Genomic DNA, 144,179 nt, shown 5'->3' on the forward strand with positions numbered 1-144,179 from the left:
CCTATCTGGGACATGACCTTGATGAGTGAAGAAGGTAGCTCATCCAAACGTGCAGCCGAGCACCTGGCTCGGGTGAACACTCGAAACAGAAGGCTATTTGATCTTCGGAGTCAGGACCCTTTCAGGGCTTCTTGTGGTTGAAAAGGGAGAAAGTTTTGATCTCCAAGAAGCACGGATGCTTTGCCACCCCTTGTCCCATGGTGGTACTCTCAAGCAGACACAGACAAAGTCAGGCATGATGCCCATTAAAAATTTAACTATATATCATATTCATTTATTATCAATCCACAGGATAATTTGATTGCTACATGAGCTCATAAAAGCTTTTTCACCTTTACAAAATTAAAAAAAAAATGTGCCACAAGGATGTAATAACAACTGCTGATAAACAAGAAAAGGAAATCTTAAAATTATAAATTTGCTGTAGAAAAGATAAAAAACAATTATATTTTCTTTAGAATTTTACCTTGAATAAAATATTCCCCTGTATAAAAAATAAAAAAGCTTGCTCTGGTTAGAATTAGAATATTTTTGTCTTCAAATCTGGGAATTTGCATAATATCTCCATGATAGTTTTCCTTTGTACCGCGTGGCATTCAAGCACAGCAGATTAGATTTTTTCTTTCTTTCTTTCTTTCTTTTTTTTCTTTTAAAGCAGTCTTAAAAATGGGATCTCCGTGGAGAAGCTCCTTTTCTTCTTCTCCTCCTCCTCAGGGATGTGGGACACAGCCTTTGCGGGGAGGAAAAGGAGGAAAGGAACTGGAAGGGATGGGCCGGGAAGCGGGACAAAGGGCCATGGTGGGGAGGTGGGGAGGGGGGCGCTGAATGTGCTGAGAAATAGAGCAAGGTCACAAGAAGAAGGTCTATCTGTAAGTGCTTTAAGATAAGGTGCAGAAGCAGACGGCCGCGTCGCTAGTACTGCCCTATGTACATATTCACAAGAATAAAAAATTCCAGCTAGTTCACATTTTCTCATCCGTTCTGAGGCATCCACTCCACCATGCCGGCCTTGACCGCAGGCAATGCAGCACCTCGCCGCCCGTGTGAGTGTTGGTCCTATGACGTCCTTGAACTTGAGGGAGCAGCCCTGGGAGATCCAGCAGGCTCTAGAGATACGCGTCTACCAATGGGCTGGAGTCCTGAGTTAAGAGAAGCCCCAGTACTGGAGTTGGACACAGCAATCAATGTTCTATTGTCAAGGCTTTTTCCCTTAGATTTATCTAAAATAGGCGTCAGAGAGGAAAAAAATAAAATACAAACAAACAACAAAACAAAGCCAAGAAATCCCAACAACCACTGGGGGAAGTCGAAGGCCTAACAGCTCTTGACGCGGGCCTGGGTGATATCCGATGTCTTCTTGATGACGCTGGCCCGAGTCTCCCGGTCCGGCCGACTGCTGCTGGGCGCTGGGGTCACAGAGGGAGGGAGGGGGAGGTCTGGTAGAGTGGGCCACGAGCTGTTGTAAGGCACCGGACAGCTCTCCTCTTTGATGGTGACCTGGAGGTCAGGTTTGTTGGAAGTCACGAAGGTCGCCATGCTGGGCAGCAGGTAGGTGCTTCGTGTCCCCATGTTGCTGAGGTACTGTTTGCCTTCAATGTTCCTCTTCCGCCAGTGTGGTCGTCCCTTTCAAAGAAAAGAATCAAGAGACATATTTTTTCCTTTGCCTTCTATCAAATGGCTTAAAAAAAAAAGCCTCCTGTTCCCACATGTTGGTGTGTTAACTTGAGTTTCTTAAGAGGCGTGGAATGAACAGAAGTTTAGCGACTTCACGTCCCTCAACCGAGACCCACACCCAGCTGCTCACATCCCAAACAATGGTTTCTCTTCCCTTTTTATCAATTCCCATTAGCTACCTCCCAGAAAAATAGGCAAAACAGTTCTATGAAGGCAGGAAAACAAGGCAGCAAGTTGCTTTCTGGTTCCCCTCTCCTCCGGCCCCCCAGCCTGATCAGGAGGTAGGTGTTAGGTCATCCTGGCTGGTCTGTCATAGAGTCTTGCTTCCTCACTCATGGCCTAGTCCAGTCTTTTGAGTCAATCTGTGCTTTCAGAGAAAGGGAAGTGAGGAGGAACTCAGAGGGCAAATGCCTTCCCACTGTGTTCAAACGGGTACGGATTTAGAGCTCCAACGCGCCAAGCAAACGGGGTCTCAGGGGTGACTTCACTCAAAGAAGGAGCTGGAATTTCTGACCTGGAAGAAACAGGGTTGGAATGTCTGTGAGCAGCTACACTTCCTGTCTTTTCAGAGTTCCTGGACTCCACTTGAAGTGTTTAGTACACCGGGAAATCACGAACTGAAACCACCATCAGTCAGTCTCTCTTTCTCTCTCAAACACAGACACGAAGCAGGCGGTTAGAACCATTTCCTGCCATTGTGTGAGCCCAGCCTGGAGCAGGGGAATGGGAAGCAGGAGACTCTGAATCCGGACTGAACACACACCTAGCCTCTGGGCACGGACCGCCGAGGGAGGGGACCCCTGGTACACGTGGAGATATTTTTGCTGAGCCCTTTCTGACGGTGACTTCTAGTCACTGATGTTGGCCACTCGGCCCTTCTGTTTCTGCTGGTGAATCGGGATGTGTACAGTGGTGAGAATATCAACAATATCACAATGGCTTCACTTCAGTCTCCATTTCCTGCCGTCAAAGCCTCTTTTCCTAAAAGGAACACCTTACTGTCTCTCCTCCCATTCAGCCCCCAAAGCTTAAATGTAGAATTCAAAATCCAAAAGTATGGTCAATTTTCATGTTATGTGTATTTGATGACACCCCCCCCCCACCAACACAAACTCTTCTGGTAGAACCCATGATCGGATATAGAGAAACGTAACCAGCAGCAAGGAACCCGAAGTGGTGGGGTGGGGGGAACGCTTTTCCACAGCGTCTGTTGGAGCCAAGCGGTGGCCGCCATGCTTACCTCGACGCTCTCTTCATCACTGGGCACACTATCGGTAGTTTCGCTTTCTGTTCACAGAGAGAAAAACACAGGGCCATCATTCCTGCCGCTCAAACTGTGGTGAGGCTTAGGCAGTGTTTAAAAAATATATCCACACTTCTTTAAGAAAAGAGAAATGGATCAGTGAACTCATGACCTTCACCCCCTTCATGAGGCTCAATAAACACGTGTACTTGGGAGATGCTAGAGTGGATTTTATTTCTCCAATTTTGGCCGTTCATCGGAGAAAGGTTTTAGAGTCGGGGGTAGCTCCCACTCCGAGGGCCAAGCTGTATCTTCTCACAGCCGCTACCTCCCAGGATTGGGGTGTTGGCCCCCGCGGTACCAATCCGCTCTCTGCTTCCCAGGACCTCTGCTCACCCCCCTTTTCCTCTATCCACACACCCCACGTGTGCTTTCTCTCACTTCACGTCAGTCCCGACTCAGAGCCTTCCTGGATCACCCCCACTTACTTGGATCCCTCCTTCACCTCATATCCCTTTCATACTTCTATTTCGGGTTTATAAAGTTGCCTCTTCCACCCAGGTTACGGTGGTGGACAGATTCTGGGGGGCTCCCATGATCCTCCTCTCCTGGTGTCTACTCACTTGTTGGGACTCCCTCCTCTGGAAGGTAGCTGGGACCTGCGACTCGCTTTGAGGCCACAGAACACAGCGAGCGATGGGATGTTACATTAAGCAACTGAGCCCTGTCTCGTGAGGAGACTTTCTCCCTTGCTGGCTTTGAGGAAATAAGGAGCCATGTTGGGAAGGTTTGCATGACCAAAAACAAAACAAAACAAAACACAACTAAGAGCTGCTTCTGACCAACAGCTGGTAGGAAACCAAGGCTCTCAGTTGGACAACCCACGCCTACGCTCTACCCCAAATCATGTGGGCTTAGAAGTAGACCTCCTCCCTGCCATTCTGCCCTCAGACGAGCTAGCAGCCCCGGACCGCACCTTGACCACAGGTCTGTGCATGCAGTGGGCTGAGCAGAGAACCCCGCTCAGCCATGCCTGCACTCCCGACCCTCAGAAGCTGGGCTGGGATTCATAAATGCGTGTTGTCTGAAGCCACAGAGTTTCTGGTATGTTGTGATGCAGCAATAGATAACTAATTCGCTTATCATCCTGAGCTAGTGTGCCAGCTGAGAGACACAGAACAGCTTCCCTGACTCCACAGAGTGTAGCTTCCTCATCTAAGATGCGAGTATGAACATCTTCCAGAGAGGACTGAGTGATGAGTCCGGGGGAGGATGTGTGGGAAAAGGCCGAGCACAGGGCCTGGCCCACAGCGTACACTCAATGAGCGACAGCACGCCTTCGTCCTGAGCTCATCAGCCTTGCTCAACATTGGCTTTGCACAACAGGCTAGATGAACAGAGTCAAAGTCAGTAGCTAGTGATTACACATCATCTGTACGTCTAATACAAGTTTTTTTTAAATAGAAAAATTTAAGTTAAAATTTTTAATTTTTTAAAATATTTGTCATTTCTTTAAATAAAAAATTGATGGTGGGCAGCTCTTCAGTGTCTACGCAGTGGGAAATGAAAGCACAGAGGGTAGAGAAATACACTGAGCCTTAGGGATCCCTGAGTCTGGGTCCTTCCTCTGCAGACAGGGCCTACAGAGAGCATCACGGGGAACGTTTATAGAGATCCGGGGGCCAGGGCTGTACCCCTGCAGAGATCCTCAGCGGGAAGCAGCTCCTACCGCCACCCCTGCCCCTCATGCAGAAGAGCTCAGGTGCTCTAGCACCTTCTACCTCCTTCCGTCCCAAACCTACGGAGTGGCTGACCTCCAGTCTCCCATCTGGCTGGTGGCACAGCAGGGACCAGACGCCTCGGCCCAGACAGAGCCTTTTCGGCCATTCAGAGCACTAGCCCCATAGGACTTAAAGGTTAAAGAACAAATGGCCAAAGTGAGCCCCAGGGTCATCCCGTCAACAATGAAAACGAGAATGCTGACCATCCTCAGCCACTCTCCAGGGACGTCCCCTGGGCATGAGTGACCCCAGAGGGCCCACTGGGAGCAACCAGCGCTCGGGCCTGGCCTCGCCTCTCCTCAGACCTCCCCAAAGCCTATCTAGCTGGGAGCAACAGCCGCCTGGAGAAGGCTTCGTCTTAGCTGACCATGGCCATGACTATGCTGACGGGCGATAGCAGCCAAGCGCACAGCAAGGTAGAAACCCTGCTCCCCTAACCCTCATGCTGGCCCAGTATCCCAAAGAGGCAGCAATCAGTATGGCCACTCCCAGGAAGAATGAGGAACAGAGATGTTGAAAACCCTGCCAAAGCTGTGGCCTGAGTCAGCACGGAGGACAGAAAACAAAACTGCATGTCCGACTCCAGGGCCCCGGGCACAGAACACAACAGCTCTGCTTCCCGCCGCGCTCCTGCCACCCTGGCTGAAATTTCAAGATCCTCTTTCCATTTTTATGCTTAGCTCTCTCTGTGCCCTAAAGCCAGGGTTCCTCTTCCTCCCATACATGTCTAGACCCTCTTTACTCCTAATTACCTTCCATAAATACCGTCATCTTCTGTTCCTTTTCCCCCTTTGAATAGCAACAAGCAAACAGACGCCAACAGACATGGTGGGGGTAGCAGGGACAGCTGGAAATCCGTGGAAATGAGCAATTACCACCAAGGTTCTGGGATCCAGCCCCAGCCCCAGCCCCAGCTTCGGGAGGAGGTGGAAGGCAGAGCCCGGGCAGGCTGCTTGGTAAGACCCCGCAGAGACCATGAACATGACTGGCATTGCTCACTGCCCTTAAGGACCCAGCTTTCAAAGCTTCAGGGAACCAGTCTGTGACAAAAAAAGACATACATGTTCTGAACTGACATTTTCGGCTAATGCAAATGTTCGTCAAGAGCGTGCCTTCTAAATTAAGATCACCTGCTTTTGGAGTGACTCTGAAGGCTCTCCACATTAGCAAGCTGAGATTTCCAGCTTTCATTGCTTAAAACCATGGTCCTGCATGCCTTTCCCCCTGGAGCATGAGATGCCTCAAGCTCCAGCCTGAGGACTCAAGAGCCTTCTCTCTGGAGTAAGCCTGGCTCTCACAGTGCCCCGACACCACTGGCTCCCGGGGCTTTGCTGGGCATGCACAGACCCGTGTTCCTCTGTTTCTCTGGTTCTCCTTCACTATTGCTGTTCTCAACATCCCTTCCTATATGGAACATGGGTTCACGGCAGCTGCTGCGTCCAGGTCAAGGCCACCGCCGAGTATCACATGCACTATTATTTCATTTTCCCTTTTGAAGAGTTTAGATTTTTTTTTTTTTAATTGGTGGTGAGTACAATGGAATAAAAAGAAACTGCAGTTGCTTCCGTAGCGTGGCATGACTAAGCAGAAAAGCTGGTATGTTAAGTACCTGTAACAGGTACACGAGTAGCTCCGTTTTAACACTGTGGTCCCAGTGTCCCTGAAAATGACTGGTGAGAGGGAAGGGGATCAACCCCGGGACAGGCTGATCTCAGAGGTCCTTCTTCCCGAGCTGTGGTTCTGGGGAGATACTAGTCTTCGCTTCACACGCCCCTTCAGCCCCGTTCTGACTGTTCAACCACCTCAGGAACATTCTGGGGAGGGAGACAGGAGGCTTAGTGTGAAAGCCTTTTTTGCATTCTGACATCCTGGTACATTTTCTGGAACTTGTTCAACAAGTTTTACTAGTAAGATTGGCAAGGATTCCTCTCCCTCAGTCCTTTTCCTCAACTCACTAGAAAGTTCAATCAAAAGGTCCGAATCAGAGGCTTCTTCGTTTCAGAGCACTTTTACCTTTGCCCCACCCAGCAAAAGGCAAGGTTTCTCTGGTTTCCATGGAGATTCAAAGTCTTCATTGCTAACTGCTGGTCAAGAGGCAATCTCCACTCTCTCAGTGACAACAAATTAATCCTTTCTACTACGCTCTCTTCTCCATCCCCTCGCCCAGTCCTCCATAAAAATCCTCCTTGGGCTTTCTTTTATTAAACCATCAATAATCTAGTAAAATCTTGGGGTCAGACACACATCAGTCAAGAGACCACCATGCAGAAGACCTTGAAATAGAAAATGACTGTCCTCTGGAGTTTCCCAAGGCTGGGCTCTGGGATATCTCTCCACAGCATGAAAGTTCTAATAATCCAATGAGAATCTTATGTTGTCTTAACACATCCCATGCAAGTACCTCCACTCAGGGAAACCTCCTCTCTTCTTGCTCACAACTTAGACCATAGAGAAGACGGACTTGCAAAACAGACTGTGGTTTTGTAATACTACTGGATTATACTTCAGTGATCAGTAAGGATTAAAAAAAAAAAATCGCAAACAACAGCCTCCAAATACCAGTTTCCTAAGCAAGTGAATGAAATGGTGAGAGGAAGTTGAAATTCAGTTGAATTTGAGTCCAAACAAAGGAAACTTATCACCAAAAAAAACAAAAAACAAAAAAAACAAAAACAAAAAAAACCACCAAAAAAACACCAAACAAACCAAAAACCAAGCAACAACAACACAAACCAAAAAACAAAAACAAAAAACGAGACAAGCAGTAAGAGGGGTGAATGACAACCCAAAAGCTGCCTTTCCCAGCAGAAGGCTATAAAGTTCCTCGACCAAAAGACCTCAACCAGCCACAGTCCCTAACAGGTAAACTCTGGGTCTGTAAGCTCTGGAAAAGCAGCAGCGATGAAACATCTTGGCTCCAACCAATAAGCCTCACTCCAGAAGGTTCTGGAGAATTCAGACAATGAAAACAAGGGAGAGAACTAAAGGCCAGACTGAAGAGCCAGCCTCCGACAAAACTCCTGCTGCCTGCCAGGCTGGCACTGCGATCCTTCTTTTCTAATCTATGCAAATGTCCTGAAAAGGGTAATGAAATTTTCATCTCTCTCTGCACGGATCAGCTGTTCCTGGGATTCTTCTGCTGAGGCAAAATGCCACTGAGGGCAGAACAGTAAGACGACGTCTTTGCAGAAGCCTCCAGAAGGCTTCAGGAAGGCTCTAACAGATACACAGAGAAGTTGGTTCTGAAGCTCCAACCCTTGGAAAAATTTGAAACAGCCACATGGGTTGGAATAATGCCCACAGCGGCACCATGGAGGAGAAAGTCACATGTTTCCAGCCATAGCTGTGCAAAGTAAGCAAAATAGCCTAGTGTTATCTCAACTGTAAAACGAAGGCATAAACATGCTACTCTGTCCCCTTTGGTGGGTCCTGAAGATGCGGGACGAGGACGTATTCTGTACCACAGAGCCCTGTGCATGTGTATGGGGAAGGGTAACTGGGGAAGGGTTGAGCACAGGCTTCTCGTACCAGCGACATGTAGGGAGTATCACCGTTCCTCTTCGGACATGCTGCCTTACCCACACCGGCCTTAGCTCCCTGATTTTTAAAGAGGGACTAACGATGATACTCAGGCTGATGGGGCACAGCTCCCAGGGCACCATAACCCTGCAGCAAATAGGAGTTTATATCTTGGCAAAGGCCACCAAGGATCTCAAACAGGTAGGGGCTCAAAATGTGAGGACAAAACAACCCGCGACCAGCTTATCCACTTTGACAGATTATAGGCTTCCTGTAGCCAAGAGTCGCTCTCACGTTCCTTCTACGTTCTAGGCAGAGAAGAAAGTCAGGATCTTGACAACCTTAGGCAGAATCAGCCCATCACCAAAGGACAAGCACAGTATGATTCCACTTCCGTGACCAACCCAGAGTAGCCAAATTCATGGAGGCAGAAAGTAGAGTGGGGCGTTGCCAGAGGGTAGGGGGAGGAGAGAGGAGGGAATTGGTGTCTCAAGGGGACAGAGCTTTAGTTGTGTAAGATGAGAAAGTTCTGGAGCTGGACGGTGGTCATGGTTGCACAACAAGGCGAATGCACTTACTGCCACCAAAATGTGCCCTTAAAAATAGCAAAAATGGCAAATTCTGGGCTATGTTCATTTAACCGCAATTTTTTAAAAATCAGCTAAAAATATAGAAAGTTGGTGTTCAGAAAGTTGAAGGTTAGGTCAGTGGTTGACAATTCACAAAGACCCTGTCATTTGAAGCAAACTAATTCTAATACTGACTGTGTGCCAGCCACTGGAGGGGCACCCAAACTAAAGGACACTGTCTGGAGGCACGTAACAGACACTGGGAAGATTCCTGAACATGTACGAGAGTGGACTACAGTTCCTCGGTACAGGGCCTCTGTTTTCTATTTTTAATGTTTGCAAGCAGTAACACTGACTCAGAATTTATATTTCTAATTATAATCGAGTCCCCAGAAAATGAAGCGGAGATTGTGGGAGAGCGTAAAATGACGTAATGGTGGTAGACAAGGGAGCCACCACTTTGTTCTGTGAAGATGCAAGAGCCACCTGAATCCAGTTCTAATCCTAGGACTGCCTGGGTCGATTCCTGGGTCGTTATGTGGTCCTTCCCAGGGGAATCAGAGCCGGGCCCAGGCACCTGGCCTGATGAGAAGCTGCAATGAATTGAAAGAGAAGGGGAAAATAAGTGGGAACTAGTAAACACGGTGGGATGGAATGAGGCTCCGGGTCTCAAGGCTGAGTTCAAGTCCTGACCCAAACACTCACTGGCCACGTGACCTAGGGCACCTGCCTTCACTTCCAAAAATTCTGAAGGAGCTGAAGGAATGGTCTTTGAGGTTCTATCCAGCTTGATCCGACTCAGATTCCACTGAAAATACCCTTCGGGATTTCTGATCATTTATGCAAATAAAATAGACATCGATAAACTACTTCTCCAAAGGAAAATTGTTAGTCTTGCATGAAAATGTTATGAGTGATTGAGTCAAGAAATGCTGTGCCCACAGTCTTCTGAGAACACAAGTACCCAAGAAGATGTTCATGGAGAAAATAAAGCAAGAATAATTCCCAGGATGGAAGAAAGGTTCTTTGCTGTGTGGTAAAGCGGTTGGCCCCACGGGAGGGGCTGCCCCTCCGCCCCTGAACCTTGCTCAGCTCTAAAGGTTCCCTCCGACCCTCTTACCTGCATAGGAAGACACGGGGGAAATCTGCAGAGGGTAGAGCTCACTCATGCTGACCGGCTGTTCGTCACTCTCGGTGGTCACCTCTACAACCTGGCAGATGTCCGGAGGATTGGCGACAATCTCTTGATCTTCGATGTTGCTATCCAGGTGTGACTGTCCTACAACTTCAAAGACAAGACAGCCATAATGCACTGATGCCTGACTCCCTACACTAGCAGGCACTCTCAAGAAAGACAACCTTTCCCCAAAGAGTTGAAGAGTCAGGAATCAAATTCTCAGTCACCATACATCATTGGCCATGAAACTGAAGAACTCAGCCTTAGCTTTGGGTTATTATCTCCAGAGAAACAGTTTTGCCAGGAACCTGGCTCCCCGGGGCCATTTCCAGCATGCTGGCCCATGGCGCTTACATATGGCAATGTCCCAAACCCAATCCGGTCATAGCCAAGCCTGCAGGACCAGAGGTTGCACCCAGAACTAGCCCTAAGGCCAGACAGTGCTTTGAACTTGACCCATTTCTGTCCTCTGCTCTTGCTCTAAAGGAAGCTGCTGTGCTGTGTGCCAGGTCCTGGGTCCAGAGAGACAAAATCAAATCTTACTAAGGAGAAAGGACCACCAGAATGCACTCCATTGTATCATTTCCAGCTGTGGGGGCTCTGTTCATGCTCCCAGTCCTTTCCTATCCTCCAGGCAACGTAACCAGGGGAGGAAATACCAGACAATGGGCCAGAATGCTTGCCCGAGCCTCACACCCGCTAACTAGGACACTGAGAAGATGAATTCCCACCACCTGGTTCTGAATCCTGCCTCAACTTTTTGTTAATTAAACTTTTTAGTCGTTTAGTTCTTTGTAGATTCACATACAATTGGAAGAAATAATAGAGACAGATCCTGGGTGGCCTTCATCCAGTTTCCTCCAATGGAAACATCTTGGAAAACTCTAGCACAGCATCAGGGTACTGACCCTGGTAACATTCTACACATTTTGTTCAAATTTGCCCAGTCTCCCTCATACTCCTGTGTGTGTATGTGTGTGTGTGTGTGTGTGTAGTTAGTTTTATGCAATTTGATCACATATGTCATCTCATGTGTTCACCAGCACAGTCAAATTACAAAACAGATCCATCATCACAAGCATCACCTATACCCACCTTCCGTCAGCCTCTCCTCCCCACCGTCTCCAACCCCTGACATCCACTAATCTGTTACCCAGTTCCATAATTTTTGTCCTTTCAAGGATGTTTCATAAACGAGCTCACCCAGTAACCTTGAGAGAGCAGCTTTTGTCATTCTGCCTAATTCATTGGAAATTCATCCCTCCCGCCGTTGGTTCCTTTCCACGGCTGAGTAATATTCCCCAGTGTGGTTATACCACAGTCTGTTTAACTAGTCAGCTCACTGATGGTCTTCCGGGTCATTTCCATTCTTTGGCTATTACAAATAAGGCTGCCAAGAACATTGGTGTATGGGTTTTGTATAAATGTAAGTTTCCATTTCTCTGGGATCAAGGCCCAAGAGTGCTGGATCACATGCTAACTTCACGTTTCCTTTTATAAAAAACCGCCAGACTATTGCTTGGCGTGGCTACACTGTTTCACACTCCCGGCAATGTATGGATGACCCGAGTCACGCACATTCTCACCAGCTTTTGGTGTGGTCACTATTTCCCTACTTTGGCCACTCTGAAACCTCTCAGACTTTTCACTGTAGTGGTATCTCACTGTTGTGTTAATCTGAAAGCCCTTAATGCCCTCCCCTACTTTCAAACAGAACTGACCTTATACTTTGTTGGCAACGGACTGAATCCTTGAAAACTGGCACCGATAAACAAATGGAAACAACAAAGCAATCACAATGTTTCCCCAAGGGCCTCAAAATACTTGGCCACCATAATCATTGTTTTACTCAGGCCTGTGTAAGTTATTTTAACATTTCGCCCCGGAGAATGACAGGCAAGCCATCCTAATCCTTTTATCAATGAAGAAGCTCAGGCACAGAGAGGTAGATTAACTTCCCCAAAGTCACACAGCTCAAGTCCTGAGTAGGGCTCCTCATCCCTCCCGCTTTCTTGACCATCAGGTTAGGCTAAAAGGCCACCACGTCCCTATCTTCTTGAGAAGTCTGCCATCGTGGACAAGTTCTTGTCTTAACCATTCAGTATTAATTGCTCCAGTGTTTTTGTTTATAAATGAGTTCCTGTTTTAATTGCTTTTTGGAGAGAGATGAAATGACTAGCACGAGGTAAAGAGAACATGACCTGATTCTATTCAGAGAAGCCTTGAGAGGGGAGTGAGAATTCTCAGGTTCTGGAATGAAGAGAGGGAAGGCACCCAAGAGGCTGGGGGAAGGAGATGTGGGGATGTGCTAACCGTCCACAGAGCCACAGCACTTCCTCAGAGAGGAAGGGAAATGGAGTGTTGTTCAGGTTCTCCTGGGGTGCAGGGGGATACAACTAAAGAAAAGGCAGACAGGCTGTAAGTGGCAGGTAGTCTCCCAAATTCTTTTTTTTTTTTTTTTAAAGATTTTATTTTTATTTATTTGAGAGAGACAGTGAGAGAGAGCATGAGCGAGGAGAAGGTCAGAGAGAGAAGCAGACTCCCCGTGGAGCTGGGAGCCCGATGCGGGACTCGATCCTGGGACTCCGGGATCATGACCTGAGCCGAAGGCAGTCGTCCAACCAACTGAGCCACCCAGGCGTCCCAGTCTCCCAAATTCTTATTTTATCCCTTAGACTATCCTACTTGAACACGAAGAGCATCAGTTATACTGTTCACCAGACCCAGACTGAGCGGAGACACTGATCTCTCTCAAGTCTCTTCTACCTCTTCTCCCATGGAAGATAAAATGGCAGGAAAACAAGATTTCCCAAGTCCTATAAGCAGCTGGCGGATAGAAAGCAAACAGGGTGTGCATACGTGTGTCTGAGGAGGGCTTGGCGACAAGCGACACCCTGCCCACTGAGGCGACTGAGGTCTTCTATAAACTCGATTTAAATCAAAGCCGCTCTCACTTGCAACCCTCTAAAATTCACTTCTCTTTTGCCCTGTCATTCCAAGTAGACCACAAGCGAGCCAGGAGCACACATAATGGCAGCAACTCAAGTGTCTTCATATCCTCACAGCCCCTTGCTCTGACCAGGAAGTCTCTCCCTCGCTGCTTCTCCTCACAGTGCCCAACTCAGCCAGTCATTCAACTCATGGGACATTTACTGAGCACCTACTTTGTGAGGGACATTGTTGTCAAGTATGAGGAGGGGCAGAGCACCATCAACCCAGTCAAGGGCCTGGTTTGTGAGAACTCTGGTGGGGCTCTGGGCCAGCAAAGAATGCTCTAGAAGTTAAGTTTAGGACAGTTGTGAAAAGAAGCAGAAGGGAAGGGGGCCAGGGAGAGGCCACATGAAAAGAGTTGAGAAAGTGATTTTTTTCCAGTCTGAGGACTCAGAGGCTTCACTGAGGCAGGAGCACATGGGCTGGAGGGGGGGGCAGTGAGCAACAGGCAGTATTCAGAATGCCTCTGCTTTCTCTTCTCCTGACCACCCCAGAACAGAAGGACTTCTCCTTCCAGAGCGCCTCTCCCTCACTGTCCCCAGTGCTCAGCTGAAACTACAACGTGACACAAACTTGTTCCACTTCTTGACTTTCTGCCTCATCGCAAGTTAATTCTGTATCTCTTCCTGTAACTTTTTACTTGTGTGCCTCATCTCCCAACCAAGCCTCGGCTCCTGAGAGAGTTGAAAAGCGGGATTAGAACCTTCTGTACCAAGTCCCAGCACAGGCTCATGGCCTCTGCCTCAAGCAGCCCATGAAGCTCTGCTAAACAGACCGACCTGAGCCCAAGTCCTGCAGGAGGTCACGGCCACATGAAGACACGTGTAACAATGAAAGCTTCCTAGTGAATTTCAAGACTGCTGGCAAGGGGGTTTTTCAGAACCTAGAGGAAGTGATGGAAACAGAGGGGGCCAGAATAGCCAGAAACTGGGGGCAAGAGGAGGAAATGTTTCGGGGGGGAGGTGATCAAATGTCCTGGGTCTTAAACATAGTGGTGGTTACACAACTGAGTGCTTCTGTCAAAATTCACAGAACAGTACACTGAAAGGGGTTCATTTTAGTCTATTTCATGTAACATCTGAAACATCATGGGGGGCCCAACTCATAAGCGGCAAGCCCAAAGGAGCAAGGACTTGCCAACATCTGAGATGCTCTCTGGATGCTCTATAGGCACTAGCCCTAATCATCTGACCGATCTCTCTCTCTCATGAGTTTCCTGAACCACCAGCCTTTGCCCCGAGTGACAACACAGACAGCAACACTGACTCCTGACAGTCAAAAAGACACACACATCGCAAGCCATCAGCAATCTGCTATAGTGATTCAAGTCAGAACGGACACTGTGTGGGGCACCTGGGTGGCTGAGTCATTAAGCATCTGCCTTCGGCTCAGGTCATGATCTCAGGGTCCTGGGATGGAGCCCCGCGTCGGGCTCCCTGCTCAGCGGGGAGCCTGCTTCTCCCTCTGCCTGCTGCTTCTCCTGTTTGTGCCCTCTCTATCTCCCCCACTTTCAAATAATAAATAAAATTTTTTTTTTTTTAAATGGCACCATGCAGGGCACCCGAGTACCCTGACTGATAATTAAGGGTAACAAAACCAAACACTTCCTGAGCACTTACCTTTGCCTTTCCCACTCTCCCCTGACCTCCCACCTTTGAAGGCTCCACAACCCCACAGGGAGGGTACAATGATCACCCCCATTCTAGATATGAGGAAAGGCATCGTGGAGAGTTAAATTTTAATTCAAGGTCAGAGGGCCCGTAAGTGGCAGAACCAGGAATCAAATTCCACTCTCCCTGACTGTGGCTCAGCTCCAATGCTCTGCCGGGTGGTCTCCCCCAATCAAAAGGGCTCAGCAGGTTCCCACCGGGCTGCTCCCACCTTTCTAAGCCCATCTGAGGCTAAAAACTGACGACTCTCACCTTCATGAGACTCGGGGCTCATAACCAGTAGGGAAATTGCTTTTTCAGCAGCTCTGTACTGGGTGCTGAGGAAATTCTCTAATGGTTGGAGGGGCTAGGAATCCACTAGAGCTTCTCCAGCACATTGGGTCAGCCCATCAGGAAAAGAGTCACCCACAGGAATGCAGTTTTATCTGGACCTAGTTGCTGAGAATTGCAACAATATTATTCATGGCTGCTTACTGATGTACCAGTTTGGTTCCTTAAAAGGTCATTCTGACTTTATGAACAATTGCTGACTTAGTGTGGGCCTCCACCAGAGAGAGCCGTTGCCGCCCCATGCCCCACAGAAAGCTCTCGGAGCAGAGACTATTAGAAATGAAGACACAGGGCTCTGGAAGAGGGGAGTGGGGTGGTCCGACCACTTTATAGCTAAAGAAAGTCGAAGCCCAGAGAGGCCAGCCAGACTGCCAAGGTCACCCAGGTCGCTGTAGGGGTCAGCATAAAGCTTATCAGCGGGCATACAAAATCATGCTATCCACGGTACTGTGGAGAGAAATTTCTCCTTGATCCTATCCGAAAGTTCGAGAATTGAAACTGTTAATATTAGTGCTGACGATGCAGCACAGACGAGGCTACCCTTCCTACTCAAATATATTTCAATATAATTTTGATAATATCATAATCATAATATTATTTTGCCACCTTCTAACTACACAGTGATTTTCCCACTATGCTCATTTTGTGCTCCCAACAGCCCTGGGAAGTAGGTAAGATCAGTATTATTATTACTTCTGTCTTATATTTCAGGAAGTCGAGTCTCAGAGAGGCTAGGGAGTTTGCCCAAGATCATGTGTAAGTAAAAAAATTGTGGGAGTAGGTCTAGAGACTATGTCTTGTGACTCCTAATCTGTGTGCTTTTTATTTTATTTTTTGTAATAAAACGCAGCCATGATTTGGGTTAGATGCCCATAAGCCACGGTGGGAAAGACGGTCACTATGGGGTTAATGGAGAATGGACCTCTGTCCTTGCATGGGCCAGGCATCCCAGCTGCAGCCTGTGCCCACCTCACCAGGCTGCTGTAGGTCAAGGCAAAGTAAGAGCGTGACTGGGGCAGTATACACTCTTCACTCCCACGAGAAAACAGCGCTGCGTGCTACCGTAACAAAGGGAAGCAAATAATCTGTCCCAGTAAAATCTCAGTTGAGTTAATCAACACATCTCAAGGGTCGATGGGCTGGGAGCGGAGATGTGGATGAGACTTCTTGGGGTAGCGGCTTACACTTCCCAGCAGAATTGCCAAATGTCCATGTCTTTCTGGGTCATGTGGATGAGCCCTCACGGCCGCTCCGCAAGGACGACACGCACAGCCCACCTAGCTTTCTCAAGGGACAGGCACATGGAAGTCAAAATGTTCAGAATAATTCAAGTTCAAAAACAAATATAAAAGGGGTCGGCAGGGACCAGGTAGCAGGGCTCTGGGGACACAAGAGAGAGTCGGGTCTTTGTCTTGCAGGCAATGGTGACATGGCGAGACTGGCATTTAAAAAAAAAAAAAAAATCCCAGGGTGCCTGGGGGTGCTCAGCCGGCTAAGCATCTGCCTTTGGCCCAGGTCATGATCTCAGAGTCCTGGGATTGAGCTCCTTGGTTGGGCTCCCTGCTAAGCAGGGAGTCTGTCTCGCCCTCTCTCTCTGTCCCTCCCCCTGCTTGTGTTCTCTCTCTCACAAATAACTAAATAAGATCTTTAAAAAATTTTTTGTAATTTAAAAATTACAAATTAAAGAAAAAAAATCTGTCCATGTGGAGAATGAGTGGGGAGGGGGCAGAATGGAAGCAGAGCCCCAGCAACAGTGAAGGTGACTGGGGGTGATATCAAAAAGAGAAAGAAGGGGCTGGATTTGGGAAGTATGAGGGGAGACAGGAGGAGCTGATGGTTAATTATAAATGAGGGGGGTGGCAAGGGAGAGGAGAGTGTGAGAAATATATAGCCTCATAAAAGAAGACGGCAGATTTCTTGGGCAAATAAAAACGTCTCAAGGTTGAAGGGTAACAGCCAAACCACTGGCAAGCCTCATGCTGCACATGGCAACTGAAAGCGTCCCGTGCAGTCCCGCATCTGTGACCAGGCTTCCCCAGGTCCAGTCCCCTGAAGAAATATAAGGTGCACTATCGGTTCTGGGTCTGGGTCTGGGTCTATTGTGACGTTTGGGTTTCATATCTCACATGGAGTTTCATATTGCTTAGAGTTTTCTAGGAGTGGTGGTAAAATTGGATGCTTTGTCCCTCAGGGGAAGAGAGCTCAGCCCTCCCCAAAGAAGGCATGGGGCACGGCACACAGCCCACAGAGAAGGAGCATGGAAGACCTTCACTCCCTCCCCCTGCTGAGGGGGGGCGCCTTCCATCTAAAAATCTACCTCAAGCTATTTTGTATCTTGTAGATGGGAGTTTTTGACATGGTACGCACCAGGAAAAATAGCAAAAAAGAAGAGTGGACAAAGGGGCTGGAAAAAGATGAAGACACAATTCTATAGCCTAGCAGCACTTCTGGCCACCCTCAAATCATTACGAATTCTGGTACCTGAGGCTGCCAACCTTGAGTCACAAGCACGAGGCCCCCGGAGCGACCCGAAGATGGTCTCTACGTTGTGAATCTGTTCTCTTGCAACTGCAAGTCCTCTCTGGTTATACCTGAGTTTCTAAGCTTGTCTAAAAGAGTTACTCAACCTTTACTTTTCAAATCAGTCCAACTTGGGAGCTATTACCAAAAAATGTACATCCCATAAGGTGCACTGTGGGCAGACAAAAATCCAAATCGCATTATTTCCTAACGGCTATATGTCTAGTCACCAAGGATTGCCTGATTGACCTGGGAGTACTGAACAGCCTCCCTGCGTGCCAGCAATCTCTGCTTTATTGAAGGGTGGGGTCACCTTTTACCAAGAAACACAACGGGGTTATAAAGCACTGCCCAGCCAGCCTGACAAAGCACCCGCACCTGCAAACTTTTTACCCTGGCCTGGAGATGATTTCCAATCCAGCTCCGCAACAGCTCTGCTAACCCGGGCAAGACGCCAGCAGGGTCTCGTCAGAACCATTCAACATGTTGCTGGCGTCTTCCGCTTCCTAAAAACAGAAGTCACTGCACACAAAAAAGAATTCAATGCTAAAGAAAAGTAAAAATAAAATGAGGAGGTTTTTCTGCTTTGTTTTGTTTTGTTTTGTTTTGTTTTTTTCTGCCACCCTTCAAAGGAAAGCAGGCTTAGGCCTTTGGGCCGGCTCACCCGGGCCGTTTCATCATCCAGGAGAGACGGAACGTTAGAAGGCAAGACTTAAGTGCTGAGACACCGCGCTCTTTTTTGGGGTCTCAGCACAACTAGCTAAATCGGAAAGTGTGTTCGGCTGTCAAGGACAAGACCAGGGCCCAGCCCACCAACAGCCACAAGCATGCACCCGTGTGTGTGTGTGTGTTTCTGCTGTGTAATTCGTGGCAAAAATAAAAGTCAACCACAGCAGCCATCAAATAAGAGTTCTCCTGTCACAGCGACTGTTTCGTTCACTTGCTGGATTCACTCACAGCAACCTCCACCCAGCCCAGAATGAGAATGTACTAGGCAGCTGGCCTCTGCTAGCTTCACTTACTAATTTTCAATCTATTTTCCTCGCTAGGAACCGAGAGACCATGTGAAAACCTGCTACCAACAAAACACTCATTTCAGTTCCCAATTTAAAATATTATCCACATATATGCTTATAAAAGCAGAATGAAAAACACCCAGAAGCTTCCTTCTTGGGGCCTGAAGACAAAACTGGGATGAACTCTGGGCTCAGAGACGCATGAACTGAAAGCAAGGAACGGTGTCATTTTTTAAAATCAGGCATTTTTAAAAGGTCGAGAGAGAGAATCTCTCAAATTCCACCATGGCCTTGGGAGTCAGAATCCCTGTGTTCTCATCTCCGTCCACAAATCACAAAGGCCGGGGATGGCTAATTAATGGTCACGGCAGGAGTGGACATAAAAGCTCTAGGAAGGGTTTAAAAATCCGAGGCAGTGCTACTGTTCACAATGATCACAAATTATCCCCTTCTTTAAAATACTTGCATGGATCTACTTGCTGTATTATTATGCACCTTTGTAAGGGCCACCAACTAATTAGAGATATTCAAACTCCTTTTACTGACCTCATTATTATTTTTTTATTAGGCCAAGGAAGAGACTCAATTAATCCAGCAGGTGATTTTCTAACCAAACTGGGCATCCGGCTTCCGGCTTTGCCCCGGAAGTAAGGACTCATTAAATCAGCACCAACCCCCATAGCAGCAATCATACCAAAGGGCAAAGAACAATCAACCTGACAGAATTTACATGCCAAAGACTCAACCAGATGGTTTGTGTTTTGTTTTTTTAAAGGTAAAGAAAGCTCTGCACTACTGTGACTTTTGTTCACCATTTTATACCAGGCTGAATTCACCTCATAATTGAAGGAGAGCTCCAAACCAACCAGCTCACTCGACAGAGCTGAATCTTAAGAAGTGGTGCCTGGAGTCTTGGCAAATATTTTCTTTCTTTTTTTAAAGAGCTCATTGGGCAAGGCTTTGCAGAGGCTGCCCACTGAGGACAGGAAGAGCGTTGAGAACCCAGGAGAGGTTGAAACAGCTCCAGGCGATGATGACCTGAGTGCTGGTCACTCCCCAGGGGAGGTGAGAAACCGACTGGCAGGCATGGGCTCCCATCCTTCCCTCACACTGCGTCTGCCACAGCCCTCAGCGTTCAAGGGAATCCTTGCATACACCACCCTACTTCCCAAACTCCAAAACCCAGGGGAAGAGGGGGAGAAGGGACTAACATTTGTAGCATCTGAGGGTCCGGAAGTGAAGGCACCTGGACAGGAGGTTTGCGCTCCTAGTTCTGTGTGATCTCACTGGTTTTACCAGCATCAGAAGCCCTGACAGTCTACAAAATGGAGAAGAGTTTAATGAACCACAAGGTGTCCAGGGGCAAAGCCTGCTTCTGGATTCTGGGGCTGGTGTTGGAAGATGAGATCACTGCAAGGCCTCCACCATCCACTCAGAGCCATGGCCCAGTGGGATCTGGCTGAGATGAAATTCACTCTGGTCCCCCTCCTGCCTGAAACCCTCCAAGAGGTGGAGTTTACAGTGTGTGTGTGTGTGTGTGTGTGTGTGTGTAAAATAGTTGTATACTTGACTATCTCTCATACTTCAATTTTTAAAAAAAATTTTTTTAAACACACCCTCCAGCAGTTCGGGAATAAAACCCAATGTCCTTCCCATGGCCGGAGAAGTCCCCAGGACCCCACCCTTCATCCCTCTCTGACAGACCTTCGTGCCCCTCTCCCTAGGCTCACCCGCACTCTGCCACTCTGGACTTCCTTAGCCCTCCAAGCAGGTTCCTATGTGGGGATCCACACCAGGCCATCCCGGGGCTCCCCTTTACCCACCCACTTCAGAGAAAATACCACTCCTTCCAGAAGCTTCCAGAAGCCTCCCATCTGACTCTGGCCCCAGATATTCTCCCTTGTTCTCTTCTTTGCAGCATTTCTCACACATGCTAGTGCGGTAGTCATCTGTGGCCGTAGGTGTTCACTGTCTCCTTCCACAGAACTAGGGATGGGGCTTGTCCTGTTCCCCAACCTATTTCTAGCACTGTCTGGTCTGTGGAAGGTGCTCAACAATCTTGGTGGAATCAAACTGTGCCATCTGGGCCACAGGTGTCTGTGCCTCAGTTCCTTCATTTTCAAGAAGAGCTCCACCTTTGTGGCAGATTGTGCCACGGACTGGGTTCTGAGAGGACCCTCTCCTTGTTCCCGAGTTCAAAGAGTTAATTAACACTTTTGTCCATGGGACTGCTTACTGAAAGATGGGAGAACTGCTAATCATGAGGGCGGAAGAAACCCATTTCATCTACTGGAGTCTCCTGGGAAGTCACTCTTGGCCTATTTTCTTGAGGCTGACCCATCAAAAGTTCCTTTATCTGGTCCTCAAAGGCCTTTCTTCTTCAGCCCTGAAATCCGGGGGCTGGAACTTCACATTTTGAGATGGTTCCAAGACCTCCTCCCACTGACTATGTTATTTCAAATCACGTTTTACAAATTTTAGACCCCAGGGGGCTGCTGGTGTAGATAAAAAATGAGATGTCAAAACAGTTTACCTATGATGTTCACCGTACTATCCACTTCATTTTTTATAGCTGAAGTCAGGACGGCATACTCAGGAGAAAGATCACTTACTCCATTACTAAGCCCCAAAGATGACTCAACTGGTTCTTGCTAGGAAGAAGAAAAGAAAAAAGAATTGAGAACACTTCTTTCCCCCTCCTTTTTCTTAGCTTAAATTCTACCCTCTGTCTAATTATTATTATTATTATTATTTTTTTTTTTTTTTTACTGCTACGGTCACGTTCATCCCCTGAATGCATTCCCTGGTAATTTCAATCAGCCTGGAGCTAAAGCAGCACATTTCTGCACGGAATGTCCTGTAGGTATTTCCCTGCTTTCATTTTCCTTGGAGGAAATGGTAGGAGCACATCCGGTCGGCTTTTCTGAAAGGCTTACACCTGTAGACAACAGTCTGGGGGTTCAACGGGGTTATGCAACTATCTGTGGAAAGAACCCTGTGCCCAGCTTCCAGGTGGAGGGAGAGAGTGCTCAAAAGGGTCAACTCCTGGCTTTCTAAGGAAGAAAAGCTTCCGGAAGCTTCCTTTACAACAACTTCAGAGGAAAAGGTCTGCCTCCACCATTGCCAAGAGCAGGAAGGCGGGGAGACTTTGTGAATAACTTCTCCTCAGATAAGGTTTGCCCTGGACCCTGGCCACCTGAGCACTTGTCACTGAGGGGGTGGTTGGTAATGAGCCAGACTGCTCAGAAGGCCACCTCCCCCTGTGGAGTTTAGTTGGGCAACTCCAGAGCCATGACATCCCGCAAATGCCTTTCAAGTATCTGAATGTTCCAGACAGTCTGAGCGGCTATTCGTTCATACTAATGAAATGATGCAACAGGTTCCTCATCCTTAGTGTAGCTCTCACTTCTGGTCAAGTGCCCTGGAACCCTCCCACCTCTGAGAGGGTTGGGGGACTTTGGGGGAGCCAGTCCTGAGGTACACATGAACTTTCAGGACGTTGACGAGAAGAGTTTTTCCTCATGGGAAGACTGCATCTGCATCTATGACAGCAATCGAGTCAGACAAAAAAAAGCCACACAGGACAGCTCCTTGGGAAACCAAGATGGAGAACAAGAGCAGAAAGAACACAAGACTGGAGCAGAAGATCCTCAGAGGTAGACATGCCTATGATTTGAAAAACCCAGAGAGGTGGGCATCTCTCAGGCATGCAGGGTGTTCTTACCATTTATGGGCTACCCGGAGTCAGGGATGAGCCCCCAAAATCCTAGGGAAGCCACACAGGGAAGGAGAGGGAAAGCACCTCCTCCTTCATGATCCCCACCTGGCAAACTCCCATCATGAGAAAGAACTTCAACTTGGAAGACATCACTTCAGTATACAGCTTAGTCCTAAGAACTCTCCTGCACGCACACTGACAAGAGGCACCAAAGGGCAGGGGAGGGGCCCAGGACCCAGGCCAGCACCCACCCCCCCCCCCCCAGGTGGAGTCTTTGCTCCTTTCTCCTGCAGCACCTTGCATTTGCCCATTTTGCGAGGCCTTTCTGGGGAAAAGTCGCTTGCCTGGGACTCGAGTCTCCATCCTTTCTCTTCCTCCCTTACGCCCCCGCTAGAGCCTGTGGTAGGTGGAAGCCGCCCCTCTGGCCTCGGCCTCAAGCTCCAGGCTCCCGGGGGGCTGGTATGACAAGCCCATTGTCTGTCAGACTTTGCTGTCACACAGGGGTCAGAGCCTGGCTCCTCACCTCGCGCTGGATAAGGGACCTGACTGAACCTTCTTGGAGCCTCTCCCGGGGCTGTGCAGACAGCGGGAACCTGAGGACAGAGAGGACTCCCCTCCCAGGGACCACGTGAAGATTGAGATAAACAGGCACCTGGCACTTACTATCAAGTTAACACTTTCCACTACCCAAGCATAAATAAATGAGGCTAATAAAACTGCTCTCAAGTACAGGGAACTGTCTTCCAGGTCTGTCACCCAACCCCACACACTGACATCCAACAGGGAGGAAGGACTGCGCTGTCCCTCTTGACAATGCAACTGTCCCATGTTACCGTAATTCTCCGCCTTCTCACGGCACCTGCCTCTCTCACTGCCTCCTCTGGGGCTCCGATTCCAGGCCTCCCCCCAACCCCCCCAGTCATGCCCCAGATTTCATTCTGCTACTTCCTTTTCCTTGATAGCCCCAAAGAAACCATGTACAGAACATCTAAAGGAATTGTCGAAAGACCCCCCTAATCTGTATGGGTTCCTTCTGTTGTCAGGTTTTGTTTTTTTTTTTTTTTTTTAACTCATTCTGCTTTAGGTTTCTGATAAAAGTCATGAGGCAGTCAGACTTGCATATATTTAAAAACCTAAATTACCTTGCTCTCAGCTGAAGGCTGCTGTTTCACATGATCTACCGTTTAATTAGTGGCAAGTGATACTTCTATCACTTTCCACTTGAGAAAACTATGACTCAGAGACTAAATTAATTTTCTAAGATCACACTACTTCTAGCCTAAGGAGATACAAGAACTGAGCTCTGTGTTCGGTCACGCGACATGAGCCCATTCCAGGAGTTTTCTGCCTTAATGAACCCCATGTGCATCCCAACAGAAATTCAGACAGAACCATTTTCCATGTCGCTGTCCCCAACTCACCCCGACCTTGTGTCCTGCGCTACTTCTCTGATGGAACCCTACGCTCTACCACTGGAGACCGCATTGGACTATTTTGGACAAGGTTTTATTCCTCCCATCCTGCTTCAAAAAATGCCCTGTTGCTTCCAAAGTCTCCAGTGCAAACCATCTTGCGGGTTCTAGCACTCCGGAAGGACAGTAGTGAACTGTCCCATGAGGGGCAACAGCCAGCATCTCTCCGAAAGTTCTCCACTCAGGGTGCAAAACAAGGATCTTCACTGATCTCAGGCCTCAACTAGACACCTTTTTTTTTTTTAAGCAAGGAACTCAAAATTACAAAAGGGGGCACACAGTTCTCTGTGGAATATGCACACGGAGGTCTCTGTCCCGTGTCTCCCGGTCCTGTATGGTGCCCGCTCCCGCTCTGTTCCCTGACTTGCCGTACCACGGCCGGGCCTGACCGACCCTCAGCCAGATGCCTTTCTGTTCCCTTTCTGGCTTTAGACATAGGCTCTCCTATGAATCAACTAGTTTTGGTTTCTAATCCACCCCAGAGAAAGCCAAACCGAGACCATGCGTAAGTTCAGACCCCTCCGTGGTGCGTTAACTCTGCCAAATCTTTATGCCCAAGAACCTTCCTTCTCCGTGTAGAATCTAAACTTTGGCCTGCAGTTTAAGGGGTTTGGGGCAAAAGCAAACTGGCATGAGAGAGAGTCAGCCCAAGGGCAGGACCTGCTCTCTTTAGACCTCTAACATCTCAAAAGCTGAGTTTGCTGGAGGGGGCTGGGGTGGGCCCGAGTCAGAGGAGAGCAAGGCCACTCAGCCTCCATTCCAAGTCCAGTCCATCTCATCCCTGGGCCACAGCCCCTTGTCTAGATGTCCCTTGCCTAGAGGCAAGATACAGTGGCCGTCTGAGCTTTTCTGTCTATAACCCAGTCCCCTGCTGCCAGAGATGCCCGAATTCATCTGTGCAAAGCCGGTCTCTCTGCAGCCCAATTGAAGGACATCTCTAGATCTCTCTACTAACTAAAATTTCAGGCTGCCCGCTGGCCTTCATAAAAGTAGCCTGGGGGTGGGGCGCCTGGGTGGCTCCCCAGGCGGTTGAGCATCTGACTCTTGATCTCAGCTCAGGTCTTGATCTCAGTGTCGGGAGTTCAAGCTCAGCATGGAGCCTACTTAAAAAAGTAAAAAGTGGCCTGGAGGGGTAGGGTGGGGGGTTTGTACACTCCTCACCATGGGGCCACTAGTAAAATAGGTTGACGCCTCCTACCCAGTCCTATGACATGTTCCTTCCTTCCTTCCCTTCTTTCCCTGGAACTAGACTGTCTTCATCTTCTTCCTATTCTCATTACAACCTCCCAAACCTCCCTTTAACTTCTCTCCTTGGCTCCCTTTCCTTTTTATCTTGTCCTTGGGGCTCGTGTTCTTCTCATCAGCTTCTCTTCTTCTTTTTCTACTGTCAAGGCCCCCAGTGTCATTCTTGAGTACCTGACCACACACCTGCCGTCCCACACCTACCCGAACTCTGGGCCCGTTAGATCCCACTATCATCTCACACTCAAAACGTTCCAAGTTAAACTCACGTCCTCCTCCACAAAACATGCTCCAGTCCCAACTTTCCCTTCTATAAGGCTTGAAACTTTGATCTGCTGCTGTCTACACCCTCTGTATCCTCTCCAACATCTCTCCCTCTCCATTCCGAGGGCCCCCAACTTCATCTACACTTGCACTGCGCTCTCCTCCCCTCCATTCCTTCCTACCGCCATGAGAAAGACCTCCCCCCACCTTAAATATCAACTCCACTGTGCACTGCTCTTACCCAAGGAACTCAACCAAGCCTCGTTTCACATCATCCCCCGAGGTTACTCAGCCACAGAGCCTCCAGACTGAGCTCTGAGCGGTACCCCCAAGAGCCACCAAGAGCGGAAGGAGGCAGCAGCCCCAAGCAGACAGGCAGGCGGGCCCTCTCTCCTGCTCCATCCGGGGCAGCTCTGCATCTGCTTGTGTTTCAAGCGGGCTGCCAGTCTGTGTTTTCATTTGATTAAGGTCTGAAAACTGAAGACCTCTTCCAACCAATGATGGGATCACTCCAGTTCCAGCCCTGAGAGGTGGTCTCTGGATAGTGACGGGGAGCATGTTGCTTTTAATCCAGCTCAAGGTCACCATTAGAGTCAAGAGCTTGATTAGAAATCCTGCTAAAAGCCAGGACCTGCTTTTCTGTAACTTCTACCCAGAGGTCTAAGATCAGAACTAATACAGACTGGGCCTGCTCTCTCCCAGGTGACTTGAGACACCCTCCTAGAATACAGTTCCCATCACAGCACCAATGCTTTGATCTGGAAGCATGTTATAGGTACAAAGCATGCATGTTTTCACTGTCAATCCTAGGAGGCAGGAACTATTCATTTCTAACCCTCCCCACCCACAGTCTTTTGTTTCCCACTGTTGCCTCACACCGAATCCTGCTCTAATTAAGCCAGTTTCCTGACTCATCCCAGGAAGACCAAACAGCAACTCTGACTTCCCGGCCTTTACGTCATGCTCCTGGTGCTGGGCACTGACCGCCATGTTACTCCATCCATGCCCGAAAGCCTGGCTCAGGTCCCACCACTTCCAAAAGGCCCAGAGGCACCAGGTGTGGTGAAAGAGTGTGGGATTTGGAGCTGGACTGACCTGGATTTAAATCCCAGCAGTGCTACCTTGGAGAAAAATTACTCAACCTCCCTGTGCCTCCAATTCCTCATATGCAAACAGGAGATGACCCGCCCATCCAGGAAGAGCGAGATGACATATTAATTAGAGCTCAGAACTTGGTAGGGGCTCGAAAATGTCAGCTACCACTCCTCTGTTTATCCCCTTCTCTCTTTACTGATCTTGGCCTCTGTGACCTTTTTTTTTGAAACACACACAGTATGGGACTGTCCACTCTCCTGGGTCTTAAGTCTTATTTCCTTAGATGGGCAGTTACCTCCACAAAGGCAAGGCCCGGCTCAAGTAAAACACAGCGCACTGAGTTCAGAGCATATATATTCACAACAGAGAACATTGAGGAATATCGAGGCAGAGTTTCTGCACCTACTACATGGCCGGTAGGCCTCGGTTTCCTAGTCTCGGGGGAAGCGATTTGCTGAGGGAACTTATAGCATGGAGATAAACTGCCTGAGTGACCTCAGAAAAATTCTGACACTTAGCCCACAGGTTCTAAACCTCATTTGCTAGTTAAAACTTCCAACTCGAACTGAATGAAGATTTGGAGGAGTTTGTTGCAATAGCAAATTTTCCCACCTGGTTCCTACACAGAAGACCAACGTTCTCAGTGGGAGAAGCCTATCTAGTCTCCCCTGTCACACACTGGCATGGGACCTATAAACTCAGAGCTTGGGCACTGTGACAACAAAAAGTAATGTATTAATAGCTCGGTAAGGATAAAGTCCTTCAACTGTACAATTCCAGACAAGTTGGAGAGATCCCCTGGGAAACGTTCTACCGAAACATTTTGTGAACGCAAAGGCATTCGCTGTCGGGAGCCACAGAACTTGGGAAGGCTACTGGCCTTATCTACATTCAGAGGCCACACTGTGGGACAGATACAAGCAGATTTAAAGTCAGAAGTGAGGCTGTGCTTCTTTCTGATGAACCGCCTGCCTTCTGCTGAAGGGACAATGTCCCTCTGAGGGACAAGTCTCAGGTATTAACCACATTGTTGTCACCGGAGGATTTCACAGTATACACTTTGCTGGGGGCTCTCACTTGCTTCCCTGGGCCACCATGGCCAAGCCTCACCCGGGGATGTCCCTTCCACCCCTTGCTCAACTGTGCGGCCATAGGGAAGACACCGCCACATCCCGTGCTTATGAGAACAGCTCGTGTCATCAACTAGAAGAGGCGCATCTTCTCGGATGTCCCCAGCCCTGAAACAGAATGTGCCTTGTCATCAAGTGTGGGCCATGGTCTCACAGCAAGCAGTTTTTCTTGCTCAGACAGACCTAAACTGATGGTGTTCTCTTACTGTGGGATCTGATATTCGATGGGGCATGGAAGGCATGTTTGAGCAAGGTTTGCTAACGGCGAAGGTCGGTTACTCCCTTCTCATTGTCTATTAACTGAGATGAGGAAATTAAATCTGTGCTGCGATGTAACACCCCACTCCGGCCTCACGCGTTATCTCTATTTATGCATCTACTTAGTGATCGAATATGTACTGATTATCCGTTCTGTACCAGGCACTGAGCTAGATGCTATGAAAATAGTAGTAAATACGACACAGTCATACTCAAGATTGCAGCAAAGTCTTCCCAGTCACCTATTTGTGGGGAAGTCATACTTTTCTGACTAAACAATACTCAGTGTAGGGTCCCGCAAAAAATCCCAACTCTGGGAAACCTGATACAAATAATAACTAGTGGGTTTTTTTTTTTCCAATTGCAAGGAAAAATTAATTTTTAAAAAGATTTTATTTATTTGACAGAGAGATAGAGAGCACAAGTAGGCAGAGCGGCAGGGAGAGGGAGAGGGAAAAGCAGCTCTCCGCTAAGCAGGGAGCCTGATGTGGGGCTCGATCCCAGGACCCTGGGATCATGACCTGAGGCAAAGGCAGATGCTTAACCCACTGAGCCACCCAGGTACCCAGAAAAATAAATTTTTTTAAAAAGTGATGTGAGGGCCCCTTGGTGGCTTAGTCATTGGGCATCTGCCTTTGGCTCAGGTCATGATCCCAGAGTCCTGGGATCAAGGCCCGTGTTGGGCTCCCTGCTGAGTGGGAAGCCTGCTTCTCTTTCTCCCACTCCCCCTGTTTGTGTTCCCTCTCTCGCTGTGTCTTTGTCAAATAATTAAATAAAAAATCTCTTTAAAAATTAATAAATAAATAAAAAGTGATGTTAAAGGAGACCTACAGATTAAGAGAAAACTTAAGAGGGGCACCTGGAGGGGCTCAGTCAGTTAAGCATCTGCCTTCAGCTCAGGTTGTGATTCCAGGGTCCTGGGATCGAGTTCCACATGGGGGTCCCTGCTCAGTGGGGAGTCTGCTTCTCCCTCTGCCTCTGCCTCCCTTTCTCTGTCTGTCTCTCATGAATAAATAAAATCTTTTTTAAAAAAATTAAAATAAAATAAAACGTAAGAGATACAATGTGTGAAACTTACATGGATTTTAATTCCAGTAAATAGACTCTATAAATATGACATCATTTATGAGACAACTGGAAATCTGAACACTGACTATTTCTTACAATATTTGACAAGACTGAAGAATTACTGTTAATTCTTCAGCTGCAATAATGCTACTGTGTTATTTTTAGAGCGTCCATATTCTGAAGGTAATTGAACCAGTAATTAGGGAAAAATATCATGTAATATGGGATCTGCTTCAGAGTAGTGCGCTGAACCATACGAAATGGTTTGAGTCAAAAATGGCTGAATATTGGCCACTCTCATGGGCTGGAGGGACGTGGACGGCGGCACCCACTCCCGAAACAAAAAAGTCCCGAGCTATTAATTGGGGTGATGGAAATTGGGGTGATGGCCACAGGGCAAATTCTCCTCAGTTGTCTCCTTCTTGTGCATATAAAATTTTTCCACAATAAAAAAGTTAAAACAAAATTAGGCCTCAGTACTGTGCTGTATTTAAAATAAGTCGCAAACTAAAAATATTTAGGATGAAACTGGACATGTCACTTCAGAAATATTCTGCTGAAAGTATTTGTTTTCCACTCTGACAGGAAGATGAGCATTTCTGAAACTTTAACAGTCTATCTCAGCTGCCCCTCAAATTCTATCCACCTTCACAAGTCTCCCTTTATCTCAGAAGTAAATACTGTTGTGTTTTGTCTACTGGGACTAACTGGCTTGTTTTTAAACACCGTGCTGTCTGGATAGTTGGGGTTATTCCTCCAACAGCAATTCTGGCTTAGGAATCAGAATAGTTGGCATTGGGCGCCTGGGTGGCTCAGTGGGTTAAGCCTCTGTCTTTGGCTCAGGTCATGATCTCAGGGTCCTGGGATTGAGCTCCACATTGGGCTCTCTGCTCAGCAGGGAGCCTGCTTCCCCCTTTCTCTCTGCCTGCCTCTCTGACTTGTGAACTTTCTCTGTGTGTCAAATAAACAAATAAAGTCCTTTTAAAAAAAAAATTAAAAAAAAAAAAAGAATAGTTGGCATCACCTTTAAGTTCAGTTCTAAAGGACCATGCCACTTTGGTCACGTGTGCCACCGCCCTTGGACCCATGTCACTCAACTCCCTCGAACCTCAGTTTCTCCATCTGCAAACCGAGTGCCGTGAGCCTTAAGACAATCTGACGATCTTCTCTCTGACGGTCTGTAGGGCTGGGAGTGTAGTGTCTGCTCTCCTCTCAGCCATCCTCAGTTTGGCACAGGTATCTGGCTATTCTCTGACTGTTTAACAAGGCCATGACACGTAGGCACAAAGACCCTCACACTGCAGGGGGTTCCAGACCACACAGCCTACTGAAAGGCTTGCACATGCGCGTGCGCACACACACACATACACACACATATCCATATGGAAAGGCTTGGGGAGTTGTGAGAGTTAGTTCTGAGATGGGGCAGAGAGAGACTAGTGAGAACCACATGGACAGGGTGTTGTTCAAACAGAACTCTGTGACTCCAACCTTAGGGTCTGTCATGGAATATAAGCAGAACACGGAGATGATACATTTTAACATAAGTATATAATTCTTAATAGACTTTAAGGTCTATTTACGAGCCTGAAAATATGATATCGTCAGATTGTAGCTGGTTGCTGGAGCTCAGCTAGAACTAAGGGACCAGCTGGCAACAGTCGTGGGGACCAGATGGAGGCTGGAGTCCAGCTCAGTGTGAATTTGCGACTTCATTCATAAACTGCTCAGTGACACTGGATTAAGCAGGGGGTACAGGTACCAGAGTCTGTGCTAGGGGATAAGCCAAAGAGGAGACATGAAAAGCACATACAACACAGGAGCCAAAGAAGAAAGATGAAATACTTCACAGTGATCACGTTGCTTGTTTTTATGAGACAGAATGGGAATCATTAATATGGTCAAACTTTGGCTTTCTCTCTAAACAATAAAGATTACCTTGATGTGCTTAACTCTGTCTTCTTTTTCTGTCTTTGGTTTCTTTCCTGTGGCAACAAAAAACAGTCTGGGGTTAATTCATGAGGAACATACAGAGAACAGTTTCCCCTCAATTCTTTCTGGAACTTTCAATGAACCTGTATGTGCTTTCACCCACACATGGCCAAGTTTCTCTGACTGCCTTCAGCAACCTGACGGTCACTTCCCCCAGCCAGGCAAGGGGAGGACTATTACCCACAGTGTGAACAACTGTTCTCCCCTCGGAGTGACCACAGATGTGGAAATAAAGAAACCACAGAGATACTACAATATATATGACGTGACCATTGTTTTAGTTAGTAAATATCTACCTTTCTTCGAAGGTCGCTCAGATAAGGGCAACATCCGGTATACTCTGAATGCATTGTTTCCCTTCTTTATACTTTTATCCTTGACTTCTTCAATGTCAGGCAAGGAGTTCATGGCACATCGAAAATTCGCCTTCCATGTTTTGGGATCAGGTTTATCTACTCCAGGCTGATGCTTTCCTAACAAAAGAGCCAAAAGAATGAAGGTTAAGAAAAAGAGCAGGGAAAAATAGAGCGTAGAAGTTTCTGGAAACATATAGGCTTGCTGGCCAGATAGTGCACACATCCCTTTTTAATTCCAGGCTACTACAGTGACCAGCCATGCTGCTTTGTCTGGGACCGAGACCGAATTCCTGGGATGTGAGAATTTTGGTTTTAAAACCTAGACAGTTCTGGGCAAACTAGGACAAACCGGTCACCCCACCTCTACCTAAAAGCTTGAGAAAAAAATTAATATTGGTAGAATGGAGAGTCAAGGTAAGTAACAGAGAAAGCTGGCAGGCTGGGGAGGTCTTCAAGCCCAGGTAACTAGAGTGTCCCTTTTTCATCAAACTCTCAAATATTAGTAAAAAATCTAATTCCTGTAAATAGCATTCCATCCTTAAATTCTGTTATAAATAAATATATTCTTGACTACATTTTGGAGAGAGAAATTCAAACCAAGTTTACCACTCCAGAACAAATAAGTTTATGGGGAACATGATCAGAACCCCACATTCACAGGAAATTTAAGGACTAAGTGTCACTTCTGAGCAAAGCATCCTTCGGAGTGAGGAAGTTCATTCCCCCCCGTGTCCTGGCTGTGCCTGGGGACACACCACAGGTTTTTCAGAGCTGTCTTCACGAGGCCATAAGCCTTATGTGTATAGTAAAAAAGAAAATATTTTCAATGGTTAACACTGTACTGTGTAATCAAAATTTGCTAAGAGAGTAGAACATCAATGTTCTCACCAAAGCCAAAAATAATAAAAGGTAAATATGAGAGGTGATAGATGTGTTAATTAATTTGATGGGGAGAATCTTGTCATAGTGTAGATGTCAAATCATCACGTGGTATACTTTAACTATCTTACAATTTTATTTGTCCATTATATCTCCAAAAAGAAAAAAAAAAAAAAAAAAAGACACTGGGGCGCCCGGGTGGCTCAGTCAGTTAAGCGTCTGCCTGCAGCTCAGGTCATGATCCTGGGGTCCTGGGATCGAGTCCTGCGCCAAGCTCCCTGCTTTATCATGGAGTCTGCTTCTCCTTCTCCTGCCCCTCCCACCACCCATTTGTTCTCACGCTCTCTCTAATAAATAAAATCTTTAAAAGAAAAAAAAAAAAGAAGGCATGAAATCAACAATAAACAACAGTCTGCTTCTGTGTCCCCATGTAGGGGCTTTAATACCTGTGTGGATTGCCCAGTTTCGAAAGAGGGGCGCATCTTTTTCAACATCCCACCCATGTCTAGCCGCGTGCATCCAAGGGATCTGGAAAATCTTCTTTTCCTAAAAAAAAAAAGTAAAAAATGAAAAAAAAAAAAAAAAAAAAAAAACCAACCCCACAGCCATGGGGTTCAGGCCACCTTTGCAGAAGGTTCTTAAATCCTAGCCAGTAAGATGCTCTCCTACATGACACTGGGTTTGCGAGGCATCTACAGTAAAATCCACTAGGAACCAAACCCACCTCCCCTACTGGGCTCCAGATCTTGACAGCCCATTCAGAAGAGATTCAGAGTCCTGTGGAGTCTGGCAGAATAGGAATGCATTCCAAGGTCAGAGGAGTTGATTTTGGGATATGCCAATGTGTTCTGTTATCTGTGCCATTTTTTCTTAAAGGACCACAGGGAACTGGCCACTGACTGAAACCTCTAATGCTTATTGTTATTGTTGGTTTCCATCATTTGCTAGAGAGGAACTCCAGTTGCCTTAGGTAAATTAAAACTTGGGCAACTTTCAAAATTACGCCCATTTGTGCTCCTAAAGGGAAATCGGGGTTATCCGAGGTCACTGCCACAGAGATCAAACACCTCAATCTGCTGTACAGCCAACAGAAAAAGACTGGGTCTACTGCCCTGCATGAAACAGCAAGAAATGCAAATAAAGATGTATTAAATGTTTGGAGATATTACTTTTTTAGAGAAACGTCTCTTGGTTCAATTTCTACAACAGACCATTTTCCATCTCTTTTACTGCTCAAGAGGTAACTCAAAATAGCTTACATCAGCCCTGGCCTTTAAACACAGGATTAGAAACCAGTGCTTTGGAAACAAAGTCACACTCAAGTGCAACTTCTTCAACCAACCAGCTCTCTCCCACCAGTCTCAGCAGTTAGTGATTTCCCACAGCACTTTACATGTGACCGCCCATGTGTTCACGTGGTCTCAGTTTCGTTTTTTGCAAGAATCTACAGAGTTCCATGGACGTCATTATCTCTGCCCTACAGGTGAAGAAACTGAGGAACAGAACTAGATTCTATGGCCAAGGAAATGATGGTAGCAAGCATCTGAATTCAAAACCAGGCCACGTGATCCCATCCATATTCAATCACCGTATCACACCGCACATTGTCTCCCAGTGGTCAGACTGAGGTTTCCCATCTTATGACACATCCGTTGTCTTGACTTCTGTGGAAACCAAGCCCAGGAAAACTGTCCATTTTTAAGCCCTAAAGGTAGTTCAGGTAGTTTCTAGGTATGGGGATCTGGGGGAGGAAAGAAAATGTCAGTAGGGATTTTCCACCACTTTGGTCTCTCACACAACGAAAGAGAGAAACCATCCCAACTGACCCCAAAGGGACTTGATGCCTCTACAGAAGCCTGAACTAAAAATATTTCAGAATATTTGAGAGTTCCCCAAAAACCGTTTAAAGGGAACATTCTACTGTATTTAAAACTCAGTTAATAAAGAACTGAAAGCAAGAGACTTTTCATAAACCCCTCCTCGTTCGGTCTGCCTCACCCACCGAGATAGCGTGGTTTCAGGTTAGCCATTTCCAAAGAGCAGTGATCAGTCAAGGGCTGAGGGAAATTTTATTTTTTAACGCAGATGAAAATCAGAGCGCAAAATCATTTAAGGCAGTTTTTGATGTTCACGTGAAAATGAAAAAAATAAATTTATTTTGGTGAAAGAAACTTCTCCCGAAAGAGCGACCAGACCTAAAGGTTTACACTTAAACAGGCAGACCCTTTATAGAACCTGCTGTTGCACATTTCTGCAAGTCAGGGGAGTTCAGAGGGGACACAATCTAAAGTCTAGCTCATGAAACACAAAGTTGATGCTGGTAAATAGGTCTTTTTAAGCATCTGCACGCTTGCTATTACATGCACACACACATGCTCTCACACACACATCTACCAAATCAAGTCTCACAGAAACTGTGCCCAAATCACGAACCCACAAACAGAGCGGCTAAACCTAGCAATTATCTACCATGCATCCACGGATTATCTTTCCTGGGCAAAAGGTCTGAGGGGACCTTTCTCGAAAGACGATAACTAAATGGCCAATAAGCACATGAAGACACCCAACATTGCGAAGCATCAGGCGAGTGCCAATCAAAACAACAACGAGATACCATTTCCTACCCCCAGGGTGGCTAGATTAAATTATTTAAATAATTAAATAATAAGTTGGCGGTAAGGATGTAGAGAAACTGGAGCCTCCCTACATTGCTGATGAGAATGTCGCCCAGCATAGACACTGTGGAAACCAATTTGGCTATTCTTCAAAAAGTTACACACAGAATGCCCACATGACCCAGTAATTTCACTCAAAGAGTTATAAACAGGGGTTGAAACAAGTATTTATACATGAATGTTCAAAACAGCACGACTCACACTAGCCAAATGTCCACCAACTGATGAATGGATAAAGGAAATGTTGTACATGCATAAAATGGAATATTATTCAGTCACAAAAAGGAATGCAGTATTAACAGGGGCCACAACACGAATGAACCTTGAACGTCACGTTCAGTGAAAGAAGCTTTCTACAAAAGGCCACATCGTGAATGGATCCACTTAAATCCAAAGGGGCAGAAAGCAGATTAGTGAATGCCTTTGCACAAGGAAAGGATGTGAAATGCTTTGCAATGGAAAGTGACTGCTTAATGGCCAAGTGTTTCCTTTCGGGGTGATGACAATACTGGGATTATAGTGATGATGACTGTAGAAAACATTGTGAGCAGAAAAATCCACCAAATTGCACATTCAAAAATAGATAAGTGGTAAATTAAACAGAAACCACGTGTAACTTTTTTTGGGGGGGTTATAATAGAATTTATTTTTCTTCCTTATCTTTTTTTTAAATTTTATTTTATTTCTTTTCAGTGTTCCAAGATTCATTGTTTATGCACCACACCCAGTGCTCCATGCAATATGTACCCTCCTTAATAAGTGTAACTTTTAACTAGTTTTTCATATTGCAAAAAATAAACTGCTACTAAACATATCACATCTCTTTCTCTCTCTCTCTCTCTTTTTTTTTTTTAAGATGGTGCTGAAAGACAAAGTAGGTAAAACTGGAAGAGATTCTGAGCAGCAAACACTCTGGTCTTCGATCAGTGTGTCCTATAGGATGGAGATGGCGTTGCTCTGTATCTGTGTGGACCCCGGGCCATCGGTCTGTGCTACCAGAAGCCCTGGGTGCCCCATTCACAGAGGCTGTTCACACCGTGTTTGGAGGGACAGCATGTTCTAGACTGAACCCATGTTTATAGAGAGAGAACTGTGCCTACCTGAGGGAAGGAGAGAGAAGCAGTGCTTGAGTTGATAAGAACATTTACGATTATCTTGAGGAATGCAGAACATACCTTGGCCCTAAGTGGCAACTTGCTCTCTTCATTTCCTCTGCCTCTTCTCTCCCCCAGTATTTAGAAGATGTTCCAATTTACTCTGCTGTTTTTGCTGGGGCTCCTCACCTTGTTCTGAGATGACCTAACATTTAGACAAGCACGAGCCTGCTTTCAAAGTGAACAGAAGGATAAGGCCTGAAACTACCTGGTGACGCCACAGGCCTGGGGAGTGGCCTCGGCCGCAGGGGTCCAGGCTGATCTCCCACATGCAATGAGCACGTCAATAACCAGAGTGGAAATCGATCAGAGCTCCAAGAGAAACAATGAACCTGGTTGTGGCTGCCTCCTTCATTCCTCAAGAAAAGGCCCAGAGAAATCACAAGCAAGCATTTGCACCAACCCAGCAAGGACCTGGTCTCTTCGACAAGTCAAAGGCAAGAAGGGGAAAAAAAAAAGGAGGGGCTACTGTTCATAATCAAGGACAATCAGGAGACACTTCAAGTCTGAACAGCCTTCTCTGGATTCTGACTGAACAGATCAATTGTAAAAAACACATTCTGGGGAACACAAAGGCATGCTGAATATGGACGTGTGGTGATGATATTAAAAGTTATGATTAATGAGGCGTCATCTATGGTTAGTCGATTGATAATGGTATTGTGAATATATAGAAAATGGGTTTAAGTCTTATAGACAGACATATGCTGTCACAGAGTTGCTTTCAAATGCCCCCGCCCACATGAATGTTCTAAATGTCAATAATCTTTAAATCTGGATGTGAATTTTGAAACCACATGAGAATTTGCTACACTATTCTTTCTAGTCATTAGACAATTCAAACCTGCCATATATGTTTATAAATACTCATAATAAGAAGTAACGGGCCCAAGCCAAGGCCTTCTGCATGAGCTGTGCTAATGCATCTTCGCCAAACTTCCTCACTGCTCCCTCAGAGGACACGTGCCATCACCGTCCTCCTCAGCATGCAGATAGAGACCAATTTAAGGCATTTATTAACACCTATTTGTCTCTTACTAAGAATGTCCCAAATATAATGGACTCTCCACTTGACAGAAACATGCCAACTGCCAACCCAACGTTCTTAAGTCCAATTATCTTCACAGAACAAAGACATGGTCACCAATGTTGCTCCTCTTCAAGTACACATCGTTCTCCCATTTACTCATGGAACAGTGCTCACCCAGAACTTCCTCAGGTGGCCTAGCACCGAGCCAGCGAGCAGCAACATTCAAGACAGGCCTGGCCCGCCCGCCGGGGCCATCCAGCACGGAGTAGTTCACCCCCAACACCAACACATTCTGAACAAGGCAGCTGAGGTGTTAAGTGAGTAACAAAGCCCCACAGTGATTTCTGTGTTATAACCAGTCTTCAGTGGGAGAAGAGATTTTACAAAGACCTCAAACCACTCAACACACAATCGGGCATTCTTAGGCAGAATGCTTCTGAATAAGAAGGAAATAATAGGGGGCACCTGGGTGGCTCAGTCAGCTAAGTGTCTGCTTTCAGCTCAGGTCATGATCCTGGGGTCCTGGGATGGAGCCCCACATGGGGCTCCCTGCTCAGCGGGGAGTCTGCTTCTCCTTCTCCCTCTACCCCCCTGGCCACTCTCTCCCATATAAATAAATAAAATCTTAAAAAGAAAAAGAAGAAGAAGGAAATAACAGTAAGGTTTCCAGTGAAATCTTTACATGGGCAGAAGAATGCCAAAGCCAAAGTTAATAGAAACCTATAAAAAGATGGCCTGAGGAGGTGTCGGTATGGAGAGAAAACATCCACAGTGACTGGGACAGCCCTGCCTGCACGTGCAGACACAGCCACAGGCACATTCCGCCCAGGCCCGTGCACGGCCTGCCTGACCGGTCCCCCGGCGCCCCAGCCCCCCGGCCTCATGAGACACGTCATGAGGACCTCAAGGTCCGCTCACGTTGAGGCCAGACCAGGTAGGTCAGGGGTCTCCTTTCCCCCACCCCTAGAAGAGACCTCACAAGCCAGGGGCCCGGAGGGCCACCTATGAGGGCCCAAGTGTTCCCACGCCCTTTCCAGTCGTCTATCAGAAAAACAGGGACAGAGTGGACAGAAGAAAAGGTGTCTTAATGAGAGTCCCAGTGAGGAAGCAACCCTAAGAGGGTGCATTCATTTCCCAGAGCTCTCCTAACAACTGCCACAAAGCGGGCAGCTTACACCACAGGAATCCATCCTACCACAGGTGTGGAGGCCAGAAATTTAGAAGCAAGATGTCAGCAGGGCCACATTCCCCTCAGAGGTTGTAAAGAAACCCCAAACCAAGATGTCGGCAGGGCCACATTCCCCTCATAGACTGCAAAGACAATCTTTGCTGGACGCTTCTGGCTTCCGGTGGTCCCAGGCATTCCTTGGCTCATGGCTGCATCTCTGTAATCTCAACATCTATCTTCACAGGGCCTTCTGCTCTTCTGTCTTACGTGGACACTCGTCACTGGACTGGCCCAGCTAGATACTACGGGGTAATCCTGAGATCCTTCATCTTTTCCAAAGACCCTTTTTCCAAGTCAGCTCACATCCACAGTTTCCGGGGCCTAGGGTGTGGATATATTGTTTGTGGAGAGAGGGAGTGGGAGGCACAATTCAACCTACTAGAAGGACAGTTAACTGCACCGTATCAAGTGCCTTCTCGTGCAGGGGACGCGATAACACGGTAAGTTTGCCCCTGCATCAAGGCAGCCAAAATTGGTGGATGTATTTTTTAGAAAGAAAAAAAAAATTACTTCTCTTCAGAAACTAGGAACTTTTGTTTCAATGCCACACTCTAAATCAATATAGGCGATGCCATTTTGTTCTTTAAACATAATTCTACTTGGGGCGCCTGGGTGGCTCAGTGGGTTAAGCCTCTGCCTTCAGCTCAGGTCATGATCTCAGGGTCCTGGGATCGAGCCCCGCATCAGGCTCTCTGGAGCCTGCTTCCTCTCTCTCTCTCTCTCTGTCTGCCTCTCTGCCTACTTGTGATCTCTCTCTGTCAAATAAATAAATAAAATCTTTAAAAATATATGTATAATCCTACTTAATGTCTCTGTGTCTTGGCTTCCTTGTCTATAAAATGGAAAATATCACAGCATCTCCCCCACTGTGGGGATTATGTGAGTCAACGCACGTGTCTCAGTTAAGAGGAGCACCTGGCACTTCATAAGCATTAATTTTTATGATTATTATCATTATCGAGTACCCTATGTTTCTTCAATTCTCCTTGATGACAGTCTCCCCTCCCCTTCCTTGTACCACCACCTGTGGCCTGCTAACCAAGTAGGCCAAGACCCGACCTGACTTCTTTTTTTTTTTTTTCTTAATTTATTTATTTATTTGACGGAGAGAGAGAGAGATCACAAGCAGGCAGAGAGGCAGGCAGAGAGAGAGGGGGAGAAGCAGGCTCCCTGCTGAGCAGAGAGCCCGATGCGGGGCTCGATCCCAGGACCCTGAGATCATGACCTGAGCCGAAGGCAGAGGCTTAACCCACTGAGCCACCCAGGCGCCCCCCGACCTGACTTCTTGTTTGTGTCTTTGGAGCAGGCTAATTACAAAACCCCTCCAGGATACAAATCAGAAACGCCATGGATATAGCTTGCCTAGAAAAAGAAACTATTTGCCGAGAGACCTTAAGATAAGGGGCCAGTTCCCACGGAGTGACCATATGGTTTACTTATTTCCATTCACTTGTTACCCCCTTGTTACCCCACTTGTTACCCCCAACTTGTTTCAGAAAAGGACCCACTGAAACCGATGCACTCAAATACAATACCATTACAGTTAAAATAAGTGAAAAAAAAAAAAAGTGGGTGAGGGAAAAAGAGATAAGGCTAGAGAGATATCTAAAAAGATAAGACAAAGCCAGGAGAGAGAGGAGTAAGCACAATGTTACAGGACCCTCCACACTTGTTAGAAGTGGGCCACAATCAGGCTCGAGGCTCTCAAGCACGCCATACGAAGAGAAAGCCTGACCAGCTGAATTATTCATCGGGTCCTTGAGATGAAAATGAGGAGGAGGCAGAAGAGGAAAAAGAAATTTACTCAGAACTGCAATATTCCTGGTAGCGGGAGAGAAACTTCTCCCTTGGGCCCTCTTAAAGAAGGCGTGATATATTAGTGGCTTTTCTAGGTGATAACTATATATTTTCAGGTGTTCTTTATTTTGACAACCACTCTCTCCCTGTTTCACTCCTCTAACAGGTAGGATCAATTAGATTGAGAGTCTGAGGTTGGTAAAGTAAGGGAGGATCTATGTACGTGTGTGTGGTGTGTGTGTATACATGGAGGGTTGTAAATGACAGCCTGCTTTCTTAGGACCACATCACGTGTTTCACGATAAAAAGAGGAGACTTTTTCTTTTTAAGACGAAAAACCAGAAAGTTCTCTTTACACAGACAATACTGAGAAGAGAGCCAAGAAGTTTCCTTCCCAACACAGACCCCCAGAGTTTCCATGTTCTTCAATCCTAGAAGCCAGGAAAAGCAAGAGAGGCATTTAAAGAAGGAAAGGGGTCAGAATCATTAAAGAATAACACAGATCATTTTAGGTTGGTTGGTTTTGTAATTAACAGGCATAAGATTTTGAACACACAGAACACAATTTTACTTTTTGGCCGTTTCCAGGCACATCTTTTAGTAAGTATCTCTCTCTCTCTCTCTCTCTCTCTCTCTCTCTCTCACACACACACACACACACACACACACACACACACGGGCACCAGCACACGTACCTTGTTAAGCCACTTCAGCCCAGGTATCGTATTCGAATTGATCTGCTCCTCCAGCCACGGGCGCATTCGCATCCTTTCCACTGGCATGGTACCCTTTGCAGAAGAGAAACACAGCATTAGGTAATTCTGCTAGTGACCGTCAGGTGTGACAAGTTCTACACCCCTGCCTGACCCTCTTCCATGTCCCCTTCCCCAAAAGCGCACAGCTGACGTGCACCGGGGATCAGAGGGCCAGGCCGGGCGTGAGGGGTCCCTGCCCACTGGGGCACACTCAGTCCCAAGGAGCCGTCTCAGTGGGGCGATGGTTCGGGCTAAGCCTGCTCTCAGCTGAGAACGTCCCATGGGAGTAGGTGGCCTGAACTGGCAGAAAGCCTGGACACCGAGTGACCTGGCCTAAAGAGACACAGTCCTATCCCAACCCGGTCGTGTTGACAGCAGACCCCTTCGGTGTATCAGGAGGGTACTGAGGGGACCAGAAGTTTACAAGTAACTTTTGGGTGTTACCTTTCCAAGAGCCCAGGGTGGACCCAGCAAAATAGTTGTGGGAAACAGTGCTTAGAACCAACTCGTGGCTCTCAGGCATCGAGGTGACACAAATGTTCTGAACCACAAATGTTCATACTTGAATGTTGAAAAGCATCCATTCACTTGGTATGCTATCTACTTTCAGAGCCCAGCGGCATCTTTGGCCTGGCTTCAGCTCGGGGCTCAGGTTCATGTCCTCTCTTGCTCCCTCCCTCAAGGGTCTCCCTTCATGGCCACCTCCTTCTGACCCGAGATCCTCCTCCCTTTCCTTTAACTAACCTTCCTTCTGGAAATGGCTGCCTGGTCTAAACACGGTTCTTGTCCCAGCCCGCCCACTGCCTCTCTTCCCTCCTTGCAGATACATTTCTAGATAGTCTTTCCCTTGGCCACTCAAATACATCCAGAGTTGTCACTGACAAAGGGCTGTCTAGCACTCATCTTCATCCTATTTGCATGTAATTTAAATGGGATGTGGGATTCAAAAGCAAAGATGAGGTCCATTCAAGCCTCCCCTCTACAAAACTTCATGGGCAGTGGGACATCATTTTCTTTTCAACCCTTAACTGTGTCTTCCTTCTTTTACTCATTTCTTCCTTCAAAAATGAGCTCCGAAAATTCTATTGGTATGAACTTGGGTTGCAAAGATCAAAGTCTCGGTCACTCTCTCTTCTAGCTTGCAGGAAACTTCTCTCCCCTCTGTGCCTCCCCCAGCTCATGCCAGCATGCGAGCATTTCTATGTGAACCATGTATGACCACAGCCTTGGCCTCAAGAGCCTGATGACATTCTAGAACTTGACTCTAGAACCTTCACATCTCTCCCAGTTCAGATCTGTTGCAGGTGCCTCCTCAGAATCCTTGCTCATATGACGCTCTCTGCTCCTCCTTCCCAGGCTCTGCCCCTCCTCCCCTATCCTCCAAGACCCAGTTTCTGCCCTCCTTCTCCATAGGCCTTCCCAGACCACTCCAGCCTGAAGAAATTCTCCTCTTGGACTTCCCCAATGGTCACTGATCTTACATGGCTCATTTGAAAATCAAACATTGCTTGAGAGCAGACATGCCATGCTGTCTTTATTCTGTTCCGACTCTTGCCGGAATTATAAACTCTTCCACTGTGTACACTTCTCTTCCTAACCAAACTGTTAAGTTCTTTGAGAGCAGGAACTCTACCCCTCATAGATCTTTTTATTCCTATAAAGCCCAAACGCTGTCTTCCACCCAGAAGATATTCAAACAAGATCCAGGCCAGTTCTGAAGGTCAGCCAAGCTGGGCTGCCATTGATGGTTGGCCTTGTCCACATATGTGGAGGCTTAAGGCCACCATTCTTTGAGATAAGTAACAGGAAGCTCAGGGACCCCAGGGCCCCCCGCCCCCGGCACCGCTCCTCTGAGTGGTTCGCAAGTCATTCTAGTCCCTCGTGCATTCAATCCACCTTTTCAAGATCATTTATTGAGAACAATATTCCAGGAACAGGAAAAGGCAAGTTATCCTCTAGCATCTAAAAACTCCTAGTCTAATAGGGGACAGGAAGGAAGAGATGACCATACCACATGAAGAGTCCTGCGTACAGAACGATACTAGAAAGCAGTTGGCAACAGGGAGGGTGCCAGAGACAGGGCCTGGAAAGCCTCGGGATTGTGTTCATCATCCCAAGACTGGAGGGGAAACTGAGGATTGATGAAAATGAATGATACAATCGATTTTGCAGACAGTAAAGGGAAGAGTGGATGCCAAAATCCAGACCAGTACACCACAGCAATACACCATATTTAACAGGCACACAAATATTGACTTGGCAGGTCTAGGTAAGCCCTGTGATTCTCTACTTCTAATAAGCTCCAAAGTCCTTGGACCAGACTCTGAGGAGCAAGGCTCTAGATCGACTTCTATTTTTAATTACGAGCCACCTGTTCATCTGTGCTCTTCCTGAAGAGTCTGGTCATTCTGGCAGGCAGACCCCCTCCATTACGCTGAAAGTATCACGTTCTGTATCACCTGTCGGTCCATCCCTTATTTACATGCTGTGCCTTTCTAACAAGGACAAAGCTCAGCCAAACCTCGTGCTCTCACTTACCTAGCCAAAATACCGTGGAAATCATACACGTAAAAAATGTTCTAAATCTTGAGTCAGGACTGTCATTAATCATAAGCAGATTTTTAGGAAAAGCAAAGATAGCAAGTATCGCCTTATCAGAATAGGTTAAGCTCTGTTACAAAGGGCTTCTCTTATTTCAGGTTCTACGTTTCATCTTGTTTTAAACACCTAGGACTTCCCCCAATATTACACACCGAAAAAAAAACTAATCCTTTTACATGAAGCTACTTCTTCCAATTATACTTGATCTTACAGCCTGGTCCTATGTCCCACACACTAAACAGGTAAAGAATGACCAGTGGTCTCGCCATATGACACAGAAGAAAACAGGTTCCATCTGACATAGGTCTCCCATGATTATCACAAGTTGAATGCACATCCTGACTTCTGCAGAAGAAAGCAAAGATGGAATTCTACACTGAGCCTAGCGCCAGAAACTCATCACTTAGTTTGATACAAAAAAATAAATGAAATTTCCAAAGATTAAAAGGCTAGGAGGACAGTCACAGAGAGTCAGAGGCTAGATACTGAGAAAAGAGGCTTCCTTGGCATGCATTTTCTAGCTTCTGTCAATGAAGTTCACGGTGACAGATGGGTCTTCCTTCTGGAAGGCAAGTTTCCCATGGGCACCCGGTTGCATGGGCCACAGGAAACTTGAACAGAGTTGGGAAAGGTGTGGAACAGGTTAAAAAAGACAAAGACGGGCGCCTGGGTGGCTCAGTGGGTTAAAGCCTCTGCCTTCAGCTCAGGTCGTGATCCCAGGGTCCTGGGATCAAGCCCCATGTCGGGCTCTCTGCTTAGCAGGGAGCCTACTTCCTTCTCTCTCTCTCTCTGCCTGCCTCTCTGCCTACTTGTGATCTCTTTCTATCAAATAAATAAACAAAATCTTTAAAAAAAAAAAAAAAGACAAAGACATGCTATTTTTGGCAAGAGAATCATATTCCACCAGAAATCAAAGACACTCGTGTCCCAGTCCTGACCTTGTCATTACTGGCCTGTTTCCTTGGGCTAGTCACCCACCCTCTGGTCTGCACTTCAATGATGTAGGAAAATGAGAGGTTTCAAAAAGATAATTTCTCAAGTGATCTACGACTCTAAGAATTCTTTTGTGACATGAAGGCTCATAATCTGATTTACCTTTTGTGTAAGCTTCTATGCTTATACACTGGGTTGTTTTTAAGAGTGAAATGCTTGGGGTGCATCTGGGTGGCTCAGTTGGTTAGGCCTCTGCCTTCAGCTCAGGTCGTGATCTCAGGGTCCTGGGATCGAGCCCCGCATTGGGCTCTCTTCTTGGCAGGGAGCCTGCTTCCCCCTCTCTCTCTGCCTGCCTCTCTGCCTACTTGTGATCTCTGTCTGTCAAATAAATAACTAAAATCTTTAAGAAAAAAAAAAAAAGAGTGAAATGCTTGGGGCGCCTGGGTGGCTCAGTCAGTTAAGGATCTGACTCTTGATTTCAGCTCAGGTCATGATCTCGGGGTCTTGGGATCAAGCCCCACATCCAGCTCCTCACTCAGCAGGGAGTCTGCTTAAGGATTCCCTCTCCCTCTCCTCCTGTCCCCCTCCTGATCGCATGTGCTAGCTCTCTCTCTCTCTCTCTCTCAAATAAATAAGTAAATCTTTTTTTTTAAGTGAAATGCTGAAATTATGGCTCTTCAAGACTAAAATATGAAGCATCTACCCTCGAGCCTAACAAAGGCACTTTCTAAAATCACCTATCATTACTCCTTTGAGATGTGGGACTGGGATCATCTTTTAAAACCATGGCATCAGCCTCTACATCAGTTCAGTACACAGTGGGTATTTAGAATATTACTGGCACCGGTGTTGCTGCATGAACGCATGCACGCTACTCCCCGAGACTCCTAGGAAGTGAACAGTGCCCCGTGAAGTTGACAATGGTAGGGTCATGCTCAGAGCCAGTAATGGCAGTCATGAATTTTAACCTAGATAACTGAATTTTGGATCTTGGAATCATAACAGCAATGGCTACTATTTACTGAGCACATACTATATACCAACCCATTAAAACCAGAGTTTTTCTGAGTTTTTTGTGTAATTTTTACAACCCTAGAAGGTAGGGACTTTAGTGTTCCATATTATAGATGACGGGATAGGTAAAGGAAGTGCTGGAAGGCAAGCTGCTAGTCAGTAGGAGAGCCAAGACTCTCACTCTGATCTCCCTAAAACGCCCAAGCTTCAGAAACCCTAACACCTGCCTTTTTCTTACTCTAGAAAGCACTCAGTGATGTTAGTCTTTTAACTCTTCTACTTTAACTGAGCCTTTCCCAACTCCTGTCTGTTTTGCATACCACTGACATATTAAATTTCCTAAAATACCACTTAAATCATGTTAATGTTCTGTTCCAGAGACTTCTAAACATCCCTGCTGGATTTAAGATAATAAAATCCTTGGCTGGGGGAGGCAGTGTGCTTTTGGTAATGACACAATAGGTAATTCAGACCTAACTCTCAAGGCGAATAACAAGAAAACCTACACAAAACATGTTTTTCAAAATCTGTTTAGAAGAATCAGAGAACTAACAAGGCACTAAAGAATTAGGAGAGGAGGATCTGGGAAAAGAAAGAAACCCAGGAAGGTAAGCCTGACATTTGGCACGTTCTTCTCCCAGCCTTGGGGCATCTGCTGATTCCTCAATAGGAGGCTACAGGGCATGTAGAAACTGAGCAAAGCTTCTGACATGTTCGTTCATTCGGGGGACCAAGGGGGACAAGAAGTGAAGATCAGGACCTAAGTAGGAAAGGGAGTGTGGGAAACCAAACACACACACACACACACACGCTTCATTTGGGATAAAACTAACTGGAAATAGACTAACCGCAAAGACAGAAGCCTCGCTTTGAATCACTTCAATCCCTGATCCAATTAAAATGATCCGGAACTCCCAAAAGTAAACGTAATCATATCTTGAGGAAGACAACATTATCCTAGGATTTATATTATCTCTGGAGTTTTTCATCCACACAATCAATATAGTTGAGCATACAAGGATAAAAGACAACAAAATAAAAAATCAATGAAATATGGACAATAAAAACAGACCCACAGGGATTCAGACACAGGTCTTAAACAGATTTAAGGGATACACAGATACCAAAAGTTTTCAGACACAGTTTTTGAGACAAGTATGTCTAACGTGTTCAATAGCCTTTAAAACAAGTACGCCTACATAACAAGACAAGATGGACAACGTTGACCAAGAACTAGAAACGAAAAAATGAAAAAAGAAATTCTAGGACTAAAAGGCAAATGATTAAAATTAAGAACTCACTGGATGGTTTTACTAATAGATTAGACACCATGATTAAAAAAAAAACAAGAAGAAGACAGGTCAGAAGGAAATAAACAGAATGAAGCACTTAGAGACCAAAGGGTGAAAATGTTATCTTCCAACCACAGATTTAATAATTTACTACAAACCCCAAACAGACAAATACAAGTAACACCACACTACAGTCCGCATGCTGGAAAACAAAACCGTAGCAAAAATTCTTAAAGATAGCCAGAGGAAAAAAACGGGCATTACCTTCAAAGAACATATAACAAAACCCCAAGACCCAGAAGCTTTAGGGCGGCTACTCCGCAGAAACCATGGGAGACAGAAGACAATGGAAAGGTGTCTGTAATGTACTGGAAGAAAAAGTTGCTATTTTAAAAATCTGAGCTATGGCAAAAACAGCAGCCCCACAGCTCATCAGTTCCCAGTTGTACGGGCACAGGAGGTGGGTCAAAATTAGGGAAGAGGGTAGGCGAGTATGGGTGCTATGCCGCAAAGATGAGGGCTTCAGCCTGAGTCTGACCACAGCAGCGCTCCATCCCATTTCTTCAGCACCTGAGACACTAATCTGCTCTTATTAGTAACCTGCCAGGGCTCTTGTCACCACACAGCCGTGTGCCCACCCCTCCTACAAGCCTACAGAAATGCAGCCCTTCTAACAAAAGCTAGCTCCAGTCTCTTTTCATCTACGAAACCTCTCACCGCTCTAACCAGTGGACCCTCTCCTCCTATGGCAGCCCAGTCATCCAAGGTATCACAAATATTTATTATTAAACACACATTTATTGCAAGGAACTCTGCTAAGTGTTAGGGAGGATTCAGAGATATGTGAGACACGATCACTAGCCTCAAGGAATTAGTAAGTTAACTGGGGGTATGAGACATAAATTCTATAAAGTGACCTAATAATACTCTAATTACGATAATAAAAGACTGCACTAGAGATCAAAAGGCAGTATACGATTAATTGCCAACTACGTGAACTAGTTCGTGAGGAATCCATAAATCGTCATGGGATGCATTGGTAAGGCAAAGCTTTGCGGCACAGTTAGAGCTTCCAGGATGGGGAAGAACAGTCCAGGCATGACAGGGCGGCAAGCGAGCCAGGCAAAGGCAAAGGCTGGTATAAAGGGCAGAGGCAGGACGGGGTAAATTGGGTTTGCGGATGTGGGCGGAGTAACGGACTTGGGCACCGGTGTGGGCGGAGCTGCGTGAGAATCAGCGAGCAGGTGAGCAGGTGAGCAGCGCGGGCTGGGTGGTTTACAGAAATCATCGCTCACCCACACACCGGCCGTTATCAGTTACATACTTTTATCCCCATTTTAGGGATTCCGAGGAAAAGTATAGCTTGAAAAGGTAACTTTAAAAAAAAAAAGAAAGAAAGAAAGAAAAGGAGGGACGCCTGGGTGGCTCAGTTGGTTAAGCAGCTGCCTTCGGCTCAGGTCATGATCCCAGCGTCCTGGGATCGAGTCCCGCATCGGGCTCCTTGCTCAGCAGGGAGCCTGCTTCTCCCTCTGCCTCTGCCTGCCATTCTGTCTGCCTGTGCTCGCTCTCTCTCCCTCTCTCTCTGACAAATAAATAAAATCTTTAAAAAAAAAAAAAAAAAAAGAAAAGAAAAGAAAGAAAGAAAAGGAAACCATGTCCCAGCCACCTAAGCCCCTAGAAAAGGGACAGAGGCTTGTACCCCATCACCCAGCTTCTGTACAGAGGGTCCAAAAATACTGGCTGTGCGCCTGAGATTAGTCATGTGCAGCAGTCACACAGGGGCAAACCGAGGCAAGTAGATGAGCCAGAGGCGACTGCTCTCTGGTCCAGGGCGCTGGCCGTGGGAACACAAGCAGCGACACCCGCGCAGGAATGTACTTGGGACATTTCCTAATAACTTTTCCTGGGCATACGGTCATCTTTCCTCAAATGTGAGTGACTCTTGCATGAATATTCTACACACCTCACACCGACCTTTGTACCCTTTTGGCAAAAGCTAAAAATTCCAGCTCAAAATTATGTGAATTGAGAGGAAGCTGGCGTTGCAAACTAAAAATCCTCACCATCACCATCGTCATCCTTGGCCCCATCACCTGGTCCAAGTGCTTCCTGGGAATCAGCCCCTAGGCCAGGGCTTTTCATGCATTACTTCATTTAATCTTCAAACACGCTAGATGAGGTAGAGTGTCTTATCCCCATTTTACAGGTGAAGAAATGAAGCTGCTTACCAAGCTGCACAGCTATTAGGTGGTCAAGCTAGGATTTGAACCCGTATCCACCTGATGCGAAAGAAGATGCCAGAAACCCCCCCAAGGCCAGTGTTTTTCAAACACTGTGTCATGAAATCAATGCATGGCACTATAGTTTTCAGGTATGTGAACACACAATACAAACGATGAGAGTTCCCCCAATAAGGGTAAGGTGTTTTATTAAGCTTTTTTTTTTTTTAAACCAATTTTATCTTATATTATCCTGGTACTATGGTTAAAAAGGGTATATAAAATGCATTTTACTGGGCCAAATCGCTCCCCAGCTGTGTATACAGGTGTGTGTGCACCTGTGGGTGGCGGGGGGTGGGGGAGACATAGTGGAAAGTAGGAATCAGAAGAGAAGGATATAGCAAACCTTAGAACCCTAAAGACTCCTGGAAGACAGAAGTGAAAAGCACAAGAGAAATTTAACAGCAAGTGTCCGGCATGAAAATATTGTGTTCAGAGCTAAGTAACAGACTGGGGTTTGAGAACCGCCCAGTTGGCAATCCTTAACACTTGTCTGCCTACAGCATTCCCACCACTTGGCACACTCTGGTGGGACCCTGGAGGATGAAGTCAGCAATTCCAGTCATGAAATCAGGAAGACATTTTAACCCTGGTTTGAGCACCAGACCCAGAAAAAACGTGCCTCTTGCTGTACATGTTACGGGCACCAATGCAAAACCAACGTCAAAAGTTGTATTAAACTGCAGGAGTGTTGATACGCAAGGGAAATCAACTGTGTGATGCCTACTATGGTCAGTGATGTAACCCTCATTCCAGGCACTTACTGTTTTATTTTACTAAACTTTCGAAGATGTGTGTCACAGATTCCTTTAATAATTTTAGTCTCTAAGCCACTTTTTCTCAAGGTTTTAAGCATGAATTCTCCATTCTCCTACTATGTGTGTTTTTCAAGAGCTCAACCTTGGAGCACCTGGGTGGCTCAGATGGTAAAACGTCTAGCTTCGGCATAGGTCATGATCTCTGGGTCCTGGGATCGAGCCCCGCATCAGGCTCCCTGCTCACTGGGGAGTCTGCTTCCCCCTCTCTCTTTCTTTCTCTGCCCCTCCTCCCTGCTCATTCTCTCTCTTTCTCTCAAATAAATAAAATCTTTAAAAAAAAAAAAGAGAGCTCGACCTTGAAAAATGGGGGCAGGATTACCAGAAATGGCTACCCTCAATGTATCAGCACCACTCGTTATACTTTTCCATTCACCTATACCAGCACCCCCAAAAATGCCTGTGCTACATTAGTACCAGGGGAATTTTTTTTTAAAGATTTTTTATTTATTTGACAAAGAGAGAGAGATGACAAGTAGGCAGAGAGGCAGGTGGGGCAGGGGGAGGGGAGAAGCTGGCCTTCCGCCGAGGAGAGAGCCCGATGCGGGGCTCGATCCCAGGACCCCAAGATCATGACCTGAGCCGAAGGCAGATACTTAACGTAACCCACTGAACCACCCAGGTGCCCCTATTACCTGGGGAATTTAAAAAAAAAAAAAAAAAAAAAAGACTCCCTGGTCCCATCTTAGACTCACTAAATAAGAATTATTAGGGATTAGGAACCAGGGATTTTTTTTTTTTTTAAATCCCAGGGCAATTTGGATATGCCACTACACAGATATCACAGTCATTCAGTCCCATCAGCTCAATGGCCTTCTAGATCCTGTATATATAATAAACATCTCCAAATGAGTCATAGGAGAATGAGGACGCCAATGGTGAATAGATTTCATCATGAATAGAATATAAATACATATGAAATTAGAATTCTAAAATGCCTTTAAATACCACGGAACAAGTTTCCCATACTGAGAATCATCCAAATTATAGTTTTGCATATTCACTGTTCCACCCATAATTTTCTTATTGGACGTGTTTTCTATATCCTTTCAGAAGATATTACCATAGCTATTTTTAAAATATTTCCCTGTCTCTGACCACAAACTACTCTGGTACCTGCAACAGTGTGATTGAGCCTCTGATAGTAACTCTGATAGCAATAGTGCAACCGAAAATGACTGATGGCCTCCACGTGTGTGCTCGAAAGACACCAAAAGGTTTCACCGGTTTTCCGTACTGTTGGTAAGCCAACGGTCATTCTAGGAAACAGTTCTCAGTGCAGCCTAAAGAGAACAGGGGTTCTCTCCATCCAGAGAGCAAGCCTGGAAGGAAACAGGGGACACAATCTATGTAGACCTGTGCTTTTTGGAGAAGGGCCCCAGAGCCCTGCCCTCCATCCCTGCCTAATGACTCCCACTCCCCTGTCCCCTCTCCCCAGAGAACACACTCTCTGCCCAACACAGCTACTCTAGCACTTCTCCCCTACAAATGGGTCTCACTTCCTCCCTCTTGCTTGCTCATGTGGCACAAACTCATGCCTGGGCTGAATAAGGCCCAGTCCTGACACCACCATGACACCCTGATGGTTTATCACCTCACCTGAACATTCAAATTCCTGCACGTCTTTTTTGCTTCTCCCTCATCAGCCCCTGTCGCTGTTCCCCACAGGAGTGATCTCAGATCTTTCCTTCCTCGTGCTGCCTAATTCACCTTCACACTCATTGATCCCAGCAAAGGCTCCTGCCTCTCCCTTCAGAGAGAAAAACAGACGCCACCAGGCTCTTCTTTCTGAATTTCTGACTCCTCTCCCGCTTCAAACTTATCTGGACTTCCATGCCCTCCCTCCTTTTTTCCTTCTCAGACAGGCAGGTAGTGATACCATTCTTTGCAAGGGGAATGTGGAAGGTTTAAGAGGAGAAATAATGAAATTGGTTTGGGTCTATTGGCTTTGAGATATCTTTGGGATATCAAAAAAAAAAAAAAAAGTGTTGGGTGGGCCATTAGTTCCATCAAGGCTAGAGCTCTGGAGAAAGGCCTAGCCTGGAAATAGCCAGCCACCCCACCCTCTTTGCAAACTTCCCTGGAACTCCTAAACACTGCCTCCAACATATATCCCATGCTCCTTTCAAGCTGGACACCTGGGTTAACACTGCTACATATATTAGCATGTACATCTGTGTTGTCTTCTACTTTGCATCCAGCAGGCACCTGATAAATACAGACCAGCCCTATCCTGCAATTCTGCACACGTTCTGTCCCCACACAGTCCAACAAGGGAGCCACCAGCCACATGTGGCTCCGGAACACCTGAACTGTGGCTGGTGTCAATGAGGAACCACTGGTCCCCAAAGACGAACAGGGAGTTTCAAGGCCAGTTCTAGTTTTTCCAAATCACAGTGAGTGCTCAGGTGTCTGGTCAAAACAAAATGGCTGCCTAGGACACCCCAGTGGGGGTTTTGAAGAGGCAGGTTTGCCACCTGACATTGAAACTGCTCTATTTTGAGAAAAGCCTAGGGTTTTTGTTGTTGTTGTTTGCTTGTTTGTTTTTTCTGTTTTTTTTTGGGGGGTTTTGTATTATTGTTTTGGGGTGTTTTTGTTTTTGTATTTGTTGTTGTTGTTGTGGGTCTTTTATTTTGTTTTTTTTTTGAGAAAATTCTGGTTTTAAAAGGCCTGACTCACACTCTGCAGGCTTAATCACCTTTTGGAAGGCAACCTGTTGGAAAGTGAGGGAGCTTCCGTGTGAGTAATTCGTATCCCTGTTCCGACCTGCAGGCCCCTGGAAACACCACCAGCTGGCAGGTCCAGAGCATGCAGGATCCCATGCTACGTGACAAGATATGAGCAACAGCCAGTGAGTCTTAAGTGCTCAACAATGTCAGGCCAGTTCTCAGCTTGTTGTGAGTATTAGTTCATTTGATTTACCTCCATCCTGAATGGCAGGAGCTCCCAGAATCTCCATTTTACAGATGAAGAAACTGAGACACGAAGGTTAATAAGTAACTTGCCCAAGGTCCCAGATCCACGGAGTGGCTGAGTTCACGTTTAAACACAAAGGGTCTGAGGCCCTTACTTGACCTTTGGACCAGGAGGCCAAATGAGGGTCCACATAAAGAGGCATGGAGGGCCCAGTACCTCCCAGTCTGACACAGTGTCCGCACTGGGAGCCTGTTCTGAAGGGGCTCCCTGGGCCAAGACAGCCCCGTGGCCAGTAAGCACTGCTCCAGCCACACTGGTCAGTCCCATGCATAGAAAGCAGCTTCCCGACCTCCATTATCCAGCACACCCCCCCCCATTAATCCGTACTTCCTGTCCCTCTTGCTGCCTATCCTGGCTGGTGGAAATCAGCAAGACGTAATGCATATCCTGTCCAGCCAGAGCTTCATTTTTGCAATTTGTACTGGGAAAACAGTAGTTCGCCACTCCAAAATAGAACCATCTCCCTCCGTTCCACCCCTTCACCTCTACCTCCATCTCCTCTTTAAGAAAGCAACAGGAGAGAACCAGAGGGTTTGTTATCTGTGTGTCTGTCACTGGCTGCATTCTCCTGTTGTTTTCCTTTCTGTTTCTGCCATAAGGCAGGGTCACCGGGCCCCAAGCATGGGCCACCTGAGTCCTGGGTGGTCTTTAGAAAGGGGGGGAGGAAGAAAGTGAGCTCTGCCCAGCCTATTCTTTTTTCTTCTTCTTCCTTTTACTTTTTTGTAATCAATTAATTACCATACAGTGTATCCCTAGTTTCAGAGGTGGATTTTAGAGATTCGTCAGTTGTATATAAGACCCAGTGCTCATTACATCCTGTGCCCTCCTTATATGTCCATCACCCTGTTACCCCATCCCCCCAATGCCTTCCCCTCCAGCAGCCCTCAGTTTGTTTCCTAGAGTTGAACCTCTTACGGTTTGTCTCCATCTCTGAGTTCATCTTATTTTTCCTTCTCTTCCCTTATGCTCATCTGTTGTTTCTTTAATTCCACAATGAGGGATTCTTGAGCCCCAAGAACTATTTCGGGAGCACCCATAAGACCCACAGACACTCTACCTCAATGCACATTTTGCATGAACATTTCTGTAAGGTCCTGAAAACCGCTCAGGTGGTAAGCATTTGGGGTATCTGTCAATTTCCAAGCTGGCTGTGTGTATGCTGAACAAACATGGGCCATGAAGGCATTTTGCTTCTCCCTCATTTTTAGAATCAGGACCTCTAACAAGAGTCAACCCTCATGCCCGCAAACGCTATGCCAACCTGCCTACATCCATACATCCCTCCACACCATGTGTGTCTCACATCCATCCACACCAACTCACTCCCTTCTTGGAATGAAGGGCCAGTTTTAAATCCACCCTTCCCAAAAAGCTTTCCCTGACCAATGCAGGTTCAACTCATATGGCAATAGCCTTCCTGCTCGTACAGAGAGAATGGTCCCTAGAAATAGCTGGATGTTAATGATAATTGATCTTGTCTGACTCTTCGCTAATTAAGTTGACCTAGAACTTCCCAGTAAGTGATTACAATTGCCACAGGACCTAGCACTATCCTTATTTGTCACTGACTAGCACAGTGGCCACGATGCACGGCTGACAGGCACCATGACTCAGGGACAGCATGACCATATGAGTGGGGTGAGACCTGGGAAGGCCTTGGAGGCTCCTGTGTCCCAAGGAGCTAGTGCCACATCCTTATCACCATGCCCTGTATGAGACTAGAACTGAGGAGTTGTGACCCTAACTGAGAATTCAACCTGTCATTCCTCTAAAAAGTCAGAAATCTCTTTAGTCCCACTACTTTCTCCACAATTAGAGGGAGCACACAGGTCTAGGAGTAATTGCCTCAGCAACCCTGGCCATTCCCCAGGGCACTGCCTCAGGAGCCAAATGCAGAGGGGAGCAGAACCCCAGATCCTTAAGCCTCAGTATTCTCATCTGTAAAATGAGGACAGTTTGTGGTAGGATTAATAAGATGTATAAAGTGCCTCACCTACTACCCGGTCAACAGTGGATATTTAATAATTAATGGTTTCCACAGACACAAATTTTTGGTCAGGGGTATTTGATGGAGTGTCATTTCCAACACCCAAAAATGTAAATTGATCCAAATACCAGACAGTAGGGACACGGTTACATAATATGCGGTAGACTCAAATAATGAAAAACCACGACTCTAGAAGAGGATTTCATCTGCGTGGGAAAGTGATCAGCATACATATATTAACACGGAGCTAACATATTTAAGTATATATTCTATGTATTTTTATCTATTCCATCAAAGTGATATATAAGTTAATATAGTTCAGAACATAATACTAGTAAATGAAAAAAAAAAAAAAAGCAAGCAGGGCAGCACACTTCCAGAATATGCTGAGTCGGGGTGCCGACACAGGGCACCCCTCTTGACCACGGCCAGAACTCACCCCCCACACACGCTCTAGCCAACTCCTACAGCGGCCAGCGCCCGAGACAGGACGGACCCTGTGCATCAAGACACAGTTGTTTGGCCTGGAACTGGGTGGCCAGGGGCTAGGGGAGTCCCCCAACCCCAGCGGTACCAGACCAGGTGAAGAAGTTTGCTCAACAGTGAGTAAAATGCTGTTCTCCATTACAGCACAGGGTATCTGGGGGCAGGGTACAGAAGAGGAACAGTCCCCAGGAGGAATCCTAAAGCCATATCCTAATGAGTGCCATCCTGTGTTCACTACAAGTCCTGAGGTTTCCAACAGCCCTGATGGCAGCACAGTGCTCTAATTTTAGATTAGAGAATATGTACAGTATGGCAATAAAGAACATTCTTCTCAGAATGACAGGGTTCCCATCTCGCCTTCTTCCCCTCACCCTCCCTTCACAGATGATGTCGTCCAAAAGCCTGTTGGCCGGAACCATGCAAAGCAAATGTACTGTGTTGGAAGACTGCAGCCCCCAAATTCACGTCCACCCAGAACCTTGGATATAACCTTATTTGGAAATAGGGTCCTTGCAGATATGATCAAGTTAAAATCAGGTCATACTGGGTTAGGATCCAACACGACTGGTGTCCTTACAAGAAGAGGGAAGTCTCAGGGCGCCTGGGTGGCTCAGTGGGTTGAAGCCTCTGCCTTCGGCTCAGGTCATGGTTCCAGGGTCCTGGGATGGAGCCCCACGTCAGGTTCCCTGCTCACGGGGAGCCTGCTTCCCTTCCTCCCTCTCTGCTTGCCTGCCTCTCTGTCTACTTGTGATCTCTGTCTGTCAAATAAATAAATAAAATCTTAAAAAAAAAAAAAAAAGAGGGAAGTCTGGACAGATGACACACAGAGAGGGGAGAAGGCCGTATGAAGACAGAGACGGGGGTCAGGGGGAGCCTCCATAAGGCAAGGAACACCAAAGACCCCAAAGTGAGGAGAGAAGCAGGGAGCAGTTCTCCCTGAGAGCCCCCGGAAGAAACCACCCTGCCAACACCCTGATTTCAGACTTCCAGCCTGAACTGTGAGACCATGAATTTCTGTTGTTTAAATCACCCAGTTTTGTGGTACTGTATGGCAGCCATAACAATCTAAAAACAGACATTTGGGGAGTAGCACAAAAGCATGCTAATGTGGGGTCCTGGCATAAAGAGAGGATCTCCCCTTGACATAAAGAGAGGAAGCAGTGGCACATAGCATGGGGAGTAATGAAGCCCATGTGGGGCAGCGAAGATAGACACTGGGGGAGATGGCAGCCTAGAATGGGGTGTCAGGGCCCAAGTGGGGTGACTAGGCTCCTGTCCAGGGGCAGCATTCTCATCCAGAACAGAGCAGCCTGAGTAATGAGGTGGGGTGGGGGCAAGCTCATTGCCATGGGGAGGCCGTGGGGATGTGCAATGAGATACATACTGGTAACAGAGTAATTAGTTAACATAGTAAGGATAATAGGAGCCAGGTTTATCATTTTTGGATAGAGAAGTTCAAATATAGAAAGAAATCTAAAATAACTCTGGGTGTTGGAACAGAGTAAGGGCTGAGTTCATAGTTGATCATATATCTCAATAAATACAGAACTAAATATAGATATAAAAATCTGTGTCTGGGGGTGCCTGGGTGGCTCAGTAGGTTAAAGCCTCTGCCTTCGGCTCAGGTCATGATCCCAGGGTCCTGGGATCGAGCCCCACATGGGGCTCTCTGCTCAGCAGGGAGCCTGTTTCCCCTCCTCTCTCTCTCTGCCTGCCTCTCTGCCTACTTATGATCTCTGCCTGTCAAATAAATAAATAAAATCTTAAAAAAAATCTGTGTCTGCATACAGTACATACACTCCCTGCCTGCTAAGAGGGTCTGAGGGCGGCAACATACCATTGTTGAGTACACATAATGTCCCAATCTTAGTTTCTAAATAATATTCTCCACTTGAAGGAATCAGGGCTTCTTGGAAAAATGGCTGATTACAGGTCTAGGGCATGGAACGCAAAAGATGAGCAAGAACCATTTTGGGGGACCGGAAAGAAGGGTCCAAAGAATTCTGGGGACACAGCAAGAGGACAGAGCAGGCAAATCGGGGACAATCTGAACATTGAAATACTCATAAAAGTCTGTTAAGGTCCACTGAATGAAATAGGGATCAATGAAAAAGTAAACAATATAAAATAAAATATAAAGCAGAATGCCAGGCAGTAAGCGTAAACAGAATATGGAACCAGAAATCACCACTTGACAGCTACCAAAGAAATAACCACCAGCAAACGCCAACGGATGCTAAAATGAGGGCATGAAAGACTCATGAGGACTGGAACACTTACAAGGTCTTGAAGTACCTCCCACAAAATATCTTTTTATGAAGGGCGTTGGGGCAAAGGGAGAGAATCTTAAGCAGCCTCCATGCCCCCCATGGAGCCGAAGAGGGGTTCGATCTCATGACCCTGAGATCACGACCTGAGCCAAAATCAAGAGTCGGGCGCTTAAGGGACTGACTGAGCCATCCAGTGGTGGTGGGTGGTGCCCCATCCACAAAATATTTCTTATTACAAAGGGAAAAAGAATAACCTTACAAGGGAGAAACCTAATAGAGACCTCTTTAAGCCAAATGATCAGATGAATATCACCGGTAAAGTCAAAGTCATTCACCACCTAGAGGATGCAGTGAGAATGGAGTCCCATGTCTTGATACTCTTGCGGAAAACACACCACTCAATCTAGTCACGAGTGAACGTCCAACAAGCCCTAACGGACAGGCATTCCATAAGACAGCAGGGCTCATCACTGTCAAAAATCTCAAGGTCACAGAAGTTATCAGAAGATGCAGGGCACAGGACACCTGAGCCTAGGTGGGATCCTTCTGCCATGAGGGTTCCTGTTAAAACAACAGGCGGACCTGAATGGAGTCTGTGGATTAGGCGGCCCTAATGTCAACAGCCTGTTTCTGCACATGATCAGGTTGGAACGTGCCCCTGTTTGAAGGAAAGACAGACTCAAGCATCCAGGAGTGATGGGATGTCGTGTTGGCAAGTGACTCTCTTTGGGGGGAAAATGCTTTTTTTGCAGTGTTCTTGCCATCTCAGTGTAAGTCTGAAATTAGTTGGGAGGAAAAAGACTTGGTGAAAAAGACAACAGCAGAGTACATGAGTGATTTGCCGTCCAGAGGGGGAAACAATAGCAAATACATTTTTCTGCAAATGCAACAAATTCTAGAAAGTCCCTCTCTGGTGCTTCAGTTAAACTGTTGGCAGTTTTTTCTCAGTCCAAGTACCACGACTGGATTAAGGACACACAGCAATCATGATATCCATCCATCCATCAGGGGCAGCGCCATCAAGCACCAATTAGCTCAATGAGGAGCCTGGAAACTTCATTTCCTGGGGAAGATGAGGAGTGATAGTCCATAATTCACTTAAATTGCAAGTTATTTGGAAAACCAGACGTGACCAGGAGCTCGCCTGCATAGTTTAGAGAAGGATCTCGGAGTTAAGCATGAAACATTGACATCCTAAATTCTGTACTAATATTTAACAGCAGTTAGCAGTTATCTAAACTCGAAAACACGATGGTGGTGTCCCAGGGACGTGGCCTCACCCCGACAGTGAAGTCAGCAGCAAAGAAAAGCGGTTCGAAGCCCCCAGGCCTGGGCTGCCCCCGACTGCCTTTGCCGGAGAGCCGGCCTTCAGAGGCCCCACGCCAGTGTACCCTCTGGAGGACATTTCAGGCCCTTGGTCGTCACTCGGTGCCCCCAAAGCTGACATTCCTGGCATAGTTTCATCCCTCTGGCGAGGACGGCTCCCCCTCCCTTAGCCTGTCAGGCACTTGGCTCCCGTAATGCCCACGGTGAGTAAGGGTTTTGCAGCTTGCTTCTCATTGACAACTTTTCCTCAACTTGCAGAATTCAGAAGCGTGAATACCCTACAGTTCTACTTGCTTTAACTTGGTGGAACACTGCGGTAACAACTTTGGCCTCAGAATCAGGAGCACAGATTTCCAAGAGAGTAACACTCGTGCTGGGAGAATAGAAAGTGCCACCCGTGGGTCAGGAACAATTCCTTCCTTCAGTGGCGCCAGTCCCAAGCAGCCATTCTGTGAGCTCTGCGTTCCACCCCCAATGCGAAAGCTACCCAGCAGCCAGAAACACCCCCACCCCCACCCCCCGTTTAAAGCCCATTGTTGCCTCTCCCTCCACTGTCCTTCCTCCCCAAACCTCCAGCTAGTGGGGCTGCCCCAAGGCCCCTGCCCCTCCATCTCAAGAGCGTCCCCTTTCACTGCCTGACCTCACATTTTCCCCGTCTTAGCTCCCCAAACCAGCTCCTCCAGCAAGCCTCCAAATCCATGTGGCCCGCTTGATGAGAATCTCCATGAGACCCCAGAGCTCATCATGCTCTAGACTCTAGGTTCTAGACTATGGCAAAGGCTGAGGCTTCATAAATAAACCATGAACTTAGGATGTATGCTGGGCATCAACAATCATGACGGGGGGAACAGAGAGGGGCTTGCAAACTACGAAAAACAAGGCTAGTGCGCAAGCAGTTACAATAAGGGAAGCAAGGATATGCCATAATAAAAAGGTACACATACCTGCTGTGGGGAATCCCGTCTAAGAAAGCAGTGGGGTAGGTATATATACCTTTTAAAAATTTTTCCTTGTAAACAGCTTCTAATTATTGTACAGTTTCAAGATGTAATGTGGAATCTTGTTTATTTCAAAGCTGTATAGATGACAGCTCACTAGAAACTGATCAACGCCCATCACCTCCGCGCAGCCGTCCCCAGGAACTTGCTGATGGTCGGGATGGCAACCAAATCATTTACTGTCCAAAATGGAACAGTTCTAAGCATGAATGGGGCCTTATTAATAGTTATACCTTGACTCTGAACAGATGTAAAGAGGGGCTGTCCCTGGAAAAACCAGGACATGGGGGTGTTCTTGTTATGGGAGGTCAAGGCTCTTTTATTCAAAATCCTTGGACCAGGCAGGTTTCAGAATTCAGCCATTTGGGGATATTAGAGGCAGAATATGGTACATCTGCCTCACAGAATCAGAACACCCCCAGGAATATCTAGAATAGAACCCCTTCATCCAACACAGCAATTACTTCCGCAGTAAAACATGAACCCTCACACTGATTGGGATGAGAGAAAGCTACAAATCACTGTATGCCAGTTCGGGGCAGACCATCCTGCCAAATGAGTCATGACAGAAACTTTTAGTTTGCAGGGCTTTTTGGATTGCAAATAAAAGATGTGGGATCTGTAATTAATTTCAAGTTATTTCTACCCTTGGAATATATTAGTGTTCCCATATTATACAAGGAAATCATATCTTCTTCCTTAAACTGTACTTACATCATAAATTAATCTGGCATGCACTATGCTTAAATTAGCGAATAATAATAGCACAGTTTTAGTCCTGAAATGGGAAGGTTTCATGCAAACTTCTTTTGCACGTTAAAAAGTAGGGAAATACTTCTGCGGAATATTTTTATAAAATTTGCAATCTTAAGCAGCCATTTAAAAATTATTCTTGCCTTTATGTCAGACCTCCCTGGCAATATGGATATATTTTCACTTTACCAATCTTATATATAAAATATTTATTTGTTAAATAAGAAAACCCTTAAATAAGATGCAAAATGTCTTTGAAATATCCTCCTTAAGCATTTGTTGTTGTTGTTGTTGTTTTTTAAGATTTATTTATTCAACAGAGAGAGAGACAGCAAGAAAGGGAACACAGGCAGGGATATTGGGAGAGGGGAGAAGCAGGCTTCCCACTGAGCAGCGAGCCCCAAGCGGGGCTCGATCCCAGGACCCTGAGATCATGACCTGAGCGGAAGGCAGATACTTAACGACTGAGCCACCCAGGCGCACCCTCCCTAGGCATTTGCAATGACATTGTTCCTTCTCCCATAATATTTTAAATATTTCATTTCCAAAATGAAATTCATGACCAAAAAATACTTTTACGTGTGTCAGTTTAGAACGAGTTTGTTTTATTATTGTTTGTGTCATCTGAGCGAGGACTGCACCATCCATGGACACAGATGGGTACAGGAACCACGCTCCCATCTGGCCGAAGCTCTATCATTGCCAGAACCAAATGCACTAAATACTCAGCGTGGCACAAAAGCTCATTTACTCGAAGAACTGTCTGGAAAGTTTACCTGCTCCATTTTTTTTTAAATCACTTTAAAATAACTTTGAAGGAAAGAGCCTCACTGTCATGGCCAAGTGAGAACTACAGTACCCGCTGGACTTGGGCAGAAAGTCAGTTCTGAGATCCGGAGGCACACAGCTTCTCCGGCGTGAAGTGTGAAGAGAGGAAACACACTAAGGCTAATGACGGTCAAGGTGAAGAGCCCCCAGAGAGCTTCCTACCCTAAGGGCTAAAGCACTTATACCAGCTTTTACATTTACTGACTTGAACTGTTTATAAATATTCACGTTAAAAAGTCAAAACTTGCTTAAAAAAATAAAGCTGTCCTGATTCTTTAGCAGATAACGATGGTGGCGTCAGTGGATGGCAATGACTATTTCTAGAGCACCCACGATGCACCTGGTGTTAAATTCTATGCCTTCTATACATGATCTCATTAACCCTCACAGGAACCCTATGAGGCAGGCGTTGCAATCATTACCATTTTAGGAACAGGAAGATGTGGCTTAGCCCTTCCTAGAGCTGATTCCGTCGTCCGCGTCCCCCTCCCCGCCCCGAGCTCCATTATCATGAGAACCCAGCGTCCCAAAATAGGCTCCAACCTTGAGTGGACAGTACTCATCCCCGTGTGCCCTTTCAGTCCTCAAACATAAATGCTAGAAAGCTGGTGTGTTTCCCAAGCTTTCCTTGGGACACTGCCCTCCGTCTGACAGTTGCCTCCTCCAGTCAGTATGGTTTCAGGAACAGGAGCCTTCAAGTCAGTCACCCAGGGCTTGCCCGTCAGAAAAAAAACACAGAGGGGCGCCTGGGTGGCTCAATCAGTTAAGTATCTGCCTTTGGCTCAGAGTGCTGGGATCGAGTCCCCACACTGGACTCCCTGCTCAGCAGAGGGCCTGCTTCTCCTTCTCTCTCTGCCTGCCGCTCTGCCTACTTTAGCTCTATTTCTCTCTGTCAAATAAATAAATACAATCCTTTAAAAAGAAAGAAAACACAGAGCAGAACTGTAGCATTTCCTAACACTTTCTGTTTCACTGGGTCTTTGTTCTGAGCGAGGTACAATTAAGAACACAAATTACCCACAAACAAGGATGGAACAAGGAGATAAGTGAGATGTCTGGAGCTTTTTCTAAAAGAGGGAGCCATTTGGTGCTGTAGGACTCCAGGGCTGCGCTGATGAAAACACTTGCTGGGGTGTGTGACCTATGGCACCAGATCCAGCAGCACAGATAAGCAGGGGGTTAAAACCTGACATCCCTAAACAGAACTTTGAAGAACCTTCCCCGAGCTCCCTGGTGCTGCTGGCAACCACGTGATGACAGAGGCACCAAGAGGGGTCATCAGGGTACAAGATTTCATGCTGCCCTGGCCCTTTGCTTAGCCTCCAGCCTGCAGCACAAGGCAGGGGAGAAATGAGGAAAGGCCTCATGAAGAAAAGTGCTTCCTTCTTGAAAGTGACTGCTTCTGAATTACACACTTTCCTTAAGAATGGACAGACCAAATGTTTTGGTTCAGGGAAATCGTTCTGCACCTGTCCTATCTGCTGCATTAAGAATGAGGGCGAAGGAGATTATAGCCACACCTGGGGACTCCCAGGAGGCTGGAAAAGTCTCATCACAGCATGACTTTGTTCATTTTCTCCCCGCCAGCTGCCATGAAGGTAACAGAGCAGAAAAGGTCACAGTGTGCAGTACGGAGTCTGGCCCAGATGCCTCTTCCCAACTCTAGCTCTATTGTTCCTTATCTGGGTGACCTTGGGCAGGTTACTCACCCTCTCTGTTCTCATAGGCTTTTGCAAGGATTAGATGAGGAAACGTAATACCTCTAGAACAGCTCTTTCTTTTTTTTTTCTTTTTTTTTTTTTTTAAAGATTTTTATTTATTTATTTGACAGAGAGAGATCACAAGTAGACGGAGAGGCAGGCAGAGAGAGAGAGAAGGAAGCAGGATCTCAGCCAAGCAGAGAGCCCGATGCGGGACTCGATCCCAGGACCCTGAGATCATGACCTGAGCCGAAGGCAGCAGCTTTAACCCACTGAGCCACCCAGGCGCCCTAGAACAGCTCTTTCTATCTCTCATGGGTTATAGTATAAAAAGCCACAAATTTTCCAAATAGCAGCTTGGCCACAGGTATCAAAAATTTTATTTTATTTTTAAAAATTTTTATTTATCAGAGAGAGAGAGAGCGAGAGAGAGAGCACAAGCAGGGGTAGCGGCAGGTAGAGGGAGAAACAGGTTCCCTGCTGAGCAGGGAGCCCAATTCGGGGCTCAATCCCAGCCAAAGGCAGATGCTTAACCGACTGAGACATCCAGGCATCCCAGTATCAAAAATTTTAAATGATATCCTTTGACCCAGCCACGTCACTTCTAGGAATCTTTCCCAAGCAATTTAAACAAGCTTGTATGAAACAAGTTTTCTTTAAAAAAAAAAAAAAAAAAAAAAAACTACAATAATCATGAAATCTGTTACAGATGCAAAGGTAATATTCTCATTCTTATTTAAAAAAAAAAAAAAGTTGCATACGGTTGCACAGATAAATTACTCCCCAGATACATCTAATTAATGAACTAAGAGCATTTTTAAATCCATCACCTTTTTCAAGTATTTTCCAGAAGAATTCATAGAAGGACCTCAAAGGGCAGAAATCACGCTGTGACTGGTGGTGTGTTCGGGCCCAGACCCCAGTACCTAGATGGCACTGATTCTGCAATTCAGCAAAGCAAGAATCGTGGACAGATTTCCAAGCATATGGACTCAGGCTCATCCTGCATGTTCAAATCTTCTTTCCATATGGAAAACAAGAAAACAAGCGACCCTAATTTTCCCTTAATCAGCATGTCCTCTGAGCACTGCCTTTGCAGTACAGAAGTAAAGCACTCTGAAAGGCAAGGTTTCTTTGGGGAGTTAAGTAAAAAGTTCACTTAAGACTGTCCCTCATTCCATGAATAGGTTGGTGTCCCCGGGGCCACTGATCTAAGTCAGCAGAACGAAAGCCTGGAAAAGACATCTTGGTCCTCAGGTACGCCAGGAAAGTAGGGAAGACGTTCAAGAAGAGGGTGCATGTCAGAAAAGTGTGGACAACAAAGTGGGTAAGTAGGCCACGCTCACACTCGCTTGGGGAAGGGTGCACGGCAGCAGATAGCAAGGACCTAAATTCACCAATTTATTGCTATCACTCAAGTCCCTGTAACACTCTGCAGACCTGCAGTGGGCATGCTTGGTCCCGACTGGGAATACAGAAAGGTCAAGGAAGGGGACACAAGGAAAGAAGGGAGGGCAACGCTTTCGAGGCTGAGGTTTGAACAGACAAGTCACCGGGATTCTCAGGAGGGCCAGCATCCTGGAACCGTCTAAAAAAACCTGTCTGCCATCAAATGACAAAACTGCCATCTGATTTCAAATCCATTTGTGGCGGACTATGTTGAAAACCAATGCCTTCCCAGAAAAAACAGGTGCCTGAAAATAATTTGCTCTGAAAAAGGTTGACTTTGAAGGGCAAGTGCCTATCTTTCCCCCTCGATGAGAATAAAGGTTCCCTTCCCTCAGTCCACATCCACAGGCCGTGCCTGAAGTCCTTCTTGCTGCCACTTTTCCTTTGAGGATTTCCTTTGAGTTGTCCCCCCAACCAGTAAGCTCTTAATAGAGGTTATTTCTTCTTTTTCTTCTTCTTCTCCCTAATATTATTATTACCACTACTACTACTACTACTATTACTACTGCTACTATATCACCTGGTACAATGTCTTCCAGCAGCTGCAAAAGGCCGCCTGAATAAAAGCTGAGCCACAACTCAGCCTGTCCCACCTTCCCGTCTTTGTATCCCACTGATTCCTCCCAAAGCTCACAGCCTCATGAACTTGAGAACGGGCGTATCTCTGTATAAAGTCCTTGTGAGCAGGAATCTCATCTTCTTCATCTTTAAACCTCCCCAGATATCAAGCGCAGCGCCTTGCAAATAACTTTACATAGTAATCGTTTACTGATAAGTGCTGGAGAAGGTCACGGAAGAGCCGGAACTGCCGGCTGAACTGTGAGTTGGACCCCAGCAACAGAACACTCCTCACCCCGTCCCCTGTCCTCCGAATGTGCATTCTCCTTGCCTTTCCAGCTCCCAGAAGTTCCTCCAAGGTCACAGCCTTGAGATAGTGATGTGATGTTGAGAACACCTGCACAGTGTATGTGACTGAACCCAGTTAAGAAACGTGTAAGGTTTGGTAGGCAAGTACAGCGATCCAATCGTCGTGCTGCCCGCAAGACAACCCTAATTTCCAAGTTCCCTTGGTTTATTAAAACTGCCACCTACCAACCTGGAGTGGCCTCCTTCTTTCTCCATCTCTCTCTGCTCTCTAAGTAGAGGGGTCAATTTCAGATCACACCGGGGAAGCTCCCGGGAGAGTTGCAAACCAGCCAGGAGGAAGTGGGTGGATCCCTCCATGGTGGAAAAAGCAAAGGATATGAACTACATGTTGTGATGGAAAGAACTTCTTATATGAGTAAGTGATAAAAAGTAGGGGGGACTAGTGATTACAAAAAGCATGCAACCCCAAAAAGAATAATTTTACTATTTTCATGACATTTTCCAGAAGAATTGAGCTTTGTATGTTAACAAAGCTCTGAATTACATTTACCCAACTTTTCACTCAAAACATCTTATTCAGCCAGGTACTATAAAGAGCCCTATGTACCAAGCACAATGACAAAATTTGGGGTGGGGGGTGAGGAAATGAGGACATGATCTCTGTCCTCAGAGCTGACCCTGTAATGATGGACCCAGGCACATAAGCACCCAACTCCAAAAGGAGGGATCTTGTCCTTAGGTAACACTAGAGAAACAAAAGGAGGACAGTAGAACTTTCGATGATGCACTTCAGGATCTAAAAGGGTCTGTGATAACTGAACGGGGCATTCAAAACCCCTGGGCTGTGGTTCGTTCTCCACATCAGACTCCCCTGTCCCCATCACCATTTCATCAGCCTCACAACAGTGTGACCCTGAGCTTTATAGAGGTGAATTTCTTTTGCGAGGCATTTTGGGGGAGTTCTACTGTATTATGTAAAACCCCCAAAGAGCTAACTCTGGAAGACTTCCAAGAAGAGGGGGCATCCTGGAGAGGGAAGGGATCCTCAGGTGAAAAGCAAGGAAGAACATTCCAGACAAAAGGGGGAATAACAAATAAAGGCAAGAGGGAGGAAGTGTGCATGGCATGTTTGAACCATTAGTAACAGGGAGAAGCTGTGCCCCAGGGAGAGGGTGGAAGTGGTGGAGAAACAGCTAGAAGGCTTGTTTGAGGCTGGCTAATTAACAGAGAACCATTTGTCCTCGCACCTTAACAAGGGTCCCTGATGACTGATGAGGGGTAACACCCGATGCACCCCAGGGCACATACAAACACGGCTGATGTGCTCTCTACCTGCCGTCTGGTCCTGTTCCTTACTAGGCAACACAGCACATGAGTCCTGTTAGCTCTAAGGTACTACAGATGGGCCCGTGTCTGGACAGGAAATAAATGGAGAACTAGGCCGATCATTACAATTTAATGCAGCCAACATTTACTGAGTATTGGGTATATGAAGTCATCTTGCTGAGCCCTGAGGAACGCATGACAGCACTCCAAAATTTATCAGTGGAGTCTAGAAGGCAGTCATTAATAATAGATGTAGAATGTGATATATTGCAATATAACCCAGAAAATTCTACGGCCTTTGAATAAGATCTTCAAACCTTAGCCTGACAGTGAAGTGGAGAGCCCAGCAAAGATCCATTATATGCTCTCAAGGCAGCCAGTCAACCAGGCTGACGTGGCCTCCACACTGGATGGAGGGAGCCATTTTGACTGCAGCCATGCTGAGGGAATGCAGATGGGAAGGAACCTTTCCGTCGCATGGCCAATCTCATCAGTTTCCTCTGGGCTTCCTGAGTCCCTGTAGTTTAGGCCTGACCCTAAATGATCCATGAACCAGCCCTTCCATGGCCTTGGCCTTCAGGAGGGGGAACTCAGAGAATGTGAGCCAGTGGACCTCACATCTGGGCATGGAGGAGCTTCCTAACCCAACCGCCAATCTCACTCCTGAGGGGAGAGCGAGATCCCCATCACTCTTTGAGCCAAAAGGACACCCTAGCCTGAAAACTTCTGACACCCTGCCATCCCTCTCTTGGTTCTCTTGGGTTTCTCATCCATATTAAGGATAAGCGTCTACTGTAAACCTATTCATAATCACTTCCCTCTCTTTATAAACCAGATCAAAACAAACAAAAGAGAGCACAAAAAAATATTTTCATACCTGGGCATCACTTCCTCTTGGGAACCTATGAAAACACCTCAAAAGCAGGCCTGGTTCTCATCAAAAGCACAATCCAGTCCTTTCTGCAATGCCCTTCATGCGTAGAATGACGCACACACACCCCCTTCCATCTCCTCTCCATTGGGGCAGGCACACCGCCCCGCCACACCCAGCCAACAGTCATCTCCTACCACTCTCTAAAATGTAAGGGGGCGATGTTCCAAATCCCCAGTCACCTTCCCCCCCGCCCACAGAAAACTTGCTCTATGCTCAGAACAAAGCCTTTCCTTACTGGAACACACGACTTGTGGTAGCTGTGGTCCCCCAGACCCAGCCGGTCACTCCCATGATCCATCTGGTCCTGCCCCACCAAACCCCACTCCACGCACCAAGGCTGGAAGGAATCTTCCACCCATCTTTTCTTTGCTCTGACTGTTCTTTCAACCAAAGACGCCCTGTTCACCCATTTGCCACCAGTGGTCACGGCCGTCCTCCTGTGGTAGGTGCAAAGTCCGTGGTGGAGCACAGCCTCCATTTCTCTGGGCAAAGACACAGATCCTTTGGCTTGCTGGGCTTGTATCAAGCACACATTTCATTCTTCTTGTTACGACAGATGGTTATCTACCCCCTGTCTCTCTAAGTAAATGATAAGCTCTTTGAGAACATGAAATTGTCGACTTTATGTCTCCACAACCACCAGGCTTCACACACACCAGTTCGTAAAGGTCTGTTGAAGGAATTAATTCTCCTGAGAGTTTCATTTAAAATATGTGCTTGCAGAAAGGAGCCTTCAACTTTATTTAATCACGATCGTATTTGTTTTCATAGTCCTGGACGCAAATTCTGAGGACTCTTTAGAAAAAGCCTGGGCCCCCAACCTGAAGGGAATATAAATTCCACCACCACCCCGCCCCCCTTATGTCAGAGACATTATGTATCTTCCTCCCAATTAGTCACAAGTCGCTCTTACTTATAATCCGTATGTTCTCTTGGCGGGCTGTATGATTTAATAAAGACCAACTCCACAGGAGGATCTGGTGAAATGAAAAATCTGAGCACAACGTAAAAGCAAACCAAGAGTAAATTTGCTACTGTACATTTGTGATATTTCACTGAATTTCCTCATCTCCTATCGCTTGCATAAGAACAAATAAACGGGGCGCCTGGGTGGCTCAGTGGGTTAAAGCCTCTGCCTTCGGCTCAGGTCATGATCCCAAGGTCCTGGGATCCAGCCCCGAGCCAGGCTTTCTGCTCAGCAGGGAGCCTGCTTCCCCATCTCTCTGCCTGTTTCTCTGCCTACTTGTGATCCCTTTCTCTCTGTCAAATAAATAAATAAAATCTTAAAAAAAAAAAAGGAACAAATAAATGGTTCCTTATTTGGTCGATAATTCTCAATAAATACACAGATGCTTTCATTTTACTTTACAGATCTGTTATTAAAGCAATAAATTTATTTTTCATCCACACAAATAGTAGTATTAAGCCATTACTGGGTGCATTACATTTAAATTCTCATGCCCCAAGTGTTAGTCTAAGGCTCCTTTTACTCACTTTTATCCTAATACCACAGTGGTGATGAACCTGAAGGTTTGTTTACTGAGCACCATAGGAAGAGCCCACTACAATTAATTCATTAAAGTGTTCAAGCACTGCTATGACTTTCCTTGTACCAGAAATCTTAAAATTCAAACTACAACACTATGAAAAGTTAATTCTTTACTACTGAGTTCAACACGACATACCAAGTACTTCATCTGGCCACAAGATCTTGGGCAGGTCATTTGAAGTTCTTGCTAAAAACCTGAAGCAGCAGACCATAATCGCTAAGGAAACTTCCAATTCTAGTACTCTATTAAAAGATTAAATACTTTTATCTGATTCCCTGTTTACCAAGCCACCCTGATTTACTTCATGCAATGTAATTTAATTCCTCAATGTACACACTTTATCAACTTAACAACATCGCAAATATTACAAATGATCTTAGGCCCCATGCTATATATACTATATGAGGAGGGATCGTTGTTAGCTTTTCAGATCATCTAGCACGTCATTTTGGAACCAACAGGAAAGAATGACATAATCCTACAACTCAGCAACCAAAAACCCAAATAACCAAATCAAAAATGTGCAAAAGATCTGAATAGACATTTCTCCAATGGAAATATACCAATGGCCAAGAACATCACCAGCTATTAGAGAAATGCAAATCAAAAGGACAATGAGGGGGTGTCTGGGTGGTTCAGTCCATTAAGTATCTGTCTTTGGCTCAGGTCATGATCTCAGGGTCCTGGGATCAAGCCTCATGGCAGGCTTCCTGCTCAGCAGGGAGTCTGCTTCACCCTCTCCCTCTGCCCCTTCCTTACCATTTATGCTCTCTGTCTCTCTCAAATAAATAAAATCTTAAAAAAAAAAAAAAAAAAAGCACAATGAGATACAGCTTCACGGCCATCAAGAGAGCTAATATTAAAAACAAAAACAAAACCCCTGAAAAACAGAAAATAGCAAATGTTGACCAGGATGTGGAGAGAAACCGGAAACTTCATGCATTCCTAGAAGGATACAAAATGGTATAGCCACCGTGGGAAAGTTTGGTAATTTCTCAAAATATTAAAAACATGCAATTACCATATGATCCGCTGGACTGAAAGAATGGGAAGCGGGAACTCGAACTGGTACTTTGTAGACCAACCATCACAGCAGCACTCTTTACCATAGCTAGATGGTCATGGTGACCTGAGTGGCTATCAACAAGTGCATGGATAAACAAAATGGGGGAATACTATTCAGTCTTAAAAAGGAATGAAGTTGGGCACGCCTGAGTGGCTCACTCTGTTAAGCGTCTGCCTTTGGCTCGGGTCATGATCCCAGGGTCCTGGGATGGAGCCCCACATGGGGCTCCCTCCTCAGCCAGAAGCCTCCTTCTCCCTCTCCCTCCCCCTGTGCTTGTGTTTCCTCTCTTTTTCTAGCAAATGGATAAATAAGATCTTAAAAAAAAAAAAAAAAGGAATGAAATTCTGGCACCTGCTACAACGGGGTGAACCTGGAAGGCATTCTGCGACGTGACCAAAAAAAAACAGACACAAAGGTACAAATATTTTATGATTCCACTCACATGAGGTAGCCGGCATCATCAAGTTCATAGAAATTAGACCGGTTGTTGTCAGGGGTTGAGGGTAGCAGGGTTATCCTTTAATAGGTACAGAGTTTCTGTTTGACATGGTAAGGACGCTCTGGGGTGGATGGGCTGACAGCTGCACAGCATCATAAAAGCGCTTCACGCCACCAGATTAAACACTTAAAGATGTCTATAATGGTAAATTTTATGCTATGTAACCTTTACCACAATTTAAAAAAAAAATAATAAGTAAGTAGTCATTTACGAATTCACTGCTGGTTGCACTGCTTCCTTCAGTCCGTCACGGATGATGGTGATTCTTTGATTCCAGGCAACCGGAAGTTTTCGTTAGCCAAACGCGTGCGCGCGCAGCCAGTGGGCGCATGCGCACACACCGAGCATGAGAGGAAAGAGAGGGAAGCGAGGGGGGAAATGAGGATTTTCAAAATTAAGTAAGGGCCAATTTCCTGTTCCTGTTCATGATGACACCTCAAACCAAGTGAGGGGAAAGCCTCTCCTGGCCATGCGCACGGTCAGCTTCTCCCAGCACCCACCTCTGGGGAGGGAAGAGAGCAGTGAAATTGATTAGCAGTGCTGCTAGTTACAGCGCCTTCCTTGAAGGAAGGGAAGTAGAGAGCCGAGATAAAGATCAGGACTTCCCCCACGTGGTTTTCCTGAACGATAAAAGATACCAAGCAACAGTTGAATTCTACATGCCAAACGAAGTGTGGAAGGATTGTAGAAAAACAAGGGTGACAACAAAGCAGTATGCTGTTTTGTGCCTGTTATATGGTTTATTATTAAGAATCTTTTAGGGGCGCTTGGGTGGCTTAGTCGTTAAGCGTCTGCCTTCGGCTTGGGTCATGATCCTGGGGTCATGGTATCGAGCCCCACATGGAGCTCCCTGCTCAGTGGGAAGCCTGCTTCTCCCTCTGCCTGCCCCTCTCCCTGCTTGTGTTCCCTCTCCCGCTGTGTCTCTGTCAAATAAATAAATAAAATCTTAAAAAAAAAATCTGTCTTTTAGGAATTAAAATGTATGCACCCGGCCAAAAATGTGTGCTATTGGCGCTGCTGCTTCCCCTAGGCTCTAAGACAGGGCCATGTGGTCCATGAAGACCTCTAGAGGGGATTCACCCATATCGAACAGCTCTTCTGGAAGTGGGGCCTTCCCAACTGTTTGATTCTGTTTTATATAGCTGTTAAAATTAGTGATCTCCTTGCAGTCATATCCTAGTAGCTAGGAGCACAAATCCTCTACCTAGCTAACTCAAATCCAAGCTTATTACCTTGTTAACTTTTTCAACCACCCTCTCCACAGTTAGCACTGAGTAAATAAATACCTGTGAAATACATTAACTGAATGAATGATCAAAATAGTCCACGGTGCCAGTGGAATGACTCATCTCAACCTAAATTGCAACCTGACTTTAAAGAATTTTTTTAAAAAAATTCTTAAGTCTTAACGTATGAAAAGCACCTGTAAGAGAGGCAAATCCTCCCCTGCAATATTGTAAATTCATCCTGACTTCTCCAACTCCCCAGTATGACCACACCCAGAAGTGGAAATGTAGTTCATCTGTCTACATTCCCCCCTGGGGCCTCCTTGGCAGGCTCCCCATTTCTACTTTCATTTTATAACCCAGAGGAGAAAAGGGAGCACTGCCATCTGTGTGGGTCTCTGGGAGCACCCAGAATACCCCCACAAGCCTACAGTGTCCTTTTGGGGCAAGAGCCTCATGTCTGACTTCTCTGTCCCCATTCTATCCTAAGAACCTTAACTTCCAAGGTCAGCTAAACAGTGCACACGAGTGAAGTTTTTCCATATGAACAAAATCCCAACATTCCCCAAAACGAGTCAATAAAGATTTACATTCAGGGTTACTATTTTTTAAAGTGAGATTATACTTTCCTGTTCTTCTGTCATTTGCAAATCCCCAAACCTACTAGAATTCACTTAAAACTAATCTTCAGTGTTTTCATTGGTAGAAAGCAATCAGGAAAGCTCTGACCCACTGAGCAGCTGGGAATTTCTATGCTGAAGGTTTGGTTTAGTCTTTATTTTTCTAGCTGCCGGCCCTGCTAACACGATTCAGTGAAGGTCGTATTTAATCTCACGGAGAAAAGCTACCTAAGCAGTTCTTAGGTAGGCTTCAGTAAAAATAAATTGCCTTGGCTCTGTGGAGAAGAAGTCTGTTGCTTCAACCCAACAATTATAGTCAGAGGGAACAAATGAAGGCAACTATAAAATATTGTACTTGATTTTCAAAGAATTTCACTACTTACACGTTATGGCTAAGTGTTCATTAATAATAAGGTTATTGTTAATAACTAACCCACCAAGAAAGGAGCAGTTCCCAAATACCCCCAAATCCCAAATATCTCCGGTTTATCAGTGACTATAGCTTATTTATATGTACAGGGAGCAATTAGTACACTCGCTAGAACTTAAATGTCAAAGAAAAGGGCTGGTAAAATTGTTTTAAAGTCCTAGGTACAAAGGAGAAGGAAAAAAAACAATTTTTCACCTTCTGGATGTTGAACCCCTAATACAAAGCGACAAATCTCGATGTTTACGTGCCCAGTACATATACCATTAGGTTTCTAACCCAACACAGCTCTGGCCCATCCATTCTGAACCGGAATTCAGCCTTCTGAGCTAACCTTTGCTTCGGGGCTGAAAATCAAATCAACAAATATTTACCTACTTCTCACTGCGTATCAAGTACTGGTGGGGAACACCACCAGCCTAGCTCACAAATCACAGGCCGTGTAGCTGTTATACATGGAGAAACCCAAGGAATCGAGGATTGTCTTAACAGTTCAAGGGGCCAGAAATGTTGAGGATGTTTGAGGTTGATCGCCAAAGGAATGGCACATGCAGAGGGTTGCTTCTAAAGAAATCCAGAGCGTTTTGGTATCTTAGGCTGAAGAGATCAAGGTGGGGTTTGTCTGGGGGAGGTGGGGGGTGGGGGAGGGCCGTGCAGTTTTCACCCGGTGACCAGACCACATCACCAAAATGACCGCTCAAATCTGCTTTCCATCAGTCCTGTTAGGTTGAGTCCTTTTCCCCATACTTCTCCTCATGTCCTAATCCTGTACCACACCTAACATGGCAGCCACTTGCGGCCACCGCACTCTCGAAATGCAGCCAGGCTGAATTTAGATGTGCTCTGGGCACAAAAGACACACTGGATCTCGAAGATTCTGTACGAAAAAGGAACGTAAATGACCTCATCAGTATTTTCATATGAATCACATGTTGAAATGATAATATTTTGGACATGCTGAGCTATATTAAATAGTAAAACTAATTTTTCCACTTTCTTTTACTTTCCTAACATGGCTACTAGAAAATTAAAAATTATGCCTGCAGCTCATGTTTTATTTGTATGGGACAGTGTTTTGTTTTGTTTTTTAAAGCTATGCTTTGGTACTCTGCCTCTGCGCCTGGTTATATCCAATACTAGCTCATAACAATCCAAAAATGTCTCCAGGATCTACAAAGGGATGAAAACTACTCTAAACTTTTTTTTTTTTTTTCAGATACAAGTCAGGGATCTGGAGGTTTCGGCAGTTGTGAGAAATCTTACGCCACACTCTGATGGAGTCGTACACTAAGTCATTCTCCAGTAAAGGTTGTTGTGTGACAAATAGAACTCTGCTGGATTCCTCAGTGGTCCTGTGAGATACTCCATCCCGAGACCCAGGAACATGGGCAATACAGAGAATGTATAGGACACAAAGATAGGGCATGTCTGCATTCACTTCCTCTAGAAACATTTTATTCTTCACTGGGCCATGAGAATTCGATCTGCAGCCATTTGTCTAAATTAATTGTTCTGATCCAAGAGGATAATTGTACTCTTACCCGCTCCAGGGGGCCAACTGGTTACAGCTGGGACTAGGTCCCTGGGTTAAGTTCCCAGGGTGCCAGAAAGACCTGTCTCTAAGCATGGACATTTCAAATGGAATAAAGCCCAGATCTTAGGAATACTCCTAGAAAAAGCCTGGCATTCCAAAAGGTTAGGATGAGAACCCTGAATCCTTTCCATCCACTCTCATGGGAGCGTAGCCCACACCCACGTTCCACCTGCTCTCACAGCATCATCTGAGGGTCTGGGAATGGCTGTCCATTGCCACAGCACCACTCTGGCTGTTGACCTGGCCATGATGATGGCTAAAGAAGTCTTTTCCCCTCCCCCAGTGTCTTGTTTCTGCCATATTCACGTACATAAAGGAGGTATCTATGAAGTGCGATAACATTTGTGACCCCCCCCCACACACACACACACACAGTTTTTGACAAAACATGTCCCACCCTCACCAAGGAGCCCTCAATCTCAGTGGCTTCAAGTACCAAGAGCTGAAACTGGGACAAAGGCATCTCTCAGCATGAGGTAGGAAAGCCCAGCTTCTAGAGCCTGGCTCCATCCATCAGGGCAAACAGAGCTCAAGAATGGCCACATCCAAGGGTGCCTGGGGGGCTCAGTTGGTTAAGCCTCTGACTCTCCATTTCAGCTCAGGTCTTGATCTCAGGGTCATAAGTTCAAACCCTGCATTGGGCTCCATACTTGGGTGTGGAGGCCACTGGAGAAAAAAAAAAAAAATGGCCTTATCCACATACAGCACCCTCCTCCGCAACGGCCCGATCTTAACCTTTATCAAGGTGAGGTCAGATGGCACACTTCAGAGTTGTCCTGAGAATACTTTCCCCGTTATAAAAGCAATTGTGCTGCTATATTAATTTGGAAACTCCCAGTGTTTCAAGGGGAGAAAAAAAGCCGAGCACCCTTGATCCTACCATGCAAATATTTTCTGCCAGTTATGTCTTTAATGATGTATACATGCATACACACACATTTGTAAAATAAAGTTAGGGTCACAGTTAAGTATCTCTTTTCCTCCACTCAACATACATCACAAGCACTTTTTCATCATTAAATGCAAAAACATGAATTTGATCAGCTATCTGTCCTCATCGTCTGGATGTGCCAGAGTTCATTTACATGCATCCCCATTGTGGGTACTTAGACTGCTTCCAAACTTTCACTATAACAAAAGCTAATTCGATGAACATCCTCACAAAGAAATCCGTCCCATCTCTGGTTACTTCACATGAGTACATTCCTAGAAGTGGGATTATTGGAACAGAGAGTTTAACATTTTTAAGACTTTGAGAATGTAACATCAAACTGCATTCCAGAAGGTTTACTTCAACATACAATCCCAACTGCAACACGGAGTGCTTACTTTCACCATCGGTGACCTGCTGGACCCAGTGATGGCATTCGGGGCTCAGCCTTAACTTTGCCACCTGTTTATTGGGGGGGGACATGGAATCAACCCTTACTGCTTTCCTGATTCCTAGTCTCCTCCCACAACCTGACCCCAAATAAAAGAGCAATGAGGAAGACCAGCATGGGTCTAAGAGAAGACCAGCATGGATCTGAGAGAGCGATTCCAATATTTCCAAAAATTTGTATCACCATGTATCTTCCTTTTGAGGCCCATGGTTGCCTCCAAAGGCAATTCTGGACCGAGTCTGAGAGAGGCTGAGGCCTCCACTCGGGATATCAATTCCCCTAGCCACCACAGCCCCAGCACTCCTACCTCAAAAGGCTTCAACCAAGCCTAAGAGACCCACAACCTCCTGTTCACTTGCCTAAAGTCGGCTGATGCCTAGCGATTTTCCCATCAGACTCTACGTCCCGCAGGATAAAAAGGCTTAATTCCAAAGTCAGACATGGTGGGGGGGGGTTAGTATTTCAACCTGACCTTGCATTCCTGTTAATTAACTACCAACTTGCTCCCTGCTGCCCTGAAATTCCTTCAGTGATACCTGTAATGAGACAGAAAATCTACCTGCCTGAGTCCCTCTTTTCTCTCTCTCCCATTCCAGAATTCAGGAGGCGCTATTCCGCCCTACACCTTATTCTGTTTTTTCATCATCTCCCCCTACAAAAGTGTCACCTTCCAAAGCCCACCCAGTCCTATCCCACCCATCCACGCACCCACTAACACCCCCTATTCCAGGTGTTAGGGCACTCTTCTCACCATTGTAATTCTCATCCGGTTTAATAATTCTAAGGTAAGGAGAACAAAAAAAGCTCTCTTCAAAAATAACACATTAGGTATTAGTTGGGGAAAAAAAAAAAGCAATTTGTATGCAGTCCCTTCTCAGTCAAAATGTCAACCTCATGAAATGATAAAGTCAGTAGGATTCTAAGATTATGGGGACAGGACAGTGTATTCTATCTATAAAGTATTTCTTTAAATCCTACACAAAGCTGACATTTATCAGCTCAAGAAGAACAAATTACATGAGAAGCTCATCTTTCCTTCCATCACACTGGGTGTGCGAGCATAGTAACAGATTGTTCAATAGGCCTGAGAAGAAATTATTTATGAAAATTACACAGCAAGTACTTAACTCCCAAAAATATTGGTTTAATGAAAATTAGAACTTTATCACACAAAATCCTAAATTAAGATATTTTGGGAGGCACCTGGGTGGCTCAGTGGGTTAAAGCCTCTGCTTCGGCTCAGGTCATGATCCCAGGGTCCTGGGATCGAGCCCCACATCAGTCTCTCTGCTCAGCGGGGAGCCTGCTTCCTCCCCTCTCTCTCTCTCCGCCTGCCTCTCCGCCTAGTTGTGATCTCTGTCTGTCAAATAAATAAATAAAATCTTAAAAAAAAAAAAAAAGATATTTTGGTAAATGACACCGGCCTTGCCCTTGAGATAAACATGCTCAGAATCCCTCATCAGAAAGAACCACACGAGCCTTGTTTCTCATAAAAAGGGGGACGATGCTCGAATCCACGATTTTCTCTTGTTTATCGGAGCTGAATACCACACTGATAAAGGGGGAAATGAGCTGTAACAGAAACAAACACAAAACAAACCCCTAACTTTGGATGGCCTTCCTAGACCAAGAGACATACCCATAAAACAAAGCCCTTCCTGCCTCTTCAGAGTGGAAAATTCAAGGATCACAATCATGACACTAATATCACATTCATAGGACAAGCAAGGTTAACACAAGCAGGCCAGCGGAGAGGGACCATGGATTCCCTACTCAAAGCCCTGTCTAAAAAGTGGCAAACGGGTCTGCATAGCACGGCCCGAGACAATACAAAAATAAACGATCAGGCCCTAAGAACAGATACCTGATTCAGTGGTTCTCTGCCTTTGCTCTGGCCCATGCACCTGAGGGACAGGGATCCAGGAGGCTCTGGTACATAAAAGGCTTGCTATAGGGGTGGGGGTAGTGGGTTCTTTGGGTGAAAGGATCAAGGAGAGGAAGGCACTGTAAACACTCTTAAGTCTAGAAGTTCCTTGTGGCTTCTGAAAGCCCCGTTTCCCCAGGTGATGTTGAGGCCATACCCCATAGCAAACAGAACCATGCAGCCCCATTTTACAGATGTGAAAACTAAGGTGCCAAAAGGAGAAGTGATCGGGAGAGTTAATGAAAGGGAGCAAACTCAATTCCGGGCCTCTGGACACTTGAGTTCACTGCACCTGCTCTACACAGACCCTTGAACACAGCTGGTGGTCAACAAGTATTTAATAAACTAGTGATAGACGGTTACATGTGTGTTTTCATTCAATAAAATAACTGCCTGGGTTACTACAATGGTTCACATCCTGGGATCCCTGGATGAGTTCCCCAGCAGAACTCAATGTTCCTGCCGCCAGCAGGGGTCCTGGGCTAGTTGCAGAACTCAGAAAGCCTACGGGGACTATGAGTTTTAGATCAACCAGATTTGAGGATGCTCCTCCTCGCGGGTCAATCAGGAGTTCTGCCTAGAAGTCTTATGCCATTCTCATAATAAACACAGGCCTCAAAGTCTTCCTAACTAAACACAATTTATTTCAGGCACACTTTGCCAAAAGATGGAGCTGGTGAGGGGGAAAATCACTCAAAAAGGATGCTTGAAGGTAAAATGCCGGCAGCTAGGGGCCTGCTGCCTGTAGCCCACAGGGCCTGATGGAGTCCCCAGGACAGGATAGGCCTTGGCATCAGGTGCCCCAGGGCTGGATTTGCTGTTGGTATATTATAGGCAATTTATCAATCTTCGTTGAAAAATCAAGATTTATTCAAACTTCCTCACTTCCGTTTCCAGCATCCACTTCCTTGAGTGCCATCCCTGAACCCTGCCTTGGGCAGACATTCTGCACCCAACAGCAATCACACTCAGGACAAAAGCAGGACACATCTGGGGCAAATGAGCAGAGGGCCCTGACCTCCTACCCCATATGAGCAGGACCTTGTGTCCCATACAGACAAAGATTAGAATTGATTTTATTCTTTTTTTTTTAAAGATTTTATTTATTTATTTGACAGAGAGAGATCACAAGCAGGCAGAGAGGCAGGCAGAGAGACAGGAGGAAGCAGGCTCCCCGCTGAGCAGAGAGCCCGATACGGGACTCGATCCCAGGACTCCGAGATCATGACCTGAGCCGAAGGCAGCGGCTTAACCCACTGAGCCACCCAGGCGCCCCAGAACTGATTTTATTCTTAATAAAACTGACACTTCACAGCAACTTACATTCTGTTTATATATTACTTTATGTACTTTTAGATGTTATAGTTTATTAAAATATATTATCCGTTTATTATATTAAAATTTTCACATATGCAGTGTTGGGCATACAGTAAGCATTCAGTAAGTTAAAGTTAACTGAATTCCCTTAAAGATGTTACAGCTAGGAGCGCCTGAGTGGCTCAGTGGGTTAAAGCCTCTGCCTTCGGCTGGGGTCATGATCTCAGGGTCCTGGGCATAGGGCTCTCAGCTCAGGAGGGAGCCTCCTTCCTCCCTCTCTCTGCCTGCCTCTCTGCCTGCTTGTGATCTGTCTGTCAAATAAATAAATAAAATCTTTAAAAAAAAAAAAGATGTTACAGCTAGATACTAAAATCAGCTAGGGGCATACCCACAATGAAGATAGTGAATTAGAGAGTCTGAAGCAACTGTGAAGAAAATTCACACTAAAGCACCTTGAGCCTGAAAAGATGGAGAGAGAGAGAGAAACAGAGAAAATACATTGGCATCACTGTTATTTCCATATCATTTGGTCTCCATGGATACCATCTAACTTCTCTTCTGACAGGAAAAAATTCACTGACAATATTATATTTCACTATTAAATTCTTTGATGCTTTACATAAAAAAGCTATGCTGTGTTAATTCCTCGCCATTATCCATATACTCTCAGAAGAAGTTAATCCTTTTTGCTGCAAAGTCTGTAAGAGAAAGTCACTGTTCAGTCCTGATTTCCTGGCTTTTTCCACATTAAAAATAATGACAGGATTCTGAAAGTTAATGCCTTACACATTTGTAGATTGCTGTAACTTATATAACCTTCTTTCATACCCAGTATCTCATCTGTTCCCCAAAGCAACCCTATCAGATAGGCATTTAAGTATTATCATCACCTTCCACAGAACTACCCCCAAAAGGTAATCACCGGTTGTGTATTATCAGCTCACCAATTACAATACAATTTCCACAGAGGGTAAGGAAATTCTTCTCCTGTTCTGAGTTGAACCCGCAGAGCCTAGAACTGTGTCTGGTGCTTACTGAATATCCCAGGAATACTTATTAAATGAATAAATAAGGTCCTTCATCTGCTTTACTCCCTTTTTTGGTGTAAAGCACAAAACAGAACCATGTCCCAGATACCCCATTTAGAGTTCTGCTCTCTATCAAAAGGAAATTGAGCGAAAATGTTCTAGAAACAACAGAGCTAATATTTGATAATCATAAGAATAAAAGGACAGTGTCCCTGCAAACATGAAGCAATGGGTGCCCACCAAAAGTTAAAAATCCTACATCTCAAATGTTCCACTACTCCTTGTGAGGTTCACAGCCTTAACTCGTTTGGTTATATTCAACATCTTCCCAATAAAGGACTTCAGAAGGCAGAGGAATAGAAAAGGGAGGCCATGGTTCATAGAGCTGTTAGGACCTTAGGACAACCATTTCTTTACCATAATTTGCTTCCAGTTTAACTACAAACTCTAACTCTTGATTACCATGACATTTTTACAGGTAAGTCTGAAATATGCAAAATTATCTCCAACTTGTGAAGATCAAAAGAAAAAAGACAAGTCACTGAGAATGAAGCATATAAATGTTTAATATTAGGAAGCAATTACAAATCATCACAGAACAGAACTCCTGAATCCAAGAGGCCAAAATCTAACTTCTTACACAACAGGCTGCGTTATAAATTATAATCATTCACTAATTAGGAAATTCCGGACTTTGCCATCCATCAATCAATAGACGTTCCAAGGTTACCCCGCAGAAATGCCCGTTTAATTTCCAAATATTCCATCTCTGAAGTTTCCTTAGAAAAGATAAATTTTTCTAGGATTTTTTAGGTTTCTATTTCTACCCCCTTCCCCCTCCAAAAAAAGAAAAAAATTTTAAAAAAGGAAGGACATGGCGCTGGGAAAATTAGAGAATTCTGAATCTGTGTGCACCCCGAAGTGAAACAGGGATCCCTTCCAGGTCCTGGTCTGGGAGTGCGCATCTGCCTGACATCAAGACCACCCACCTTTCGAACTCAAGTCTGTCACCAGACCTCTGTCTGCACCTGCCCAGCGAGCACCAAAAAGTGCAGGCTCCTAAGTTCCAGTGCCATTTGCAATCGGTCTGAAAACTAATAAATGACGGCAGGCTTGACAGCAGCCTTGGCGATTCCTGAAAATCCACAACAGGAAATGTAACTATCCTCCACCCTCCCAAGCCATTCATCAAAAGCAGACCGAGTCGCAGCAACAGAGAGGCCAGTGACACAAGGCAAACGCCAGCAGTTTTCCTCCTGGAGAAAGACTTTGTGTTTTCTTATTCCGGGGAGCCCTACCCACCCGCCGCACCGGAGGGAGGAAGCTGAAGAGGGACGGAGCGGCTAAAAAATGTCCCCAAGTTCCAAACACTCCACTAAGGGGTTGCATACGAGTGAACGCCGCCCCGCTCGTGTGCGGCCACCCCGACTGCCAGTCCCAGGGGGCACATGTACAGCTGATGCCCCAGGCTTCTGCCTACAGCCCAGGACCCGGGCGCGCGCCCGGAACACCGTCTCTGCGCCCGACTCGGGCTGCCAGCCTCCTTCCCTTCTCCCCCTCTAACAGGGCAAGGGGGTAGGGCGGCAAACGTACCGAGACCTGGGGCCAAAGACAGATGCCGGCGTGTCCTGGCGAGGGGACGTAGTTACACCTAGAGGCCCCTGGAACTTGCAGCGGCTTCCCGAGCCCCTCTCGGGGGCCGGCCCCCAGGCCGGGGCACCGAGCGCTGCCTCAGGCGGGCGGGCGCCACGATTGGCCGCGGCGGGCAGCGCTCGGTGGGCGAGCCCGGCCGGCGAGCCGGAAAGGAAGTGGCGGCCACACGGCTGTGCACCAACCACGTTCGGCCGGCGGGCGAATGCCACTCGGCGCCCAGAGCGGGGTCGGAGGGCGTGGGGCGGGCACTCGCGTCCCCACCCCACCGCTGCCCGCGCCCCTGGACCCCCAGGGGACGCCCGCCCCCACGCCTGCCAGCAGGGCGCCGCTCGGTCCCCGGAGGCTCCCCGCCCCCACCTCGCCCGCTCCGTAGCCGAGGCGGGTCAGGCCCAGCGCGCCAGGCCGGCCCGGGGGCGCCTGCGGGGACCCGGCGGCGCCCGGCGCTAGGCCGCGGCCGGGGCGGATGACCCCTCCGCGCGGCGCCCTCCCGGGACGCGCCGCCGGAGCCCCTCCCCGCGCGCCTGGACAAGTGCAGTGACAAAGCCCCCGGGCCAGGCCGGACGCTGGCCGGCGGGAAGGAGGACGCGGCGTCCCTCCGGAGCGGCGCTGGCGGCAGCGGCCCAGCTCCCAGGAAGCCGGGCGTGCCGGCCAGGCCCGGCGCCCAGACCGGCTCGGAGCCCGCCCGCCGCCTCCGGCCGCTGGCACCCGACGCCCGCGGCCGCTCCCCCAGTCCCGCGGGCCGGCGAGCCCTGGGACCGCTGCGGGGCGCCCCACCAAGTTTCCTTTGGCCGCGGCGCCAGACGCCTCTCCTGGCCGGGGCGCGGGGCGCAGGCGGCGGGGCGGACGGCGGGCTCCTGCTTGTTTTCGCTGGGGCTGCCCGGAGAGAGGCGCCGCCGCCGGACACCGAGAAGGACCCGCTCCCCTCCTTCGGATCTGGTGGCGACCGCGTCTGTAAACACACACGCACGCAGACACATGCACACGACAATTTTGTTTTAAAAGGAGGCCCGACTCCGGCGGACCTGCACCCACACACACAACACCTGGGGCGCAGAATCACACAGAGCAGGTCTGTGTCCATGGAGCCACCTCTCCCCGTCTGCAAATCCAAAAGTGAAATTAAACCTCCACCAACCTCCTCCTCCTCCTCCTCCCTCTCTACCTCCTCCTCCTCCTCCTCCTTGCAGCCTCAGCAGCCCCAGTAGCAGCAGCAACAGCAGCAGAACCTGCTTCCCCTAAAATCAGATGATCCATAAGAGCTCCGACCGTTCTTCCAAAAATCGGTATTAATATTCATGAACCCCAGCATTTTCCGCCTGCAAAACACTGTGTCAAACCATCAGGACGCGCGCACACACACACACACACACACACACACATCCCCTCCAGTCCTCACAAACATGCCCTCGAGAAAAACACACACGCACAGTCACAACTATTATTTGAAAAATGTTACCTCTCGGTGTGCTTTTTCACACTACCAATACAATTCCGCAAGGTTTAAGTGTTGCTAGGGTGTGTGAAATGGAAATGAAAGCCCGTCAGTTGAATAATCGCAGGAGCAAAACTAAAAGTTACTCCCCGGCTTGCCTGAGAACAGTCCAGATCGAAAGCAAAACAAGGAGAGGAAACTGCGAAGAGCTGAGGCTGGAAATCCCCCCACCCCCCGCCCTCCTCCCTGCCTGGCTCCCTCCCTCCCTCGCCTCCCCCCTCCGCCCTCCTCCCTCCGCCCTTCCTCCCCAGTGTTTGTTTCAAGCTTGTGCAAGCGGGAGGTGGAGGCGGAGGGAGGGCGCGCGCGGCCAGGCCGGGAGGTGCGGAAGTTCGCCGCCGCCGCTCATTGGCGGGCCGCGCCGCTTTCATCATTTCTCGGAAAAGTCAATTTCATTTTCACTTCCCTACGTCGCGGCAGCAGGAGCAACAAGCGGCTGCTCGTGAGTCTGTTGTTGGCACACCGGGATGCTCCCACTAGCCGCGCACACCATCGAGGCTGGGTGGGGGGGGGGGGGGGGGAGTGAAGGGGGTGGTCCGGGAGCGACCCGGGCGCCTGCTTTGGTCCAGGCCAGAAGCTAGCGTTGATAGGAGAGGAACGCAGGTACCCGAGCCGCCATCCTCGGGGTTACCTGGAGGTTGGGAAGGAAGGAAGGGAGGGGGAGGAGGCGGAGGGCGGCGAGGGGAGCAAAGGCGGCGCTTGCCTTCCAGCTGGTGGGGCAGGTGTGAGTGGTGTTGAGCACCGCTGTTTTCAGGGGGGATGACAATTCACTCTGTGACATGCCCGCCTCCAAGGAATAAAAGGAACAATGAACTGACAAGACAGCAGTACTTCGATAGTCAGGCAAGAACTGGGCCCGCCGAGGACCGGCGACCTTAACCTTAACTGAACCGTCGTCAGGAGTTGAGGGTGTAACCATTTGGAGGGCTGCCGCCATCTCTGGCACCACCTGGCGCTCTGTTTGGGAGCGAGGGCGATGAAAAGGGGTGTCCCCCTGGTCGGTCTACAGCAGCACACGCGAGACCGAGTTATCGCCGGTGCAACAGAAGTTCCTTTACTGCAGGAGGAGGTGCTCGAGGGTGTGAGTTAATCTTACTTCCAGATGGCTTAATCGTGGCCGGTCCAGGAGAAAGGCTTCGTACTGTGATAACGTTCGTTCAGCCAGATTGAGATTTGGCCCCTTTAATTTAGTAGCTGGGCCTGCTCCGTCAAGTTGCTCGACCAAAGGCCTCGGTTTTCAATGCTGTGAAACGGGGATAAGTGATAGAACCCAAGAATACAACTACAGCACCTGTCCCTTCAGGGTGTGTGAGCTCACACCAGCACAATTCATTTGAGACCTACGGCTTTGGGGTCCTTTGCCTTAACAGTATCAATTCTCATCTAATTATACCTCTTTCTTCCCTCAACTGCAGTTTAACCAGCCTTCTCCCAACTTCTCTCTGCCACCAAGGAAGACCCTTCCTGGGAGGCCGTAGCTATTGCATGTGAACACTTCTAAAAACATAGCTCCAGCATCCCTCTTTGCCACTGAAGTATTGAATTCTGTGGATTGGAAGAAATAAAAGTCTCTCCGTGTGCGTGTGTGATGAGGAGACGGCTGAGTGTTTAGGATTCTGCTTCGTGGCTGTGATCTTGGAAACAGGTCTCACATACGCACGTTGCTTCTTCTTCCCTCTCCTGTAACACAGGAGAGTGTCTGACACAGACACTTGCTTCCTTATTTCATAGAACGTTGACCACTCCAGGCACTGAGAGTCCTTATAGACAAAGTCTGTAGGGCAGCTGTCCCCCTTTACCCACCTAGGGACACAAGTTAAAAACCCAGTAGTCATTCGTGATGTCTTCTTTCCCCCAACGTACATCCAATGGGTTGCACCCTACTGACCTGTTGATGCTAGTACATGTGGACCTGGCCCCTTCTCCATCCCCACTGCACTCCCTGTGACCAGTTAAGGCAGCTGTCGCCAACCATGCCCACCCTTGGGCTCCTCCGGGTTAGCGGCCATGCTGCTGTCCAATGCAGTAGAAAACTGACTTCAAATAAAGCATGATTCTAACCCTAACTCTGCTTCTCATAAACTGCTCTGTAACCTTCAGAATAAAGTCCATTTTTTTTATTACATATTTATTTATTTGGAGAGAGAGAGAGCGCAAGCGAGGTGGGGGGGTGCTAGAAAGGAGGCAGGCAGAGAGAGAGAATCTATGGCAGGCTCCACACCCAGTGTTCCGTCGGACACAGGGCTCCATCTCGCAACCCTGAGATCATGACCTAAGCCGAAATCAGGAGTGACTTCACCGACTGAGCCCCGCAGGCGCCCCATGAAGTCCATATTATTTAACAAAACCTATAAAATCCATTATGACCTGGCACCGAGCTACTTTTCCAGCCTCATCTCCTGCAACTGCCCCCCCACCCCGCCGCCAGCTCTCTGCTCCTCCCTTTTGTCTAATCAGCTGTCATTTCTTTCTGTAAATCACCAAGAGCCAGCCTCTTTGTTGTTTTATCCTTCACAGGGTACCCAGCACACAGACACTCAAATACTTGTGAATTAATAATCACCTGCCCTTTTTTTCTCATGAAATATTTTAGACTTTTCAGAGTATTTTATTTTTTAATATATCATAACTGATATTTATTGTACAGAATGCAGAAAATGCAGCAACGTTGGGAGAGGAAGATAAGCCACCTGAAATGTCACCAGTCAGAAATTGGGCTGTTGATATTTTTATGCATTTCTTCCTTTAATTTTCCTAAAGGGCCATTTCCAGTCCTCATTGGCACAGTCTCTCTGTATCATGTAGAAATGCCCATGGCGCTGCCCATTTTCCATGATGGCTGAGTGACTTCCCTCTGTCCTGTTCTGTTTCTTGGCCGGCTCCTCTTCTGCTGCCAGCCCCCTAAATTATGGTGTTTCCAGACATTCCATCTTAAACCCTTCCATTTTCTCATTCCACGTGCTTTCCCTTTGAGTGCTCTCGCTCAAGGCCAAAGCTTCAGATAGCTTTATTTGGTGTTAGCTCCAAAATCTGTAGCTTCTGAGGGCTGAATGCATGACCTCCTGGACGGTCCTTGGGTTCAATGAATTATGCACATCTAAAACTGAGCACATCACATCTTTCCCAACAATCTTGTATATTTGTCACCTCGCTGACCCACCCAGCAGACTGGCAGACATCCCTGACTCCTGCCCTTCCTGAGCCCCCTGGAGCTCCCGGAGGCATGGGTACTGTTTCCAATTTTTCAGGCCCCTGAACACATAAAGCATGGGATGAATTTCACTCTGTTCTTATGACCTTGATGACGTATCGCTACAGACCAAAAGTATAAATACGCCCCCCAAATCCACATGGTATTGATATACACAGTCAAGAAATATTTCTTAACCCTTTGATAAGATACATACACTCATAAATCTCTGGAAAATGGATTGATGTAGCAAAATATAATCTTTTTGAAAGTCCCTGAATAAAGTGACCTTTGCCATTCCAAAGAAATTTGACCAGACACCTTGGACTAATGCAAAACCATTGTTCAAGCAGTCTTCTGTAATGAAATGAGAGTGATCTCCTTAGTGAGGTCTGTTAATGTTTCACCTGTGGAATGGAACCTTCTAAAAGATCAGTCTGCATGCATTAGAGCTAATTTCTTTTCAAGGAAGTTGAATCAGAGCAGTGATTGGTTGGGCCTGTAGTGATTGATCTCTGTGCGGTGAAGGATTTCAACTAAGGAAGAAATTTAAAGATACATTCAAGGTTAACCTCTTTCAGATGGGTTTTTCATTTATTCTTCTAACAAGAATGGTTTGATAAACTAATCATTCAAATAGCAAATATTTATTAAATGCCCACAAACTTTTCTCAGCGCTGGGAATACAGTACTGAACCAAAACCATTGGAAATCTTGGCCTCCAGAGAAGGTTTCTTATAGTCTAGTAAATTGGCATGTTAATTTCCATTACATTGTCCCCTCCATCTATAACCACATTAAAGTTAAGAATGTGCAATACAATGGCTGGCTCACTAAAGTGTTAAGTATTTGTAGTTCTGATTAAATCAGTAGTCTCTCATCCATCGGTCAATGAATGTCCCAATCCTCTCCACCTTATCAATGATACCACTCTGTTCTGGTCACAAAGCATCTCCTTCATGGTGTTATAATTCAGGGGATTATAAAATCATAGAAAAGTATTCCACATGTGCAAGAGCAGTTGGACCAATACAGAGTCATAGACTATAGTCCTGAACTCCAGAGAATATTATTGTGAAGTCCACGTTAAATAAATATACAGTCAAGTTGGGTTTTTGTTGAGACAATAGAACTGTGATGACATTGAAAAGCACTCAGGGAAAGTTCAAGGATCAGAGGCATCAAGTTGGAGAAATTCTTTTTTTTTTTTAAGATTTTATTTATTTATTTGAAATACAGACAGATCACAAGTAGGCAGAGAGGCAGGCAGAGAGAGAGAAAGGAGGAGGAAGCAGGCTCCCCACTGAGCAGAGAGCCCAATGTGGGACTCGAACCCAGGATCCTGAGACGATGACCTGAGCCGAAGGCAGAGGCTTAACCCACTGAGCCACCCAGGTGCCCCAAGTTGAAGAAATTCTTTTTTTTTTTTTTAAAGATTTATTTTTATTTATTTATTTGACAGACAGAGATCACAAGCAAGCAGAGAGACAGGCAGAGAGAGAGGAGGAAGCAGGCTCCCTGCTGAGCAGAGAGCCCGATGCGGGGCTCGATCCCAGGACCCTGAGATCATGACCCGAGCCGAAGGCAGCGGCTTAACCCACTGAGCCACCCAGGCGCCCCACCAAGTTGAAGAAATTCTTGACTATTACCTCATGTAATGCTTTCTCCCACTTCACTAGAAACTGAAATGAGGCTCATTTTGTTGCAATTATTCTCTGAAAGTCATGAATTTAAATTGAGTGATGTATTGCCCAGTCCTTAGTAGTAAATATTAATTTTGTCCTGTTCTGATGAAGTAAGGGAAAAAATATTCTTTAAAATTGCCAGGATAGGGCACCGCACCCTGGCTGGCTTAGTTAGTGGAGGGTGTGACTCTTGATCTCGGGGGGGTTGTAAGTTCAAACCCCACATTGGGTGTGGAGATTACTTAAAAATAAAATCTTTAAAAGTAAATAAATAAAAGGAAAAAAATAGGGTGTGTGTGTGTGTGTGTGTGTGCATGAGAGAGAGAGAAAGAAGGGGAAAAGAAATTATCTTGTCTAAAAGCAAGGTTTACATTTTGAAAACTTCGTAAATCGTTTTTTGCTAAAATTTCTTTATTCCATCCCACATAGCTTTGAAATACTCATTACTTCTTCAAGGTGATAAATATAAAATAGTACTTTTATTTTTCAAGTCAGAAGGAAAAGGTGTCAAAAAAAAAAAAAAAAAGGAAAAAGCATCCATGGTTCTTTCTTGAGGTTCTTCAGAAAGAATTACTATAATAATTTCAAATATTAAAAATATTTTAAACAAGAAATAAATTTCAAGTTTTTAATGCAAACCACACAATTCACTGGATCTGGATATTTAGAGAATTTTTTTGTTGTTGTTTTTTGGTGTTTTCAAATGGCTGACTTTATTTGTTTTTAACTGATGCTTATTTTTTTATATTTTTTTATTATGTTATGTTAGTCACCATACAGTACGTCATTAGTTCTTGATGTCCTGTTCCATGATTCATTGTTTGCATATAACATCCAGTGCTCCATGCAACACATGCCCTCCTTAATACCCATCACTGGGCTCACCCATCCCCCCACCCCCCCCAACACCCTCAGTTTGTTTCTCGGAGGCCATAGTATTTCACAGTTGGTCTCCCTCTCTGATAACCCTCCCCCTTCATTTTTCCCTTCCTTCTCCTAAATTCAAATCAAAACCACATTGGGATACCACCTTACACCAATTAGAATGACCTAAATTAACAAGACAGTAAATAACATGTGTTGGAGAGTATGTGGAGAAAGGGGAACCCTCCTACACTGTTGGTGGGAATGCAAGCTGCTGCACCCACTCTGGAAAACAGTTCCGAGATTCCTTAAGAAATTAAAAATAGAGCTACCCTATGACCCTGCAATTGCACTACTGGGTATTTACCCCAGAGATACAGATGGAGTGAAAAGAAGGGGCACCTGCAACCCAGTGTTCATAGCAGCAATGTCCACAATAGCCAAACTGTGGGAAGAGCTGAGATACCCTTCAACAGAGGAAGGGATAAAGAAGACGTGGTCCATATATACAATGGAATATTATTCAGTCATCAGAAAGGATGAATACCCAACTTTTGCATCAACATGGATGGGACTGGAGGAGATTATGCTATTTAGAGAATTTTTGTTACAGCTTCCACTCTTTGTAAGTTCCTCACTTCCAGCATATGAAGTGCAATGACACTCAGCGTGTTCTCTTTCTTGCATTCTGAATGACACCCCTTTGTTCTACTTGCAAATGTTTGGAAATTTGCCAGTCAGACAGAAGAGTGTCATGAAACAAAGGATTGAGAGTATTTTTAAGTCTGACTTACTGGGAAAAACTTCACCTCCGCTAAATCCGACATGCACGTCACAGTTCACACACACACACACACACACACACACACACACACACACACACACATACCCTTGAAGGTGGTAGGAACAAGACAAGCCCCTCCTCTCCCAGAGTTTACATCCCAGTGGGGGTAATGTCAACAGACAACCCAACCAATAAAAAAGTTACATATTTGTCTTGGTGTTTTGAAGGAAATAAACAAGAGCTTTGACTGAAAATACCAGTGGATCTAGGTGGTCAAGGAAGGTTCCTCAGAGAAAATGACAGTTAAGCCAAGGCTTAAAGAACAAGAGGATAGGGGCACCTGGGTGGCTCAGTTGGGCACCTGCCTTCCTGATCCTGGGATGGAGCCCCACATCCACATCAGGCTCCCTGCTCAGCAGGGAGTCTGCTTGTCCCTTTCCCTCTGCGGCTCCCCCTGCTTGTGCTCTCTCTCTGGCTTGCTCTCAAATAAATAAATAAAATCTTAAAAAAAAAAAAAAAGAAAGAAAGAAAGAACTAGAGGATCCTGTGTTAGTTTTCTAAGGCGGCCATAACAAAGCACCACAAACCAGGCAACTTAAATAAACAGGAATGTACTGTCTCCCAGTTATGGGAGCTGATAGACCAAGATCAAGGTGTCACAAGGAAAATGTTGATTCCTTCTGAGGCTGAGGGAGGGATTAGCTCCATGCCTCCTGGCTTCTGGTGGTTTGCCAGGAGTCTTGGCCTTCTTTGCCAAAGATGATCTTTTCTGATCTCTGCCTTTATCGTTACATGGTGTTCGGGAATGTCTCTGTGTCCAAACTTCTCCTTTGTATAAGGACACCAGTTTTTGGATTAGAGGCCCACCCTACTCAGTATTGTCTCATCTTAACTAATGACATCTGCAAAGACCCGTTTCTGCATAAGATTGCATTCTGTGGTACTGAAGGTTAGGACTTCAGCATATGAATTTGGTTGGGGGGTGGAGGATGGGGAGGACACCATTTAACACATAACAAGTTCTAGTCGTGCACTAAAGTCCTGGGGCAAGGGAAAGCGTGGGGACAGAGGCCCTAAGAAGCGAAAGGATCTGGTGAATTCTGGAAAAAAATGACTGAAGATCAAGGAGTTTGGGTTTTATTCTAGGATCAATAGGAAGATTTCCATGGGTTCTGTGGTTTTAAAAGGTCATGTTACAAATTTCCTAGTTGTTGCTTTAGCACTGCAATGCAAGGATTTCTTAATTTGTTGGTTTCTCAGGAGAATTTGCAACTGTTCTTTTTTTGCCCTCTCAATTCATTATGTGTGGAATTTGCTGAGGAAATACAACATATTTATGATATTCTGAAAGTGCTGTCTTTTTTATTTTTTTGAAGATTTTATTTATTTGTCAGAGAGAGAGCATGGGCACAAGCAGGTTAGTGGTACCACTAGCCTACCACAAGCAGTCGTAGGCAAAGGGAGAAGCAGTCTTCCTGCTGAGCAAGGAGACTGACAAGGGACTAGATTCAAGGATCCTAGGATCATGAACCCGGACTGAAGGCAGATACTTAACTGAGACACCCAGGCATCCCCAGTTTTGTCTTTTTAGATTCATTTTAATTTCTCAGTTAAAATATTTATTTCCGGTTAACTTTTTCTGATTTTCATCTCCAGAAATGAAGTAAGTTTTTACTTCATTCTTTCTATCCCTAAAGAAACTTTCCTTAAAGAAGAAAGAAAACAAGAAGATATATTCAACTATAGATTCCAGGCATTTTCCTCAGACTGTTTTGAGTGAACAGTGATCATTTTCAAGAGATTGTGTCGCCACAAAAATCAATATTCATTCCAAAGTTCAATGGCTCCAAACTATTTCAGTGTTTTGATTTCTAAAAAATTTCAGATTTTTTTCTGTCAGAAACTCCTCATGTAATAAATCATTTTCACAAAACTGAATTTCTGTTGGCAGAACAATCAGCATAAGTAAGACTTCATGGTTTGCCTTGAACGTTCTGTAATTTGAAAGCAAATATTGGTTTAAACAGCCCCTCACGTATTTTCTCAACCTCAAGTTGTGGATCCTGATTTCTGTACCACTCCTCTCTTGGCAACCAAAAAAAGGTCAAGTTTTTTTCTGTTTTATGTATTGAGGTTCTGAGTAAGCTTTAATTTAGGGAAAAGGCTCTGTTGCTTTAAAAAAAAATTTTTTTTTCAATTTTAACACTAACAGCCACAAAAACTGGTTGTTAGTTTTACTTCGTGTTCAGATAATCGGAGAGAAAAAAGAAAACACAACCAACTCTAAGTGGGAAACCACTAAAGACTGAAGGAGAGAAAGGAATACAGACACCAAGTGACAGGAGGCCATTGTGAATGTCCATAGAACAGAGCCAGGCCTCTTAGAGGTACCAATGTTCTAGGCTCATCAACACTTGACTTGCTCAGGTGTTGGCTCCCATTTTTCTTTGTTTTTATTTCCCATCTTTTTTTTTTTTTTAAAGATTTTATTTATTTATTTGACAGACAGAGATCACAAGTAGGCAGAGAGGCAGGCAGAGAGAGAGAGAGAGAGAGAGAGAGAGAGAAGATGAAGCAGGCTCCCTGCGGAGCAGACAGCCCGATGTGGGGCTTGATCCCAGGACCCTGGGATCATGACCTGGGCCGAAGGCAGCAGCTTTAACCCACTGAGCCACCGAGGCGCCCCTTTATTTCCCATCTTGATGAGACCTTCTCGTGATGCAGAACAAAAGAATCGTGACCACTTGTTTTCATGTATGCAATTAAGGTTTGAACAGACATTTTTCCCTCATTGAGAAACTGGAAAAAAATGACCCCCCCGAGCCTGTCATCTTTCGTAATGCTCATGCATGTTTTACCACATATGCAATTTTCCTTTTGTTGGTATTTTTGCTTATGATGAACTTAAGTATGATAGTAGGAAATATTTATACCACACTGAGGGGAAAAGGAAAATAGAGTTTATAGGTATGGTATGACCACCCCAAAGATGTCTTATGAATAAGGCCAAATGGAACTACATCAAAACCTTAACAGTGATTGTCTCTGAGCAATGGAACTATGGATGACTTTTGTTCCTATTGAAAAGTCAATTTTCTTTGAGAATAGATTTCACTTTTATTAATGTAAAATTTTCAATACTACTATATAGGTGATTTTGGAAAAGTATTTTTTGATATATGATGTTTATATAAATTGCTTGTGAGTTTTAGCTAGTTTTTTCCATAGAACTTCAAAAAAGAAAGCACTGATGAATGTATCTTGTATTTTAGACTACATTCTTTTAAGAATTTTTAAACCTATATCTCTTTAAATTACATGGAAGATAATTTTTTTCCTACAGATAAATGCCATGGAGCTTCTCCTAATCTTTTATTTTATCAAAACATTCATCTTTTAAAACCCATTTGTGTTTTTATCCTAACAGTTCAAATAGTGACTCTCCAACAGAACATATATGAACAAGCTTATAATGTGTATCCAGATAGGTAGCTATTAATAAATGATACATCCCATGATCATTAATATTTCAATAACCTTTTGCTTTGATTCACATCATGGCTTAAATATGCTATTTGAAAGCAAATAAGAATTAAGAGAAATCCGTAACAACTAAAAGATCTTTTCTAATTATAAATTTTCGTTTCACTTATATGCAAATTTCAGTTACTATATTCTTAGCAATCAAATTCAAATTCTTAGATCTCAAACATGAATGAGGACTAAGAAAAATATCAAACTTCTATGTTAAATTTGTTCTTCCTGCATCTCGTCTTTCTGGCACTTTCATATTTAGTCATCACATTTCCTTTTCTGCTTGCTCAGTTTCCACATACAACCAGATCAGCAGAAGGGGAGGGAAAACATCTCATTTGAGGGCAGTGAAGGAAAGAATCTCTCTTTATCTATCCGTCTCTCTCCCTCTCTCCTACATGCGCGCACGCACGTGTGAGTGTGCGCGCGCGCGCACGTGTGAGTGTGCGCGCGCGCACACACACACACAGTAGAGGAGGGTTCTCTGCGTGCAAATGCTCATTTGGAATTCAGAATGTATTTTACCACAGAAATAATAAGAAACTATAATAATGTAAATAATACAGTTTACCTTCATTGTGGGTTAAAATAAGAATTTGTAGGCTGGCTTTGGAAGCCAGTTTGACGACACTACATATGGGAAATTTCCAGTCTGAAATCTTAACAGCTGTTTTCCAAGGACGTTGTTAGAGTACTTTGGATTGTGTGGGTCTGGGACTGCCTGCCCTCTGCAGTGCTGTGCTTGGCAATTTGGAAGAGAAGAGGAGGAAGGAGGCCTGGTCCCTGACCTCAAGGCATTTGCAGGTTCCACTGGGAGACAGGGCCTGCAATGAAATTGTTACTTCATCCCAGAAACAGGTTGGTGGCTCCACTCCCAGTTATCATTTTAATACATTTATTTGCCTGTTTCTTTAGCAAACAAGTTCAGTGTGTTTCTTGACTCTATATTTGCTTCTTACATAATATTTTCTAATATAAACGTTACGTGATTATACTAGAATATTACAGCAATACAGGCCTATTTTGCAGTGACAGAATTGAAAAGCACTTGAATGTCTATCGGTAACTAAATAATTGAGTAAACCGTGTTGATCTATTCTATGGGATGTTATCCACAAATGAAAGGAACAAATTAAGACTCTCTGTTGAGCTAGGAAGGAGACCAGGGTGGGTTTTTTTTTTTTAATTTTTTTGTTTTTTTATAAACATATAATGTATTATTAGCCCCAGGGGTCCAGGTCTGTGAATCACCAGGTTTACAAACTTCACAGCACTCACCATAGCACATACCCTCCCCAATATCCATAACCCCACCACCCTCTCCTTACCCCCCTCCCCCCGGGCACCCTCAGTTTGTTTTGTGACATTAAGAGTCTCTTATGGTTTGTCTCCCTCCAGATCACATCTTGTTTCATTTATTCTTTTCCTACCCTCCCAAACCCCCCATGTTGCATCTCCATTTCCTCATATCAGGGAGATCATATGATAATTGTCTTTCTCCGATTGACTTATTTCACTAAGCACAATACCCTCTAGTTCCACAGGATGTATTTTAAAGAGAAAATGACAATGCAAAGAGCTGTTCATATTATGATCTTATTTTTGCAAAGACAACAAAAAATGGTTTGAATTAAAAAAGGATACAGGTATATATACAAAGCTGTTAATATTGGACAAGTGGGTTACTAATTTTTTTAATTTATCTCTGTGTTGAGAAAAACTGATATTTAAAAAATGAAAATCTGGAAATACAGAGCAGATTTAAGAGGAAAAAGTAAAATCACTTTGATTTCTGATTTTTATTTTGTTAGGGTAGTGTGTGTATGGGAGAGAGAGAGAGAGAGAACAAGTCTGGATAATTGATTATTAATAAGTAGATTTTTCTTGGGGCGCCTGGGTGGCTCAGTGGGTTAAGCCGCTGCCTTCGGCTCAGGTCATGATCTCAGGGTCCTGGGATCGAGTCCCACATCGGGCTCTCTGCTCAGCAAGAAGCCTGCTTCCCTCTCTCTCTCTGCCTGCCTCTCCGTCTACTTGTGATCTCTCTCTGTCAAATAAATAAATAAAAAATCTTAAAAAAAAAAAAAAACTTTAAAAAAAAAAAAAGTAGATTTTTCTTGACTGTCCACTATGTTTATGTCACTTCAAGGGCCTTCTGGCAAAAGTGCTTTAATCCAAAGCCACCTGTAGACCCAGAGTGGAAACGCTTCTAAGCAGGCAGGCATTTCAGTTCCCTTTGGGATCTGCCTACTCTCCCTGTGGGAATGGCCCATCTTAGCCTGTTCTGTACATCTCTCCTACCTAAAGGGAAAAGAAGACTTTCCTAAAGTGTAAAACTGTGGGAATAAAGGGTGTTGTTCTCATACCAGTATGAGCCCTGCTCTTGTTAATGGTTCTCTGCTTCATACTGATGAATTTTCCAACATCGTCGTAAAGAACCAACATGACTTCCCACCAGGCAAGCTGGATGTACTCACAGGAAGGAAGCAAGCAGATAATGGAGTCCGGTCTGCTAACTACGTTTTAAGAAAATGCTGTATACATTTATGCTCACCATTACCTTTAAGCCCATGACACAAGTTCAGTGAGCTCTGAAAAAGGAGTAGCTTAGTCCAGTATTCTCTATATTTCTTCTGAAGAATTATTCACCAGGAGGTAGATAACCATTATATCAACATGACACTTTCATCAGTACAAAACTGAACAATTCCAGATAGTAAACAACAAAGCATGGCCAGGACTTCCAAAGGAAAACCTAGTAGGCTTCCCTAAGGTAGTAGGATTTGAGCTGTATCTTAAAGAATAGGTTAAAAATAGAGTAATTAAAAATATATATTTGTGTGTGTGATTAATAGCCAGCATTAAAAAGCCTTGACAGAAGCTTGCAGACTTTAAAATGTCCTCTCATCCCACAGAGAACACCCATCTAACAAACTCATCTGGTCCTATAGTCCAAGCTAGTTCTGTATTTAAGCCAAAGAAATTTTGTCAAATTATACATTAAATGTATTGATAGGGTTAGGAACTAACTTCTTCCATTAAAACTTGGAGATGGGGGTGGGGAGAAAGATTCCTAGATCCAACATGTGGAAGAAATAAACATGTGTGTTTACTATGATCTCTAACGCAGATCTTTAGCCTCTAAAACTGTAGATGGAAAACTATTTCCCTGAGATATTTTAACTGATTCCTTGGGAATGAAAGAAAAGTTACAGTCACCAGATGGTGCCTGTAGATGTGAATTTCTTGGATCCTCTTAGGGCACGCAGCGATGGACAGCTGACACTATGATGGTGATGAACCTATTCATGGTCATGGTCAGGATGTACAGAAGAGTAGTCTCAGCTTACTTATCAACTCAGCATTCCATTCACAAGTGGCTTTGATTACAAATCTGTGTCTGTTCCATGATACCAAACAGCTGGTGGAAACTTAATACCTTTTGTCTAGATGTTTAGCTTGTGGTCATATAGGCAAAACACCTGCGCACTAACCTAGCATTTCATCCAGATGTTTGATGGTGTGTGCCTATGACCCTTTCACTATATGCTTTATTTCTTCCTGTTAGCCAATATAAAGCCCAGATTAGATTAAAGTTCAATTTATCTCCAAGTTTAGGGTTTAATTAAACAAAAAACAAAGGAATGCTAAGAATCCACATATGGTGAGCCATGTTTTCTGCTATAAAAATGTGAGAGACTCTTGAGTTCAGAATAACAGAGTAAACACATAACCCACCCAAACAACTTTTATCAAAATTCACCAACCAAGAAATTCCAGGGAGAACAGGTAACAGAAATGTGTATCAATCATTAGGAAGCTAAATGATGTCCATACAATATATGGAAATAGATTTTAGAAAGAGGAATAACAGCAAGTAGCAAAGGCTGAGCAAAGAGAAGGAAAGTCAAACCCTAACACCTGTGAAGAGTTGGAGGGATGCTGTGAGAAGTGGGCTAATTTTCCACACAGGACCCAGAAAAGACACAGGAATAGGAAATACTGGGAAGGGGGCAACAGGATTAAATTAAGTCTATCTAAGGAGCAGTTAGATCCACCTTTTCTAATTCCCAAGCAGTTTGTTGACTTCTTTCCCTTCAAATACTGAAATGGGCAGAGGTAGAGTTCCTTCCAAAGTCAGTGAATCGAGGTAGTCTGTTTGCTAAACAGTGAAATCTCCATCTCCCTTCCAGTCTCAGACCCAGAACACCACCAACATCCAGAATCAAATTCCTAGATTGGACATTGGAGGGTGTTACCCCAGAGGAGATACTGGCCAACAATATTTGGAGAGCCTCAATAGAAAACCAACTGGTCCCCCCAAGTTTGCCTCAGTGAAAATCACCAGCTCCTGTTCAAAGAGCTTCTGGCTGGGTCAGCTTTTTGGTGCCTTAATCTTAAGAGTGAACACCTTAACATAACCACAGTGAAAACAAAAAGAATAAAGAATTTCTGCAACAAAGATGATGCAGGAAAGAAAACATTTTTTTAAAAAGTTCATTAACATCATTAAAGATATGAGAAAAAATACTGCATCTATAAATTAGGAACAAAATGATATAAAAAGGAACTGTGGAGAACAAGAAAAAGTTCCTAGAAATTAAAAATAAAACAGAATGTTTAAAATTCTATAGAATAATTGGAAGACAAAGTCAAATAAATCTTATATAAAGTGTAATAAAATAATAAAATAAGAGAAAAGGAAAATAGGAAAAATGAATGCTCCCAAGACATCCAAAATCTAGAAGAAATTCCAGAAAAATGATAATTAAGATAACAGTGGAGAGAAAATTAGTAAAAGCATAAGAAAATTCCTCAGGACATTTTGAGGAACATGATTTTCCAAATATAAAAGGTATATTTGTCTAGCACCATGTGGGAAGGAAGATACTTGATGATCTATACAAGGATTATCATCACAATGAAGAACCAAAAAGACAGTATGGCAATGAAAAAATAACAAGAACTATACCTGACCTCCTGCAGTGAGCAGCTAGAAACCTGGACAAAACATGGAACAACTTGTTTCAGGCATTGACTAGAATCCTTGAGAAAAAAGGAAAAAATAAGCCAGCTCTGTGCTGTTAGAGGCAATTTCCACACTGTGGTTGCAGTGATGGGGTGGGGGGAGGGGAACCAAACAGAACCAAGAAAGGGAGTAAAGAAACAAATAAGATAGGTCAGAGAGGCTGAGGGGCTGGGAGTTGTGAGGCAGAGCTCTCAAAAAAAGGTAGTTATAGGGGCACCTGAGTGCCTCAGTGGGTTAAAGCCTCTGCCTTCAGCTCAGGCCATGGTCTTAGGGTCCTGGGATTGAGCCCCGAATCGGGCTATCTGCTCATCAGGAAGCCTGTTTCCGCCCCCCCCACCCCCGACCCCGCCTGCCTCTCTGCCTACTTCTGATCTCTGTCTGTCAAATAAATAAATAAAATCTTAAAAAAAAAAAAAAGAGGTAGTTATATAGAAAAAAGATTCAGAAATGTGTATGGTTCCCTTTAGTGTTTGCTGACTCCTGAACCAGGCATGTGGAAACTAGTACTCCAAAATGCTGGACAAAGAATGCCTGGCAAATTAAATGTTCCCAGAGCTCACACAGACCTTGAAATTGAACATTCAACCCCCAACAAGCAGAATGAAGAGGACTTACTGATCATCCAAGGCATTTACGCCTCTCAGGTTGGGCTGAACAATCCCGGGAGTAAAGGCTACTTTCAGTATGTCTTAGCAAAGCTTAAAAACAGACCTCAAAGGGATAAAGCTGATATGGAAGTAAAACTACCTGCTCAAACAAAGCCAAAAACTCTTTACGGTAAGACAAAAAGCAAACAAAATCCAGACATTCAACAACATAAAATACACAGTGCCTAAAATCTAATAAAAAATTACTAAATATGACAAGAAGTTAAGAAAATGTGACCCATAATTAAGGGGGGGGGGGTGGATCAAGCAATAGGAACAGACACAAACAAAAGCCACAGATGATGGACTAGCAGACAAGGATTTTTTTTAAGCTATTAGAACAGTGGACACCTTGAAAGGAAAATAAGAACTCAATGAGGAAATACATGGAAGATATAAAAAAGAACCAAATAGTGAAATTTCTAAGATACAGAAGTACACCATCTGAAAAGAAAGTTTAACTAGATGAAACCACACCCCCAGATCTTGGCTTCTCCAATAGGAGATCACCAAGGCTCCTTGGTGATCAAAATTACTATCATTGCTCATAAGTCAATGTGGATAGCATATATCTTTAATATGATGTGATGAGAATGGCACTTTACCTCTGTGGTCTTCCTCCCCCAAACCCATAACTCCAATGTGGCAGACAAAAAAAAAGTCCCCCAAAATGTTCACCTTTCAAAGCCCAGAGCCTGTGAATATGTTACCTATGGCAAAACAGACTTTACAGATGAGATTAAGGATACAGTCTTTGAGATGGAGAGATAATCCTGCATTATCTGACTAAACACAATCAAATTGCATGAGTCCTTAAAAGTAGAGACCCTCTACTGGCTTTGTGGTCAGTAGAGGGAGAGAGAGAGAGAGATGTGACAGGGGGAAAAGCATCAGAGAGATGGAAGGGTCAGAGAGAACTCCTAGGTTTGTAGATGGAGAATAAAACTACCAGCCGAGAAATTATAGATGGCCTCTGGCTGCAAAAGACAAGGACACAGAGTCTCCTGAGAGCTGCAAGAAAGGATCACAGCCATGTTGACACCTTGATTTTGGCCCAGTGAGACTCATGTCAGACTTCTGACATACAGAATCATAAGAAATAAATTTGTGCTATTTAAGCCACTAAGTTTGGAGTAATTTGTTACCTCAGCAATAAAAAATAAGTCTAATCATGAAAAAAAATCAGACAAACCTACACTGAAAGAAATCCCACAAGATACCTCCCCAAAACTGTCAAGATCATCAGAAAAAAAAGTCTGAAAAACTCACAACCTAGAGCAACCTAGGGAGACATGATGACTACATGTAATGTGGTATCCTAGATGGGAAAAAGGATGTCGGATAAAAACTAAGGAAATGTGAATAAAGTATGGACTTTTATAATAGTAATGAATTGACGTTGGTTGATTATTTGTAACAAAGGTACCACGGTAATGTAAAGAGTTAAGAATAAAGGAAAAAATATTATGTAGAGAAGAACAAAAACAAAGAAGACAGCAGACTTCTCATCAGAATTTTGCAAGCCCAGAAGACAATGGAATGGTACTAATTAATAATCTGATTGATGAATTCAATTTAAAAAGCAGCATAATGCAAAAAAAAAGCATAATTAAACAAGTGGAACTATAAAAAGCTTCTGCACAGCAAAATAAATCATCAACAAAATGAAAAGGGAACCTATTGAAATGGGAGAAAATAATTGCCAATCTTGTATCCTGTAAGGGGCTAATATCCAAAATATATAAAGAACTCCTATAACTCAAAAGAAAAAAAAATCAAACAATGAGATTAAAAAATGGGCAGAAGATCTAAATGCATATTTTTCCAAAGAAAATATGCAGATGGCCATCAGACACATGAAAAAATTTCTCTACATCATTAATCATCAGGGAAATGCAAATCTAAACTACAATGAGATATCACCTCATACCTGTGAAGATGGCTAGTATCAAAAAAACAAGAGATAACAAGTGTTGGCAAGGATATGGAGAAAAGGGAACCCTTGTGCACTGCTGGGAATGGAAAATGGTACAGCTGCTATGCAAAACAGTATAGAGATGTCTCAAAAAATTAAAAATAGAACTATTATAAGATGCTGGAATTCCACTTCTGGGAATTTATCTGAAAAAAAAAATTAAAACACTAAACTCAAAAAGATATGTGCACCTTCATGTTCATTGCAGCATTATTCATAATAGCCAAGATATGGAAACAACCTAGGTGTCCTTTCTATGGTTGGATAAGAAAATTATGGTATATATACAATGGAATGCTATTTATCCATAAAAGAGAATGAAATCCTGCTATCTGCAAATCTATGGATGGACTTCAAGGGCATTACCTTAAGTGAAGTAAGCCAGACAGAGAAGAAGAAATACTGCATGATCTCTCCATATGTGGAGTCCAAAGCAAAACAAAACAAAACAAGACAAGGCCATAGATAACAGAACAAATTGGTGATTGCCAGAGGCAAGGCACGGGCAGTGGAAGACAGAGGTGAACTGTTCTTTGTTTTCTTGTTTAAATAAATGGACTTTGTTTTTATTCTTTTTTAAGATTTTATTTATTTGTTTAACAGAGAGAAAGAGATAGTGAGAGAGGGAACACAACCAGGGGGAGTGGGAAAGGGAGAAGCAGGCTTGCCGCTGAGCAGGGAGCCCAATGCGGGGCTCCATCCCAGCACCCTGGGATCGTGACCTGAGTCAAAGGCAGATGCTTAACGACTGAATCACTCAGGTGCCCCAATAAGTGGACATTTTAAAAACCAGAAAATGGAAATTAAAGTTTTTTTAAAAATGATATTGTAAAACAATAAGAAGAAAATATCTTGGAGTGGATAAAATCAAAGTCTTGGAAGTCACTGAAGAAAAAAATTAATAAATTTAACTACATATAAATATTTTTACATTCAACATGAAAAAACAAATAAGACAAATAGCAAACTGAAAACAAATATTTGCAGCATATATAACAAGGTCATGATTTCTATGAAATAAAAAAATAAATAAGATTTCTTCCTAAGTCTACTTATAAAAAGACCAAAACTCCAGTAGAAAAAAGGACAAGTACATAAACAAAGGGAGATATTTCATAGAAAAAAATGGGTACTAGACACTTTATAAAGATATTTGATGGCAGCTATTAGGAAATAAATGATCCTTAAAGTAAGAATTTTTTTTAAAGATTTTATTCACCTATTTGACAGAGATCACAAGTAGGCAGATAGGCAGGCAGAGAGAGAGAGGAGGAAGCAGGCTCCCTGCTGAGCAGAGAGCCCCGACGCAGGACTCGATCCCAGGACCCTGGGATCATGACCTGAGCCGAAGGCAGAGGCTTTAACCCACTGAGCCACCCAGGCGCCCCAAAATAAGAATTTTTAATAAATGATTTTTGACAAAGATCAAAAAGCCTGATAGGGAATAATTTTCTGCAAGTTCAAGGGAAAGAGATGCTCTCACACACCTGTTGTAGGACAGAAAATGGGTGCAACCCCTTAGGAGGGCAACTTGACAATACGTATCTTAATATAAACTTCCCATGCCCTTTAACCCAGCATTTCTGGATATTCATTGTATTGCTAGCTTAGTAGATATAAGCTTAGGCACTTGGTATTCATTGCAGCACTGTTGTTCTTATAAAAATGTGCAAAAAATCCAAAACTTAAAAAATAAGAAGCTCTGTAGTGGACACAAAACTTAGAATTTAGTTAAAAAGACAAGATTTGGGGCGCCTGGGTGGCTCAGTGGCGGGGGGCCTCTGCCTTCGGCTCGGGTTGTGGTTTCTGGGTCCTGGGATCGAGTCCCGCATTGGGCTCTCTGCTCAGCAGGGAGCCTGCTTCCTCCTTTCTCTCTGCCTGCCTCTCTGCCTACTTGTGATTTCTCTCTGTGTGTCAAATAAATAAAAATCTTAAAAAAAAAAAAAAAGACAAGACTTACATACTGGAATCAATTAGAAAATAATCCTAGGGCAATGTATCCGCTTGCACATTGTACACAGACAAATTATGCTGCTGATCCCCTAAAGTAAATTCTTTAAAAAGTACAGAGTCCACCATTGTCATGGGTTAAATAGTGCCGCCCTCCAAAGACATGTTCATGTCCTGACACCCATTAGAGACTGGGCCTTTGCGGACATGGTTAAGTTCAGGAAATTGAAATAAGATCATTCGGGATTATTCTGGGGGGCCTAAATCCAAAGACAGGTGTCCTTAGGAGAGACAGAAGAGGAGACGACACACTCATAGAACAGAAAGTGTCAGGAAGACAAAGGCAGAGAGAGACTGCACAGGGGATACTTGCAGCTCCAGAAACAGAAAAAAGAAAAAGGAAGGATTGTCCTCCAGAACCTTTGGAGGTCAAGAACAATGGTCGTTTTTATGTTTTTGCTATATATATGACGTTACTAACTACTGATTAAACCAGCCCTACCTTTCAAAGTCCACAAAATCAAATAGATGTAAGATCCTTAACCCTACAACTGTCCACATTATTCCGCTGAACACCCAGATTCTGGGTTGCATAGAATTTCATCATACCACATCTCAACTACATGGGCCCATGTGGCCCCATATGGGGTTCTGGGTGCTTTGTCCCCTTTCCAAGTTGATCAGTTGTCACTCTCAAATGTCTGACCTTGGTGTTTTTTCCATCTTTATTCCTATTCAACGCCAGGAGAGATCAAGCTATTGGGAGAAAATGGAATGGCACATAAAGATTAGTTTTTGCTTTTTTTTTTTTTCTATGCTTACAAATATTTTTTAAAAATCTTTTTGCTATATTAATACTTCCAATGAAAACAACTAAATAGATTAAATGTGTTTTCAGAGGAACAATAAGGCCAGTGATCTTTATAAACCCTAATCAGTGCACACATTTTAGCTATTTCACAGGGCTCAGTAAGAATAATGAATGCACAACCTTGAGCGCCCCCCGCCACACACACAGGTGTCCTATCGCAGACTCATTAACAAAACTTAAACACTCACTTTAATGATATTACCTGACCTATTTTTCATAGAATGACCCATTTTTCTAAAAGACTTAGACCAAACCAATATTCCCAGGTTTGGGACCACTAAAGAAGGAAGGAAGCGGACAGAACTAACATTTACCGGGTGGATGTTACGTGACAGGCTCTCTTCTAGATGCTTACCCACACTCTCACCCTGAGAGCTCATTCCCTTTGAGGTTCAGGCTCTAATTCCATTTCAGTGTTTTATCATCTCTGCCTGGTCGGCTGGAGGAGGCTTCTACTTTGGTTTCCTGACAGCCCATTCTGGACTCGGATGCACCAGAGTGTGATTAAAATAGATCGCGTCACTTTCCTGCCTAAGCCCCTTCAGGCACTTGCCATAGCAATTAGGATGAAATCCACACTCCTTTCAATGGCCTACAAAACCTCTGCTTGTGGTCCGGACTGCACCCTACTTAGTTAGCTCTGTCTCACTTCATCTGGGACGACTCTCTTCCCCACTCACTCCCAAAGCCTCAGCTCTGGGCTCACTCAGCACAGTGCAGCCCACAGGCAAAGAGCTGACCACCAGTCTCTGAGTGGTCCCTGAGCTCAGAATGGTTTTTCACATTTGTAAAAAGTTGGAAAGAACCAGAGAAAGAACACGATTTGGTGACCCGGGAAAATGACAAGCAATTCGAACATCAGGGGCCATAAATAAAGTTTTATTGGAACCCAGCCATGCTCATTCGTGTATCCATTATTCAGGGCGGCCTTTGTGCTACAAAGAGCTGAGTAGTTGGAACGAAGACTGAGCAGCTCACAAAGGCTTGAAATCTCTACTAGGTGGTCCCTTGGCAAGAGAAGTTTGCTGGACCCTGCTTTACTCACACTGGTCTCCTTTCTGTTTCTGAGACTCACCCCGTGCATTCTTTCCTCGGGGCTTTCTATTTCCTGTTCCCTCCTCCTGGAATGTTCTCCAGCTCTCCGAGTGGTTAGTGTATTCTCCTAGGGTCTCATTATCATGGACAAAACCAGCAGAAAGTCACGTACTGTGAGATTGTATCTCTCGCCTATGAAAGGGTCAGACTCCCGATCCCCGGATAAAGGATTGGATTTCAGATTCTTCCTTTCCTATCTGGCAACGGCAAGGAAATAAGAAGCCTCTTGGAGGCCAAGGTTGGCTCTGAACTGCACTGACCTGGTGATTCCCTCTGCAGCCGGTGGGAATGGATGTCCCTTGCCGGTCGCACTCAGGACTCTAAGAAGCTGGAGGAGAGACTGCGTGTCCCATCTTCCAGACTCGAGGGAACAAAGGAAGCTTCAGACACTCTTCTCATGCTGTTTCAGCCACATCTCAGTCCCATTTCAGCCAGCAAAGCAGGTGCACAGCCCAGAATTCTTAGTGTAATCTGCGAACATGGGAATACAAAGGAGGATGAAGTTCCTATGATTACAGCACACTGGTACACGGAAGACAGTAGCCCTCAGTATAAAAGGTAAATACATTTGGTCTGCGGTGTCGTTCAAGTGCACAGATCTTGGATCAGGAGACCGCCTCTCCCCCTATCAGCGGCAGGATCATGCCATTTGTTGACCCACTGAGTCAGCTTCCTGTTCTGTAAAATACCACCTTGCTTAATCCTCTTTCAGATTCCTAAGGATCAAATGAGAAAACATTTGTAGAACTGCTTCTGCAAACTAAGTCTTAAAGAAAAAGTATTTCACGAGCCCTCTGGTAATGCTATGAAACAAGAGAAACATATTCTGCTTAATAAAGTCCACTGTGACAACTCCCACAATTTTGTGCATACTTTAAGACTTTTTAATTAAATTGGTATATGCTTAAATGTTATTTTGTTCTGAAAATAGGCAAAGAAGGGGCACCTGCGTGGTGCAATCAGCCGAGCATCTGACTCTTGATTTCGGCTCAGGTCATGATCTCCGGGTGGTGAGATGGGGCCCCATGTCGGGCTCCGTGCTCAGTTCGGAGTCTGCGTGAGATCCCCTCTCCCCCACTCCCTCCGCCTCCCCCCACCCCTGTTCATGCTCTCTCTCTCTCTCAAATAAATAAATGAATCTTTCTAAAAATAGATAAAGAGAAGATACATATAAGATTCTAGGGGTTGTCAGCTTAAAATGCAAGTACATTCAGTGAAATGCAGGAGGCAGCCCGTCTGAGGTGAGGCCAGGACAGGAGATTCTGAAAAAGAAAGCCACGGAGATAACAGATCAAGGTCAAGTGGGAGGGAGAAATGCACAGTACCTCCTCTCACATTCATGTGGCAGTTTTAATTTAAAAACAACATATTTCTCGGGGCGCCTGGGTGGCTCAGCGGGTTAAGCCTCTGCCTTTGGCTCAGGTCATGATCTCAGGGTCCTGGGATGGAGCCCCACATCAGGCTCTCTGATCAGTAGGGAGCCCACTTCCTCCTCTCTCTCTGCCTGCCTCTCTGCCTACTTGTGATCTGTCTGTCAAATAAATAAATAAAATCGTTAAAAAACAAAAAAACCCAATATGTTTCTCAAAGCAATTGGGTGAATGGGGTGTGCTTCAGGAAGTGTTGCCGTGTAAGTGAGCATACACAGTGCCACGGGGAGCATTCTGACGGAGCCCTCTGAGGGAAAGTGTGAATTGGAAAATAGAGGAACATGCAATAAATCTGTAGTCAGCGAGGACAGCTCTGGGCCAAGAGCCGGTTTTAACATCAACCCGTATGTCTGTTACAACCTGAAAAAGGGCCCCATCCCTGGGGTCCTGAGACGTGGGTCCAAGTGAACGCTCTAGTGCCTGCTGGCCATATGAAGTTGCTCTCTGGGAGCCAGCTTTCTCATCTGCGAAATTGGGACAGTCTGCTCTATCTTACAGGGTGGTTGTGGGTAGAGATAAGCGTGCAAAGCCACTTGCACTGTATGCTGCGCAAAGGGAAGCCGTTGGGGCAGTTCAAACTGGCCAGGTCTGTAACTACACTTTGTTCAAACAGCCCCGTCTTCACTGGTTTGCAAAAGATACCAATGTCACAGCAGAGCCAACACTAGAAGCTGACAAGTCGTACCTGGGGTCCTGGAGATGATTCACGGTAAAAGCCCTGCAGGAAGAGACAGAACCCAGGGGCCAACGTCGCAGTGCAGATCTTCATGTGACTCAAGAGTCTAGTGTCCAGGACGTGACTTAGATCAAACGAGGCCAAAGCCCCAGACCTAGAGAAGCAACCCTCACTGTCGTTGAGAAGGAAAGCCAAAGCCTGAGCCAGAAAAGCTGAACGGAGCACCAGTTTGGAAAGGTAAGAATAGGAAGCAGAAAGTAGACCAGAACCCAGGAGAGTCCTGAGCAGGGCGTGCATGTGCATGGTTGACATGGGATGTCCGCGCTAGAGTGTGGCAGGGGGCTCTTTTTTCCATGCCACTGGGGAGCTAGCTGAACTGCCCACAGCTTCTGGGATGGACCCTTGCCCAGCTGTCTGTCATACCCTAGCAGCTTCCCCAGCTCTGTTCTTGTTCTTTCACCTGTAAAGAACAAGAGTATAGAGTAGGGAACAGAGGTTGGCCCAGGTGAGAGGTTGCTAATGCTGGCCAGCAAGTGTAGGTGACCAAGGAAACTCCAGACCCGTAGCAGTCTGGAAGGTCTCCTTGGTACAGATGGAAGGGGAGTTTCCATGCATCAAAGGCCAATCTCCTTGCCCACCTACAGACCCAAATCCCTCAGCACAGATCTCTACAGAAACTCACCAATCGCCTTTGAAGACGTGGAGGTGGTGACAGACCAGTTTCATAGACCTGGGGTCCAGGGTGGGTGGCCTCTCCTCCACCTCATGTCCACCTTCCCTTCCTGACCACCAGCCCCAGCTGGCAGATGAGATCACCATGCAGTAGTTCCATATTCCCAGTGAATATATAGAAGATGAAAGACAATTTAGGATTACCCATAATGTATAAAACAATGGCGTATACAAAAGATGATTACTGGACCTTGTGTAATCTTTCGTTACAAATGTACTTCGTGAATTTTCAAGAAAATCTAGCATGTAGCATTTATCAAACTTTATTGTACTAATAGAAAAATATTATGGGCTTCCCTATTCATATGTTGAAGCCTGAGCTGCCAATACCCCAGAAAGTGACTGTATTTGGAGATAGGACCTACAAAGGGCCAATTAAGTTCAAGTGGAGTCATCAGAGTGGGCCCTAACACAATGTCTTTATAAAAAGAGAACATTAGGACACAGACAGAGATACCAAACAGGTCCAGGCACAGAGAGATGACTGTGTGAACACACAGCAAGAAGGTAGTTACAAGCCAAGGAGAGAGGCCTCAGAAGAGACTAACCTTGACAACACCTTGGTCTCAGACTTCCAGCCTCCAGAGCTGTGAGAAAATACATTTCTGTTGTTAAACCCACCCCCTCTGTGGTACTTGGCTGTGGTAGCCCTAGCAAACTAAGGCAGAAAACCCGTTAATATCTTAATGCCCAGTTTGGGATATGCTGGAATAGCACGAATGATCATTTCAATACGATTTTATTAAAATTTATGGTGGATATTTATTCATTTTTATGCATCGGTTACCTAGTAGCCCTGGTTTATAAGCACTAACTTAGCCTTTGTGTGAGTTCTTTGCACTGGACCCACGCAAATGCCCCAAGGGGCAGACTCTACCATTACAGACAAACTCAGTCTGTTCTCGGGCTGTGCTCCTAATCCCTAGCTGAGGCCTTTGGGACCGTGTTGGCTTTGTACCAAGTCCATATGGCTATGTTCCGGGAACCATGTTTCCCGGAAATCAGGGGGCAACCTTTGGAAGGCGGAAGTGACGTGGAGGCCATGATTGAAGCAGAAGGTCGGTGTGGGTGGCAGCTCGCGCACCATGCAGTGCCTCTGCTGGCTCTCCGCTTCTCCAGTTTCTCTGACTCCTGGCTAGGTCTGTAAATAACTCCGTGACGAAGTGCACCAGCTCTTCTGCAGGTCTGCTTCATCGTCGAAGTCTCAAGAAAGGCATCAAAGCCCAGTGTGGGACCTACAGGTCCCTTCTCTTCCGCGCAGGTTCCAGTCCTCGCCTGCGCCCCTCGCGGCTCCACTTCGTATCCGTCTTCCCCTCCTGAAGCTAGCCCAGCCTGCTGACTTCAGACCCGCGTCTTGACGCGGGGACAACAGATTGCACAGACTGCTTAACCAGCTCCCATAATCATGTACATTCTAATCCCTACAATAAACTCCTTGTTTCACTCAAAGTGGTTTTGCTTCTCCAATCAAACTTTAATTGATACAGATTTTGGAACCAGAGTGAGGGCTGCTGTAATAAAAACCTAAAACATATGCACTGGCTTTGGGACTGGCCTTGAAAAGTCTGTCAGCAAAGACTTAAATAAACATGAGGAAAATATTATTGGAATCTGAAAGAAAGGAGACATTTTTATGGAGTGGCTTAGGGAAGTTTAGCAACATTGACACCCACGGTAACTTGGAAAGTAGAAAACGCACCAATGAACTGTGTGATCTGGCGGAGGAAATTTCCAGGCACAGTGTTGAAAGTGCCACCTGGCCTCTTCCAGCTGCCTACAATAAAATGAGGGAGTTATAAAGATAAGCTAAAGAACAAACAATTAATTATAAAGGTGACAGGACTTGCTGAGTCTGAAAACAAAATGGCTTCTCGTGCCCAGATGGCAAACAAATCTAAAATTAAGAATGGCTTCTGGATCTCGTTCCAGTAAAGATGGAGCAAGCAGATTCCATAGTCTCTCTCCCACCGGTTACATCTAAAAACACTAGACAGAACATGTAATCAACTAAGGAGAATTCTGAAAGGAATAATACCGGGAGGGTTGGGGAGAGAAATCAAAACTCCAAGAAAGGCCAATAAGGTGGTGAGAAGTCTGGGGTGTTTTTCCTTCCCCAACTCTTGGCATAAACTCACAACTTGAAACTTGGAACAGCTTAAGTTGCAAAGACAGGAAAATATCTCAGAGAAACCCTTTCTTTCCGATCAAAAGAATAGGGAGGGTAGGGTGTCCGGGTGGCTGAGTCCGTTGAGGATCTGACTCCTGATTTTGGCTCAGATCATGATCTCAGGGTTTTGAGATGGAGCCCCTCATAGGGATCCTTACTCAGCAGGGACTCTGCTTAGGATTCCCTCCCTCTGCTCCTCACCCCTCTCTCCCATGGGCTCTCGCTCTCAAAAAAAAAAGAGAGAGAGAGAGAGCGAATAGAAAGGGGAGTCCCTTCATAAAAGACAGTCATTAGGGAAATCCTCAATTTTGTTTCTTTCTGACCTGTCCTGATTCCATAAAGCATTGAGACTTAGGGGTCTTGGGGAGGGGATGAGTGTATTTTGCTTGTGGGAGGGGTGTGAGTCATTGGGGCCAGAGGGCAGACTATAGCTGACTATGTCACCTAAAGAGACCATAAGAGTATCTCCCGTCCCACCTACTCTTCTGACAACACGATCTTATCATCTCTGTTAAGAGATGAAGTCTGTATCTCTTCCCCCTTGAATCTGTGTGAAGCTTTGTGACTACCTCACGCAAAAGTGATACTAATGGAACTTCCAAGGCTCGATCATAAAAGGCGATGCAGTTTGCTCCTGGCTTATTCTTTGGACATGTGTTTTTGGAGGCCAGCTGTCCCTGTGCAGAAGCCCACAGCACATGGGGAAGCCAGGCATGAGTGTTTCCCTGCGGCCCCAGCTGAAATCCCTGCTGACAGGAAGCGATAACCTTGGATTCTAGCCCCAGCCGCCCCCAGACTTCAACCCAGCAAGAACAGCCTACCGAAGCCAAATGAATGTCTACAATTATAAGAGATAACAATAATAAACATTTATTGTTGTATTATGCCACTGAAGTTGGGGTGGTTTGTTACATGGCGATAGGTCACTAAAATGGGAACCATAAAAACAGCTGTTCTGATTTCTTGCTCAACAGCTCTTTGGACTTTCTCCAAATCTATTCTTCTACCTCCCACTTGGAACAGCCAGCCCTGCATATTGATTGCCAAAGCATTCCCACCTTGTCGTTCTCATACTGTGGTTCACACTTCTCATCTTCATCCTCACTATGACTGGGAAACCCTGCAGCCTAGACACCTACACTAGGAATTGCCTCTAAGATCCATCCTCAAGCTTCGCCCTTCAGATGTGGGACCAGCAGAGCAGGAAGGAGGACCTTTCATGACTTGGGGATCATAAGTGTAGAGAAAAGCTTAGTAGCCCCTTGTGAAAGTGAGAGTGAGTAACGGGTATAATTATTACGATTATCACACTACAGAAATCTAGAGAAATGTTGTCAAAAATACAGAGTAAGTCCTAAAGGGAAGAAAGAAAAAATCAGGAGAGAAAAGAGGAAATGAAAGGGACATGTCAAGAACATGAGAAAAATAGACACAGGGTTCTGAGAAATGGGGGGGGATACAATCAAGAGGTAAGAAATGGAAAATGAGGGCAAAAACCCAGGACCAGTGCCTAATGCTTGAAACGTAGCCTAAAAGATCTGCTGAGGCATACAGACGTGTGTGGAGCTCCGAGACAGCCATGGTGTTGTGCAAAGAAAGTGCTAGCACTCTACCATATGTAATCTATACTTCATTGAAAAAGTGAACAAGAAGAAAGAAAAAAAAAAAAAAAAGCCCTAACTGGACTAATGTATACCTATCTTCTGCCTCTGCTGTCAGAACAGTAACATTCAAATCAGTTATATATCTAATAATAATGCAAAACTATGAGCTTTGGAGATGAGGCCTAAAATTTTGAGGGTATTACAGGAAGAGATTTGACAAGGATGACTCTGCTTTCAACAGTGCCTACAATGGTGACAGAGCATACTGAAGGATGGGTGTTGGCTTCCCAACCTCTGTTGGGATGTTAATCATTTAAGGAACAAAGTGTGCTCTACCATTAAATAAATTATGCTGCAAGAAGATGAGAGCCATGACAGAGGTCAAGAAAAGCAATAAAAAAATAAGCAATATGGTAGAAAGCAAGAGTCTATAGAACGTGGCCCCACTTTACTGAAGGACCCCAAACCAAAGAAGGATGTTCTTTCCTCCCTATAGCCCTGAATGAGAAAAAAATTATCCTACGAATCTGAGACAGATCCCAAGAGAAGGTAAAATAATCTGGCTTTACTTCTCGTAGCACCCTGGTTTGAAAGGGCATTTGATGGAACATTGTAGCAGGGTGCTTGAGCAAATGCGGTACAGGTGGGCCAAACTATTGAGTCCCTTATCCCTGGAGAGGCCATGTGCAGCCCCATGCATTTACCCCTGCATGCAATACACAAATATTATCTATCATTATGATTTTTCTATGTGTCTCCAGTGAGGTAGAGAAAACTGAGAGTTGTAGTTGAGTTGATCATTTATTGGCAAGACCTTCTTGTAAGTAACAAGTCTGTGCATAATCTACCCTGATTCCATCCTGGTTAAAGAGAAGGGAAATCCACTTCAAACTACTTTACTATCCCCTTGGAACCCTCCCTCCAATCTGGGCTTTACACCCAAATTTATGTGGGGAGAAGTAGACTAAGGTAGGGGAAGGGTAATGGAGTTTACTGACCAGCTAAGTGACCTTGGGCAAATTACAAATATCATCTAATGAAATCCCTTCACTGTACCCATGAGGAGCCCAGACTGAGGTTAAATGGTTTGAAATATCAAAGCTATGGCTTGGGGTAACACCAAGAATACAACCCCTGTTCTCTCCAGTGCCAGTATGAGGCTGCCCCCGCACTTGAACCAGACTACTGCCCTGCCTGCCATGAGTAAATTACTCACTTAAAGAACAAAAGAAAAAAAACCCACCATGTCACATAGGGAAATCAGCAGGACTGTGGTCCAAGAGGACTGGCTGGCCACCAGGCAGGAAGCTCATAATAGGCAAAGGGCCTTGACCTACTCCTCACATTTACAGATCAGGGTTCTGCTTTGTTGATCCAGAAACCCCAGAACTGGTTGCATCATGGGAGGACAGACTCACACCAGCTGTCCCCAAAGACCTGAAATATAAACCAGAGTATTCCTTGATAAGGGGGACTAGGTCCTCCTAAGGACTATTTCCGCCATCTTCAGTCGCTCCTTCCAGTCATCCAGGTCCCTTAGGGACTAAGCTGAGGAGCACGAAATCAGAGCACCCCAGCCTCCATGAGACCTGACAAAAATCCTGCTCATAATAGGGGATCTATGACTACTGCTTCCTCCTCCACGCCCATCCACCTGCTGCTGAATTCGGCTGTCTGGCTCCTCGCCTGAGAGGCGTCGGCCATCCCACTCCTAGTAACACTCGTCCTTCCCTATGTAGAGCAAACACAATTGATTCCTGGTCCTCTGTGGTAATAATGACGTTCAGTCTCAGATAGGCTTCTATAGATGTCCTGATATAACACAATGATTAGTGGGGGGCATCTCTATTTCCTTAGTCAATAATTGACCAACTATCCTTAGTCTGACTTCCCTCACTATCTTTTGATACGTCCTCACTTAGTCCCAGAGGTGAACTTTATCTCAAAGCTGTGACTTCTTGTTACCGCATGCACTGACTACAGATGCTTCTAGAAGAAATGCCTAGTGACTAGTTCGGGAGCCACCCAATGAATTCTCACAACCCGATTTTGGGAAATCAGGAAGGTTAACACACATTAGAGTTGCTCACTTGGGATTTTTTTCTGCTCAGTGGCACAGAGGGGCTGATTTTGTGTCACTGAAGTACCCTTTAGTGTGACTTCCCCACTTACCCCTCCCTTAGTCCACTTTCCATTTGTTTTCTTCTTTTTGAATCTTTTGCCTCCTTTGCTCCTGCATATTTGTAGCGTGGCACGACCATTAGCTGCACTGACAAACCGCCTCACTTCCTCCTGGAGAGAGGCAGAGATGAAATCCTTGCCTTCGGTGCTCCACTGCCAATTCTCAGCCAGGAGACTACTTGGGGGGCCTCAATTTCCTCAACTGCAAAATGGTGACAGTCCCTTTTGTCACCTGTCTTCTTCCTAGGATTGTTGCAAAATTCAAATAAGATAATATAGCTAAAAATAGTATGAGAGGCTTGGCAAGCCACACAAATGTAAGGAAAACAAGCAGTCATTTGCAACACAAATAATTAGGCATTCATGTTCATTCATTTAAATGTGGCTTTGTTCCTTTCCTGTATCTAATTAAATCAAGAGAAATGTCAGGTGTAAGATTCTAAGGGAACAGGATTATATTCTTGCAGGACAAGAGAAATATGCCCTCGAGTGCCTTGGAAATAGAATCAACTTGGTTTTCTTTGCTTTAGGATTAAAGCCCTATCTGGAATTCTTATGGCTTTTTATCTTTCCTAACCATTTTGATGCTAATGTAGGAAAGTTCAGCAGGGATGAATATTCTAAATATATATTACTTTGTTTAATGAGTATCTTCATTAATAGTTATGGTTCATCATGTGACCGGCTTTTTTCAAAAGCAAGAGTAGGCAGATAGCAAGCCAACCCTTGTGCTTGCTTGGAGAAGAAAATTCGGAGACCCAAATAAGTAAATTTAATTAGAGATTTCACATGGAATGATTGCGGGATGCAGGCAAATTTCACCCTGCCTTACAGTAGGAGGGCTTTGTCCTGGTGCATAGCGTTTCCAAGGCCCTTGTTCGTGGGAGCCCTTTTCCCCTGCCGCATACAGGCTTTTGCAGCTGCTGTAAGGTGTAGAGATTTCATTTGAAACGCGGAATATTCTCCAGCTTCTGTAATAACCTGCAGCTGTTTGACCACTGGCTGCAAGAGGTTGAATGTTGTGCATTGTCCCTGGAGCTACTTCAAAACCAAAGCAAAATATTTTCCATTTCCGAGAACCAGTGAAGGGCCACCTATTAGTGGAATTTAAAATATTTCTCCAATTAAGCACCAGACCTATAGAGTCAGTTTTGAATGTGAGAAGAAAGGGACAAGGAGTTGCTCTAAAGAAGGCTGTTCTTGAGATGACAAAGCTCGCCGTTTGGAGCAGCCTTCAGCCCTCCTTCTGAATAAGGAAACACCTGCGTGCAGGGGAAATACAAAACCATCATTCCCTCCAGGCGAAATGAAAGGGAAAAGTTTGTGGATTTTTCTGGGTTGTTGTCGAATGCTCAACACCTGTAAGTGAATGCCTGACTAACAAGTAGTGTGCATCGCGGACAGACAATAAGTTGTTGGTTGAATTAGTAATTAGTGAAAACTGTAACTTTAGGGAGGATTTCCTTTATAAAATTTCTTCCAACCGAGTTCAAGTTTTTCCTTCAAATTCTAAAAATACGTGATTGCGAGATGCCTGGGTGGCTCAGTCGGTTAAGAGTCTGCCTTCCACTCAGGTCATGATCCCAGGGTCTTAGGATCGAGTCCCACATCAGACTACTTGGTCAGCAGGAAGCCTGCTTCTCCCTTGGCCTGCTGCTCCCACTGCTTGTGCGCTCGCTCGCTCTCTCTCTCTCTCTCTCTCCGACAAATAAATAAATACATACATACATACATACATACATACATACATAAAAAAAAATAAGACAAAAATACATGGTTGCAAGGTTGTAACATCACTCTGGGAGGGACACCCATAAATTGGGGAAGAGTGTATGCTCCTGGCAAGCTAGATTAGTTGAACCAAACCTGACTTGGCAAACTAGATTAGTGGAACCAAGGGGATGACAGCAATCCCAGCAGATATCTCTTATACCCTGTGTCCTTTTCTATCCGTGCATTTCCATTCCAGCGGCCATTAGACCCTGGATTATTGCTAGGCTAACACTTGTTTTTCTTTTCAAATTGTTTAGGATTGGTCACACTGGAGCTGGTTACATTCCAAATACTTACGCCAAATATCTTTAACACAAAGTGTAAAACAAAGGTATTTAGTTGTGTTTTGGAGGAATATTTGAGTGATGGTTATAGATTCTAGGATTAGAAAAAAGACATAATGGGCATGACTGTCATGGTCTCCTATTGTCTCTTCAAAGCCACCGTCGTTTTTGTTTCTGCCATACAGATAGACCAGAAACAAAATGTCAAGGTTTTGTTTTGGCCTCTGGGCTGTCCCATGTATCAATTTGATTTTTCTCCTCCCAGATGAGACCCAGGTGGCAAGTGGCGACTTTCAGAAAAATACTTACTTTCCACTGAAGCAAGATGTCCTTGACAAAGGTGACTTTGGGGGCTGGGATGCATGGTTATGCACAAGGATTTGGTGCACAGAGATGCTACAGCTGACTCCTTCTCTATCCTTGTCCCAACCCTGAGGATCTTATTCAGAAGAAGAAACCCTGGGATTTTTCGTACTGTCATGTTCACAGGAAACTAGATATGGGCCTGATAAAACCAGCCTTGCTGGGTTTTCTCATGAGAGTGCTAGCTAGTATCTATCTATGTTCCTTTAGTGCCAAGCAGCTTAGACCCAGGGCTAGAAGAGCCTGCAGAGTTCCCCAGAGGTAGACACTGGGATCTCAAGAACAAATATCTTAACTCAGCACTATGACTCGGACGCATGCATACAGTGTCTTCAAATAACTGCATTTGCCCAAGAGCTGAAGGGCCTTTTATAGTAGAGTCCTTCAACCACAAACGGAGTGACGATTTGCGATCCTCATATAGTACACAAAAAGGACACAGAAAAGGAGGAGAGCAATGAAGCAGGAAAACAAAAGAACATTCCTCCATCTACTCCCCTGCTCTATACCGAGCATCAGAGCCCCACCAGGATCACAGGCCACAGCATGCTTCAGGGAGCTATGAAATCCCAGAGTCTCTTGGGACAACTCCTATTTGAAGATGCCCATGTTATGCTGAATGGGGGATCCAACCTGGAAAGGCTTGCTTTTCTTCTCTCTGCATCTCTGACATGTCTGAGCTGCTTTCTAGTGCGATCACTATGGTACACAGGGAACCTAACCACGTTGCTATGCCTCTTTTTTCTGCTTCTTTCTATTGCAAACGTTTTCCTCCTAACACATTTGAGGGCGTGGTGTGTAAACGTACATATGAATTTTTTGATGTCGGAATTGAGAAGAAGGAGGAAGCTTTAAGGATGTCCCAGTTTTGCTTATGCTTATACCCTTCAGGGCACCTCTACCAGAAAAAGTGAGACTCTGTGTATTCCAACCTCTGTCACTTTTGTAGTTCCTGCTTCCGGTCACTCCTGTGAGCTCAGACTGATGACTTGCCCTTAATGACTGTCCTTGAGTGAAACTGAGACACTAAGGTACACTTTTTGAACGTGCACTTTCCTATTCAGGACTTCCCAACTCATTCCTGTCCCACCTCTTTTGGGGGAGTACGGATAGATTCACCTGCTAAAAAGGCAAGGCAAGTGCCCCCAGCTGGCCAGGCTGAGCTGTTTCTGAAATTCAGAACGGCTATGACTCATGCCTCCTACAGTCCGTTAACTTCTCACTCTGACTCCTACAAACCCACTTATTTTCAAATTTGCTCAATAACCATGACATTCAAAGGCAACCTGTCCATGCACAAGGTACTGAGGAAACATTCAGTGAGACCTGAGCGGGCACAGAAGAAATGCTGACTGCAGAGCGAAGACTTTTTTTTCTTGGACGCTGGGTGGTAAGACATAGTTACAAATAGGACACAGCAGCAAGTTTTAGGACATGCACCATCCTGCCCAGTTAAGGGAATGCAGTCATCCTAACTGGTGATTTTCAGGAAGTCACTCCAGATTTTAATTGAATTTACAGGCTCCTATGGGATTAAGAACAGAAGACTTTGTGCCCAAGGCAGACTGAGCTGGTTAACAATGAGTGGAAATGGGTTTTGGCCATAAAGTTGTGAGGCTCAAACTTATTCTCCCCGTGACACTTCTAGGACCTGTGGTCAATGTCACAAAAGGAATGTTTTAAAAAAGTTTTTTTCAGAGAAGGTTCTGGTCTTTCCCTGCATGGTTCCAACTGCCAGTGCAATAAAAAAATGCAATGAACGCATAAAGCAGAATTGCAGCTGCATTTAAGAGAACATTGGGAGAAGAAATGACAAAAGGAAACCATCAGTTTGGTACAAAGTCTCCAAGTAGCAAGTAGCACCAGCTTGTCCCATCCTTCCATTTGACTCCATGAATTTCAAGGGGTCTTAGCTGCCTATATGTGGTCAGCGTCCAGGGATTCCAGGAGCCTATGATACTTTGCAAAGAGGAAATATTCAACAGATTCATTCAGCGAGTATTTGTTGAGTGCCTACTGTGTTTCAGCACAGAGACACAAGGAGTTACGATCACAATAGCTGGTGTGGGAATCAGCCCCCTAAAATTGAACCCCTGGACTATTAGTGGGAACCCCAAAGATACATATTCAGCATGAGCCCAAATTAAAAATGCAACTTATTTCCTGTGTTATGAATTTTTTTTAAATGTCTTTGCTTTGAAATGAGATCCACGCGGACTATAACCTTTCACTTTCACTGAGGTCTGGATGCCTATTCGCAACTCTCGGCAGAGGGCTCACCGAGATGTCTGTCAGAACGGCTCTGTAATCGCCTTTAAACCTGAACTCATTGTCTGCCCTCCACATCTGTAGGTCAGCTGATGGCAGTCAATAGCCCGAATCCAAGCCTTACCTCCTTCTACTCCTTCACTTGCAAGATCTGATTAGTCGTCCCATCACATCACTTTAATGTTTTAAGCACTATTCAAAAAATATATGATCTCTTCTGTAGATATGGTACTGGGCATTCGTAGATGGGAACTATCATCATCCCCATTTTACAGATGAGCAAATAGGACTACAGAGGTAAAATAACTTGCCTAAGTTCACACACTAATAAACAGCAAAGCCAATATTCATGCAAGTTTCTCCAATTCCAAAGACCAGGGGTTATAAACCCTGCGCCTCTAACTTAACAGTCACTGCCCTGGTTTAAGCTTTGTCCCTCCTTCTGTCCTCTTATTATCTCTGCCCTTACTCTTTTCTTTCCTTTGTTCATTTTTTACCTTTATTTTATTTTTTACAGTCAAGTATATAAAGGTATAATATATGAAAATAAAATTCACCCCTTTTCAGTACAGTTTGATGAGTTTTAACAAATTGTATGGTTGTTTCCAGCACCCCAAAGAGTTCTTCTTGACCTTTTACCAGTCAAGCCCTTTCTCTGTTTCCAGACTTTGATGCTTATTAGTCTGATTCTTCCCTCTATCATTTTCCCTTTTAAAGAATATAACATAAATGGAATAATATAGTATATAACCTTTAGCATCTGGCGACCTTCACTTAACATAAAGCTTTTGATTTCATCCGTGTTGTTGTGGGTATAAATAGTTTGGTTCTTTTAATGGCTGAGTATTTTCCTTTGCATGGATGGACCACTGTTGGCTTATCCATTTCCCAGATAAAGGACATGTGAATTGTTTTTAGTTTGGGACTACTATGAATAAAGCTTCTAGAAATATTTGCACGTAGGTCTTTGTATAAATATATGTCTTCCTTTCTCTTGGTTCAATAAATATATAGGAATGGGGTTATGGGTCAAAAAGAAAATGTATGTGTGTGTTTGAGTTTCTAAGAATATCTCAAACTGTTTTTCCAAAAAGGCTATATAATCTTGCATACCAACCAACAATGAATGAGAGTTAAGTTTGCCCTCCATCCTTATCAGCACTTAGTATTGCCAGTCTTCTAAATTTTAGCCATGCTAGTATGTATATAGTGGTATCTCATTATGGTTTCTATTTGCATTTCGTTAATGAATAGTGACATTGAGAATCTACTTAATGTACTTATATCCTATCCATTTGTCTTCTTTAGTGAAGTATCTGCCAATCTTTATCTCATTTTTTAAAAATTGGGTAGTTTGTCTTTTGATTATTGAGTTTTGAGAGTTTTATATTTTACGTATAATTTATTAGATACATGTTTGCAAATATTTTTTCCAAATGTATGACTTGACTTTTCATTTTCTTCACAGTGTCTTTCAAAGACACTTAATTCTGATTAGTTCCCAGTTCTGATTAGTACAATTTATTCACTTATTTTCTTTTATGATTCCTGCTTTTTTTTTTTTTCCTTACTAAGAAATCTTTGCCTAAGCCAGGGTCACAGAAATTTTCTCCTACATTTTCTTCTGGATGTTTTATAGCTTTACCTCTTATATTTAGGACTCTGATCTCTTTTGAGTTAACTTGCATATGATGCAAGGTAAGGGCCAAGGTTTATTTCTTTGCCTATGGATGTCCAATAGTTTGAACACCATTTTTGAAAAGATCACGCTTTTCCCATTAAAATATTTTAGTACCCTTATCAAAATCAATCAATCAACCATATACATATAGGTTTATTTCAGGTCTCTTTACTCTGTTCCACTGATCTATATCTTATTTTTATGCCAGCACCATATTGTCTTATATACTGTAACTTACAATAAGTCTCCATCAGGTAGTATGATTTCTCCATTTCTAAATTATTTTGGGCTAGTCTAGGTATTTTGCATCTGATACAAAATCAGCCTGTTGATTTTGACAAATAGCTTGCTGAAATTTTTTTATTGGGATAATATTGATCCATTGATCAATTTAGACAGAATTGGCATCTTAACAATACTGAGTTTTCTAATCCATGAACATTATTTAAGCCTTCCTTAATCTCAGCAACATTTTGTAGCTTTCTGTGTATGTCTTAATTTTTTCTTAAATTCATTCCCAAGTATTTCATTTTTTAAAGGTATGGGAAATTATTTTTCTATTTAAATATCCAATTGTTAATAACCTTGCAATCATGACCTTGATAAACTCACTTACTTATTCTAGAAGCTTTTTGTAGGTTATTTGGTTTTTTCTATGCAAGTGATCGTATAACCTGTGAACAAAGACATTATTTCTTCTTCCTTTCAAACTGATATGCACTTAATATCATTTTCTTTTCTTAGCACACTGGGCAGGATCTGTAATAATTTTGAGCAGAAGTGGTCAGAACTGACATCCTTGTTTTGTCCTCATTTGGGGAAGTAAAACACTAAGACTTTGACCCCTAAGTATGATGTTACCTTCAGGTACCCCTTATCAGATGAAGGAGATTATATCTATTCATTGTTTCCTGAGAATTTTTTTATTTTATTATAAATTGATGCTAAATGTCATAAAATGTGTTTTCTGGATCTATTCATATTATCATATGGCTTATCTTTTACCATCTGTTGGTAGAATGAATTACATGGATTGATTTTCAACCATTTAAAGAGCCTCGCAGGGGGCCCTGGAAGAGCATGACTTTATCTTGGGGATCATGGGTTCCCATGTTGGGTGTACGGATTACTAAAAAATAAATAAATAAATTTTTAAAAAAGAGTCTTGCATTCCTCAGATAAACCCTATTTAGCCATGATATATTATTCCTTTTACATATTGCTGGATTATATTTCCTAATGTTTTGTTAAGGATCTTTACATCTGTATTGATGAAAAATATTAGTCTCTAGGTTTTTTTATGTCTTTTTCCTATTTTGGCATGAGTGCAATGTTGGACCATTTTCTGGAAAAATTTGTGTGGAATTCATACTATTCCTTTCTTAAACATTCAGTAAAATTCATCACTGAAGTCATCTGAAGTCATTTTATTGTGGAAATGTTTTTAACTATAAGTTCAATTCCTTAAAAGAGGGCTATTCAGGTTATCTGTTTCTTCTTGAACGAACTTTAATAGTTTGTGTGTGTGTGTGTGTGTGTGTGTTTTATAAATGTGTCCGTTATATTTAACTATCAACGTTATTGGCATAAAGATGACCCTAATACTTATTTTTTAGCCTTCTCATATCTGTAGGATTTGTAATGATGCCCCTCTTTTATTCCCAATATTATTTATTTGTTTGTTGTTGTTCCTCTTCTTTATCAGTTTGGCTAGAGGTTTATCAATTTTATTGATCTTTTCAAAGAAATAGTTCTTTATCTTATTTATTTTCTCTATTTGCCCCCTTATTTTCTAGCACATTGATTTCTGTTCTTATTTTTATTTTTTATTATTTCTTTTCTTCTCCTTGCTTTGGATTTAATTTTTTCTTGATTTATAGCCTTTATCTTAAGGTGCAAGTTCAGGTTAATAATTTGAGTTCTTTCCAATGTAAGCTTTTAATGCCATAAATTTTCCGCTAAGCTCCACTTAACTGTATTAAGGAAATTTTATATATATATATATATATATATATATATATATATACCATATCAATCATTCATATTATAATTATGTCATAATTATAATTAATTGATTAAAGTATAATATTTTCTCATCTTTGTGATTTCTTCTTTAATGTAAGTTATTTAGACAGGTGTTGATTGATATTCAAATATTTAAAGTTTTTCTGGATATCTTTCTGTTATTGATTTATAGTTTAATTTTTCATGATAAGAAAATTTACCTTGTATGAATTTCTGCATTCCATACTTTTCTCCTCAAAGCTACACTCTAAATGAAGAGTATCTCTCTACATTGCCATGGAGTGATCCCCAGAAAACAGTGTGAAAAAAGCAAGGTGGAAATACAACTTAAATGTTTCTTAAATGAAGGATAAACCACGAAATTAATAAAAAAAAAAAAATGAGGGGCGCCTGGGTGGCTCAGTGGGTTAAGCCTCTGCCTTTGGCTCAGGTCATGATCCCAGGGTCCTGGGATCAAGCCCCGCATCGGGCTCTCTGCTCAGCTGGGAGCCTGCTTCCTCCTCTCTCTCTCTGCCTGCTTCTCTGCTTACTTGTGATCTCTCTGTCAAATAAAATCTTAAAAAAAAAAAAAATGATTCCCTACAGAGTGAATTGAGGGAACCATTTAGGAGTGAAAAGTAGAGATTAGATTCTTCAAATATACTTTGTTTTGTAGATTTTACTTTAGAAGCATGATTATAAAACAAGACTGAATTGGAATAAGAGGGGAAAAGAAACTCTTAAAATAAAAAACAATATGATCACAAACTCATACAGACAAATAAAATGGTTTTTCCACAATGCTTTGTATTCGCTTACAAAAATAAACAAATGGTCCATTTAAACCTTCTTAAAAGAAGTATTGTGGTTAAACTTGACCAGCTAGTTTTTGTCTGGGAGCCAGAGTATAAAGAGGGAAATATAAACCCCAAATCTTAAAGAGGGAATTTTGTAATGAGAAATACCTATTTGCTCATTCTTTTCCTGAGTAAACAAATTTCTGTTTTTTTAAGAAGAAAGTAAATCTAACTATCTCATTCTTCTACTAAAAAAAACCTCAAGGACTCCCCACTGTTTACGTGAAGAAGTGTGATACCCATACCCTTGGTAGTATCTGAGATGATTTTAAGTCACCCGTGGACAAGTATTTTCTAAATTTTTAACTGTAATGTTCTTACCGTAAAGTGTATTACAAAAAAAACTAGCATAACAAGTCCCTGATTTCAGGGACATTACGCTAAGCAAGATTTAGTTAAAAAGTGAGCTGATGGGGGCGCCTGGGTGGCTCAGTGGGTTAAGCCGCTGCCTTCGGCTCAGGTCATGATCCCAGGGTCCTGAGTTCGAGTCCCGCATCGGGCTCTCTGCTCAGCGGGGAGCCTGCTTCCCTCTCTCTCTCTCTGCCTGCCTCTCTGTCTACTTGTGATCTCTCTCTGTCAAATAAATAAATAAAATCTTTAAAAAAAAAAAAGTGAGCTGATGGGAATATCCAACAAATATTACAGAGACAACAGGGATATGGCAAAAAGTTGGTGAAGCGTAGGGGAAAAAAGTTGTTTTGGAATCAGCGGCTAACAAGGTGAAGTTCACGTAGCACGCAAGGTCTAATCTCTCCACCTCCTTTCTTGCCACTTCCTGCCCAGCATTTTATGCGTCAGTAACAAACATGGAGTACCAGCGGTTTTCCATCCTCCAAACTATGTCTTGCCTTCCTATGCCTATCCTTTCCTTCTCGCCCGTCCTCTCAACTCCAAATGAGCCCTTCAGCTTACGTGCAGAACATACATCTGTACTTCTGTAACCGCACCTACCCACGGTCTACGGGAATGACGTCTTTGTATGCTTTTAACCCAGAGGATTATGAGCTCCCCAGGACAAAGATTGTTTTATTCATCCTTGTACCTCCAGTGCTAGCACAGTGGTCATTAACTCAAAATTGTCTTGCATGAAACCTAGAGTCAGCATGGAATATGCTTAGTCATAAAATGGTAGAGCTTTTATTGAATCCCTCCTGTGTGCAAGGCAGGGTAGCAGACAGTTGGGAGCAAAGAAGAATAAAAATAAATCCCTTTAGGTAGCCTGTAATGATCTCATTTAATCCTCAGAATGCTTTTATGAGTCAGGAATTATTCTCTAGCTTATAGATGAGAAATGTGAGGCTTGGAGTAGTCGCCATCTAGCATAATGGTTAGAAGAACAGATTCTGCCTTCAAAAAGCTTATATTCAAGGTGTGCCTGGGTGGGGCTAAGTTGGTTGAGTGTCTCACTCTCGGTTTTCAGCTCAGGTCATGATCTCAGGGCCCTGGGATCAAGTCCTGCCTTCTGCTCCCCGCTCCTGGTGGAGTCTGCTTGCCTCCTTCGCCATCTGCCCACTCTCCCTAAAATAAATAAATAAATAAATCTTTAAAAAAACATAGAAAGCCTGTATTCAAATCCACTTACTGAGTGGGTTACTCAACCTCTCTAAATCTAGGTTTCCTCTTCCATAAAATGGAATAATAACAGCAATACCTACTTCTTCGGGTTGTTTTGAGGGTTAAATGAGATAGTGTTGATAAGGCTACCTGAACAGGGTATGTATACATATATTAAGTCTATGTCTATATATCACATTTTGAAATGCATGTATACATATACGTATCACAATAATTATAACATAATAATATAGAAGAGACTATTGTATTGCTTCATGGTTTGTTTCAATTAACAGGAGATGTAAATAAATTACATCCACAAGTAATTTAAAAGCAACTCAAATCATTATATCATTCTTTGAAAATGCCAAAGAGGATTTCATCCATAACACACAGTCAAATATCTGTAATATCTTTCTCATCTAGCAAGAAACTGCCCAAAGCCCTACTGATCAAAGCATGCAACTACTTTCCATCTTTTTCTGCCTATGTCTGACCCTCTCCCCACCCCAAAAGAAAACCAAACAAAAATCTCTCTTCAAACACAGCCTGTGCTGGCTTTCTTTTTTTCTTTCTTCTTTTTGTCTCTCTCATTTCCCCTGCCAAATCCATTCTTTCCCCCAAGTAACTTTCTGCCCTTTCCACTGTAAATCAATTTGGCTGTGAACCTAAAACAACTCTAAAAAGTAAAATCTATATTTTTAAAAGTCTTTGGAGCTTTCTTGGTTTATAGGCTGTGTCACAGTTTTCTGGTAGTCTCCATAACACTGACTGAGTTATTCAGTAGAGGAGGAAAATAACAGCTAGCATTTTTTGGACATTTCCCATATGACAAACCCTGTTCTGAGTATTTGATGTATATTATCTCATTTAGTCTGGACCCTCCCCTCCCCTTAATTTTACCCTGATCTGTGAGGTGGGGCCCAGTTATCAAGATGGGAAAGATAGGCTCACCCTCATTGGGTGGGGGAGGAGACCCTATAAATATGTTACCTTTCTTTCCATGTCTCATTAAGTTAACCTCCCCAAACTGCATGCTTAGTAATGGAGGAGGTAACGTTTCTCTCCAACTCCAAACCCCACAATCTTTGCAAACTCCATGAGGATAAGACCCTAGATTACTTAAAGCAGACCTGTCTCAAAGGATAATAATAGAGTACGGACCAGTGGCTGCCAAAGATTAGTGTGACTACAAAGACATAGCACAGGAAGTTTTGTGTGTTAGTACAATCGTTCAGTATCCTGATTGTGAGGATGGTTACCTAAATTTATACATGTTAAAATTCACAGAATGTATTCCACCCAAAATAACATTTCAGTCTGTGATAATGATAATGAAAAAGGAGGAGGAGAAGGGGAAGGAGGAGGAGGAGAAGAAGGAGAGGAAGAAGAGGAAGAAGATGAAAAAGCAAAGCTGTTTTACAAAATTTCTTCCATCCAATATAGATAAAAAACTGAAATTGACCCCAAAATCAGAAACTAAAAAGTCTAGGCTGTCTTCCCTCTCTAGGAAAACTATACCTAGGGTCAAGTTGTGACTAAGCAAAGGCTCCTTTTTACCTTCCACCTCCTTTTCTGAGCGTCCGCCCTCCTTGCCTGACCCTCTTCTGCAGCCCTGCAAGCAGGGCGCTTGTGGGCTCCTGCTGCCCTCCCACATGCACAGGATCTGCTACTGGTAACATCCGGCCCACTGCCCTGGGATTCCTGTCCTGGGGAGCTCTGTGCCTTCGACAACCATAGCCCTAATCTATGTATTAAAAGTAATTTCTTTGACATGAGGTTCTGCTCTTGGCTGGTTGTCACAGCAGGAAGGATCTACTGAACCCTTGCTCACCAAAGGGAGGTATTGCTAACCAAGAATGATCAAACGGGTTGGAAATATTAGTCAGAAGTAGACAGACAATGGGCAGATGGGGGGCAGGGAAACTTTCACAACCTCATTCCACTCATTCTTTGTAGGTCCTGCCCATTCTGGCCTTCACAGAAAGATGTTATTCCTTTTTAAAAAGTCTTCAGAACAGTGGGGGAAGCTGTCTGGGGGGGGGGGGGGGGCAGAAGTACATGGGAACTCTGTACCTTCTGCTCAATTTTGCTGTAAAAGTGAAAATGCTCTTTATTTTTTTTTTAAAGATTTATTTATTTATTTATTTGACAGAGAGAAATCACAAGTAAGCAGAGAGGCAGGCAGAGAGAGAGGAGGAAGCAGGCTCCCTGCTGAGCAGAAAGCCCGATGTGGGGCTCGAACCCAGGACCTGGGATCATGACCTGAGCCGAAGGCAGCGGCTTAACCCACTGAGCCACCCAGGCGCCCCTGAAAATGCTCTTTAAAAAAATGATGTCTATTAAAAAAGAAGTCTTCAGAGCCTTTCAGTATATATGCTACATGGCAATTCTTCAGGTAGTCTGGGAAAAGTGGACTTTATTACTCAGTAGAGTAATAATAAAATAGAAACAGCTAGAATTTTCTGAACAGTTATCCTATGACAAGCTCTGTTCTTAGTGTTTCGCATATAGGTTCTCATTTAGTTTTCTAACAATCCCAAGATGTAGGTGCTATTATTGTCTCAATTTTACAGATGAGGGAATTGAGGCAAAAGGCCAGAGCCAGGTGACCTCTTGTGACAGACATGGAGTTATGCCACCCGGAGGCCTGGTCCGGGGCTCCCCTGTGGTGGGGGTAGAGCAGAACAGCCAGCCCCTTGCCCTGTGCTCCCCAGGGCTGATCACAGATGCAGAGCATGCCTGGCCCGAGATCCTGCCCTTCCTGGCAACATGAGTGAGGTTCCATCCAAGGTTGGTGTGGAAAGGTCGGGCCATTTCAGCTCAGTGAAGGACAATGACTGTCCAAAGCTCCCTGCAGGGTTGACTGAGGCTGTCAGACTTGGGCATTGTTCCTACCCCTTCCACCTAGCCCTGCTTCTGCCCTGCTTTCATAAGTGCTGATCCTCAACACATATCCTATACCCCAAACTCTATCTCAGTGTGGGCTTCTGTAGGACCCAACTTACATAGCGCTGGCCAGGGGTCACACAGCAGCTGAGTGGTGATGCCATGAGTCAAACCCAGGCAATCTGATGCTTCCATATATAAATACAGAAACAAACACAGAACATTGGTAGCAATGGTTGAAACCATTACTTGGAATATCAGAAACTTTAATTCTTTATAGTGGCTTTATTGATATATAATTCATATAACATACCATTGACATTTTTCAAGTATACACACAATTCAGTGTTTCTAGTATCATCACAAAGCTGTACAACCATCACCACCACCTACTTCCAGAACATTTCACCACCCCGAAAAGAAACCCTGTACTCACAAGCAATTACTCCCCGTTTGTCATTAATTTGGTTCCCCTAAATAATAATTAATGTAGTTAATCTGTTCTTGTGGGTTAGGCTATCCGTTTACTATCATCAGAGGTACAAACTTTATTAATTCGACTCTTTTTTAAAGTATCAAAGCCATAAACATGTTCAAATTCTTGTTTTGTAATGTCACTCCTAGGAACTGATTCTTTAAAAAAAATTAGGAGGAGGCAGAAATCAAATTGTTTGCTACAGTATAGTTTCTACAACTAAGAGCATGGAAACAACTTTGTCCATTGTGGGGATTGGTTAATGAAATCATGGCACTTTAAGAAAATGGAGTATTATGCGTCCATTAAAGACCAAATAGCAGGAAGGAAAATGCCTGGCATCATATTAACCATAGTGGCAGAATAAAAATTGTATCTACAACTACGTAAAACATGTACATATGGATAAAGATCAAAAGGAAATGGAGAAAAATGAAACAGTTGCTACAACAGGATGTTGGAACCGTGAATTATTTTTATCCTTCTGAGTTCCTCTATTATGTCAAAATGTGGTCCTTGCAATAAATGAGAATTGGAGGGAAACATGCATATATCTACACCAGTGAAACTTTTCATTCAGAAGGGCAGGTGGCATGACATGAAATTCTCATCAAGAGCAAAGACTTTGGAATCACGCAGACTTGGATTTTAATTCTGGCTCTGATACTTCTGAGATGTGACTTCAGACCCTGACCTAAGCTCTATAAGCCTCATTTTCCATGATTAACAGGAGCTGATACTATCTACTGCATAGGGCTATTGTGAAAGATGCGGTGAGTGACAGCCCCTACTACCATGTAATAAACGGAAGCTACTGCTATTTTTTTCCTGCATGAGTAACAGTGATGGGACTCATGGTAGTGGGACTGACAAGGGAACAGGGGGAAGGGGACAGAGGTTTTTGTTCATGAAAATACTACTAGTACTGCAAACTTTGAATGGCAATATGACTTTACAGTGAATAAACAGGTAGAGGATTTTCCATCATTCTTATCAAAAGATTCCTCCAATTTAGACCAACTAGACCTTGCTTCCAGGGAGAGTTGGGGTTGAGGTCATTACTCTTTCTTAGCTGGAGACCTCAAAAATTCTGTACCTGTAAGGTACTCTTCAATGTGCTGGTTGAAAACTTCATCAAAGAAAATCAAGGACTGATGAATTTGTGTGACTCATTTTATGAATGAATACAAAGGCCTCCCAACTATTTTCATTGCTGTAATTGTTAGTATTATCATCATCACTAACAAAGAGCCACTGTGGCATATTAAGCAAGTCCTATCCGTCTTTGTCTGTTACGGAGGAGCTATGCTCTTCTCCCAGGCTCGTGTCTCCCTTGAGCACAGGACACACAAGCCCACTCAAGGACCCAGTTCCACTTCCTTATGCCTCCATTTGTCCTCTCTTCTCACCCACAGATAGACATGCTGTAGCACCTTAATAAAAAACAAAAATCCTCACTTTATCCTATAATCCCTTCTAGGTACGGCCATTTCTCTGCTCCCCTTTACAGCAAGAGTCTTTGGAAAAGAACAGAAGAATGCTAAAAATTACGAAAGCAGAGTGATGGGAGTATGTATGTTACATTATTCTTGCTATATTTTTGAACAAAAGTTTATTGAGCTATAATTGAAACACAGTAAATTGTATATGTGTCATATGTACAGTTTAATACTGTATGAGTTTTAGTAGTATACAATAATCATTAATTACATATTTCATACATATAATTTAATAATAATATATGCACTTACCCTGATTATTCATTGTTATTATATAAAACCAAAATTTTTTGTATATTGGTTTTGTGTCCTGTAACATTTGTAACCTCAGTAGTTTTAGAAATTTTTTGTAGATTCCAAGGGATTTTCTACGTAGACCAAGGGTTAGGAAACAATGGCCCATGGGCCAAATGGGATCTGATGCTTGATTTTTAGGTAAGGTTTTTCTGAAATGCATAAATACTCATTGGTGATAAATCGTCTATGGCTGCTTTTGCACTACAATGGCAAGACTGAGTAGTTACAATGAAGACCAGACTATCTGCAAATAGTTTTTGTTTCTATAACTTTTAGCACAAAGCTGAATAAAAGCGATAAAAGCAAACATCCTTGTCTTGTTCTTGACCTTAGAGGAAAAACATTTAGTCTTTCACTATTAAGTAAGATGTTAATATCGATTGTTTGTAAAGGCCCTTCTATAACTAGTTTGCTGAGTTTTTAATCATGAATGGATGTGGGATTTTGTCAAATACTTTTTTCTATTTCTATTAAAATTATCATAGTTTTTTAAATCTTAGGACTCTAATTCTGTAGTTTTCTTTACCTACAGTATCTTTGGTTTTGGTGTCAGGGTAATGCCAGCTTAAAAGTGATTCCATGTTTCTGGCTGTCTGGAAGCGTTTGTATAGATCAGTATCATTTCCTTATTCAATGTTTGATAAAATTCACTAATGAAGTCATCTGAACTTGAAGTTTTCTTGTGAAAAATTTTAACCACAAATTAAATTCTTTAGTACAAATAGAGAAATTAGGGTATATCTTCCTGATTGGGCTTTTGTAATTTGTTGTGTCTTTCAAAGAACTGCACATTTCATCTGATTTGTTGGGTTTACTGGCATAATATTGTCCACGATATTCCTTATCATCCTTTTACCATCAGGGGACAATCTAGTGATGCCACCACTTTGTTCCTGATGTTGAAAATCAGTGTTATCTTTCTTTTTCCTTCATCCTTTCAGATAAAAATATGTCAATTTTATTGTTTCCATCAATTTCCTCTATTGTTTTTGTTTTCTACTGTATTGATTTGTGCTATAATTTTTTTTAACTCAGCTTTGGGTTTAATTTGCTCTTTTTTTTCTAGTTTCTTAAAGTGGAAGCTGAGATTGATAACTTAAGATCTTTCTAATACATCCATTCAATTCAATAAACTTCCTATGTACTATTTTATTGTCATACTGTGCATTTTATATGATGCCTTTTTATTTTCATCTCCTTTAAAATACTTTCTCATTTTCCTTTTTTAAAAATATTTTATTTATTTGACAAATAGAGAGATCACAAGTAGACAGAGAGGCAGGCAGAGAAAGAGGGAGAAGCAGGCTCTCCACTGAGCAGAAACCTGATGCTGGGCTCAATCCCAGGACCCTGAGATCATGATCTGAGCCGAAGGCAGAGGCTTAACCCACTGAGCAACCCAGGTGCCCCTCTCACTTTCCTTTTGATTTATTCTTTAACCATTTATTTAAATTACAAATATTTGAGGATTTTCTAGTGATCTTTTTGTCATTGGTTTCTAATTTAATTTTATTATAGAGAAAACACATTATATGAATTGAATCCTTTAGAATTTATTCAGAATTATTTTGTGGGCCAGGATATTACCAGGTTGGTATATGTTCCGTGCACATTTTAGAAAAATGTGTATTGTGTCATATGCAAGCTAACTATTCTATGACTAACAAGTAGGTTAATTTGATTGATAGTGTTCAAATTACATATTATCTTAGAGCTTTTCAGGTCTTGATGAATGTCTCACAATGACAAATCATTGTGGAATGACATTTTTATCCATGATCTGATATTAATATAGTCATTCTTTTTTTTTTTTTTTTTTAGCTATTCTGTCTTTAGATTAGTATTAACATGGTAAACATTTATCATTATTTTATTGTTAATCTCTTTGTATCTGCATTTGGAGTGTGATTCCTTTTTTTTCTTTTTGAAGATTTATTTATATGAGAGAGACAGAGAGAATATAAGTGGGAGGTGCATAGGGAGAGGAAGAGAGAACCTCAAGCAGACTCCACACTGAGTGCAAAGCCCAATGTAGGGCTTGATCTCACAACCCTGAGATCACCACCCGAGCTGAAACCAAGAGTTTAACTGACTGCACCCCATGGGTATCCCTGAAGTGTGATTCTTATAGGTAGCATATAATGGGTCAAAATTAGCCCCAAAACAAATTCTATTTTATCTATTTTGAAAATCTCTATATGAAATGTAGACCATTTACATTTAATGTGATTACTGATATGGTTAGGTTCACATTTATAATTTTTCTATTTGCTGTCAACTTGTCCCATCAGTGTTTCCTCTCTTTCTTCTTTTTCTGATTTAATCTTTTCTGATTTAATCTTCTTTTAGTTTAATTGAGTATTTTTTATGATATCATTTGATCTGCTTTGTTAGTTTATCAGCTATAACTGTTTTGTTATTTTTTGTGGTTGCTTTAGACATCTTACCTTACCACAATCTGTCTTGAAATGATATTATACCACTGTATATATAACAACCTAAAAGTATGTTACTTTATGTTACTTAAACTTTTTGCTATTATTATCATGTGGTTCAGCTTTATATATGTTGTAGACCTATATTACAGTTATTATTTTTGTTTAAACCATCAGTTATCTTTTAACAAGATTTAAATACTTTCAAAAATCTTATATTTTTACCTATGTAGTTTTCATCTCTGGTGTTCTTCCTTTCTTTGCTTAGATCCACCTTTCCACACGATTTCTTGTAGTGTGAGTCTGCTGGTGATGAATTCCTTCAGCTTTCATATATCTGAAAAAAATCTTTGTCACACTTTTATCTTTCAAAGACACTTTTGCCAGGTACAGAATTCTCAGCAGTCTTTTAAATTATTTTATATGTTTTAAAGATGTTGCTCCACTGTCTTATCATCTGCATTATTTCTGGCAAGAAATCTACTGTCATCCTTATCTTTGTTCTACTATATGTAATATGTCTCTTTTGAGATGTATTTTTAAAATTATCTCTTTATCAGTAGTTTTGAGCTGTCTAGTCATGATGTGCTTTGGTGTGATTTTCATCATTTCTTGAACTTGGGCTTGTTGAGGGCTGTGAATATATGAGTTTATAGTTTTCATTAAACTTGAAAAAATTTCCTTATTATTACTTCTTACAAAATTTTTTCTGTCCAAGCTTCTCTCCCAGTTACATATGTATTAGGCCATTCAACACTCTTCCAAGCCTCACTGCTATGTTGTTTATTATTTTTCTGATTAATTCATTAGTGTTTCATTATTGTTATTTCAAGTTCACTAATCTTTTCCTTTACAATGTCTAATCTGTTATTGATCCCATCCTGTATATTTTCATCTGTGATATTATAGTTTTCATCTTTATACATATTTGGGTATATTAGTATCTTCCATATTTCTGTTTAAATTTTTGAACATATACAATAAAGACATAATCATCATGGTCAAGTCTTTGTCTGCTAATTCTAGCATCTGTGTCACTTCTAAGCTGATTTTGGACCAACTGATTTATCTCGTTATTATGTGGAGTATTTTCTTGCCTGATTAACTTTTATTGGATATCAGACATTATGTATTTTTCCTTGAAGGATGCTGGGTATTTTTGTATTCCTATAATGAGTCTTGAGCTTTATCTTAAGATGTTAAATTACAATTTATTGACCTTTTTCGATCTCATTTTTAATATATATTAGCCAAAAATGCAGTGTCTATGGCTAATTAGTCTCACTACTGAGGCAAAAGCTTCTAAGCACTATAACAAATGTTATGTGAGTCTTGAGTTCCATTGTGGCTAGAGGAAAAAGACACCATTCCCATCACTGTGTGAATACCAGACAATATTTCTGCTAATCCTTTTAAAGGAATCATGTGCTAGTGTGTATTCAGTTAATAATAAAGTGAGACCTTCTCCAGATCTTTGAAGTTCTCTCTCTGTGGCTCTCTCCTCTACAGTATTTTATTCTGTGATGTTAGTCACTCAGTCTCCCTAGACTCTCAGCTCCACATCCTCAATTCAAGGGCCCCACCGGGCTCTGTCCTGTCTCCTGTGCTGAGGCCCAGAAACTCACTCAAAGCAGTAAGCTGCAGCAGTCAAGTGGCTCACTAATTTGTTTCTTCTCTTTCAAGAGTAACTGTCTTTTGTCACCCAAAGTCTTTCAAATCACTGTTTCATGTATTTTGTCCATTTAAAAAAATGTTCATGTGGGAAAGCAAATACAGTGCCTGTTACTCAATCTTGGCTGGAAGTGAAAGTCTCTATTCTTGCTATATTTATTCGTGAAAATGTCCACAAATAAAACAAATTAAGAAAAAAAAAGGAAAAAAAAAAACTCTGCAAAAGAGAGTCTTCTCTGTTTCCACTTTATTCCTTCCCATGCTTTCTCAAATCCACTGCAATTTCTTGTCCCCAACATTGTGGAAACCATGCTCTTCAATGACCCCCAAAGGATGATTCTCAGTCCCCCTTCCACTCACCATCAGCTTGTAACCAGTTAATCACGCCCTCCATCTTGAAACACTTTTTTCTCTTTTATATCCATGATACTGTAACATTCACTCTCTTGGTTTTGCTGCTCTCAACCTCTCTTTTGTTGGCTCCTCTTCCATTTTCCCACCTTTAAAGACTGGAGCACCCCAAAATCAGTCTTTAGGACTTATCTTTTGTCTATTCACACTCCTTCCTTATTTCATTTCATTCAGTCCCAAGATGTTGACTATCATCTGTACATTCACTTTTATTTCAACTCTAATCTCTTTCAGACTTCTTTAACTTGACATTTTCATAAGAATTTTTAACAGATATCTAAAACGTGGCATGTCCAAAAACAATTCTTTTTTTTTTTTTTAAGATTTTATTTATTTATCTGAGAGAGGAAGAGAGAGAGAGGGCACAGGATTGGGGAGGGTCAGGGGAGAAGCAGACTCCCCACTGAGCTGTAAGCCTGACTGTATATCATACTTAATGGGTCCATCCAACAAGAAGATCTAACAATTATAAATATTATGCTCCTAACTTCGGTGCAGCCAATTATATAAACCAAATAATAACAAAATTAAAGAAGTACATTGGTAACAATACAATAGTAGTACGGGACTTCAGGACCCCACTTACAGCAATGGACACTTACATCATCTAAACAGAAGATCAACAAGGAAACAAAGGTGCTGAATGACACACTGGATGAGAGGGACTTCCCATATGTATACAGAGCATTCAATCCTAAAGCAACAGAATACACATTCTTCTTGAGTGCATGTGGAACATTCTCCAGAATAGATCACATACTGGGTCACAAATCAGATCTCAACTGGTACCAAAATACTGGAATTTTTCCCTGCATATTTTCATATCACAAAGCTTTGAAACTTGAACTCAATCACAAGAGGTAATTTAGAAGCAACACAAACACTTGGAGATTTAAGAGCATCCTACTAAAGAATGAATGGGTCAACCAGAAAATTAAAGAAGAATTTTAAAAATTCATGGAAACAAATGAAAATGAAAACACAACTGTTCAAAACCTTTGGGATACAGCAAACGTGGTCCTAGGAGGGAAGTATTTAGCAATATAAGCCTTTCTAAAAAAATTAGAGAAGTCTCAAATACACAAGCTACCCTTACTCCTAAAGGAACTGGAGAAAGAACAGCAAATAAAGCTTAAACCAAGCAGGGGAAGATAAGTAGTAAATATTAGAATAGAAATCAATGAAATAGAAACCAAAGAAGAGTAGAAAAGATCAATGAAAGTGGGAGTTGGATCTTTGAAAGAATTAATAAGATCGATAAACCCCTAACCAGACTTATCAAGAAAAGATAAAGAACATCAAATTAATAAAATCATGAGTGAGAGGAGAGATTGTGACCAATACCAAGGAAATACAATTTTAAGAACATATTATGAACAACTATATGACAACAAATTAGGTAATCTGGAAGAAATGGATGCATTCCTGGAAACTCACAAACTACCAAAACTGAACCAGGAAACTGAAGCAGTAATCAAAAATCTCCCAACAAAAAAGAGTCCAGGGCAAGATGGCTTCTAGGAGAATTCTATTAAACATTTAAAGAATTCATACCTATTATTCTCTGTTTCAAAAAACAGAAATGGAAAGAAAACTTTCAAACTCATTCTGTGAGGTAATACTTTGCTCCCAAATCCAGACAAAGATCCCACCAAAAAGGAGAATTACAAATCAATATCCACGATGAACATAGATGCCAAAATTCTCACCAGGATACTAGACAATAAGGTCCAACAGTACATTAAAAAGATTATTCACCATGATCAAGTGGGACCTATTCCTGGGCTGCAAGAGTGGTTCAACGTTTGCAAATCAAACAATGTGATGCATTACATTAATAAAAGAAAGGACAAGAAGCATATGATGCTCTCAATTGATGCAGAAAAAAGCATTTGACAAAATACAGCATTCTTTCTTGATTAAAACTCTCCACAGTGTAGGGAAAGAAGGAACATACCTCAATATCATAAAAGCCATATATGGAAAGCCCACAATGAATATCATTCTCAATGGGGAAAAACTGAGAGTTTTTCCCCTAAGGTAAGGAACATGACAGTGAGGCCCACTCTCACCACTGTTACTCAACATACTACTAGAAGTCCTAGCCTCAGCAATCAGACAACAAAAAGAAATAAAAGGCATCCAAGAAGGCAAAGAAGAAGTCAAATTCTCTCTCTTCGCAGATGACATGATAGTTTATGTGGAAAACCGAAAAGACTCCACCCCAAAGTTGCTAGAACTCATATAAGAAATCATGGCAGGATGTAAAATCCTGCAACATGGCAGGATATAAAATCACTGCACAAAATCAGTTGCATTTCTATACACTAACAATGAGACAAAGAAAGAGAAATTAAGGAATCAATCCCATTTACAATTGCACCAAAAACCTAGGTATCTTAAAACCTAGGAATAAACCTGACCAAAGTAGTAAAGTATGTGTACTCTGAAAGCTATAGAACACTTATGAAAGAAATTGAGGAAGACACAAAGAAATGGAGAAACAGGGCTGTCTGGGGGGCTCAGTCAGTTAAGCAACTGCCTTCAGCTCAGGTAATGATTCTGGGTCCTGGGATCAAGCCCCATGTCAGGCTCCATGCTTGGCAGGGAGTTTGCTTCTCCCTCAGCCTCTCTCCCTGATTTGTACTCTCTCTCTCACTCTCAAATTTAAAAAAAAAGAAAGAAATGGAGAAACATTCCATGCTTATGGATTAGAAGAATAAATATTGTTAAAATGTGTATGCTACCCAGAACAATCTTCAATTTAATGGAATCCCTATCAAAATACCATCAATTTTTTCAAAGAAATAGAATAAATAACCCTAAAATTTGTATGGAAGCAGAAAAGACCCTGAATAGCCAGAGGAATGTTGAAAAAGAAAACCAAAGCTGGTGGCATCACAATTCTGGACTTTAAGCTCTATTAGACATCTATAATCATCAAGACAGTATAGTACTGGCACAAAAGCAGACACATAGATCAATGGAACAAAACAGAGAGTCCAGAAATGGACCCTCAACTCTATGGTCAACTAATCTTTGACATAGCAGGAAAGAATATCCAATGGAAAAAGGACAGTCTCTTCAACAAATGGTGCTGGGAAAATTGGACAGCCACATGCAGAAGAATGAAACTAGACAATTTTCCTACACCACACACAAAGATAATCTCAAAATGGATAAAAAGCCCAATATGAGACAGGAATCCATCAAAATCCTAGAGAACACAGGCAGCAATCTCTGTGACCTTGGCTGCAGCAAATTCTTGCTAGACACATCTCCAAGGGCAAGGGAAGCAAGGGCAAAAATGAACTATTGGGACCTTGTCAAGATAAAAAGCTTTTGCACATTAAAGGAAACAGTCAACAAAACTAAAAGACAACGGACATAATGGGAGAAGATATTTGCAAATGACATATCAGATAGAGGGCTAGTATCTAAAATCTATAAGGAACTTATTAAACTCAACACCCGAAGAACAAATAATCCAATCAAGAAATGGGCAGAAAACATAAACAGACATTTCTACAAAGAAGACATCTAAATGGCCAACAGACACATGAAAAAGTGCTCAACATCACTCAGCAACAGGGAAATGCAAATCAAAACCACAATGAGATACCACCTCACACCAGTTAGAAGGCCTAAATTAACAAGTCAGGAAAAAACAGATGTTGGCAAGGATGGGGAGAAGAGGGAACCCTCCTACATTGTTGGTGGAAATGCATGCTGGTGCAGCCACTCTGGAAAACAGTATGGAGGTTCCTCAAAAAGCTGAAAATAGAGCTACCCTACAACCCTGCAATCACACTACTGGGTATTTACTAAAGATACAAATGTAGTGATCTGAAGGGGTATGTGCACAGGAATGTTTAGAGCAGCAATGTCCACAATAGCCTAACTATGGAAAGAGCCCAGATGTCCATAGACAGATGAATGGATAAAGAAGATGTGGTGTATGTATACAATGGAATATTACTCAGCCATCAGAAAGGATGAATACTTAACCATTTACATCGATGTGAATGGAACTGGAAGGTATTATGCTGAACGAAATAAGTCAGTCAGAGAAAGACAACTGTCATATGGTTTGACTCCTGTGTAGAATATAAGAAACAGCACAGAGGATCATGGGGAATAGAGGGAAAATTGAATGGAAAGAAATCAGAGAAGGAGAAAAACCATGAGAGTCTCTTAACTATAGGAAACAAACTGAAGGTTGCTAGAGGGGAGGTGGGGGGGTGGGGTAATTGGGTGATAGGCATTAAGGAGGGCATGTGATGTGATAAGCACTGTGTGTTATATGCAAATGATGAATTATTGAATGCTATCTCTGAAACTAATGATGTACTATATGTACATTGAATCTAATTGAATCTAAACTAAACAAATAAACAAATAAAACCCTTGTCAGTGCTAAGGGGTAGATGACCTAATATAGGACCCTAGGTTAGCAGGTCACATTAATATGATTTTGGATATGCAAAGGTAAAGTTTAAAGCCAAGATGGGTATACAAGGCTAAACCGCTCTGTATAACAAAGAATAAAAATATTATTTCCTTGGAGAGTCTGAATGGAAAGAGGCCCAAGAAATAAAAACTGGGGCTCCACATAAGTGGGAAAGATAAGGGGAACCATGTTACGTGAGAGGAGGAAAGAGTTGGAGAGTAAGATGTCTGGTAAGAAACTGGAGAGAGAAAGCACAGAGTCTCTCCATGGAGGTTAAGAGAGAGAGAGAGAGAAAGTTCAGTGATAACAAGAACTCAGAGCCGGGCTGTCCCTGGAAAGGGACAGGAATCTTGGGAACTTGACCCCAGTTTTACTCAAAAGTGACTAAGACTGTCATATCTCTGGAATGGGAGGAGCAATGTATAAATACAACCTACATTAATCTCCTTTCCACCTTTTAAGAAACTGATGGAAACAAATAATCAAGATGTCCTCTTTGGAAAACAACAGCAACAACAATTTGATGTGAACGGAGCCCCCTGGGGTCCTGCAGGGAAAGGTGGGAGGCAGTGCAGCCATGTCCATAACAGAAGGTAGGCTTCCAACTCTGTTAAATGTTTCCATTATCAGAGAGGATGAAGATGTGGCCATCCCACTGCAAAAAACAAAGTCAAGGGCTAAAGTCTTACTCAATTTTATCCTAGGCTATTCTTATTAAGATAGGATTTATTAAGATAGTCTATTGTTTTGGCTAGGACATCAATTAGTCTTAATCTGACATTGAATTACATTGACATTCATTACCCTTAATTAAAAAATAATAAACTTGAAAGTACTGTTTTAATTCTTTGCTATGAACATGTCTACAACAAAATTCACAGGAGAGCAAAGAGTAACTGTTTAAATCAGTGTGTTCTCTTTCCACTTGGGAAACAGAGCACAGAACAATGATCCTTTTATGACCACACCTAGCATTTAGATGCAAAGTTATCTTGTAATCTTGAAGTAAGGTCCATGGGACCACTGTGACCCACCAAAGGCCAGCCATCCTGAATTGGAGGACACTCAGAATATGTCCCTGCAAGTTTTACTTACAGTCCTATCTAGGTGAAGAAATAAACGGTCTTGGGTGAAAACAGGAATCTCTAATTCTGAAACATGGCTTTCTCTCCCATCTATTTCTTGTAACAACAGAACAAAGCAGAAATCAAGCAGCAAAAACATAGCTCAAATGCTGCAGCCAACTGTCTATTTTTTTTTTTTTCACATTCTGCCCACACCTTAAATAAACATGAAACATTATAACTAGCTGCAGTCAGATACTACAGGAAACAGCAAGGCCAGAAGAAAAACCTCAGACATCCGGCCTTCATCCTTCTTCTACATGAAATCTACTTTGCTTCATGACTATAAATGTTGCCTTACAGAAAGGTAAAATCAGACATGATGTCATAGAATGACTAGGTCCACACAACCTTTCTCGAAATTATCATTTTGCTGAAAAGCACACGACTCACAGATCGGAAGAAAATTATGTTTTATCAGAGGCGACCAAAACTAAAAATTGTGTTTGTATCACTATGCCAGGAACAAGACATGGACGGGCTTCAATATGAGAGTCCATTCCTTTGGATGTTTTCTTAAATGCCTGTTAGCTATTTATGGTAGTAATTATAGTGGAGCTGGGTCAGGGTTATTTATAAAGCTTTGTTGGAAACTAACATCTCTTTTGTTGTCCAGAGCAACAACCTCAGGAGAAAACAAAAGAAGGCTGGTGAGTAGAACAACAGCAGCAAAGAGTGCACATTTTCTCTCATGTATCAGTGGAAAGCAAATGAATGGGGCCTCTGACCTAGAACCAACCACCCCTGCACTTAAAATGGCAGCTTGTGGGGGCAGCTGGGTGGCTCAGTCAGTTAAACCTCTGCCTTCGGCTCAGGTCATGATCTCAGGGATCAAGTCCAGCATTGGGGGGGGGGGGGGGTCCTTGCTCAGTGGGGAGTCTGCTTCTTCCTCTTCCCCCTGCTAATGTTCTCTCTCTCAAATAAATACAATCTTTAAAAAAATAAAATAAAATAAAATAAAATGGCAGCTTGGGGCAAATCGAAAGGTTTGTTGCCAATCTGTTCTCTGGGCTTCATCTGCTGAGAGATTTTCATTCTGTTTTGCAACTGAATAAAAAGACCTTGAACCAAACTGCCTATGGCCCCAAAACTCCTGTATTAATAACAATTCTGACTTTTGCATCCAAACCTCACAAGTCTTTTATCTGTTCAATTCCAATAATTTTACTTTTAGTCTACTTCAGTGATTCTTTTTTTAAAAATTTTATTTATTTATTTATTTATTTATTTATTTATTTATTTATTTATAAGAGAGAAAGAGAGAAGGAGAGCGATGGTGAGACACAGCAAGCACCAGCACGGGGAGAGGGAACAACGCGGGAGCATGAGGGAGAAGCGGATTCCCCACTAATCAGGGAGCCCCATGCAGGACACCGGAATCAGGACCTGAGCTTAAGGCAGTCACTTAAGTCGACTGAGCCACCCAGGCGCCCCCTACTTTAGTGATTCTTATCAATGTCCTACCTTTGATACTGAATTCTGATCAGAATGACAACAGCCACCTCTCAATAAATGCTTATTACATGCCAGGCCCTAGGCTGAACCTACGTTATACATCAGCTCTTTGTAACTGGAACAAGCCTATGTATTAAGTACTATTATTCTCAGTTTAGAAGAAACTGAGGCTCGGAGCCATTAGAGAACCTGTCAAAAGCCACAGAGCTAAGTAGGGGGATTTAGGGAATGTTCACCGGAGTCTTTCTATGCTGCCTCTTCACTACTTCTTCCACCTTCAACGTATCAAACTGAAATTCCTCCCTTCTTTCCAACAATCTGCTCTCCTTCCACCCTTCTACCTGGCTCCTATCTCAGGATGGAGTCGTCACCAGTCATTCCACGGACATTGTACTGGGTGTTCATCTTAACACTTCATCGGGGCATTCATATGCATTGAGAGCCTACTGCGTGCTGGGTACTGTTCTAGGTGCTGAGGACACATCTGTGAACAACACAGACAAAAACCCCTGCCTGGTGGAGCTTACATTCCAGAAGGGGCCGAAAGACAATAAACAAGAGCAAGCCGCGAAGCACCTGTGCTGGTCCTGCCTGAAGTGAGGTGCAAAGAACCATCTCCCCGTTCAGAAAAGCAGAGTCTGGGCACAACTAGGCAGCCGTTTCTCTGCTGCAGAGCTGCCGCGTTCTTGCGACTGGATAAAATAAGCTACTCCCAAAGCTCTCCAGGCGGCCCACAAGCCCCTCCTACCTTAAACTTCCCAGACAGGCCGAGCCACTGTTACCCAGGAAACGGCCTGGCAGGAAGTAAGGCTGCACGGGCAACATCACGAGGCATCCTGGAAGTTGTGGTCCGCGCTCAGAATGCGCAGGCGCAGCGGTGGAGGCGGGGGATGGGGCGGAGAGGAGCGCACCCAGGAGCAGAGCCCCACGGGGATTGTAGTTTTTCATGAATTACGCGCATTAAAGGCGTCAGAAAATCAGACGGTGCGGTTGGAAGACTTCTCATTTCAGAAGGTAAAGGTATCCGGCATGAATGCCTGTGGGACTGGGAGACTTGGTTTGGGAACGGTGTGGGTCCTCCTCCGTTCAGCAGTAAATCTGAGATGAATTGAGATAGCCCCCAAATGGAGAGAGTGGGGCGAAGGACAGACCCCATAATTTGCAAACGGGAATGTGGAACGACGAGAGGATACAGTGGAGTAAGGGAAGGAAGACGCCCTAGAGACTCAGAGAAACGACAGACCTCAATATTCACTTCATGAATCAGAACATTTTTCAGAAATTTTGGCCTCTTCAAAAAGGACACAAAAAAATTATGTATCTGACATGCAATCTAATGAAAGTATGGCACAGTCTGGAAGAATATGCCGCAAACCGTTAAGATTTTTCTTTGGGATTACCTTTTTTTTTACACTTTTATGTGTTTTCTGAGTTGTTTACAAGGGCTAAGTATTCCTTTCTGGTAAAAGATACCTCAAGTATGAAAAAAAAAGTATACAGAGCAATTTTTAAAACATCTTGGTATCCTTCCTTCTTCCCTTCTTTCCTCCCTCTTTCTTTCCTTCATTCTAAGAGGAAAACAACTACAGAAAAAAAAGTAATTTTAAAATAGAGATGTCCTTTATTGTAGCCCTTTCTCCTCTGCAGAGAAATACACACACTTGTTCACACACGCTCAGACACGTACACACGTATATATTCTGCAAAGTATGTACGTGTCTGTGTGTGGATATACATATAAATGTTTGTGTATTATGTGTTTTTCAGATGATGGTGTCATACTGTATGTATCATTCTGTAATTGGCTTTTTTTTTCTGTAATTGGCTTTTACTACTCTGCATCCTGTTTTTGAGATTTATCAAGCACAATGCATGTAGTTCTAATACTTCCTTCTGTATATCATTGCATTCTATGACAATGACACATTTAATTATCTAATCTGGCAAGGAATATTTACTCTGTTTTAAATATTTTGCTTCTAAAAAAATATTGCTAGGTACATTTTTAAATAGGTGCTTGAGTTTCTCTAAGGCATTTACCTGTGACTGAAGTTGCCAGGTCTTGGGGTTATACTTACTGTTTTCAGCTTCACAGGCGGCTGCCAAGTTGCTTTACAGAGTAGTTGAACCTCTTTCATTCTATCAAAATTGATTGTGAATTCCCTGTGACACACATTCTTGCCATTACTGAGTGTTTCCATAACTTTCTCGTTATTGTTAGCTTCATTGACTTAAAATAGTATCTACTATTTTAACTTACATTTACTTGACTTTGTCAGAATTTTTAAATTTTAAAAACGGGACTTTTTTCTCCTTTTTCTACAGGAAACATTTATATTTATATAGTAGAATCATTTATTTTGGATTTAAATTGCATTTTGATAATGGTATCTTTTTCTCTGTATTGTAAGTTTTTTGTACTATTTTACATTACTTGTATATTTTAATTATTTTTAATTTTATTACACTACTTTTCGCTATCTTTCTTTATGTATGTCAAGGACTAAGCTTAGGGCGCCTGGGTGGCTCAGTGGGTTAAGCCGCTGCCTTCGGCTCAGGTCATGATCCCAGGTCCTGGGTTCGAGCCCCGCATCAGGCTCTCTGCTCTCTCGGGGAGCCTGCTTCCTCCTCTCTCTCTGCCTGCCTCTCTGCCTGCCTCTCTGCCTACTTGTGATTTCTCTCTGTCAAATAAATAAATAAAATCTTAAAAAAAAAAAAAAGGACTAAGCTTATATAGAGGACACTGTATTTCTAGTGAGTTCTGCCTAAGGCTGCCTTAACTTTTTAGCTATTATGGCAACAAACAGTATTGTGTATTATGTACTCTGTACTCAGAGTATGTGTACATATTGAACCTGTAGGCCTCAACCTTTTTCTCCTGAAAAGCTTCTTTTTTTTTTTTTTTTAAAGATTTATTTATTTATTTATTTATTTGACAGAGAGAGATCACAAGTAGATGGAGAGGCAGGCAGAGAGAGAGAGAGGGAAGCAGGATCTCCGCTGAGCAGAGAACCCGATGTGGGACTCGATCCCAGGACCCTGATATCATGACCTGAGCCGAAGGCA

At 43.9% G+C, this 144,179-nt stretch overlaps 1 protein-coding gene and 3 long non-coding RNA genes across 9 annotated transcripts; 1 reads left to right on the forward strand and 3 right to left on the reverse strand.

Annotated features, from left to right (window-relative positions):
• Positions 1–245: 245 nt before the first annotated feature.
• IRF2 (interferon regulatory factor 2) lies at positions 246–83,388 on the reverse strand. Of its 4 annotated transcripts, XM_047714685.1 has the most exons (10): positions 83,180–83,361; positions 82,886–83,049; positions 40,544–40,636; positions 32,411–32,510; positions 31,026–31,202; positions 30,676–30,722; positions 21,024–21,141; positions 9,907–10,071; positions 2,915–2,961; positions 246–1,623 (listed from the first exon to the last, which is right to left on the reverse strand). In XM_047714685.1, the coding sequence occupies exons 3-10, from the start codon at positions 40,628–40,630 to the stop codon at positions 1,315–1,317; spliced, it is 1,050 nt and encodes a 349-aa protein (XP_047570641.1). In that variant the 5' UTR covers positions 40,631–40,636; positions 82,886–83,049; positions 83,180–83,361; the 3' UTR covers positions 246–1,314. The 4 variants fall into 4 exon arrangements, with proteins under 4 accessions (XP_047570641.1, XP_047570638.1, XP_047570640.1 ...); XM_047714682.1 differs by lacking the exon at positions 82,886–83,049 and having other exon boundaries at positions 83,180–83,388; XM_047714684.1 differs by lacking the exons at positions 82,886–83,049; positions 83,180–83,361 and adding an exon at positions 82,767–82,810.
• Positions 83,389–83,494: 106 nt separating this feature from the next.
• On the forward strand, positions 83,495–84,793 carry LOC125091257 (uncharacterized). 2 transcript variants are annotated; one of them, XR_007124629.1, is made up of 2 exons: positions 83,495–83,654; positions 84,007–84,793. It is a non-coding gene; the product is annotated as an uncharacterized LOC125091257 (long non-coding RNA). The 2 variants fall into 2 exon arrangements; XR_007124630.1 differs by lacking the exon at positions 83,495–83,654 and adding an exon at positions 83,672–83,815.
• An 18,628-nt stretch (positions 84,794–103,421) lies between these two features.
• On the reverse strand, positions 103,422–109,004 carry LOC125091264 (uncharacterized). 2 transcript variants are annotated; one of them, XR_007124636.1, is made up of 4 exons: positions 107,622–109,004; positions 105,400–105,549; positions 105,094–105,304; positions 103,422–103,623 (listed from the first exon to the last, which is right to left on the reverse strand). It is a non-coding gene; the product is annotated as an uncharacterized LOC125091264 (long non-coding RNA). The 2 variants fall into 2 exon arrangements; XR_007124635.1 differs by lacking the exon at positions 103,422–103,623 and having other exon boundaries at positions 104,642–105,304.
• Positions 109,005–127,263: 18,259 nt separating this feature from the next.
• LOC125091270 (uncharacterized) lies at positions 127,264–141,852 on the reverse strand. Its single transcript, XR_007124637.1, has 4 exons — positions 141,641–141,852; positions 132,228–132,636; positions 129,523–129,716; positions 127,264–129,204 (listed from the first exon to the last, which is right to left on the reverse strand). It is a non-coding gene; the product is annotated as an uncharacterized LOC125091270 (long non-coding RNA).
• Between the last annotated feature and the right edge of the window lie 2,327 nt (positions 141,853–144,179).

The sequence above is a fragment of the Lutra lutra genome, chromosome 2 (genome assembly GCF_902655055.1).
Source record: "Lutra lutra chromosome 2, mLutLut1.2, whole genome shotgun sequence".
Taxonomy (NCBI): domain Eukaryota; kingdom Metazoa; phylum Chordata; class Mammalia; order Carnivora; family Mustelidae; genus Lutra; species Lutra lutra.

Coding starts and splice junctions, on each gene's coding strand:
- IRF2 (XM_047714682.1), bottom strand. CDS start 40,630: ATGCCAGTGGAAAGGATGCGAATGCGCCCGTGGCTGGAGGAGCAGATC. Junction 2,962..9,906: donor CCCCGTGTCTTCCTATGCAG/GTAAGAGGGTCG, acceptor CTCTGTGAACAG/AAAGCGAAACTACCGATAGT. Junction 1,624..2,914: donor GTGATGAAGAGAGCGTCGAG/GTAAGCATGGCG, acceptor TTTCTTTGAAAG/GGACGACCACACTGGCGGAA.